The sequence below is a fragment of the Triticum aestivum genome, chromosome 6D, assembly GCF_018294505.1.
Source record: "Triticum aestivum cultivar Chinese Spring chromosome 6D, IWGSC CS RefSeq v2.1, whole genome shotgun sequence".
Taxonomy (NCBI): domain Eukaryota; kingdom Viridiplantae; phylum Streptophyta; class Magnoliopsida; order Poales; family Poaceae; genus Triticum; species Triticum aestivum.
Window position 1 is genome coordinate 409,458,853 of NC_057811.1, and position 144,179 is coordinate 409,603,031.

At 46.1% G+C, this 144,179-nt stretch overlaps 6 protein-coding genes across 11 annotated transcripts; 3 read left to right on the forward strand and 3 right to left on the reverse strand.

Moving 5' to 3' along the window:
• Positions 1–45,389: 45,389 nt before the first annotated feature.
• On the forward strand, positions 45,390–47,918 carry LOC123141786 (uncharacterized). Of its 3 annotated transcripts, none has more exons than XM_044560861.1 (7): positions 45,390–45,719; positions 45,824–46,049; positions 46,132–46,339; positions 46,465–46,609; positions 46,828–47,349; positions 47,446–47,558; positions 47,718–47,918. In XM_044560861.1, the coding sequence occupies exons 1-7, from the start codon at positions 45,687–45,689 to the stop codon at positions 47,830–47,832; spliced, it is 1,362 nt and encodes a 453-aa protein (XP_044416796.1). In that variant the 5' UTR covers positions 45,390–45,686; the 3' UTR covers positions 47,833–47,918. The 3 variants fall into 3 exon arrangements, with proteins under 3 accessions (XP_044416796.1, XP_044416795.1, XP_044416797.1); XM_044560860.1 differs by having other exon boundaries at positions 45,391–45,719; positions 46,825–47,349; XM_044560862.1 differs by having other exon boundaries at positions 45,392–45,719; positions 46,150–46,339; positions 46,825–47,349.
• A 16,521-nt stretch (positions 47,919–64,439) lies between these two features.
• LOC123145442 (annexin D7) lies at positions 64,440–66,914 on the forward strand. The gene is made up of 4 exons (XM_044564853.1): positions 64,440–64,943; positions 65,049–65,267; positions 65,839–66,051; positions 66,442–66,914. Exons 1-4 carry the CDS (start codon positions 64,455–64,457, stop codon positions 66,733–66,735), a joined length of 1,215 nt encoding a protein of 404 aa, XP_044420788.1. The 5' UTR covers positions 64,440–64,454; the 3' UTR covers positions 66,736–66,914.
• Positions 66,915–67,944: 1,030 nt separating this feature from the next.
• LOC123145443 (uncharacterized) lies at positions 67,945–70,823 on the reverse strand. The gene is made up of 7 exons (XM_044564854.1): positions 70,682–70,823; positions 70,534–70,578; positions 70,301–70,418; positions 69,543–69,602; positions 68,763–68,880; positions 68,464–68,680; positions 67,945–68,282 (listed from the first exon to the last, which is right to left on the reverse strand). The coding sequence occupies exons 1-7, from the start codon at positions 70,724–70,726 to the stop codon at positions 68,112–68,114; spliced, it is 774 nt and encodes a 257-aa protein (XP_044420789.1). The 5' UTR covers positions 70,727–70,823; the 3' UTR covers positions 67,945–68,111.
• Positions 70,824–73,218: 2,395 nt separating this feature from the next.
• LOC123145444 (phospholipid--sterol O-acyltransferase) lies at positions 73,219–81,580 on the forward strand. Of its 4 annotated transcripts, none has more exons than XM_044564855.1 (17): positions 73,219–73,522; positions 74,930–75,065; positions 75,961–76,105; positions 76,884–77,053; positions 77,131–77,207; positions 77,890–78,100; positions 78,197–78,371; positions 78,652–78,751; positions 78,820–78,914; positions 79,472–79,523; positions 79,624–79,695; positions 79,860–80,028; positions 80,404–80,508; positions 80,579–80,663; positions 80,748–80,830; positions 80,913–81,060; positions 81,168–81,580. In XM_044564855.1, exons 1-15 carry the CDS (start codon positions 73,268–73,270, stop codon positions 80,827–80,829), a joined length of 1,929 nt encoding a protein of 642 aa, XP_044420790.1. In that variant the 5' UTR covers positions 73,219–73,267; the 3' UTR covers position 80,830; positions 80,913–81,060; positions 81,168–81,580. The 4 variants fall into 4 exon arrangements, with proteins under 4 accessions (XP_044420790.1, XP_044420791.1, XP_044420792.1 ...); XM_044564856.1 differs by having other exon boundaries at positions 81,183–81,580; XM_044564857.1 differs by having other exon boundaries at positions 80,579–80,633.
• Positions 81,581–84,841: 3,261 nt separating this feature from the next.
• On the reverse strand, positions 84,842–85,647 carry LOC123141788 (uncharacterized). Its single transcript, XM_044560863.1, has one exon. The coding sequence runs from the start codon at positions 85,566–85,568 to the stop codon at positions 85,047–85,049; it is 522 nt and encodes a 173-aa protein (XP_044416798.1). The 5' UTR covers positions 85,569–85,647; the 3' UTR covers positions 84,842–85,046.
• Positions 85,648–99,218: 13,571 nt separating this feature from the next.
• Positions 99,219–100,910, reverse strand: LOC123141789 (G-type lectin S-receptor-like serine/threonine-protein kinase At1g34300). Its single transcript, XM_044560864.1, has 2 exons — positions 100,683–100,910; positions 99,219–100,599 (listed from the first exon to the last, which is right to left on the reverse strand). Exons 1-2 carry the CDS (start codon positions 100,792–100,794, stop codon positions 99,380–99,382), a joined length of 1,332 nt encoding a protein of 443 aa, XP_044416799.1. The 5' UTR covers positions 100,795–100,910; the 3' UTR covers positions 99,219–99,379.
• Positions 100,911–144,179: the final 43,269 nt, after the last annotated feature.

The following is a 144,179-nucleotide window of genomic DNA, read 5'->3' on the forward strand; positions in this document are numbered from 1 at the left end:
CGAATCTCGGGCAAGTAACATACCGATGACAAAGGGAACAACGTATGTTGTTATGCGGTTTGACCGATAAAGATCTTCGTAGAATATGTGGGAGCCAATATGAGCATCCAGGTTCCGCTATTGGTTATTGACCGGAGACATGTCTCGGTCATGTCTACATACTTCTCGAACCTGTAGGGTCCGCACGCTTAAAGTTCGATGACGGTTATATTATCAGTTTATGTGTTTTGATGTACCGAAGGAAGTTCGGAGTCCCGGATGTGATCACGGACATGACGAGGAGCCTCGAAATGTTCGAGACATGAAGATTGATATATTGGACGACTATATTCGGACACCGGAATGGTTCCGGGGGTTATCGGATATATACCGGAGTACCGGGGGGTTACCGGAACCCCCCTGGGGGTTATTGGGCCTCATGGGCCCAAGTGGTGGAAGAGGAGAGGCGGCCAGGACGTGGCGTGCGGCCCCCCTTGCCCCAATCCGAATTGGGAAAGGGAAGGGGACGGCGGCCCCCCTTCTCCTTCCTTCTCTCAACCTCTTCCTCCCCCCTTCTCCTAGTTGGAATAGTAAAGGGGGGCAAAACCTACTTGGAGTAGGATTGCCCCCCTTGGGCGCGCTTCCTCCTCTTGGCCGGCCCCCTCTTCCTCCCCCTTTATATACGGAGGAGGGGGGCACCCCATAGACACAACAATTGATCTCTTGATCTCTTAGCCGTGTGCGGTGCCCCCCTCCACCATAATCCACCTCGATAATATCGTAGCAGTGCTTAGGTGAAGCCCTGCATCGGTAGAACATCATCATCATCACCATGCCATCGTGCTGACGGAACTCTCCCTCAAAGCTCGGCTAGATCGGAGTTCGAGGGACGTCATCGATTTGAACGTGTGCAGAACTCGGAGGTGCCGTGTGTTCGGTACTTGATCGGTCGGATCGTGAAGACGTACGACAACATCAACCGCGTTGTGTTAACGCTTACACTTTCGGTCTACGAGGGTACGTGGACAATACTCTTCCCTCTCGTTGCTATGCATCACCATGATCCTGTGTGTGCGTAGGAAATTTTTTTAATTACTACGTTCCCCAACAGTGGCATCCGAGCCTGGTTTTATGCGTAGATGTTATATGCACGAGTAGAACACAAGTGAGTTGTGCGCGATATAAGTCATACTGCTTACCAGCATGTCATACTTTGGTTCGGCGGTATTGTTGGATGAAGTGGACCGGACCGACATTATGCGTACGCTTACGCGAGACTGGTTCTACCGACGTGCTTTGCACACAGGTGGCTGGCGGGTGTCAGTTTCTCCAACTTTAGTTGAACCGAGTGTGGCTACACCCGGTCCTTGAGAAGGTTAAAACAGCACTAACTTGACAAACTATCGTTGTGGTTTTGATGCGTAGGTAAGAACGGTTCTTGCTCAGCCCGTAGTAGCCGCGTAAAACTTGCAACAACAAAGTAGAGGACGTCTAACTTGTTTTTGCAGGGCATGTTGTGATGTGATATGGTCAAGGCATGATGCTATATTTTATTGTATGAGATGATCATGTTTTGTAACCGAGTTATCGGCAACTGGCAGGAGCCATATGGTTGTCGCTTTATTGTATGCAATGCAATCGCCCTGTAATGCTTTACTTTATCACTAAGCGGTAGCGATAGTCGTAGAAGCATAAGTTGGCGAGACGACAACGATGCTACGATGGAGATCAAGGTGTCGCGCCGGTGACAATGGTGATCATGACGGTGCTTCGGAGATGGAGATCACAAGCACAAGATGATGATGGCCATATCATATCACTTATATTGATTGCATGTGATGTTTATCTTTTATGCATCTTATCTTGCTTTGATTGACGGTAGCATTATAAGATGATCTCTCACTAAATTATCAAGGTATAAGTGTTCTCCCTGAGTATGCACCGTTGCAAAAGTTCTTCGTGCTGAGACACCACATGATGATCGGGTGTGATAGGCTCTACGTTCAAATACAACGGGTGCAAAACAGTTGCACACGCGGAATACCAGGTTAAACTTGACGAGCCTAGCATATGCAGATATGCCCCTGAACACTGAGACCGAAAGGTCGAGCGTGAATCATATAGTAGATATTATCAACATAGTGATGTTCACCATTGAAACTACTCCATCTCATGTGATGATCGGACATGGTTTAGTTGATTTGGATCACGTGATCACTTAGAGGATTAGAGGGATGTCTATCTAAGTGGGAGTTCTTAAGTAATATGATTAATTGAACTTAAATTTATCATGAACTTAGTACCTGATAGTATTTCGCTTGTCTATGTTGATTGTAGATAGATGGCCCGTGCTGTTGTTCCGTTGAATTTTAATGCGTTCCTTGAGAAAGCAAAGTTGAAAGATGATGGTAGCAATTACACGGACTGGGTCCGTAACTTGAGGATTATCCGCATTGCTGCACAGAAGAATTACGTCATGGAAGCACCGCTAGGTGCTAGACCTGCTGCAGGAGCAACACCAGATGTTATGAACGTCTGGCAGAGCAAAGCTGATGACTACTCGATAGTTCAGTGTGCCATGCTTTATTGCTTAGAACTGGGACTTCAACAACGTTTTGAACGTCATGGAGCATATGAGATGTTCCAGGAGTTGAAGTTAATATTTCAAGCAAATGCCCGGATTGAGAGATATGAAGTCTCCAATAAGTTCTACAGCTGTAAGATGGAGGAGAACAGTTCTGTCAGTGAGCATATACTCAGAATGTCTGTGTATAACAATCACTTGATTCAACTGGGAGTTAATCTTCCAGATGATAGCGTCATTGACAGAATTCTTCAATCACTGCCACCAAGCTACAAGAACTTCGTGATGAACTATAACATGCAAGGGATGGATAAGAAAATTCCCGAGCTCTTCACAATGCTAAAGGCTGCGGAGGTAGAAATCAAGAAGGAGCATCAAGTGTTGATGGTCAAAAGACCACCAGTTTCAAGAAAAGGGGCAAAGGGAAGAAGAAGGGGAACTTCAAGAAGAACAGCAAACAAGTTGCTGCTCAGGAGAAGAAACCCAAGTCTGGACCTAAGCCTGAGACTGAGTGCTTCTACTGCAAACAGACTAGTCACTGGAAGCGGAACTGCCCCAAGTATTTGGCGGATAAGAAGGATGGCAAGGTGAACAAAGGTATATGTGATATACATGTTATTGATGTGTACCCTACTAATGCTCGCAGTAGCACCTGGGTATTTGATACTGGTTCTGTTGCTAATATTTGCAACTCGAAACATGGACTATGGATTAAGCGAAGATTGGCTAAGGATGAGGTGACGATGCGCGTGGGAAATGGTTCCAAAGTCAATGTGATCGCGGTCGGCACGCTAACTCTACATCTACCTTCGGGATTAGTTTTAGACCTGAATAATTGTTATTTGGTGCCAGCGTTAAGCATGAACATTATATCTGGATCTTGTTTGATGCGAGACGGTTATTCATTTAAATCAAAGAATAATGGTTGTTCTATTTATATGAGTAATATCTTTTATGTTCATGCACCCTTGAAGAGTGGTCTATTTTTGTTAAATCTCGATAGTAGTGATACACATATTCATAATATTGAAGCCAAAAGATGCAGAGTTGATAATGATAGTGCAACTTATTTGTGGCACTGCCGTTTAGGTCATATTGGTGTAAAGCGCATGAAGAAACTCCATACTGATGGACTTTTGGAACCACTTGATTATGTATCATTTGGTACTTGCGAACCGTGCCTCATGGGCAAGATGACTAAAACGTCATTCTCCGAAACTATGGAGCGAGCAACAGATTTGTTGGAAATCATACATACAGATGTATGTGGTCCGATGAATGTTGAGGCTCGTGGTGGGTATCGTTATTTTCTCACCTTCACAAATGATTTAAGCAGATATGGGTATATCTACTTAATGAAACATAAGTCTGAAACATTTGAAAAGTTCAAAGAATTTCAGAGTGAAGTTGAAAATCATCGTAACAAGAAAATACAGTTTCTATGATCTGATCGTGGAGGGGAATATTTGAGTTACGAGTTTGGTCTTCATTTGAAACAATGTGGAATAGTTTCGCAACTCACGCCACCCAGAACACCACAGCGTAATGGTGTGTCCGAATGTCGTAATCGTACTTTACTGGATATGGTGCGATCTATGATGTCTCTTACTGATTTACCGCTATCATTTTGGGGTTATGCTTTAGAGACGGCTGCATTCACGTTAAATAGGGCACCATCGAAATCCGTTGAGACGACGCCTTATGAACTGTGGTTTGGCAAGAAACCAAAGCTGTCGTTTCTTAAAGTTTGGGGCTACGATGCTTATGTGAAAAAACTTCAACCTGATAAGCTCGAACCCAAATTGGAGAAATGTGTCTTCATAGGATACCCAAAGGAAACTGTTGGGTACACCTTCTATCACAGATCTGAAGGCAAGACTTTTGTTGCTAAATTTGGATCCTTTCTAGAAAGGAGTTTCTCTCGAAAGAAGTGAATGGGAGGAAAGTAGAACTTGATGAGGTAACTGTACCTGCTCCCTTATTAGAAAGTAGTCCATCACAGAAACCAGTTCCTGTGACACCTACACCAATTAGTGAGGATGTTAATGATGATGATCATGAAACTTCAGATCAAGTTGTTACTGAACCTCGTAGATCAACCAGAGTAAGATCCGCACCAGAGTGGTACGGTAATCCTGTTCTGGAGGTTATGTTACTAGACCATGACGAATCTAGGAACTATGAAGAAGCGATGGTGAGCCCAGCTTCCGAATCATGTTAGCATTTGCCGCATTTTATGATTATGAAATTTGGCAAATGGATGTCAAAACTGCATTCCTGAATGGATTTCTGGAAGAAGAGTTGTATATGATGCAACCGGAAGGTTTTGTCGATCCAAAGGCAGCTAACAAAGTGTGCAAGCTCCGGCGATCCATTTATGGACTGGTGCAAGCCTCTTGGAGTTGGAATAAACGCTTTGATAGTGTGATCAAAGCATATGGTTTTATACAGACTTCTGGAGAAGCCTGTATTTACAAGAAAGTGAGTGGGAGCTCTGTAGCATTTCTGATATTATATGTGGATGACATATTGCTGATTGGAAATGATATAGAATTTCTGGATAGCATGAAGGGATACTTGAATAAGAGTTTTTCAATGAAAGACCTCGGTGAAGCTGCTTATATATTGGGCATCAAGATCTATAGAGATAGATCAAGACGCTTAATTGGACTTTCACAAAGCACATACCTTGACAAAGTTTTGAAGAAGTTCAAAATGGATCAAGCAAAGAAAGGGTTCTTGCCTGTGTTACAAGGTGTGAAGTTGAGTAAGACTCAATGCCCGACCACTGCAGAAGATAGAGAGAAGATGAAAGATGTTCCCTATGCTTCAGCCATAGGCTCTATCATGTATGCAATGCTGTGTACCAAACCTGATGTGTGCCTTGCTATAAGTTTAGCAGGAAGGTACCAAAGTAATCCAGGAGTGGATCACTGGACAGCGGTCAAGAACATCCTGAAATACCTGAAAAGGACTAAGGATATGTTTCTCGTTTATGGAGGTGACAAAGAGCTGGTCGTAAATGGTTACGTCGATGCAAGCTTTGACACTGATCTGGACGATTCTAAATCGCAAACCGGATACGTGTTTACATTGAACGGTGGAGCTGTCAATTGGTGCAGTTCTAAACAAAGCGTTGTGGTGGGATCTACGCGTGAAGCGGAGTACATAGCTGCTTCGGAAGCAGCAAATGAAGGAGTCTGGATGAAGGAGTTCATATCTGATCTAGGTGTCATACCTAGTGCATCGGGTCCAATGAAAATCTTTTGTGACAATACTGGTGCAATTGCCTTGGCAAAGGAATGCAGATTTCACAAGAGAACAAAGCACATCAAGAGACACTTCAACTCCATCCGGGATCAAGTCCAGGTGGGAGACATAGAAATTTGCAAGATACATACGGATCTGAATGTTGCAGACCCGTTGACTAAGCCTCTTCCACGAGCAAAACATGACCAGCACCAAGGCTCCATGGGTGTTAGAATCATTACTGTGTAATCTAGATTATTGACTCTAGTGCAAGTGGGAGACTGAAGGAAATATGCCCTAGAGGCAATAATAAAGTTATTATTTATTTCCTTATATCATGATAAATGTTTATTATTGATGCTAGAATTGTATTAACCGGAAACATAATACTTGTGTGAATACATAGACAAACAGAGTGTCACTAGTATGCCTCTACTTGACTAGCTCGTTGACCAAAGATGGTTATGTTTCCTAGCCATTGACATGAGTTGTCAATTGATTAACGGGATCACATCATTAGGAGAATGATGTGATTGACTTGACCCATTCCGTTAGCTTAGCACACGATCGTTTAGTATTCTGCTATTGCTTTCTTCATGACTTATACATGTTCCTATGACAATGAGATTATGCAACTCACGTTTACCGGAGGAACACTTTGTGTGCTACCAAATGTCACAACGTAACTGGGTCATTATAAAGGTGCTCTACAGGTGTCTCCGAAGGTACTTGTGGGGTTGGCGTATTTCGAGATTAGGATTTGTCACTCCGATTGTCGGAGAGGTATCTCTGGGCCCACTCGGTAATGCACATCACTATAAGCCTTGCAAGCATTGCAACTAATGAGTTAGTTGCGGGATGATGTATTACGGAATGAGTAAAGAGACTTGCCGGTAACGAGATTGAACTAGGTATTAAGATACCGACGATCGAATCTCGGGCAAGTAACATACCGATGAAAAAGGGAACAATGTATGTTGTTATGCGGTTTGACCGATAAAGATCTCCGTAGAATATGTGGGAGCCAATATGAGCATCCAGGTTCCGCCATTGGTTATTGACCAGAGACATGTCTCGGTCATGTCTACATAGTTCTCGAACCCATTGGGTCCGCACGCTTAAAGTTCGATGACGGTTATATTATTAGTTTATGTGTTTTGATATACCGAAGGAAGTTCGGAGTCCCGGATGTGATCACGGACATGACGAGGAGTCTCGAAATGTTTGAGACATGAAGATTGATATATTGGACGACTATATTCGGACACCGGAATGGTTCCGGGGGTTATCGGATATATACCGGAGTACCGGGGGGTTACCGGAACCCCCCCCGGGGGTTATTGGGCCTCATGGGCCCAAGTGGTGGAAGAGGAGAGGCGGCCAGGAGGTGGCGCGCGGCTCCCCTTGCCCCAATCCGAATTGGGAAAGGGAAGGGGGCGGCGGCCCCCCTTCTCCTTCCTTCTCTCCACCTCCTCCTTCCCCCTTCTCCTAGTTGGAATAGGAAAGGGGGTCAAAACCTACTTGGAGTAGGATTGCCCCCCTTGGGCACGCCTCCTCCTCTCGGCCGGCCCCCTCTTCCTCCCCCCTTTATATACGGAGGAGGGGGCACCCCATAGACACAACAAATGATCTCTTGATCTCTTAGCCGTGTGCGGTGCCCCCCTCCACCATAATCCACCTCGATAATATCGTAGCGGTGCTTAGGTGAAGCCCTACGTCGGTCGAACATCATCATCGTCACCACGCCGTCGTGCTGACGGAACTCTCCCTCAAAGCTCAGCTGGATCGAAGTTCGAGGGACATCATCGAGTTGAACATGTGCAGAACTCGGAGGTGTCGTGCGTTCGGTACTTGATCGGTCGGATCATGAAGACGTACGACTACATCAACCGCGTTGTGTTAACGCTTCCACTTTCGGTCTACGAGGGTACGTGGACAACACTCTTCCCTCTCGTTGCTATGCATCACCATGATCATGTGTGTGCGTAGGAAATTTTTTGAAATTACTATGTTCCCCAACACCTCGGGCACCTCCTTGATGTGAGACCGACGCCAAAAATTCCTATAAATACAGAAAACTCGGAAAATTAACTTAGATCGGGAGTTCCGCCGCCGCAAGCCTCTGTAGCCACGAGAAATCAATCTAGGCCCTCTCTGGCACCCTGCCGGAGGGGGCCATCATCACCGAAGGCCATGGAGGAGGATCCCAGAGGGGCCATCATCGCCATGAAGGCCAAAGACCAGAGGGAGAACCTCTCCCCATCTAGGGGGGAGGCCATGGAGGAGGAAGCACAAGGGGGAGAACCTCTCCTCCTCTCTCTCTGTGGCGCCAGAGTGCCATCGGGAGGGGAATCATCGCTGCGGTGATCGTCTTCATCAACATCACCACCATCATCACCATCCTCATCTCTTTTACGCGGTCCACTCTCCCGCACCCCGCTGTAATCCCAACTTGAACATGGTGCTTTATGCCACATATTATGTTCCAATGATGTGTTGCCATCCTATGATGTTTTGAGTAGATATCTTTTGTCCTTGGGTTGATTGATGATCTAGATTGGTACGAGTTGTATGTTTTACTTTGGTGCTGTCCTATGGTGCCCTCCGTGTCGCGCAAGCGTGAGGGATTCCCGCTGTAGGGTGTTGCAATACATTCATGATTCGCTTATAGTGGGTTGGTGAGTGACTGAAACACAAACCCGAGTAAGGGGGTTGTTGCGTATGGGAATAAAGAGGACTTGATGCTTTAATGCTATGGTTGGGTTTTACCTTAATGATCTTTAGTAGTTGCGGATGCTTGCTAGAGTTCCAATCATAAGTGCATATGATCCAAGTAGAGAAAGTATATTAGCTTATGCCTCTTCCTCATATGAAATTGCAATGATGACTACCGGTCTTGTTAACGATTGCCTAGGATAATTCCGCACACCGACCCATCATTATTCCACACTCGTTATTTATATTATTTAGTAATATATTCTAACTATATGATAACAGCACCTACTTTTATATTTTAGCTCTCCGATATCATACAAAGTTATCCTCTTCATACCCACAACATAGTTATATTTCTCGTTTCTAGTTGGAAGCAAACGTTTGGTGTATGTAGAGTCGTATCAGTGGCAGATAGGGCTTGAGAGAATACTGATCTTACCTTTAGCTCCTTGTGGATTCAACACTCCATACTTATCACTTCCACCTTTGGAAATTGCTACGATGATTCCCTACAATTGGGGATTATCAAGCTCTTTTCTGGCGCCGTTGCCGGGGAGCAATAGCGTGGGGTTGATATTCTCGTGTGTGCTTGTTTGCTTTCTTCACTAAGTAGATTTTGTTTTTCCTTTTTGTTTCTGTTTAGTTGTGGGTGAAACATACAAACAAAATTAAAAGAATGAAAATACAAAAAATTTACTTGCCTCTCATGCCAAAAAGGTTTTCAAAAAGAGAAGTGATTGGAAAGTTATGCATTGAAGAAGTGAGGGTCGACCTTGAGCACTTGTGTTCATGCTCACGGAAACAATGTAGAATTTTTCATGGAAGTTTCTCTGTAAATAATTATCCCCTTGTGTATATCCATTGTATTATAAAAATAATGTGCCAAGCTTTGGTTTTAGGACGATTAGATTGATTGTTTACTATGTGCAGACAAAACCAGAAACTTTGGCTGTAGTGCGTGATTCTACATTTTTTACTGGAAAGTGAAATGGGTATGAAACATTTTGCACATTACTTCTGTACAAATTTTTCAAATTTTCAAATTTATTTCATAATTCTTGGAGTTACAGAAGTTTACCAAACTTCCAGATTACTACAGACTGTTCTGTTTTTAACAGATTCTGTTTTTCGTGTGTTGTTTGCTTCTTTTGATGAATCTATGGCTAGTATCGGGGGGTATGAACCATAGAGAAGTTGGAATACAGTAGGTTTAACACCAATATAAATAAAGAATGAGTTAATTACAGTACCTAAAGGTAGTGATTTGCTTTATTACACTAACGGATCTCACAAGTTTTTGTTGAAGTTTTGTGTGGATGAAGTGTCTGAAGATCGAGGAGCTATCACTATGAGAAGAATAAAGAGAGGCGAGAGTTCAAGCTTGGGGATTCCCAAGGCACCCCAAGTAAATATTTCAAAGGATACTCAAGCATCTAAGCTTGGGGATGCCCCGGTTGGCATCCCATCTTTCTTCTTCAACAAATATCGGTATACCTCGGTTTTTGTTTGGTTCACATGATTTGTGTCCTTTGTGTTTTTGTTTTTCCTTTAAGAACCATGCTAATGTGAGATGTCCCTTCATCAATTTATAGAATACTTCATGTGCTTCACTTATATCCTTTAAGTATGACCTTATAGAATTGCTCTTTGTGCTTCACTTAAATCTTTTGAGTATGGTTTTATAGAATACTTCGTGTGCTTCACTTATATATTTTGAGCTTCGATATTGGTTAGTCTATATTAATTGTAGAATGATCCATGAACTTCACTTGTATCTTTTGGAGTATGAATAATACTATAATCTAAAGTGGGGTTGGAAGAGTGTCAACTTTAGGAATTAGTGATCCCACTACTTTGGAGGATGTTGAATCTTAGTGTGATATTTATGAAAGTGGATTTGGAAGAGTGTCAACTTTAGCTAGTAATGATTCCACTATTTCGGAAGAGGTTCCAATTGATTATGAGAAAAAAGTTTCTATTCATGATGCTACTGAAAATTACTATGCCGGAGGAATACATGCTTGTACGAGTTGCAATAATATTAAGTTTCCTCTCTATGTGCTTAAAGTTTTGAAGTTATATTTGTTTTGCCTTCCTATGCTAGGCTATTCTTGTTCCCATAAGTTGTGTACTCACAAAATCCCTAGGCATAGGAAGTGGGTTAGATTTAAATGTGCTATTCATATTCTTCAAGATGCTCGCTTTGTGCTTCAATTCCTATCTTTTATGTGAGCATCATTGAAATCATCATACCTAGCTAAAAGGCATTAAAGAAAAAAGAGCTTGTTGGGAGACAACCCAATATTTACCCTTACTGTTTTTGTGTGTATACATGATTAATCTACTGTAGTAATCATGTTTTATAGCTTTTGTTTCAATAAAGTGCCAAGTAAGACCTTTGGGAAGACTTGGGAGAAAGTTAATATGATCTTGCTGTAAAAAACAGAAACTTTGCGCTCACGAGATTAGCTGTCATTTTTTTAAAGAAGAGTGCTTTTGAGTTGATTCTTTTTTCAGAAGATTAATAGACAAATTCCTCACGTCCACCAATTTATTTCATAATTTTTGGAGTAGCAGATGTATGGTTTATGTTCAGATCATTACAGACTGTTCTGTTTCTGACAGATTCTGTTTTCATTGCATAGTTTGCTTGTTTTCTAGTTTCTATGGCTTATATTCCTCAATATAAATTGTAGAAATGATATGGTACAGTAGGCATTGTGTGAGAACAATTATTAACCTTGTCTTTGACAGTACCAAAGTGAATGGTTTGCTCTTTATCATACTAACCTATCTCACGAAGTTACGTTAAGTTTTGTGTGATTGAAGTTTTCAAGCTTTGGGTGAGATATCGATATGAGGAGAATAAGGAGTGGAAAGACCCTAAGCTTGGGGATGCCCAAGGCACCCCAAGGTAATATTCAAGGAATACTCAAGCGCCTAAGCTTGGGGATGCCCCGGAAGGCATCCCATCTTTCGTCTTCAAAACTATCGGTATACCTTACTCGGAGCTATATTTTTATTCGTCACCTGATATGTGTTTTGCTTGGAGCGTGTTTTCAATTTTACTTTATGTTTGAATAAAATCATTGGATCTGAAATATTGAATGAAAAAGAATCCTCCCATGGCTAGTTAATTATTTTACTACTCAGTGATCTTCACTTGTATCTTTTTGGAGTAGTTTGTCAATAACTCGCGTGCCTCACGTATATCCTATGAGTAATAGGTTGAATGAATTGAATGTCATAAATCTGAATTTATATATGTTTCATATGCTTATAACATGGGGAGTAATGACTTCACACATAATAAGTATAGGTAGTAAACTTATTGAAATTTAGCAAACGTAGAATTGGTCACTTGAACAATTCATGAAAGAATATTGAAGGAAGAAGAATTTCACATATAAATATACTATCTTGGACATCTTTTGTAATTGTGAGCACTCATGAAAATATGACATCATAAAAGGTTGATGTTGGACAAGGAAGACAACGTAATGTGTTATGTTTTCTTATATCCGAAATAAAGTATATTGTCTTGGATCATCCAACATGTTAAGCTTGCCTTTCCCCCTCATGCTAGCCAAATTCTTTGCACCAAGTAGAGATACTACTTGTGCTTCCGAATATCCCTTAAACTAGTATTGCCATGAGACTCCACCATACCTACCTATGGATTGAGTAAGATCCTTCAAGTAAGTTTTCATCGGTGCATGCAATAAAAATTGCTCTCTAAATATGTATGATATATTAGTGCGAAGAAAATAAGCTTTATACGAACTTGTGATAGGGAAGAAATAAAAGCGACGGACTGCATAATAAAGGTCTCTATCACAAGAGGCAATATAAAGTGACGTTCTTTTGCATTAAGATTTTGTGCATCCAACCTTAAAAGCGCATGACAACCTCTGCTTCCCTCTGCGAAGGGCCTATCTTTTACTTTTATTCTTCTACCTTATGCAAGAGTCATGGTGATCTTCACCTTTCCTTTTTACATTTTATCATTTGGCAAGCACATTGTGTTGGAAAGATCCCGATATATATATATCCAAATTGGATGTAAGTTATCATGAACTATTATTGTTGACATTACCCTTGAGGTAAAAGGTTGGGAGGCAAAACTATAAGCCCCTATCTTTCTCTGTGTCCGATTAAAACTTTGAACCCATAAATATCACGTGAGTGTTAGCAATTGTGAAAGATTAAATGATAGTTGAGTATGTGAAGTTTGCTGAATCAAAGCTCTGACATAGGCCCTTCCTGAAAATAAGATGAATTGCAATTGTTTGATGATTGAGAATATAGTTTGTTAGTTTCAAGAAAGTTTATGATCTATACTTTAACATGTGAATAGCTTGTGACTTTATCATGAAAAGTTTTATGAGATGAGCTACTGTTATGACATATAATGATGCTAGAAAAAGTGATTAAAACTATCATTGATCAAACTTAAGCACTTGCTAGCATTCACACTTCATAAATTATTTCTTTTATCATTTACCTACTCAAGGACGAGCAGGAATTAAGCTTGGGGATGCTGATACGTCTCCAACGTATCTATAATTTATGAAGTTTTCATGCTATTATATTATCAACCTTAGATGTTTTATATGCATTTATATGCTATTTATATGATTTTTGGGACTAACCTATTAACCTAGAGCCCAGTGCCAGTTTCTGTTTTCTCCTTGTTTTTGAGTTTTACAGAAAAGGAATATCAAATGGAGTCCAATTGACATGCCAATTTTTGACAATTTTTATGGACCAAAAGAAGACCCCGGAGTAAAAGAGTTGGGCCAGGAGAGTCCCAGGGTGTCCACGAGGGTGGGGGCGCGCCCACCCCCCCCCCCCCAGGCGCGTGGGCCTGCCTCGTGGACACCTCGGGCACCTCCTTGACGTGAGACCGACGCCAAAAATTCCTATAAATACCGAAACCTTTGAAAATTAACCTAGATCGGGAGTTCCCCCGCCGCAAGCCTCTGTAGCCACGAGAAATCAATCTAGGCCCTCTCTGGCACCCTGCCGGAGGGGGCCATCATCACCGGAGGCCATGGAGGAGGATCCCGGAGGGGCCATCATCGCCATGAAGGCCAAGGACCAGAGGGAGAACCTCTCCCCATCTAGGGGGGAGGCCATGGAGGAGGAAGCACAAGGGGGAGAACCTCTCCTCCTCCTCTCTCTCGGTGGTGCCGGAGTGCCATCGGGAGGGGAATCATCGCCGCAGTGATCGTCTTCATCAACATCACCACCATCATCACCATCCTCATCTCTTTTACGCGGTCCACTCTCCCGCACCCCGCTGTAAACCCTACTTGAACATGGTGCTTTATGCCACATATTATGATCCAATGATGTGTTGCCATCCTATGATGTTTTGAGTAGACATCTTTTGTCCTTGGGTTGATTGATGATCTAGATTGGTACGAGTTGTATGTTTTACTTTGGTGCTGTCCTATGGTGCCCTCCGTGTCGCGCAAGCGTGAGGGATTCCCGCTGTAGGTTGTTGCAATATGTTCATGATTCGCTTATAGTGGGTTGGTGAGTGACTGAAACACAAACCCGAGTAAGGGGGTTGTTGCGTATGGGAATAAAGAGGACTTGATGCTTTAATGCTATGGTTAGGTTTTACCTTGATGATATTTAGTAGTTGCGGATGCTTGCTAGAGTTCCAATCATAAGTGCATATGATCCAAGTAGAGAAAGTATGTTAGCTTATGGCTCTCCCTCATATGAAATTGCAATGATGACTACCGGTCTTGTTAACGATTGCCTAGGATAATTCCGCACACCGACCCATCATTATTCCACACTCGTTATTTATATTATTTAGTAATATATTCTAACTTTATGATAACAGCACCTACTTTTATATTTTAGCTCTCTGATATCATACAAAGTTATCCTCTTCATACCCACAACACAGTTTTATTTCTTGTTTCTAGTTGGAAGCAAACGTTCGGTGTACGTAGAGTCGTATCAGTGGCAGATAGGGCTTGAGAGAATATTGATCTTACCTTTAGCTCCTTATGGGTTCGACACTCCATACTTATCACTTCCACCTTTGGAAATTGCTACGATGATTCCCTACACTTGGGGATTATCAGAGACCCCCCTGACTTGTTCTCGACGCCAACACCTCTCATATATACCCAAACTTCCAGAAAGAAACCTAGATCACGTGAGATGGAGTAGTTTTCAATGGTGAACATCACTATGTTGATCATATCTACTAAATGATTCACGTTCGACCTTTCGGTCTCCAGTGTTCCGAGGCCATATCTGCATATGCTAGGCTCGTCAAGTTTAACCTGAGTATTCCGCGTGTGCAACTGTTTTGCACCCGTTGTATTTGAACGTAGAGCCTATCACACCCGATCATCACGTGGTGTCTCAGCATGAAGAAGTTTCGCAACGGTGCATACTCAGGGAGAACACTTATACCTTGATAATTTAGTGAGAGATCATCTTATAATGCTACTGTCACATCCCTAGCTTCTGGCAATGCACTAGGCTAGCCTCATGAGTGTCATCATGTTTAAGTTTCAAATGAACTTGAAATGGGGATTGTTTAAACCCTAGCATCTAAAGGAATTCACTAGGTTCAACTAAAATATTCTCAGTGAATCCAAATGGCTTTCAAAAATGTTCATCATTTCTGGAAAATGCTAGAAGCAATAACCAGAGGTGTTGCACATTTTTCCATGAAATATTTGGGCTCTAAATTAAATCATATAGTATTTGAATTTGGGCATATAAATGCTATTAAATATTTTAAATGCTCAAATAATCATAAACTAAAATATTTGCTATTGGTTATATTCCAAACAGTGGCATTGAGCAGTTTCATGATTTTTGGATCTGTTTAAGTATTTTTAATAAAGCCCTAAAGACTACAGAATAATAGAAAACAGAAACTAAAATAGGAAAAGCAGAGAGAGAGAAGATACCTACCTGGCACCCACCAAAGCCCACCTGGCCCGCCCAGCTGGCCAGCCCAGCCACCTGGCCCCTCCCCTGTCGTCTTCCTCCTTCCAGGAGGACGAAGGCGCGTGCCCGCTCTGCGCCGGCCACCTCCCTGTCTGCCTGGCTCCTCCCCGGTGCGCCTAGACGACGCCACAGAGACGCCACGCAACCCCCTGACCCCTCTCACTCTTTCGCGTGGCCCCTCTGCCCCTCCCTCTCACCCACGCCGAGCGCAGCCGTCGCCGCCGACGAGCACCACCGTGGCCACAGCCACTGCCTCGCCACGTCGTTGCGCTCAGAGGCTCCGCCTCGACCCCCTCTTCCTCTCCACCGAGTCGCGCCCCGCCGGAAGCCCTGCAGCGTCGTCCCCGACATCGTCTTCAACCTCTGGCCGCTGGCGAACTCTTCGGGGATTCGCGAGCTCCAGTCTCTCCCCGGCCTCGCTGTTGCCTCTGCTAGATTCGTCGTGAGCCCCTGCCTATTTCCCCTCTCTCCCCGTGCTCGTCCGCGTCTTCTAGCCACCGTGGCCATCGGAGCCGATAGCTCCTCGCCACCGGTCATGTCGCCACCGCGACTACGGCCGTGCAAGCACGCGTCCGAGCCCACCGCTGCACTCAGATCACTCTGAGGAGCCGAGCACACCCACCAGATCTTCACGCCGTGCTCCGTAGCCCTGTTTCGGTGCACGCCCGAACTTCGGCGGCCGCAAAAGAGCTCGCCGCTGTTGACTCCATCCACCCCCACTCGAACCATGGCCACCCACAGATGCGCCTCGCTTGCCTCTTTCAAACGCGCCCTTCCGCGCGTCAAACGGACCTGAGCCACTCCAGTGCGCCTCCACCGCGTTTTGGTCGCCGCCGGCGTAACTCCGGCGAGGGTGATGTGGCAGATTAGTTAGGGCTAATGACGCACTTAGTCAACACCTAGTGACACTGATAGCAGGGCCCCACTGACTAATTAAAGATAGATTAGTTGCTGCTTAGTATTAACTAATCACAGTGGCCCCACGCGTCACCATTGACCATGCTGACGTGGCCATTGACTGGGTCCACATGTCAGTGACCCTAACTAGCACCATGACACTGACCAGTGGGACCCACTGGTCAGGTTTGACCTGGACCGTCTCCGTTGACTTGCTAACGTCACACCGACATCATGCTGATGCAGTAAATCATTTTCTGGATTTAAAATAATCAGAAAATTCCAGAAAATGTCCAAAAATTCTAAAATTCATAGAAAATAAACTATAGCTTAGAATGAAATAAATTATATATGAAAAATGATCAGAAAAATCCAAAGAATCTGAATATGGCATTTTAGTGCATGTTTGAACAAGTTAACTTCACTGAATAGGACAATTCATGATTATGGAATAAATAGTAATTAGTTTTGGAGTTGGAATTTGCTATAGGTTTGAATTCCACTTCAATGAATATGACTAACTGTTGCACTAGGTCAATTCAGTACCTTAATATGACATATCATTCATATGAATGTGCATTGCATTGATTGTGGTTCCTCTTGTGTTTGCCAGTGGTTGTTCCCTCTCAGTAGACGTGGTTCCGACGACGTGTTCGCTAACACCGATGAAGAACTATATTATCTTCAGAAGTGTCAGGCAAGCAAAACCCCCCTTGTTCATTTTGATACAACTCCACTCTCTCGCTCCTGCTCTCTTTTACTGCATTAGGACAACAACGATTCAATTGTTACATGCTGCGGTAGTTGAACCCCTTTCCTCTGCATGACCTGTCATTGCCACAGTAAATAGATGAAACCCACTAGCATGAGTAGGAGTTGTTTGAGCCCTGATGTGCCTACTCATTCATGCTTGTTGTCATGCCTGCTACTGCTTAGAGTTGAGTCAGGTCTGATTCATCGGGGATGAAATTGGAATGGTGATGAACATGTCCTACTATGTGTGAGCTAAGTGTGTGAACACGATTTGGTAAAGGTAGCGGTGAGAGGCCATGTAGGAGTACATGGTGGGTTGTCTCACTGAAACCGTCCTTAGGAACTGAGTTCAGTGTTTGTGATCCATGAACAGCTGCTACCATGCATTGGGCCCGAAACCAATGGACCCTCTCGGCTTCTTAACCACCCTTGTCCTCTGTCCAGGAGTTGCAAGTAGTTTCTGGTGTTTGCAGTATGCTGGAGGCCGTGCGCAGCGCTGACCCGAGGGGTGGGCTGTGATGCGGTAGGCACATGGTCGGGTATGCCGGGCGCCCGTTTGGTGTCGCGGAACCCTGTACACATCGTTCGGGGCCGTATGTGGAAACCTCGGCCGGACTCCCTGCGGATGGAACCTAAATAGGCGATAAACCTGGACTAGAGACTTGAGTGTTTAGGTAGGCCGTGGCCGACACCCTCGCTGGGCTTCCACTTGAAGGTTGCCGAGTACATGTCGTGTAAACGGCGATAAGTGGTGAGAGCGTGTGTGAAGAAGTACACCCCTGCAGGGTTAACATCATCTATTCGAATAGCCGTGTCCGCGGTAAAGGACTTCTGGGTTGCCTGTATAGTTCATAGACAAGTGAAAGTGGATACTCTAAAACTTGCAAGATAAGCGTGAGTGCTATGGATGGCGTTCTCGTAGGTAGACGGGAGCGGATCCATAGTGGTGTATTGATTGGTGAATATGTGGACTCGTGTGCGCCACCCCAAAGGAGTTGCTTGCAGTCATAGTTCAGGTTAGCCACTGAGTCAAAGCTGGCTTGCTGCAGTTAAACTCCACTACCCCCTTTGTTGATACCGATGCATATGTAGTTAGTTCTGATGTAAGTCTTGCTAGGTACATTTGTACTCATGTTTGCCTATTTTATGTTTTTGCAGAGAGACGTCAGTCTCGCTAGTAGTTCCACGTGGACTTTGACATTTAGCTTGTTACCTCAGCTACGATCTTGTGCCCTCGGCAGGGTCTTGTAGATAGTCAGGCTTCTCAACCTTCTTCATTTGTAGTTGTCTGTACCCAGACAAGTTAAGCTTCCGCATGTGCTTGTTGCTTGTATGCTCTGCATGTTGGGGTCATGAGACCCATGTTTGTAATACTTGGCTCCTCGGAGCCTAATGAATAAATACTTGAGTCGTAGAGTTATGTTGTGATGCCATGTTGTATTTACACATATCGAGCATATTGTGTGTATGATTGAAATGCTTGGTATGTGTGGGATCCGACAACCTAGTTGTTTATCCTTGGTAGCCTCTCTTATGGGGAAATGTAGTCTTGTGCTTCCATGAGCCATAGTAGTCCGCTACAGCCCGGTTCACCGGAGTCCTGCTAGCCTAGCACTACTACTCCGGAACACTTGACTAGCCGGCATGTGGTTCACTTTGTTCCTGTGTCTGTCCCTTCGGGGAAATGTCACGCGGTGACATCCAGAGTCCTGCCTAGCCTGCTACAGCCCGGTTCACCGGAGTCCTGTTAGTCCAGTGCTACAGCCCGGATTCGCGAGCTGCTGACCGACATGCTCGATGTTGATTCATGTATGCTTGTCCCCGTAAGTTAGTGCCACTTTGGGTTCACGACTAGTCATGTCGGCCCGGGTTCTCTGTCATATGGATGCTAGCGACACTATCATATACGTGAGCCAAAAGGCACAAACGGTCCGGGGCCATGGTAAGACGACACCCGTGGGAATACCGCGCGTGAGGCCGCAAAGTGATATGAGGTGTTACAGGCTAGATTGGTGTGACTTAGAATCAGGGTCCTGACAGCTACCGTCAATCAAAGCAAGATAAGATGCATAAAAGATAAACATCACATGCAATCAATATAAGTGATATGATATGGCCATCATCATCTTCTGCTTGTGATCTCCATCTCCGAAGCACCGTCATGATCACCATTGTCACCGGCGCGACACCTTGATCTCCATCGTAGCATCGTTGTCGTCTCACCAATTTATGCTTCTACGACTATCGCTACCGCTTAGTGATAAAGTAAAGCATTACAGGGCGATTGCATTGCATACAATAAAGCGACAACCATATGGCTCCTGCCAGTTGCCGATAACTCGGTTACAAAACATGATAATCTCATACAATAAAATATAGCATCATGTCTTGACCATATCAGATCACAACATGCCCTGCAAAAACAAGTTAGACGTCCTCTACTTTGTTGTTGCAAGTTTTACGTGGCTGCTACGGGCTGAGCAAGAACCGTTCTTACCTACACATCAAAACCACAACGATAGTTTGTCAAGTTAGTGATGTTTTAACCTTCTCAAGGACCGGGCGTAGCCACACTTGGTTCAACTAAAGTTGGAGAAACTGACACCCGCCAGCCACCTGTGTGCAAAGCACGTCGGTAGAACCAGTCTCGCGTAAGCGTACATGTAATGTCGGTCCGGGCTGCTTCATCCAACAATACCATCGAACCAAAATATGACATGCTGGTAAGCAGTATGACTTATATCGCCCACAACTCACTTGTGTTCTACTCGTGCATATAACATCTACGCATAAAACCTGGCTCGGATGCCACTGTTGGGGAACGTAGTAATTTCAAAAAAATTCCTACGCACACGCAAGATCATGGTGATGCATAGCAACGAGAGGGGAGAGTGTGTCCACGTACCCTCGTAGACCGAAAGCGGAAGCGTTAACACAACGCAATTGATGTAGTCGTACGTCTTCACGATCCGACCGATCAAGTACCGAACACACGGCACCTCTGAGTTCTGCACACGTTCAACTCGATGACGTCCCTCGAACTCCGATCTAGCTGAGCTTTGAGGGAGAGTTCCGTCAGCACGACGCCGTGGTGATGATGATGATGTTCTACCGACGCAGGGCTTCGCCTAAGCACCGCTACGATATTATCGAGGTGGATTATGGTGGAGGGGAGCACCTCACACGGCTAAGAGATCAAGAGATCAATTGTTGTGTCTCTGGGGTGCCCCCTGCCCCCGTATATAAAGGAGCAAGGGGGGAGAGGCGGCCGGCCAGCAGGAGGCACGCCAGGGAGGAGTCCTACTCCCACCGGGAGTAGGACTCCCTCCTTTCCTAGTTGGAGTAGGAGAAGGGGGAAGGAGGAGGGAGAGAGGAAGGAAAGGGGGGTGCCGCCCCCCTCCTTGTCCAATTCGGACTAGAGGGGGAGGGGGTGCGCAGCCTGCCCTGGCCGCCCCTCCTCTTCTCCACTAAGGCCCATCTTGGCCCATTAAACCCCCGGGGGTGTTCCGGTAACCCCCGGTACTCCAGTAAAATCCCGATTTCACCCAGAACACTTCCGATATCCAAATATAGGCTTCCAATATATCAATCTTTATGTCTCGACTATTTCGAGACTCCTCGTCATGTCCGTGATCACATCCGGGACTCCGAACTACCTTCGGTACATCAAAACACATAAACTCATAATATAACCTTCATCGAACTTTAAGCCTGCGGACCCTACGGGTTCGAGAACTATGTAGACATGACCGAGACACGTCTCCGGTCAATAACCAATAGCGGAACCTGGATGCTCATATTGGCTCCTACATATTCTACGAAGATCTTTATCGGTCAAACCGCATAACAACATACGTTGTTCCCTTTGTCATCGGTATGTTACTTGCCCGAGATTCGATCATCGGTATCTTAATACCTAGTTCAATCTCGTTACCAGCAAGTATCTTTACTCGTTCCGTAGTACATCATCCCGCAACTAACTCATTAGTTGCAATGCTTGCAAGGCTTATTTGCATTACCGAGTGGGCCCAGAGATACCTCTCCGACAATCGGAGTGACAAATCCTAATCTTGAAATACGCCAACCCAACAAGTACCTCTGGAGACACCTGTAGAGCACCTTTATCACCCAATTACGTTGTGACGTTTGGTAGCACACAAAGTGTTCCTCCGGTAAACGGGAGTTGCATAATCTCATAGTCATAGGAACATGTATAAGTCATGAAGAAAGCAATAGCAACATACTGAACGATCAAGTGCTAAGCTAACGGAATGGGTCAAGTCAATCACATCATTCTCCTAATGATGTGATCCCGTTAATCAAATGACAACTCATGTCTATGGCTAGGAAACATAACCATCTTTGATCAACGAGCTAGTCAAGTAGAGGCATACTAGTGACACTCTGTTTGTCTATGTATTCACACATGTATCATGTTTCCGGTTAATACAATTCTAGCATGAATAATAAACATTTATCATGATATAAGGAAATAAATAATAACTTTATTATTGCCTCTAGGGCATATTTCCTTCAACCAGTGCACTCCACGTGTTGTAGAGTTGCCTATGCTCTCTGCAGACTAGTCATGTCACCAGCGTCTACTAATACTCTGTAAAGCTTCTCGATCATTCCTTCTGTAATGTAGTGCAAATAGTGACTGCTTCTTTCTGCAAAGTGGTAAAACCAACTGGACCCACTAATGCAGCAGTTTGCCTTATACACATTAGCTCCTTTTGTGCAGTTCAACTAAAATCAAAGTCAGAATAAAACGGAGCTTTAATTTTGATATCCATGTAAGCAACAATAGGTATAAGGGAAACAATTACTGAGAAATAACGGTTGATGACTTGTACTCCCGGAAGAAAAAATCTGCTGATCTACCTTATCTTAATGGAAAACAAATCAGGAGAGTAGCAATTCTCCATCAGTGTGATTCATTCATATTAACTGAGACATTATCTTAACAATGCCTTGTTTCAACATGTATAAAGAACAACAAAGCAGAAAAGTACCATTCCTAAAACAATGCGACTGATTCATTTTAACCGAGACATTATCTTAACAATACCTTGGTTAAACATGTAGAAAGAACTGCAAAGCAGGATAGTACCATTTGTAGAACACTGTAACTGATATATAATAACAGAGACATTATCTGAATAATACATTTCTTAAACATGTACTCCGGCCGATACCTAACAGAAATGGTACTCCCGCCGATCCCTAACAAGTGTTGCAGTTTTGAACTAAGATTCAGTAGTTAATTCTGAGGAAAGTCGGTACTGACCTTTCAAGACCAAAATTTGAAACAACTCGTGAGCAAGACCTAAAAGTGATCTCAACACATATATGGAAATCTGGTCTACAATAGCAACAAGTTGAATAGATATCCCTGTTTTAACAGAGGCAAAAAAGGAATCAATTACTGGCCAATAAAGGAGGATGAAACACGCGGCCACAAAAAGAAGCATCTACCTTATCTTGATGGAAAACAAAGTATAGGACAATAGCATTTCTAAAACAGTTGCATTGATTCATATTAATATACAAATTCTCTTAAAACAGTTCAGTAGTTAATTCTAAGAGTGGCATTGCTTAATTTTACCAGCGGCATTAGATTAAGAAAAAGCATAAACAGTTCCAGGGGAGAGTGGGCGCAACAACACCATGTGCTTCCATCTACTTATAAAGGGGGTGATGCAGAGTTTGTTGTAACAAAGCAACAAGCATCATGTCTGGGTTGGTACCTTTTTTGTTCACTACTTAATGGGAAAAGAGAGCAATACAATAGCTTCAATTCAACATTTATTTAAAACAGTACCAATACAAGTAGCACAGCATCTCAAAACACACTGCACGATCATGTGGATGAAGGCAAGTACCAACCTGTCATGACGCACAAAAGATCACCTACGAATCTGCCAACACGAATAGGAAATCCAATCTTGTTTTGTGTAGTTGCACTGAAATCAAGCAAAGTCGCCGGTGTGACGTTTAAGTTTGCTATAGCAACAAGTTGAATAGATATCCCTGTTTTAACAGAGGCAAAAAAAGGAAACAATTACTGTCCAATAAAGGAGGATGAAACAAACGGCGACAAAAAGAAGCATCTAACTTATCTTGATGGAAAACAAAGTAGGACAGTAGCATTTCTAAAATGGTTGCATTGATTCATATTAACAGAGACATTCTCTTAAAACAACATTCGTTAAGAATGTAATTTACTTTTAACAGTGGCATTCCTTCAATTTTCCAGCCGCATTCTTAGATTAACAACAGCAAAATAGTTGTATGGGACATGGGACATGCCAACACCATGTGCGTCCACACGTATAAATGGGTGATGCAGAGTATGGAGCCCAGCAGCATATCTGCGTTGGTCCCATATTTGTTCTTTTTGAACCTTTTTCCTATGTGAGGACAGCAAATCTAGTCCTGCACAAACTACCCGACCCCCCAGTTTCTTTCCCTTTTCAACAAAGAGATCGGTTCCTTACAGATGTGTGTACTGGGTTACCCCCTTTTTCCCTTTTCGACCAACAAAGCGGCTGGATAGCCAGTCTATACTACTTTCCCTCCCTCCTTTCCTCATTGAACCACGTCCTAGATTCATGCTGCACCCCACCGCACCCTTCTTTCCTCTTTGAACCAAGACCTAGATTCGACTATAGAATCGAAAAAGTTCCGCATGCAGCTAGAGCAATGACAGTTTCAAAGAAACTTATACCTTAGGGTCGTCAGGATGTGGCAAGGCGTGCGGCGGGAGGCCGGATCTGCCCACGCTATGTACGGCAGCAAGGAAGAAGGGGTCGGTGGCCCTCCCTCACAGGCGCTGGGTGAAAGAGAACAGCGCAGCCGGCGGTGGATTGCCTCCCTCGCCGAAGGCGATAGAGTGAATGCTGCACCTCCGCCCCTTCCCGGTGCGACGGGATCCGGACGCCTCCTTCACCAGCTGTGAGGGGGGAGAGAGAGACAGAGGCAACCGCAGACTTGTTTAGATCTAGTGAAGAGGGTGACTGGGTGAGAGACTGTGAATATAGCAAACCCTAGCAAAGGAACGCTGAGCCTCCAGCGTGTGTATATATATGTAGTGCGGCGAGAGTGTGGAGAGTGCAAACTCTAGCGAACAAGCGCTGAGGCTCCAGCTTATATAGTAGTACATATATACTGTAGTACGAACTGAGCTCCGGTGCCTTAACTGCACCTGCTTTTGGCTGTATGACAGGTGGGCCAGCCACATTTTGGGCCCACTTGTCATAAACCCAAAGGCAGGTGCACTAAGTCAATGAAGCTGCGTCCATATAGTACTCGTGTATAGTACTAATATATAGTGGAGTGCTTTTCTTATTCTCTCCATAACAATCGTTTTAAATTGTGTAAGTACGAAACGAAACTCTTAATTTAATGTACCAGTGAAGAAAACTACTACTTCCGATGAACTAACGATCCATGCGTCCTGGCCGCACTTCCTGTCTGGGGCGTGCGGTACACTACCCTCTCTTAAGTGAACAACCACACATGCGCCAAATTATCGGAAACGTGTGAGAGTGTGTACGAATAAAGAATTTTAATTTCAATTAGCGGAAAGGTTTGAGAGTATGTACAGTTTACCCTCTCTCAATAATTATGGTTTGTTGTGTTCGGCCTAAACTTGGTCAAACTTTGCAAAGTTTGACTTCAGTCAAATCTAATATGCGGAGTAAATAAAAATGGAGGGCTACTATGTCCATCCGGGTTTTTAGTCCACACCATTTTTTTAATCAAAGTTAATAGCTGGACAAATAAAATTATAGGGGAGCTGAAGACAAAGTTGTGAGAAGGCTTAGAAATCAATACAAAACTTACGCTCGCAGTACCAACGTCAATCCTTCTTAGAGGAAACATTTGGTTCATAGCCAATTATGTGATAAAATTGCACCAACGTGAAAGATGACTGCGTCTCCAACGCAACCAAGGTGGACTGATGAAGGATATCATCTTTGTGGGTAAAAAGCAAAGAGCACTGATGGAAGATAGCTTGTTTTTCGTGGAAAATTGATCAGCCTCACTAGCCGACACAACCATGAGGCGCAACCATGAGCATCGATAGGTCATCGTGGTGATGCATCATCCATTTGGCATCAAGTTTGGGTGAGGAACCTATGAAGTTCGACAAATCCTCACTGTGGTCTGTTTCTTCTCATTAATCAAGCTCGAGGAAGGAAGAGCCACGTGGTAGAGGACAGTGAGGCAGAACAACAATGGCCATCCAATTTTGTGCAGTTCCACTAAAATTGAGGAAGACATGCCCGGGTATGGAGATACCATCGCTGTTTGCAAAAATATAAAAAAAGGGATATAGTGTTGTTACTTTGTTTTGGCAGTAGTACAAGATTAACAACGACATCTCAATTGTCAATAAGAATTAATGGAAAGTACACCAACAAACAGAAGCATCATGATTATCTAGATGGGAACTAAACCAGGCTACCCGAGAAAAAAAGCATTTCTTCATTTAACCAGTGATAGTATTAGATTAGCAGCAGCAATAGGAGCATATGGACAATGACCGCACAACCACCATGTACTTTTTGTCAAAACAACATGTATACCTCCACCGAGGCATAAATCAGGACAACTTTTCGAGTGGCATTTCCTCTATAATAGTAGGTGATGTTGGACCAACCGACGAACCCTAGATAACATGGGGAGCTGGGGAGTAGTCGCATAGAAGAAAACCCGCATGCAGCGACCTGGGGAGCTGGACCGGTACAAGAAGTTATACCTCAGGTGGGCGAGATGTCGCTTAGGCGGGCGGGCGGGATCTGCCCACACGACGGCAGCGAACAAGGGCGCGGAGGACCTTCGTCCGCGCCAGCGCCAGCTCCGAGAATGGTGCGCATCGGCTTCCTCCATCGCCGACGGCGACAACGTCAATGTTGCACCTCCTCACCTCCCGCAGCGGACGGGATTCAGCCGGATCTGTGACCACCGGTGAGGAAAGAGATAGAGTGGACACTGTCATCTTGTTTTGATATGGAGAGGGTGAGAGAGCGAGACGTGAGAAACCCTATCAAACAAGAGGCTATATATACAATGGAGTAAAAACTTCTCTCCATAGCAGTGGTTTTAAATAGAATATGAGTGTTCCCGGAAAAAAGAAACGAAAACTGGCGGACAATTTTTTAACGTACCAAGAAAGAAAACTCGATCAAAAACATGCCCCCGCTTCCAGGTCGCGAGAGTCGTCGCGCACAGACACATAGACATAGACATGCATATGAGGATGGCTGGGTAAAACTGAATACGGATGGTTCCTACTTGCCAGAGAACAGGACTACTGGTACATGCATGATACTAAGGGATCATGGGGGTGCTATAATTTTCTCTTCATGTAGAAGCTTGTGTTATTGCGCGAACGCACTGGAAGCAGAATTGTTGGTCATCAAAGAGGGTTTGTCGCTCGCATTGCAGTGGAGTAATCTTTTTTTTTGACCCACGCACCATAGAACAATCGTTCTACAGTAAATTATATTAATATAATAAAGTACATGGGGAGTCTAAGCTCCAAATGTCAATATCGAGACCGACTGCCTTGAAGCTACAAATATGGTGAGGATTAGGAATGAAGATCTTGATAGATCTCGGTTTGGTTTTTTGGTGCGTGAGATTAGATCGCTCATGGCACTCCGAAATACTTGTATTGCTCATGTTCGACGAAACAACAACATTGTCAGTCATACTTTAGCTCATTATGGTAGGACTAGTGGCCGTATCGCTGTTTGGCTAGGTTCAGGCCCTGATGGCATTGTCGAACTTTGTAACTCCGAGTGTAGCCTGGCTATGTGAGTAATACAAGTTTGTTCCCGCAAAAAAAACAAAAAGACATAGACATGCATATCTGTGTTTACGTAAAATTCCATCTCTATCTCCATCTCCAATCGTATTTGTCCAACTGGCACATTATTTACGTTGTTAATTTTATACGCAACAATATTAACGTATAGCATCTCTTGTTTGCGGGCGTCCGGACCGTTGCCACGCCTGCTCCTGACCAACCCGAACCCTCTTCATCACCCGTGTGTGCTTCCCGCCCGAAATGGATGTAAAAATTTCTTGGGAGTCCGTGCTACAGGATTAACGAAAATGTGCAAGAGCTCTATTTGCCTCTGCCATTCTATGAGTCGCTTCCTTTTTGCAGCTGTCCTCCCCCAACTCGTCAACCTCTTCCAGTAGTGCTAGTACTCCATGGCGCGATCCATCGACAAGCAGGCGGGAAAGTTATCGTATACTCGGTTTGCGGTGAGTGGCATGCCGAGCGACCATGTGGGGTCGAGCCGTGGAGGAGGGTGAGACACGAACGCGACAGACATGATTTAAATGTTGGTTTTGCTCGATGGCGCGATCCAACGAAACGAAACGTTGGTTTCTCTCTGTTTCCATTTTTTCTCCGAAAAAACGGACACTTTCCACTCCATTTTCATTCCTGCTCCAAGGTTGCCCCGTTACAATGTTCCATTAAATACAAAGGAAAACTAACACGCATGCTGATGCATCTCAATGATTCACAGATCATAGCCAATATTTACTTCACAACTAAAGACAAAAGTTGTGAGAGCGTGTACAAAATAAAAACTACTGATGGGGTCACTACGACTTAAACCCTAAACCCTAAACAAGATTTAATTTCCTGGCTAGGTTGAACCTGTCGAAGGAAAGATGGCTGGCACCCTCGGATCATACGATGCTTTTGTGCAGTTCCACTAAAATCGAGCTGAGCATCCCTGATGGCAAAGATATTGAAGAAGTGTGATTAGAATAATAGTACTGGCACTAGTTCATGAGACATAAACTCATCACAAATAGAAACCGGTAGAAGTAGAGAAAGATCGACATGGAGATGGAGCTACGTGGGGAGCTGCGGCAGTGGAGCAAGCCAGCTCCAAAAGGAAGATGTACTACCTGGGACGTCGTGTTGTAGCTAGAAGGGCGGTTGGGACGCGGCATCAGCCCATACCGCATGGACCCCCGATTGGGACGCACCGACTGTGGGTTTTCTCCCTCGCCGATGTCGACCGCGTCTACACAGAACAATGTTCCCTTCCCCCGGCGGCGGGATCAGGCCGGATATGTGACCAGCGGTGTGGCCACCGTCGTTCTATGCTTGTGAAGAGAGCAACCCAAGCAAGCAGGCTTGTAGCTCAGGCTCCTGCTAGTGTATATATAGTGGTTTTGTTTTTCTCTCCATATCAACCATTTTATATTGCGTACGTGTCATTGAAGAGTGAAATGATGGTTGCTTCTTCCGACTAACTTACTATGTGATTTGACTGCTCCTTAGTGGCCCCTACACGTACTCCCCCTACGTGTATGACCGTTCCTGAGTCTCACTTGTACTTATCTCTATTTTCTTGCATGACACGTGAGTAGACAGGATGCGCATAGAGGAATTTTGTTACTGCACGTTGTTACGTAGTACTGTACTACTAATACCTACTCCCTCCTTCCGGTTCACTACCGGTACTCCCTCCGTCCTAGTTTATTGGTCCCCTTTGTACTCAATTCATGGGCTCGTTTTCCTCAAGAAATTGTCTTTACCAACGTATTAATATCGGGAATGCATGCGTGAACAACGAATGATTAAACCTTGAATGCAACATTTTGACAAAGCATTGACTTATGAACATGTGAATGTAAGGGACTACAACTTCGTGCATGCATGCAACAGTCACACGTACACATGGACGCAAAAACGCGCGCGACGCCCTAATGCATGCATGTTCGAGCACACGACGGAACACACACGGTCACGCTCAAGTGCTCAACCTACACGTGCATGCACACACATACTCAGCCAGGGTGAGCTAGTGACCGTATAAACACTGGAAAATGTATATATTGAGCGCAATGAGCGTATTATGAAGTCCACTGATCGTATTTTTACAAATATACAGTGACAGACAGTGTATTTATCTCGTTTGAAATTAAGCCATATTAACCGGAAAGGAGGCAGTATGGACTAGCATTACTTTGTTGTGTCCCGTCAACTTGCCGAACGAGGAGAAGCTTGCAGGACGGAAGAAGCTTGCGCGCGGTGGCTCGTAGGACAAGGAGAAACTTTTGACTAATGCAAGCTCTCCCTCACTCAGGCGATGGACGTGCAACAGTTAATTCGGTGTCAGATTGCGAGAAGCATACACTATACTAGTACTAGTATTATTGTTCGACTTCCCGAAGAGGCGAACAATCAAGCGCAAAGTTTACTAGTACTAGTACTACACTACTACTACTATAGAGATACTATACTAGGAACCGGATGGAGGAGCGTCTACACTCTTATTATATTTTAAAAATGTGATAAAGCAATCTTCAACACATTTGGTTCTCTTCGAGGGTTCTCGCATGTGATAATGGAAGTTGATTGCATGGAACACTCGCCACAATTCTCGCTTAATTCTGGCTCAGATCCTTTTACAAATAGGAGCGCTCGGTAATATTTCCTCTTTTTTTGTTATTCAGCATGTAAACAGGTCAGCAAACCTTGCGTCGCATCTTTGTGCGAACCGTGCTTGCTGCACTTTGAATGTGACCGAGAGCTGGCTTGATGAAACACCTCGCTTCCTTCTTTTTTTTTTGTGGGGTACCTCGCTTCCTAGTGACCAGTCTCTTGGCTGATCGTCCTAAGAATGCTTATATATGAATAAAGCTCTCTCATTTACCCGCAAAAAATATTAAGCCATATTAACCGGAAAGGAGGGAGTATGGACTAGCACTACTTTTTGGTGTGTCCCGTCAACTCACAGAACGAGGAGAAGCTTGCAGGACAAGGTGAAGCTCGCTTACGCCTTTTGACTAATGCAACCTACCCTTGCCCAGGCGGTGGACATGCAGCAATTCATTCGGTGTCAGATTGCCACAGGCACACACTGTAGTACCCAACATGCGGAGTACCATCATTGTTCGACTTCATGAAGAGGCGAAGAGCCAAGCGCAAGGTTTATAGTTGTACGAGTAGTACTACTACTAGAACCGCATGGTGGAGCGTTTGTACTCTTATTTTATTCTAATCTCTGATAAAGTACACATTTATTCGGGAGAAGGGCGGAAAACGGCAGCCCAATGGTAGTGTTAAAAAACATCGAACATGTGATGATGATATCAATAAACCATGCTCGAATATATCTTGGCCTCCGTGCGAACCCGTCTGTGTGTTCTCGCTCCTCGTCTCTCTCAAGGAACGGCGGGTTGGCCATTTTGCCGTCAATTGAGATCGGTTTGCTCACACTCCGGTCCCACATGTCAGTGATATGCCAAGAGGAAGTGCATTGACCGACTGGCCATACGCGTACTTGGTTTTGCACCTTCAGGCCATGCTTGGAATGGTTGTATTTCAATATGGAGGCATATAACTTACACCTGTAAGTTACTGGCCGCTGTGCAAATTCCAGCCGGAATTGAAACGACGGGCACGGGTGTGTATTTTTTACAAGTGTATTCAAAAGAGAAACGATGATCCAAATAGGGCCTCATACTACTCCTCCCTCCGTCACAGTTTACAGGCCGCGCTTCATTCTGATGCATTTCTCTCCATGCATTTCCACCACCAGAGAGACTTTAGAGCGTATTGATGGTTGCTTCTTCCGAGCAACTTACAGTGGGAAAGGTGGGGCTTATGATTTGACTGCTCATTACTACTCACTATTAGTGCGGCGCAACAACCGGGCTGAGTCTTCCATGCGGTTGTGCACTACTCCCTCTGTTCTTAAATATACTACGGAGTATTTGTCTTTCTTGAGATTTCAACGAGTGACTACATACGAAGCAAACTGAGTGAATCTACACTCTAAAATATGTCCATTTAAAATTTGTAAAAAGACAAATATTTAGGAACAGAGGAAGTATAATTTTGTGCATGGCACATGGACCCGGATGCTGAAGAGGCTTCTGGCAATGCTATCAAGATTCCAGCATTTGTTTACATAATTGACATACTATACAAATAATTTTCCAGCGACATGAAATTGTACAATGCTTTGAGCTTTCAGCTTTTGTTTCATGTGTTGCCATCGATGCTCTTTCGGAAACAATAAAAAACTAACTTCCTTGCTAATGCATCTCAATGATTAGCAGATCAGAGCTAATATTTACATCACAACTGAAGACAAAGTTGTGAGAAGGTGTTAAATTAAAATTGATCCATGCTTTCATTGGCAGGAAGGTCCCCCAGCTCTTTCCAAATCAACAAGGCATGTTGGAACACAAAAGTAGCTGTCTGGAGCATGCAACATTCCGATCATTTTGTGCAGTTCCACTAAAATAGAGCTGAGCGTCCCTGTTCCAAAGATATTAAGTGTTATTACGAATAGAGGACTGCTGATGAAACAATAAACACACAAATAGAAGTCGGTCACCTTTGAAGTCTCTCTTAAGACTAACTAGTTGGAGAAGATTAAGCAAATAGTTGGAGAAGATTAGGCTCGGAGTTGGATGAGGAGGATAGAGCAAAACCAATCTCCCTTTGTGCAGTCGCACTGAAATGTAGACGTTGCCCGTGTGACATTTTAGTACAACTACACAAAACACTCTTAAGAAAAAAGTGATTTGTGCAGTTCACCAAAAGGTCGCAATAGCAACGAGGTGAAATGGATAGCCCTGTTTGCAAAAAAGAGGTAGAAAGGAAACAATTACTGGCCAATAACAGTTGATGACACATGCGACGACAAAAAAGAAGCATGTTCCATGTCCTAAGGGAAGATAACAACCCGGTTGTGTTTGTCTAAAATGGTGTGAGGACGAGATTGCAATATGGAAAGTACGCCGGACGAGCTACGTTTTGGGCAAAGAACTATGTTAGATCCACATGCAGCGACGTGGGAAGACGGGCAGTGGAGCAAGACCGGAGGGGATACCTGCGGGTCGTCGGGATGTAACTAGGTGAGCGGCGGCGGGCGGGATCTGCCCATACTGCAGCAGCGAGCAGGTGGCGTAGGCCCTACCACGCCGGAGCTTGGTCAGAGAGAACGGCGGGTACCGCAAATTGGTACGTGCTACCTCGGCGCCGTCGAATGGAGAAACGATGCACATCCTCCCTTTCCGCCGGCGGACGGGATGCGGCCGGATCAGTGACCAACGGTGAGAGAGAGAGAGAGAGGCCACCGCCGCCTTGTGTGAGATACTCTGAAGAGAGACAAACCCAGGCAGGCAGGCTCCATTGTATATAGTGGAGCGGACTACCTTTTTCTCCATAAAAATTGCTTTATATTCTGTGTACGTGCCATTGAGAGATATAATTTTATTTAAAAATAATGCGCCAACGCATCAAGTCGAACTTTGTTTCGTGCACGCGCGTACACGACCTCCGTAGGTAAACAACTGCTACACGCGTCCAAATTAGCACGTGGGCTGCCATTTCGTACAGAAATGAGCTCCACCATGTACCCGCGCGGGTGTGGCTGGGCACGAAGCGTGAGTACGTGCACCTATTCTCTTCGTGTACGTACACCACCTACATGGGGTTGTGTGAGAGAGATACAAACATAGAGAGATATAGTGTGTGGGTTCGTGAGTGTTTCTTGGGGGCGGGTGTCAATCAAAAAATGTAACATATGCAATGTGTGTGAAAATAGAGTCCTGGATATATCATATATATAGAGGGGCGATCACAAGAAGAGAGTGGAGGTATCATCGGCTTGAGGTATCCATAGAATTGAAGAGAGGGATGATGTGTGTGTGTGCGCGCGCGCGATTGATAAAGAGTGCCATCGAATTTGTGTGTGCCCACGTCAAAGATATAGGGTGGTTGGCCTACTGGAACGTGAGAGGGGACAGGTGCAGTTTGTCTCTGTGGCATGGATACTTACCTACAGTGCTCGACTATCGGTGTGTGGTGGGGGGAGGCCTTATTAACTATAGAGGTACAATGGCTAGTATATGTGTGGAGGAGGAGAGAGGCCTACCTTATGTATTAAGGGAGATCGATCGGCATCCATGCATATGTGTAGGAGAGGAATAAGGTTGGGAGAGAGACAGAGCTAGAGTGTTGGAGGGGGTGGTAGTGGAGTTGCTTCTAACAAATTAAATGGTGGGAGAGGCTTGCTAGACAAACGGAGGGCACGCCTGCAATATCAATAAGAGAGGGGATGGTTGCCTGTCTATGCGCGTGCGTGTGAGAGACGGGTCAGGAGGCATGCACGAATGATGGGGGGGATGATATGGATGTGGTAAGCAGATATAACTACATAGGAAGATCAATCGTCCTCTGTCAGAGAAAGGAGAGACATAACTTGTGAGGTACGTCGATCGATGGGTGGGGGAAAATAGTTAAAGTCGACCTAGGTGTATGTAGGGAGATCGATCGGTATACATGCATGTATGTATTAGAAGCAAATAAGGCTAGGGGAGAAGGATAGAGAGAGAGGGATGCATCTAAGAGGTGGTGCGAGAGGCATACTATATCGAGGGGGAAGGAGTGTGCGAGTACGAGATCGATGAAAAAAGTGGTGGGAGTGAAGCATGGACGGTGAGAAGAGAAGAGAGGAAGCTTGTGTTTGTGGTAGGCACACCTGGCTAGAGAGGCATATCGATCAATGTGTGCCGTAAAGAAGGAGCTGGGGGGCCTACACACACCATGGGTGAACGACCTAAAGTGAAAAGACGAATTTGCGCGATGGAGCTAGAGAATGCTGAGAGAGGGTGAGAGGGGTGCGGGCGTGTGCATGCACGAGAGAAAGTTAGCGCTAGCTACAAAGATAAGAGGATTGTGTTGGTGTAAAAGACGGATAGAGATCATAATTCATTATAAAAAGCGAATTCGGATATTTGAAGAATTTATCATAGTGTTTTAAACCGACGCATGCGTGAATATATATAACGGTGATAGACATGGTGTGGGGTTATGAACATGTTATACTACATATAATATATTTTATCTTGACTCTTATAAAAACCAGAGATGTTGATGATGGTGTGCCTGCCATCCTGCAATATAGGCCGTCCGATTTATATCTGACGGATAGGAAGGAAACTATGGCAATTTTGAAAAAGATACCCACACCCCTCTCCATATTTGCAAATAAGGCCTCCCCTTGATCATGTTGATGTTCCGTGGAATGCATGGGCATCTTGCTAGTACTACATATAATATATAGAACATTGATTATAACTTGGGCTAATGTGTGGCTTTTGTAGCTCAGGGCTAAATACTTGTCATAATGTAGGGGGCGGGGCACTATACTTTGTGTGATAAACACGGTGTACGTATGGAGCATGGTTTAGATTATGAATATATAGTTAGTACATCAAATGTACTATTATTTGGAATCAACATCAAGTGTATTCAAAAGATTGAATTCGAGTTCATATAGTACACATAGTTCATATCATCTCTGTAGTAATCATGTGGTGTGTTGTTAAGGTAATACACGAATGATGGTTGAAGTTGGCAACAATCATGATTGTAGATTCTTATTGAAATAGAGAAGCGAATTCAAATTCAGTTCGAATTGCAGCGGTAGTATAAACATTTGGAATGCACTAAAATGTTGGTATGAGTAGGTTACATGCATTATACAGCCAGCGAAAAAATTTAATTGGACATAACATGGATTCATACTCTCTCTTTGTGTAGCTTTGAATAGCATTTGTATAGTAAAACGGGACAAGACTCTCTCTTTGTGTGGTGTGAATAGTTTTTTTTTTGTTTTTTTCGTTGAGGGAAGTGCGAATTGATTTGGTACGTACAAGTACAATATTACACATTAGGCTTGTCCCTAAAATTCAAGCCGCGCCTTGTTATATCCCGAAAATTCGGATATAATGCTCCCAAAACTGGCGCCTTCACAACCCGCGCCTTGCTATCCTGAAATTACAACGCGCGCGAAAACTCCCTCCAGCTGCCAAATCCTGACACACGAAATCCCCCTTATAACCCTGAGCCGAAAGGGCCGCTAGTTCAAATCGATGGGGGTACTTTTGTAACACACCCTATATTTTGGACAAGCGCGTCCCTAAGTCATGGTTCCCCCCTCCCATCGCCTCCTTTTCGCCATTTGAAATCCCAGGCCGCCATAACCTCTCCACTCCAGCCGCAAAACCCCACCCTCCTCCGTCTGCCACCTCACCTCTGCCCAGCCGGAGCCTCTTCCCCGACGACGTCGTCCACCGCAACAGCTCGACATCCCTCATCCACCTCCCCGGATGAGGATCCGTCATCCATCTCGTCGTCCCGCTGGTTCAGCCGCCCCATCCTCCACCTCCAAGGAGCTGCTCCGACGATCGCCTCGTCTATCACGACTGCTCCATCCCCACAGTGCCGCCTTAACCTGCTCCACCAGAACCGCAGCATCCTCACCGACTCCTCGGACGAAGCCGAGGCCTACTCGGCACCACCAAAGAGGTTGTACACTCATCACATCGCACCTTCTCCTTAACTCGACCTCCGGGCGCTGACGGTGCTCCATCCCGCACCCCCATGGAGCGGCTACCTCGAAGCCGGCGCCGCGGGCGACATCTCCACGACGGCTCTCCCCCAGTGTGAGGCCCCTTCTGCGGCGGCATCCATACCATCCGGATCTGCTGCTGCTCCGGCTCTCGCTCGCTCGCCTAGCTACTGCTGCTCCGGCTCTCGCTCGCTCGCGCTGCTGCTGCTGCTTCTCTCTCCCTCGCTCATGCTGCCGCTCTGCTCCGATTTAGCTACACTTCAGTCGACTGAATCGACTTCTGGGTCAGTCGATTTTCAGGGGGTGGGGGGGCTCGCCGGAGTTAAGGAAGAACCACCCGCAGTGGGGAGGGGGCTCGCCGGAGAGGTACCCCACTATCTATCTTAGGGTTCTGGGTGGTGGCGGTGCTCGCCGGCGGTGGTGGGTCGGTGGCATGGGGATCGCCGGAGAAAAAGCTTGGCGCGGGGTGGGGGCTAGAGGGCTGGCCGGGGCGGCGGCAGACCGGCGGTGGGGAGTTGTTTCGGGGCGGCGAGGCGGCGGCGGACCGGCGGTGGGGAGTTGTTTCGGGCGGCGAGGCGGCGCGGGGTTCGGCCGATGGTGGCTGGCGGCTGAGGGGGGTGCAGGTTGAAGATTAACTACAGGCACTCCCTAAACTATCCCATGTGAAGTGCCTCTCTGCTACTGATAATCCCCAAGTGAAGGGAATTGCGTAGCAATTTCCAAAGGTGGAAGTGATAAGTATGGTGTGTCGAACCCACAAGGAGCTAAAGGTAAGATCAATATTCTCTCAAGCCCTATCTGCCACTGATACGACTCTACATATACCGAACGTTTGCTTCCAACTAGAAACGAGAAATAAAACTACGTTGTGGGTATGAAGAGGATAACTTTGCATGGTATCGGAGAGCTAAAACATAAAAGTAGGTGCTGTTATCATAAAGTTAGAATATATTACTAAATATTATAAATAGCGAGTGTGGAATAATGGTGGATCGGTGTGCGGAATTGTCCTAGGCAATTATTAACAAGACCGGTAGTCGTCATTGCAATTTCATATGAGGGAGAGGCATAAGCTAACATACTTTCTCTACTTGGATCATATGCACTTATGATTGGAACTCTAGCAAGCATCCGCAACTACTAAAGATCATTAAGGTAAAACCCAACCATAGCATTAAAGCATCAAGTCCTCTTTATTCCCATATGCAACAACCCCCTTACTCGGGTTTGTGTTTCAGTCACTCACCAACCCACTATAAGCGAATCATGAACGTATTGCAACACCCTACAGCGGGAATCCCTCACGCTTGCGCGACACAGAGGGCACCATAGGACAGCACCAAAATAAAACGTACAACTCGTACCAATCTATATCATCAATCAACCCAAAGACAAAGGATATCTACTCAAAGCATCATAGGATGGCAACACATCATTGGATTATAATATGTGGCATAAAGCACCATGTTCAAGTAGGGATTACAGCGGGGTGCGGGAGAGTGGACCGTGTAAAAGAGATGAGGATGGTGATGGTGATGGTGATGTTGATGAAGACGATCACCGCGGCGATGATTCCCCTCTCGATGGCACTCTGGTGCCACCAAGAGAGGTGCTTCCTCCTCCTTGGCCTCCGATGATGATGGCCCCCTCCGGCAGGGTGCCCGGGAGGGCCTAGATTGATTTCTCGTGGCTACAGAGGCTTGCGGCGGCGGAACTTCCGATCTAGGTTTCTTTCTGGAAGTTTGGGTATATATGAGAGGTGTTGGCGTTGAGAACAAGTCAGGGGTCTCCGGGCTGTCCACGAGGCAGGGAGGCACGCCCAGGGGGGTGGGCGTGTCTCCCACCCTCGTGGGCAGCCCGGGACTCTTTTGGCCCAACTCTTTGACTCCTTGGCCTTCTTCTGGTCCAAAAATAAGCTCCGTCAAGTTTCAGGTCAATTGGACTCCGTTTGGTTTTCCTTTTCTGCGATACTCTAAAACAAGGAGGAAACAGAAACTGGCACTGGGCTCTAGGTTAATAGGTTAGTCCCAAAAATCATATAAAATAGCATATAGATGCATATTAAACATCCAAGGTTGATAATATAATAGCATGAAGACTTCATAAATTATAGATACGTTGGAGACATATCAGCTACCATTGCGTTCAGTTTCGACAGTAACATTCAGATTCCACAGTAAATTTCAGCTTCGACAGTTAAGTTCAGACTCAACAATTTTTACCTCATCTGTTGTAGCCGGGTGGTTTTTGGTGATGTAAATTTTACATCTATCACTTTTTGGTAATGCATTTTACATCATCTATTGGAGATGCTATTAGAATCCCACTTGAGATTAACGATGGCAAACCCTCCCCCCCCCTCTCTAGATTGTAATCCAGAGGAAGATATCTGTTCTGAGGCGGATTCAGACGCAGCTGACCACTCCTATTTACCCCCCAAGGTGTTTGCTCTAACTTGGCATGATGATGTTAGTCATATCATGCATATGTTGCCTTGCAGTGCCTACTTTCGACATCATATATGTCATCTGCTTAGTTTAGACAAGTTCTGTAATGCCACCTGTTTAGTTTCAATATCATATATGGGAATTATGCAGTCTCATGTCTTTTAGCCAGCCATAATATATGTGAAATGTGCAATGTCATCCTGTTTAACCAGGCATCATATATTTGAATGATATCTAGCCCATCCTTTTCTTCATTAAATTTACATTTGTCGACAATGTTTGTACATTAAACTACTCTTCCTATGAATCATCCATTTGAGTGAGTGATGGAAAAATCTGGAGTGAAAACAAGGCCTTCAGAGCAGACAGTGCTACCTGTCGAAGCAGATCTCTTGCTGGGTCCTGATAGCTCCTCAGAGATGGATTCAGAGACAGATGATCAGTCCTATTCCCCCACCGAGGTGTATGCTCTAACTTGGCATGGTTCTACTGCTCATATCATGCATATGGTGTCTTGCATTGCATAGTTTAGACATCATATACACAATATTCAACACCATGTTCTTAGTTCAGACATCATATATGTGAATGCCCTCTGCTTAGCATATAAATCACATATGTGAATTAAATCATGCGATCCTGGTTACTTAGATAACATGTATGTGAATTATGTCATGCGATCCTGTTTAATTAGTCATCATATCTTTGAATTATGTTATGCTATGCTATCCAGTTTAGATAGACAGCATATATGTGAAATTATGTCATGCTATCCATTTTAGTTAAAGAATATACATGTCAACTATTTAATGCCCTCTTTTTTGACACTAACTATTGCATCTGTCTCTCATACAATGTCTGTACATTCAACTATGTTTCCTGTTTATCAGCCATTTGAATTGGAGTGGGTGATGGCAGTATCTAGCGGAGTAAAAACACGGTCTTCAAATAAAATAGTGCTACCTCTTGGTGGAGATAGCACACCGGTTGTACATGCACGAGAACTAGCCCTACCACACATAACCCAGACTCTCGCGGATTTTACCCCTACTGCGATGGACAGAGAACCAGCTTCACCCAATCTAACCCCAACCCCAGCAGATAGTAACCCAGCTCCTGTTGACACAGCACCATCTCCACCACAGAGCTCCCAAACAAGAGCAGTTGGTAAGGCAGCTCCAGTGCCCAAAGCGCCAGTACTACCACGGTGAACCCCAACTCCACCAGTTAGTACACCTATTCCTATGGAGGAAGCACAACTAGCCATTCATAGTTTAGCATCTATCGCATTTGATGTTGTTAAATCCTATGTGCGTATCTTCCCATCATGGAAATATTATACTGAAGATGAAGGAAAATGCCAGTTGCAGGTGTTTGTCCAGGAGTTATGTGTAAGTAATGTTATTCATGGCAATTACTTTGCTTTGTCCCATACATTCTACCTCCATGATGCTTATAATACAGCAAAATTTCCCATTTTTCTCTATAGAGAAGGTCCGATTTGGAAACTCGGGATGAGGTAACCTGTGCTAATACCTCTGCTATCTTCAAGAATGCTTGGTGACAGTATCAGAATTACCTGAAGAAAACGTACTTCATTGGCAAAGAAACTCATCAAATTCCCTTACGTTCTCCTGAGACACATTTACTGGACGATGACTGGGAACGCCTTGTTCTTTACTGGTCCCGAACCAAGAATGTGGTAAGTTCTATGAGCTCATTTTATTTTAAGTACTATATGCTTGCGTCTTACTGTACTCTGTTCATGTAGAACAAGTGCTTAAACCTGAAGAACAATTGTTCTCATTTAAGATTCCATTGCTATCGTGCATACTTCTTTGCTCTTGTATCACTGTATTTACTCATTCAAACTTATTTTTAAATTGAACGATCCAATGGAAACTCCAATGGCACAACAGGTATGTTTACGCATGTTTCTTTAACAGGTTTCCTCTTATAAATAGCTCTGTTGATTTCAATTTCAATTGTGTATACAGTTGACTTCTCATATCATGCACATTACTAGCATCATAACAGGGCCAATAGTGTTGTTGTACATGTAGACTCGTGGTACCCATCTGAAATCTTGTTGTGCCTAGTAGTTTCTCACGCTTTGTATTCTTTCAGTGCTGCTTTCTCTTGAACTGATATGATTTGAACCGTGTCACTATTTTGATTTAGCAAGACAATGCAGTGACCATAGGACATAGATATATGTTTGTTTGATGCTTTTATAATGTACTACTTGGCAATAGAAGACTTGGTAGTTTAATCTTGTCCACCTTACTAATGAACTGGTTCACCGAAATGAGTTTCATATACTAGTACATGCTAAACCTGTTATGTGTCTGCTTGTTTCTTCTTTTAGAATGCTGACAGAATATTGGGAAGAGTGCCTTATTAAGCAATGATAAAGGAAGTAATGCAGATAAGGTTCAGGATCGTGAGACATCCTTGTTGGTCTCCAACAAAGCTGATAAAACAACTAAGGAAAACTATCTTGAAGACAGTGAGGCAACCCCAAAGTCCTGTCTTGGTTTAGTGTTTGAGTTATTGGCCACTACCGCTTGCACAAGCTATTCAAACTCACTGTCTGAATCAGTTCGGTTTCTTGAGTCTCAACTACAAGCTAAAAGACATCGATCAGCTGTGCTGCGACAAGAAGCGGAAGGACTGCGGAAGTCCCTGGAGCATTCCGACGCTTACTTTCTGGTGCAACAGCAAGCGTTGGAGGATTTTAGCGCCAAACAGGACAAAGCTAATAAGCTTGCTAAGCTTATTGCCAACATGGTGGATACCCAGGATAATGTTTCTTGAGCTCTTCTAAAGTTGTTTCAGTTATCGACTTGTTTTGCTTCCGCGTTTATTTGCACTGGTGGCCAATTTTGACGGCCAGTGTATGTAATATGCTGCTTTGTTCCCTATATTTGCATTGGTGGCGAACTTTGATGCCCAGTGGATGTAATATGTGTAATAGCTGTAATAGGCTAGCGTAAGTTGCTTGCTTATTTATTTCCTTATTGTCTTCTTTATTTGTTTGCTTGTAGTCGGTGCAGTTCTTTTTCCGCGGTTTGCTAGTGGCCGCAATAACCTATTTTTTTAAACTAGGCCACAATAACCATGGGCTACATATTTACTGTAGTTACCGTGGGCCTCCTACAGGCTGTAGAAACAATGGGCATTCTAAGGGCCGTAGAAACAATGGGCCTTCTACGGGGCGTAGAAACAATGTGCCTTCTACGGGCCACAGACACAATGGACCTTCTACGGGCCGTATCATCAATGGGCCTTCTACGGGCCGTATGATCGATTGCCCAAACATGGGCCAATAACAGACCGCATTATGGCCGTAAACGGGCAAGAGTTGGAATCGTCCGTTCATGGGCCGACCATAACGGGCCGTCGTTAATCGGCCGTATTTGATGACGCTATGAAAACGGCCCAACGTATTAACGGGCCACAAACGGGCCGACTGTAACCACGGGATGAATTTGTCCCACAAGCAGAAAATGACAATAACGGGCCGTAAGTAAACGAATGCTGGAAATGAGCCCAAGAATAAATGGGCCCTGAGAAGGCCGAAAGATAACATGGGCTGGAAACGGCCCAATGGAATAATGGGCCGTTAATGGGTATAAAGTGATACATTGTTCATTACGGGCCAGTTTCACCACAGGCCGTTAATGGGCCAAGAGTTACAAAGGGCCTCATATGGGCCGAAAGACTTCATGGGCTATACATGGGCCGGAAGTTAAAACGGGCTGGAATCATATCGGACGGCCCAGATGACGCTACTAGGCCTAATTCGGATAGGTCGTAACGGGCCCTGGGTTAGCGGGCTGTAAATGGGCTATATGCGAACAGGCCGTTAACAGGCTTTTCGTGGGCCGGCCCGCCACCTTTTGACCAAGTCAAATGGGCCGGCCTTTTCACAGGAATGGGCCTTTGTTGGGCCGTGCCACGTGTCGATGTATCATAGGCACCTTCGGTCCAATGAGTGGATGACATCTGTCCCAACGGTGAGCCGACACGTGTTTCCTCCAGCCAATGATGATTTTACACGTGGAAAATCCCCATTGGTCGGGGCTGTTAACGGGTTATCGGATCCAAAACCGGACCCGATAGCGTAACGACGAGCCGTTACGGTGGATGCCACGTGTCGGTCACCCTTGACGAAAGTACTTCTATGACGCGCGATTTATCGTCATGGAAGTGGACACTTCCGTGATGATATTTTTGTTAATGTCATTGGAACACTTCTACGACAGCACATGTATGACTATCTTGATTCTGTCATAAAATCGTCATGGATGTACATGCATGACAAAAAACGTGACCTACTGTGACAAACATGTATCATCACGAAAGTGTATTTTTTTTAGTGCACCTACTCATGTGTTGAGATCAAGGCATTCCAATCCTACCATTTGAACCTTGATTTCTAGCCTCCCCAAGTTGCCTTCCACTCCAATCCTTCTCCTACCAAAGCCAAATCTATGAGAGAGTGATTGAGTGTTGAGGAGACTATCATTTGAAGCACAAGAGCAGGGAGTTCATCATCAACAACACCATTTATTATCTTTTGGAGAGTGGTGTCTTCTAGATTGGTTAGGTGTCACTTGGGAGCCTCCAAGAGATTGTGGAGTTGAACCAAGGAGTTTCTAAGGGTAAGGAGATCGCCTACTTCATGAAGATCTACCCTGAGTGTGGCTAGTCCTTCGTGGACGTAAGTCATGGTGGAATAGACAAGGTTGCTTCTTCGTGGACCCTTCATGGGTGGAGCCCTCCTTTGACTCGCGCAACCATTATCCTCCGTGGGTTGAAGTCTCCATCAACATGGACGTACGATAGCACCACCTATCGGAACCACGCCAAAAATCACCCTGTCTTCATTGCGTTTGATTTCTCTGATCCCTCCTTTACATTCATATGCAAAGTCTTTACTTTCCGCTGCTCAACTCTTAGACTTGCATGTGTAGGGTGTTGCTTGACTTGGTAGAATTGCTAAAAATTGCCTACAACTAAAATTGAAAAAATGATAAGTTTTTATGTGGTCATGTTGTCTAATTACCCCCCTCTAGACATACCTTCGATCCTACAATTGGGGCACGTGCTTAAGGGTAACCGAGCTGTTGAGAATTAGAAGTGTGGGAGCGTTGAGAGTAATTCACCGGAAAAGTTCCAACAATATTGAAAGTGTTTTCGAGATAGAACCGGAAGTGTTTCGGAGAAAAGCCAAAGTGTTTCTGGAAAACCCTAAACAACGCCACGTTGCTCCCCTTTTTCTTCACCCGGCGCCGAAACGACAATGACATACATGTGCATCCAACACTCCAGCACCAGCCTTCGCCATCTATGACTTTGAGTACCGCTATATGTGCCCCTTCCAAATGGAAGAGAACTAAGATCCAGTTCCGGCGCCGTGACCAGGCCACCCGCCCAGGCAAAGCATGCAGCAGCAGCATAAATAAAGAGGAAGACCATCAACAGAAAATCATACGGATGATGAGGAAGAAGAAACCGCGTCTCAACAACCACCACCAACCCGACCAGTGCCGGTCGACCTCCAGACACCATAGCTCGCGACCTCGACGAGATACGGGGATCCCCACCCCACTGGCTCCTAGACGAAGGCAAGAGCCCCGTCCGACCGTGAACGAAACCAGGTAAGACTTATTCAGACGCGACGTCACGGCAACGGCCTCAACAACGTCCCTTTAAACCCTACCCCTATTGAGAACCCAGCTAACGCCCAGATCCAAGGTTCCCCTCCCTCCTGCCGTCGGAGCAGCTGGCGGGGGGAGAGGGAACCAATGGTGGCACTGGTAAATCGCAAAGGGACCCACTCCAGTTTGCCTCCTTTTCGCCTGGCGAAACGTAACGGCTCGCGAGATATAGATTATTTCTCTTGTGTCAAGCCTAAGCAATGACGCAGTGGCGAGATATAGATTTTTTTTACAATCCTAGCTAATTATAAGATTGTAAAAAAAACATGAGGTGGTGATTCTGGGAGAAGCCAGAGAGGGGGGTAATTCTGGGAGAATCGCCCAAAAGAACTGGCTGGCTTGTGTTGCCAAAATAAAAGATGGCAATTCTATTCTTTTTTGTTTGCAAAAAGAGTGTGCTACGCAGGCAGAGGTCGCTGAGGAGTGACGGACATAACACGGCCGCCCAACTCCAACGATCGACATGCATACGCCGCCCATCTCCGCTGTCCAGGTACAGTAAGCCTTGTGATCTTGTCTGAAACGTGCACGGCGCACAGCAGCAGTGTGCGTGACTGGCCTGCATCGAATTTAGTACACTGCAGACCTTCGGTCGTCACGCTTCAACCGGCCACATATGTTTTGCAAATGATTTGGAACAAGTACGTACTACGTCATCCCTTCCACGTCACTGCCAATATACACATGGTTTGATACGATTGGTCTTATCAGTGCACAGCAGGGCAGACGGCAGACCGAGTCTCGGCATTCACGGCTAGTACTTTGCAGAGACTCTAGTAGAGCACAAGCAACACACACACACACACACACACAGGAGCCAGGGAGGTCGCTGTTTCGAAGTAACCGAACCGACGCATCACGCATGCACGCGTCTCGTCCGTCCGTCCGTCCGACCAGTCACCGCGCGCGAGCAGGCCGTCCGTCCATAGCTGTCAGCTGGTACGTCGCGTCGCAGCAGCATATATATTCACACGAGCCATGTCACCTCGCCCCACCACGCCATTGTCATGCAGATTACACAACACAAGCAAGCACAGCCGCACAGGCACACACAGCAGACCGACGTCGACGTCGCTAACCCGATCGAGACGAGTTGTCAATCACGGCGACGCAAAAAGGACCGGCCGAACTTAGCATCCCGGGCCAAGAGCGGGCAGGGCGACACGCACGCGCGCGCGCGCTCCGTCCCGAGGCGTCGTCGATCGATCCGTCTCGTTCTCACGGCCCGATCGGGCGCGCGCACGTTGTGAAGCAACCCGATCGGCGCGCCACCGGCCGCCCCTCCCGTGAAAGGCGGGCAGCTGGCCGCGTGCTGCCGTGCCGCTGTCGTGCAAGGCGAAGAAGCATCGATCGAGCGCGTAGCTTAACGGCACGTACGTAGAGCCCTACCCTAGCCCGGAGCGCCCGGGTCGCTGTCGCCGTTGCCGGGAAAGAGGCGCCCGCCCCTTCCGTTTCCGGCATTGGTTAGGCCGATCGATCGAGGGCGTGCGTCTGCGTGCGTGGCCGTAGCGTCGACTCACCGGAGAAGCGAGTGATTCTCTGACGCGCGCCTAACTCCTTCCGCGGGAGGGACGGCTAAGCCTAAGCATCGCACGCCGCAAGTACGTACGTTGGGGCCGCTGCGTAGCTCCCACTCCACTTGCGTCCTGGCAACAACTCGGCTAGCTCCACAGGGACAGGGTAGCAGTAGCATGTTGGGCGCGCAAAGAGAAGCCAGCCGCACCATATAAGCCAGGAGGAGGACGCGCCGCTGTTCCTGCCCGCTTACCTAATACCTAGCCGCCAACAGCATTCTGCTTGCTCGCTCTGATCGCCTCTGCCATACGCCCGTGATCTGCTCCGCTGCTAGGCTCGCTTCTCCGTCGCTGCGCGCGCCGACGAGACGACCCGCCCGGCCGCTCTGCTAGCCGTGTGCTCCGGATCGACGATGCGTGCGCCGGCGGGGAGGAGGCGCGACGAGGTACGTCGTGTCTGCTTCGTTTAATCCCCTTGTCTCTAGCTTAATTTGCACTCGCTTCCCGTCTGTTCTAATTAAGCTAGGCCGATCGCTCCTTCTTTTTTCAGGCCACTCACTTTGTCATGAGCGATTTTGCGCTAAGCAACGACCACGCCATGCTGCTCCATGGCCATGGCCGCGACAAATCGAACGTCACCTACCCGGCCCATCCGTCCGTGTTCCCGGCAAATCCAAGACCCATGCAGGGAGGTGGCTTCAACGAATCACCACGCCAAACGAGGAGTTTCTGTGCACACACAGCTCGGAAGAACGACGCTGCTGTCCTCCCGATAAGTATGCCATGCCGTCGACTCTGTCTGTACATTTCATTTCCTCGTGATAGATCACGAGGAGGTGCTTTATGATGATCGACTAGTACATCAAATGCGTGCAGGTACTGAAGCAAAACTCTTCTCCGCTGACGGATACGCTGGAATCCGCAACGTTTCGGACGTTTTCTGCCCACCAGAATGGGGCCATACTGGGCGAGCACTGGATGATCAGCACAAGAACAAGGAGAGTGATCTGCTTCTCTTCGACTGGCCTGAACTGGATGACTTGGAGGATCTCCAGACAAACCTGAGGTACTAACAATAATAATAATTACTCCTTTAATTGCTGCCTTGTGCAAGCAAGTGGTTGTTAGTACTGTACAGTATGCGTTACTTCTTCTCTGAAGCCCTTCCTTGTTTCCTCGTCTGATCTGAAGAAAACTCGATTCGGCGTTTGAGCTAGGGAGCGACTATTTCGATGTCCCGATGTGGCCTTCGATTTGCTCGCCGGACGTTCAGCTTGTGCTGAGCAGCTACTTTGACAACCCCCATCCGTCGACTAATCCTGACACCAACGGTCAGGTACTTCAAACTCTTATCTTGCTGATTGTTTTCCCCAAATTTGAAGGTTCGATGATGCAGAGGATTTACAACCGAGGATATCCATCTTCTGGTCATCCATCTCGAGAGTCTGACATTTCCATATGCTGAATCTTGCTTCATTGTTTCTGACAAAACTCTTGGTTCCATTCCATCAGGGATCCGATCGTGCTAAATTTTCTCTTCGCCTTGTGCAGCAGCCATCCAGGAAGAAAGGAAAGGAGACGCCACTGAACTCGTCTTCCTCCTCCGTGGAGATGGAGCATTTCCCGCGGCTGTCAGACGCCGACCTCCTCTGCCCCTTCGACTTCCATGACATGCTCGTCCCAACATCCTCCAGCGTCATGTGCAACGACGAGATCATGTCTTCCTCCGCTGCTCGCTCCAGCCCAGACGATCTCGTCTCGGCCTACGCTTCGACGAAGAATAATCAGCCGCGTGCGACTCCGGACATGATCCTGGACGAGATGGCCGGGAACCCGCTGGAGATGTACTTCCCTCCGCTGGCGACGTGCGAGCAGCCTCAAGTGCCGATGAGTGGCACCGCCTCGACGCTCGCCGGCGACGGTGCTCTGAACGGTGCAGCCTTGCAGTCCGGCTCTAGGGGGAGGAGGGGTTCGGGAGGGGTGCGTGAGAAGGCTCGCCCGTCGTCGGTTCCGGAGGCCGCGCCGGCGCCGGTGAGGCATCTCGGGTTCCAGAAGCTTCAGGAAGGCTTGAATCAGGTCACCGAGATTCACTCTAACCTGCATACAACACCGTCTTGCATATACCCTTGTTCATGTACTGATCGAGTTCATCTTTGTGATGTGGTTTTGCAGTTGGATGTGGGAACCAAGGCGTGCATCAGAGACGCCCTGTACCGGCTGGCCTACAGCGTGGAGCACAGACAACAGGTGGTAGAACCGAATGTGGGTTCCTCGGCTGCAAACAGGCAAGTGCACGACATGACATGACATGCATGTCAGCTTCTGAAACCTGTCTTCTGATGATAACATCCTCCTCTGTTGCTACGATCGGAGAAATGGCCCTCGATCTGGTGGGTCACTCGATCCAGGTGCTGACCATGATGCATTTCTGGCGTTGTTGGCAGGCTCAGCACATCGAGCGTGTGGGCGGAGACCGAGAGGAGCCCCATGGATCGCTCCGTGGCGCAGCTTCTTCTGAAGAAGCCGCTGGATCAGAGGACGGCGAATCGTGCCGCGTGATAATATCATCGTTCCCATTAATTCTGATTCTGCTGCAGAGTATGTGTAAATGTGGTACGTATGATGCAGTCCAGCCTTTGACAGTCTGAGCGCCCACGTGTTGTTCGTCTCATACTCCCATCGACCTAGCTCCGTGTCTTCTTTTCGTACTATTCTAAATCGGTGCCTGTTCAGCCTGCCGGCTGCCGGGTGAGAGCATCTCCAACCGATCCTTATATAGTGTTTTATAGAGGGGTAAAAAAATATGTTCGCATCTAACGGATCCCACAAAAGATTTAGAGGAGTATAATTTTTACTCCAGGCGCCTCTCCATCCTTAAAATTACTCGGCCGCAGCCGCGAGGAGTAAACATTTCGTTCGCTCCCAAGACGCACTCGCACCTCCCGTGCCGTCTGCGCCGCCACGGCCCAGCTCCCAACTGCCGCCGCTGCACCCTACCGCCTCCCCCAGCGTCCTCACCTAAGGTCGTCGTGGCTCACCCGTCCCGTCATCGAGCTCCAACATGTCGCCAAGATGGCATGGACAGGCCGCCAAAGCACTGCTCGTCGTCGAACTCCAACAAGTTTTTCTTTTTCCGAAACAGAGGCAAAAGCTTTGCCTCATTGATTAATTAAGAAGAAGAGAATTGTCCAGTTAATTAACGAAAAACCGGGCGAAAATCGATACATATAGACCACATGCGGACAACTCACTAAGGAACAAACTCCATGACCCCACGGTCAACCCGAGAAACATGCATAACATGTAACAAAACAGACCCTCACACTTCGATGTCTCAAAGAGACTTCCAACGGAACCAAGGTTGAATACATCGGACGTCACCAAATCCACGAAGATGCCAGACGGAGACGGAGGATGGTGGGACTGAGTATCTTTCATTAAGCAGCCGCTGACGCCTTACCAATGGTACCACTCTTCTTGCCTATGGCCCTGAGAGCCTTCTTCACCTTCTTTACTTTGCCCGTAGAACCCTCTTCCACTAGGAGGCAAGCAACCGCCTTGCCAGACCCAGGACAAGTTGCATCCAAGGAGGCAAGCAAGCGGCCAAGCTTTTTCACAAAGACCACCTCGTCAATACGTGCCAACATACCATCACGGTTAAAGATGGGCGGCCGGATGGGTTTCAGTGCCTCAGGAGTAGGTGCCAAAGGACCTACCTCATCATCCTCGGCACCCACAGACGCCACCTGGCCAACAACCTCAGGTGAGAGAGCAATAGCAGCATCCAAACCTCCACTGTCCATAAAGTCGAGCGGCTGAATGGGCTCCGTCGACGATGGTGACGTCACAGTTGGCAACACTGAGCACCCTACAAGCGACCCCATTCCTTAGGAAGCACCATCGAAATAGGCGAAGTAGGCTCCCCACAAATCTTCTGCAGCTCAGGCATAATCTGCAGCACCGGAGCCACGACCTCGACAACAACTTCACCCCCAGAAGCAATTGGCACGACAGGCAACGACAACCGACAGGATGTAGCACGAGGGGAGAGATCTCCATACATGCATGCTTCCCCATCGGCAGAACCAACTTGGATCTCGGGTGGTAGGGACACACCAGGTACAACCCCAATCTGAAGCTCAGGCAGCGAAGACACATCCGGCACCACCTCTAGTTTGGCGAGAGCAGCCTTCGCCCTCCCCAAAACACTCCCGACTCACGCAAGGCAGTCATAAAGCTCGATGCAAAGCAGCTCTGTCTCCTCCGCCAACCCGACTTGCTCAGTTGAGATAGACTGGAACTGCACATTTTTCTTGGAGATGTCACTGGTGGATGCAGGTGATGGAATAGGACATTGGAGTGTGAACATGCTTCTTAGCACGGCAGAAGCGGGCGATGTGGCCGGATCGAAGACAATCCGTGCATCGAATTGGATCCCTACAGGAGTATGCCCGATGACCTCGACACAGGCATTGGAAACACCTGTCTCTCAGCCACGCCGGAGGGGGACGTCGCACATTGACAGCAGGGCAATGGAAAGCAGCAGGAGCCGAGCGGCGCCCTCTCTAGACGAGCTGCCAGCCCCCAACGCATTCTCGGATGGAGCCACAGGAACTGTCAACTCCACCACCCGGTCGAAACATCCTCGCCAGTCTCCCCGGCCCAGGTGCTCCAGAGGCACGACGAGCCCGTCGCCCGCAACAGCGGCGTGCGGAGCTGAAGCGGTAGGTATTGCGTCCAGAGAAGCCGCCACTCCCCCTCGCCATCAATGAAGGAGCAACGGGGACATGCCTCGAGCTGAGCACAGCCGGAGCCGGCCGAGAGACGAGACCCAGATCCGCCTGATCTGGATCGAGCGGTGGGGTGCCGATGGGGCTCGTCGCTGGTGGCTTCAGCAGCTGGTCGACGGCGGCGCCGGCAAGGCTGGCGGGGGCGACGGGCGGGTGAGCCAGAGAGCTCATCAGTGCAGCCAGAGTGGAAGCCGCTGCAGCCTTCGGGGAGCACGGGCGGGAGACCTGTCGACCGCCGTTCTCCACCCGGAGCCGACAGACTGGAGGCAGTGGCCGCGGGCGAGGGGTCGGAGGCGCTGGCAGGGTGGCCGGTGGGACCAAGGTGGCCGCCGCCAGTGGGGGCTGGAGAAGGGGCGCGGGGTCAGGGTCGCGAGAGCTCATCCTCTCGGCAGGCGGCGGAGGTTGGTTGGTCGGCGCGGAGACGAGGCGCCCCTGCACGGCCGGTCCAACCTTGCGGCCAGCGAGGAAGGCCGCAGCGAGTGCGGCGGCCAGTGCAGGGGCGGTGAGCGGCTGGGCCGGAGCGGCCGACGATGACGGCACAGCCGCCGCGGACATGGGGGCCCGTCGCGGATGCGGGATCCTACAGCTTCCTCACGGGCTACCCGAGCACGGCGAGGAGCAAAGCTGGGATGGGCGGCGAGCGGACGGAGCGGAGCTTCCGGATCCGGGGCCGCCGGAGGCAGGGGAGGCCAGAGGAAGGAGATCAGCCCGGCGTCGGCACCGCAGGGTCGCCCGTCGCGAGCATGTTCACGCAGCTCCAACAAGTTGTTGGAGGACATGGAGAAAAGCGCGCTGCCAAATCTCACCCTAGCGCAGTGAGACACTCCGGCGTGTGCTGCTAACTCCGTGCAGGTCGTCGCACGACAACTCTACTCAACCTCTCTCTTGAGTTGACGAACAAGGTACACATCGACCGCCGGGGGGGGGGGGGCTGTGCCAACGATGGCCGAGGTGCACCTGGCAATCTTCGCCAAGGTTGCCCCAACATATGACTTCATAGCCATTACTGTTCATAGCATACTAAAATGGTCATATGTTGGTGAGCAGGACGAACGTCACAACAAGTACAACTAAAATAGGTGAAGAGATAATATGAATGACAATAGGGCATACATATGCCAATACATAAATATTTCATCAAATAGTGGTCAACACAAACCAACATTACATCAATCATTGCAGCGGAAGCAGACATGTATGCGAGTACGGATAAGAAGCAAACATGCCTAAGAGGCAAGAGAAATAAGCAAAGTGTCCACCCTACAGTCCCAGACTGCCGATCAAGAACCCCAAATCTAGTCGTCATCGAAGAAGAACAAAAAGTAACTCCACGTAGATCGTTCCATGCTCTCGCCTTAGAGCAAATCTGTACCTGCACTTGCACCTAGGGTTGTTGTGGTATCCCTGAGTCATTGAGACTCAGCAATAATATTATCAAGAGTACTAAGACTAACATCACGTATGTGTAGGAAATGGTTACGTGATGAGGGTGCAGCAAGCAGCTAAGCAATATAACCCAACTAGTCCTATGAGTACTAGAAGAAGATAACATATTCCTACACAAAGGAAAGGGGGTTGCAATTAGTTGATCAAGAAGTGATCCTGAACACCTGTCTACAAGTTATTCGTAACCCCATCGTGTCCTCTTCTTGCTTGCATACACACAAAAAAATACATCCCAACGGAGGTGTTGCAAAATTCAACAGCTGTAGGCGCTTTTGGGCGTGGAAAAAAATTGACATCACTGCATGTAGATACATCATCTATCGGAGCAACGTTTGTTGCAAATTTTATGTGGCTGCTACGGGTTTAGCAAGAACCGTTCTTACCTACGCATCAAAAACCACAACGATTTTTCGTCAAGTGTGCTGTTTTAACCTTCAACGAGGACCGGGCGTAGTCACACTTGATTCAACTAAAGTTGGAGAAACAGACACCCACTAGCCACCTGTGTGCGAAGCACGGCGGTAGAACCATTCTCATGAACGCGGTCATGTAATATCGGTCTGGGTCGCTTCATCCAACAATACCGCCGAATCAAAGTATGACATGCTGGTAAGCAATATGACTATTATCGCTCACAACTCTTTGTGTTCTACTCGTGCATATAACATCTACGCATAGACCTGGCTCGGATGCCACTATTGGGGAACGCAGTATTTCAAAACATTTCCTATGATCACGCAAGATCTATCTAGAAGATGCATAGCAAAAAGCAGGGAGAGTGTGTCCACGTACCCTCGTAGACCGAAAGCGGAAGCGTTAAGTAACACGGTTGATGTAGTCGAACGTCTTCGCGATCCAACCGATCAAGTACCGAACGCACGGAACCTCCGCGATCTGCACACGTTCAGCTCGGTGATGTCCCACGAACTCTAGATCCAGCTGAGGCCGAGGGAGAGTTTCGTCAGCACGACGGCGTGGTGATGGTGATGATGAAGTTACCGACGCAAGGCTTCGCCTAAGCACTACGATAATATGACCGAGGTGGAAATCTGTGGAGGGTGGCACCGCACACGGCTGAGATCAACTTGTGTGTCTATGGGGTGCCCCCCTGCCCCCGTATATAAAGGAGCAAGGGGGAGGCCGGCCGGCCCTCATAGGGCGCGCCCAAGGGGGGAAATCCTACTCCAAGTAGGAGTTGGATCCCCCCTTTCCTAGTGCAACTAGGAGAAGAAGGAAGGAGCGGGGAAAGAGAAGGAAGGAGGGGGCGCCGCCCCTCCCCCTAGTCCAATTCGGACTAGGCCCATGGGGGGGGGGCGCGGCCAGCCCTTGGCTGCCCCTCTCTCCCCATAGGCCCAATAAGGCCCATTTCTTCTCTGGTGGTTCCAATAACCCTTCCGGCACTCCGATATTTATCCGGTGACCCCCGGAACTCATCCGGTGTCCGAATAACATCGTCCAATATATCATTCTTTATGTGTCGACCATTTCGAGACTCCTCGTCATGTCCGTGATCACATCCGGGACTCTGAACAACCTTCGGTACATCAAATCACAAAACTCATAATCCATATCGTCATCAAACGTTAAGCGTGCGGACCCTACGGGTTTGAGAACTATGTAGACATGACCGAGACTCATCTTCGGTCAATAACCAATAGCGGAACCTGGATGCTCATATTGGTTCCTACATATTCTACGAAGATCTTTATCGGTCAAACCGCACAACAACATACATTGTTCCCTTGTCATCGGTATGTTACTTGCCCGAGATTCAATCGTCGGTATCATCATACCTAGTTCAATCTCGTTACCGGCAAGTCTCTTAACTCGTTCTGTAATGCATCATCCCGCAACTAACTCATTAGTCACATTGCTTGCAAGGCTTATAGTGATGTGCATTACCGAGAGGGCCCAGAGATACCTCTCCGACAATCAGAGTGACAAATCCTAATCTCGATCTATGCCAACTCAACAAACACCATCAGAGACACCTATCGAGTATCTTTATAATCACCCAGTTACGTTGTGACGTTTGATAGCACACTAAGTGTTCCTCCGGTATTCGGGAGTTGCATAATCTCATAGTCATAGGAACATGTATAAGTCATGAAGAAAGCAATAGCAACAAACTAAACGATCATAGTGCTAAGCTAACGGATGGGTCTTGTCAATCACATCATTCTCTAATGATGTGATCCCGTTCATCAAATGGCAACTCATGTCTATGGTTAGGAAACTTAACCATCTTTGATTAACGGGCTATTCAAGTAGAGGTATACTGGTGACACTATGTTTGTCTATGTATTCACACATGTACTAAGTTTCCGGTTAATACAATTCTAGCGTGAATAATAAACATTTATCATGATATAAGAAAAAATAAATAACAACTTTATTATTGCCTCTAGGGCATATTTCCTTCAGCAATATCATCAAGCACTTGAGCAATTGAGTCATGATCAAAACCTCGTCCCCTTTTAATAGTATTATTTTTCCTATGGACTCAATGTGTTCTTGGATCTTAACCAAAAATGTAGAGTCTTGAAGCTTTGCCAATCCATGTCCTTTGCATTTTGAGGGGTCCACATTCTCATGTCCTTGCCATGCCAATCATTGAACTTTTCCGAAATCTATCTTGAATAAGCATTTGTTCAATGACATATATGTTGTTATGAATTTCTCAACCACCCGTGGAGTAGTTGCACTTTCACCTGCACGTTCGGTACAGTGTGGACATGAACCCGAAACTTCTTCCAGTTCAGTGACCAATAGCGGAACCATGGACATCCATATTGACCCCTACACCCACACGAATAAATATTGGGTGAGCCTGTTGTTCCCATGTGCTATTTCTTTTGCTTCACGATACTTTACAAAAACTGAGGTGAAATTTATTCGCATCCCCGTGAACCAACTTGATCCCTGTGCCAGTTTTCTCGTTATCTATTTTGTTCTCTTTTCTCTTTCGTGTGTTTCGGCATCCCCATAAGCAAGTCACGCTATGTCGGTCCAGATGATGATGGATACCATCACACCAAGAGGGGTGTGAGAAGATCTCTCCATCGTCGGAGGACCAAATCCAAGTCTCGAGTTTATCTAGTCCCTTGTCATACTTTTACGATGAACATGTAAGTTGTCGTTATGATCACCCTGTTACGGTTGATCTTTGACGAACCCCAAAGTGAACCATCTGGTATGAAGGAACTCGATACTCTCATGGTCTAATGAATCATGCATACGTTAACATGTTTGTGTTATATACTATAAACTTGTGATGAAAGGATCTCTTAGTATAATATTCAATTTGGGTCTTAGAGGGAAGACTAGTAATATATTAATCGTTTATTAGTCCACATATGCACATGGGTGTTCCCCTGAGCCTCGAGGTTATTGCTGACTCAAGAAGCATTGCAATTATACCACAGATAATAAACATTAATTGCAAACATGGAAATAAACAATAAGTTTTTTATTGTCTCTAGGGCATATTTCCTTCATCTAGAGGATTCCAAACCTCTCTCAATACCTTCCTTGATGGCCAAGGATCTTGCAGGATCAAACCGGAACAAAATCGGCCAATAATCACGAAAGTTAAAGCCAAATTCGTGGCCATGATTGGGCTATACGAGCACCGGTATGAGCATCTGTGCTCGTACCACGCAACATCTTCCCCTCTCGAAACTGTGTATGATGTTTTATATTTTGGTCGTCATTTCCTTAAATAAATTCCGATTTTGACATTCTTGGGCTCGTTGGATTCCTATTATTGACCCCGATACACTCCTGATATTGGATATTCCGCTTTGTCTTGTTGGGAAACATGATTTTGCAAAACTCCATGAAAGGCATGTATCTGGTGCTTGCAACCTCTCTGGTTTTGGCCATAACTTGTTTCCTTTCATCCTGCTATGTCCACGGGAGCTCAGTTACACCTACAAAGACAACGAAATAAGGGGAAAACTAATAAAAACCAATGTTAAAAAAATCAGGCGATTCAACGATTTATCGGTCGATTTATCACTAATCGGGGGTGACCGATAAGAAGATTATGCCACATCGTCAGTATTAAGATCAGTTGGGCCGATTTATCGCTCTGACAAGTGGGATTCTACCAATAAACCGGGCCTATTCCTAGCACTATGTGTGATGTACTGCTATTTGTTAGTACTTAATGTTGGTTGTGACTATGAGAGAATCAGAGAACCTCGGATCTTGTCTTGCACAAGTATTCAAGGAATTAAGGTAACACTTCTCTTCAATATTGTTTTTGTGTTGAATATATCATATTTTAATGTTGGAAACCTGGGATTTTAAAAAACTGATCTATTAATAGTCGAGTGATAAAATCGATTAATCGACAGATTTTTGATTAATCTCTAATCCCCAGCCAACCGAGAAGCTAATGATAAGCGATATCTTGAATATTGATAAAACTAAAGATTACGCAATGACCTCAATAAAATGCATGAAAAATAATTTTTTTATGCAAAATGGATATGAAAATGGCTAGATGGACATTGAACATTTGTTTATATGTAGGTTGAAAAACATTTAGGTACACGTTGAACATTTTCCAAATACATGTTTAAAGATAAATATTTAAAATTTTGCTAAATGCGCATTGAACATTTTTAAAATACGTGGTGAACATTTTCTTAACGCACATTGAAAAGTTTTTGTAGATTTCATTAACAATTTGGAAAAACATGTGAAATATTTTTTAAGTGCTACACACATTTTTTTAATGTGGCAAAATTTTATTTTTTAATTGCACATAACATTTTCTAAAATTACGCGAACAAAATTGTGCACTGTATCAACAATTTCTAATATGCCACAATATTATTTTTGAATATTTTGAATGACATGAATATTTTTACAAATTATGCAATCATTTTTTTATTACATTAAGACTTTTAATGCTTGGTTAACTTTATTAAGTTTTTAGTAAATTAATTTTCATAAATACATTAAAATGTTTCAAAAAATAAGAAAATGGAAACAAGCGTAAGAGAAAGATATGAACAAAGACAACATTTTAATGGTCGGCTCAGGAGACGCCGCAGGGGTAGGCCTGAAGGAAAGGGCAAATGGGCCAGATCAATCTGCCGAGCTCACTTGAGCGAGTTATTTTTTTTCCTTTTTTGAAAAACTGGCTGTTGGATGTTTTTTCATCGATTTTTTCTTTTTTATTTTCCGAAAGATGCTAAGACTGTGTTTTAGTTTTTCCGTGTGTATTAAAATAAATATTAAACTTACATTAAAAAATAGTTTATATTAAGAAAAATTCACCGTATCACCATACATTATAAAAATTCAGCTCATATAGAAAAAGAAGTTCACCATACACTGAAAAAATGCTCAGTGTATATTAAAAAATAAAAAAATAAAAATAAAAATAAAGATAGGAAAACAAGAAAGAAAAATTGAAAACAGAAAACCAAAAGCAAATAAAACAGAAACTGCTGGGAGCAGGCGCCCCACTTGCTAGTTGATACCTTTTTTTGAGTTGATACCTACGTGTGTCACCTAGGATTCGTCGCTTTCTCTCTCGAAAAAAAACCCTTAGGATTCATCGCTGGTCCGTGAGCATCTCCACTCGTTTGCCCCCTCCCCCCCCCCCCTTGCTAGTTGATACCTTTTTTTGAGTTGATACCTACGTGTGTCACCTAGGATTCGTCGCTTTCTCTCTCGAAAAAAAACCCTTAGGATTCGTCGCTGGTCCGTGTCACGGATCGCGGCCATTGCTTGTTAGAGCATCTCCACTCGTTTGCCCCCCCCCCCCCGGAGGCCTTTTTTCGTCGCTTGGGGGGCTGCCGGCGATTTTTGACGGGAGGGGGGGGTTCAAAATTTTCCACTCGTTGTGCCCCCCACGAGCATGTTGAGCGCAGCGGCGTCAACGACCTCCTCGGCGCGCGCCAAGCGGAGAAGCGCGAGGAGACTGGCGGTGGCGCGCTGGCGAGCACGACGGCGAGACTGAGGCGGTCGCGGCGGTGTTGCCGCACGACGACGCCCCGACCTCGCGTTGCCGCCGGAACGAGGCCACGATGCTCCCGCCGCAGTCGTCACCGTCGCCACACTCGAGGCTGCCGCCGGGGGTCCCCTCCTCGGCCACGCGGCGGTGTTGCCACACGACGACGCCCCGACCTCGCGCTGCCGCCGGAACGACGCCACGATGCTCCCGCCGCAGTCGTCGCCGTCGCCGCACTCGAGGCTGCCGCCGGTCAGGTCCGCCTCCTCGTCCAGGTCGCCCCGCATGGCGCGCAGCGTCTTCCTCGCCATCTCGCGCTGGACCCCGCTGGGGGTTCCCTCCTCGGCCACGCGGTGGAGTGCCCTGTTGTAACGTGCCTGATCGGCAGAGGAGGTCGAGAAGGAGGGGATCGGAGTTGGTAGGAGGAAGAAAAGGGAAAGTGGAAGGAGGAGATAACTTGGAGAGAGGGCAGCTCTGCTCCGATTCGTTTCGGCCAAGTAATACACGATACCCACACCAGCCACACGCGGCTGTACTTAAGCACGCCAACCCAACCACCACACGCACACCTACTCGACTGCACTTGGGTCTTCATCAGCCCCCGCCTCTGCCAGGTGGGCCTCCTTGGATCTCATGCTCTTGGGGCCACCGTCAGTCGTGACATTCTCCCCCCTTGGAATCCGGCTTGTCCCCAAGCCAGTGACGCTGGAAAACGCCGCTACAGCGCCTCCAGGTTCTCCCAGGTCGCGAGTGAGGGCGGCCAGTCCCTCCACTGGACACGGACGTGCTGAGTGCGGACGCCGTTGCTGCTCACCTCCCTACTGTCGAGGACGCAGAGAGGTTCTTGCGCTGCCTGCAAAACATCATCAGGAGGAGGTAACTCACTTGATACTGGCACATCCACTCCAACTGCCTTCTTGAGCTGCGATACGTGGACCACTGGGTGTATTCTGCTGGTTTCTGGAAGAAGAAGCCTCTACGCCACCTTTCCCACTCGTGCTTCAATCTTGTAAGGCCCGTAGTATCTGAATGCCAGTTTCTGGTAAGGTCGCTGCGCCACCAAGGTCTGGATAAATGGTTGCAACTTGAGAAATACCCAGTCGCCCACTTGGAATTCCCGATCCGTGCGGTGCTTGTCCGCCTGACGCTTCATGCGGTCTTGGGCGTGCTTGAGGTGTTGCTGTAACAGGTCTTGCATCACCTCCCGCTCGCGGAGCCATGCAGCAAGGTCTGGCACCGTGCATTCGTCCACTTGAGTTACACCTGATTCCCTCGGATGCGTCCCATAGATGACCTCAAATGGTGTACGTCCCAAGGCTGAATGGAATGTCGTGTTGTACCAGTATTCAGCGAGAAAGAGCCACTTGTACCAGTTTTTCGGGCAGGAGTGAACTGAGCATCGGAGATATGTTTCCAAACATTGGTTCACTCGCTCTGTTTGGCCATCCGTCTGAGGGTGATAAGAAGAGCTCAGCCTCAACTCTGCTTTGGACAGTTTGAACAATTCTTGCCATAGCGCACCGGTGAAGATCCGGTCTCGGTCGGATATGATCGCCAGTGGTAGGCCGTGGAGGTGAAAGATGTGTTGCATGAATGTTGTGGCAACCGAGAAGGCGGTATACGGGTGCTTTAGTGGAACAAAGTGAGCATACTTGGAGTATTTATCGACGACAACCAGGATGACGTCATACCCTCCTGAACAGGGCAGCCCTTCGATGAAGTCCAGAGAAATGACTGCCCATGGCCTCTTGGGAATTGGAAGTGGTTGTAGGAGTCCTGCCGGAGACACCCGTTCTGTCTTGGCTTGCTGGCATGTCAAACAGGAACGAACAAAACTCTTGACTGTGTCTTTCAGTCCTTTCCAAGCAAACAAGCGACGCACACGGTGGTACGTGGCGTGGAACCCCGAATGACCTCCTGTGGCACTGTCATGGAGAGCTCTTACCAAGGCCTCTTGAATTTCAGGGGCTTGCCCGATCCAAATTCTTCCCTGAAACCGGAGAACTCCTTCCTGTAGAGAGAACCCTTCATCAGCCAGCGGATCCAGAGCCAACCGGGTGAGTCGCTGCTGCACTGTTGGGTCATCCTTGTAGCTCTGAAGGATCGTGTCCAGCCACACTGGTCGGCACACCGAGATGGCTGCAAGTTCTGCCTGTGGGTCTGCCACACGTCGAGACAGCGCATCAGCCGCTCTGTTCGATGTGCCTGCCTTATACTGGATTCGAAATTGGAGCCCGACAAGCTTGGTGAACGCTCGCTGCTGAATAGGCGTGTTCAATCTCTGATCCGTCAGGTTCAGGAGACTGCGCTGATCTGTCTTAATCAGAAACTCGGAATGTTGCAAGTACGGTTGCCAGTGATCCACTGCCATTAGTAGCGCGAGGCACTCCTTCTCATACGCCGACAAAACCAAGTTCCGGGGAGCTAGAGCCCTGCTGAGGTAGGCGACCGGGTGCGAGTTTTGCATTAACACCGCGCCGATCCCTGTAGCACTGGCGTTTGTCTCGATCACGAATTGCTTGCTGAAATCCGGAAGAGCCAGTACGGGGGCCTCGATCAGCGCACATTTGAGGGCTTGAAATGCTGCTTCAATCGTAGGTGTCCAGACAAATAGGGTATTCTTCCGGAGGAGGTCGTTGAGAGGCCTTGCGAGAATACCAAAGTTGCGGACAAATTTTCTGTACTACCCGGCTAAGCCCAAGAAGCCACACAATTGCTTGACTGTGGTTGGTTGCTCCCATGTCTGAACAGCCTGGATGTGCTCATCCAATGTTGCCACACCATCCTTACTGATCTTGTGCCCTAAGTAGCTGATTTCTTGTTGCGCAAACGCGCATTTTGAAAGCTTGACTCTTAAGTCGTGCTCTTGCAGGCGCTGGAGCACTTGTCTCAGCAATACCAAATGTTCCGACATGGTTTTGGTATGCACTAGGATATCATCCATGAATACGAGCACCCCGTGCCTTAGGAGTGGATGCATCAAAATGTTCATCGCTCCCTGGAATGTCGGCGGCCTCCTGTTACCCCGTATGGCAAGACCCGAAACTGGAAATGTCCCTGGTGTGTTGTAAATTCTGTCTTCATCTCATCTTCCTCCAGCAACCTGATCTGGTGGTATCCTGCTCGAAGGTCCAGTTTGGAGAACCAAGCCGAGCCGGCAAGTTCATCTAGAAGCTCCTCGATGATGGGCAGGGGGTAGGCACGCTTGAGGGTGATTGCGTTCAAGTGTCGAAAGTCCACGCAGAACCTCCAAGTCTGATCTTTCTTCTTGACTAACAGCACTGGCGACGAGAAGGGGCTGACACTTGGCACAATCAGTCCGGCCTTCAGCATCTCTTGGACTTGCGCTTCAATCTCCGTTTTCTGTTCTGGAGTGTAGCGGTACGGTCGGATGTTCACTGGCTTGGCTCCCGGAATCAGGGGAATGGCGTGATCCCACGGCTTGTGTTGTGGCAATCCAGTTGGTTCTGCAAACACTTGAGAGAACTCTTCTATTAACTCCATTATTGGAGCCGGTGCCTGCTCCTGACTGTCCCCCGTCGTAGCTTGCTCGACTGTGCGCAGGAGGATGATGTGTGCAATTTCCTCTCCTTCTTCCATAGCGCTCAGTTGCTCGGCTGACACTTTAGCTACCTTGGTTGTTGTAGGGACTACCCCCCGCAGCTCTATCAATTCGTTGTTGTGCAGAACTGCAAGATTTTCTGCTTCCAGTCCACCCACATCGGCCCACATTGCTGGAGCCAATCCATGCCGACCACCATATCGTAACATCCCAGTTGCAGAACCCTCATGTCAGTCTTGAACTCAAACCCTTGTGTCTGCCAAGTACAGGCTGGTATCATGGCTGAACAAGAGAGTAGACCTCCATTGGCAATTTTTACAGAGATCCGGGTCATCGGTTGCACCTTATCAGACAGACGACTCGCCACTTCCTCGCTGATGAAACTGTGTGAACTACCAGAATCAACCAGAATAAGTATTTCCTTGCCAGCAATTCTGCCCAATAGCCTGGCAGTGTGTGGTGTTGTCTGCCCTGTAGTTGCGACTTTGGAAATAGACATGAGAACCTCTTCGTCCTCTGCAGCTTCTGGATCATCAGGATCCGGATAGTCTGCTTGCAATAAGTCAAGCAGCTCTTCGACGATGTGTAGCTGAACTGTTGGGGCACACTGGTGGCCTTGCCCCCAACGCTCACCGCACTTGAAGCACAAACCGCGAGCACGCCTGTAGTTTCGTAGTGCTGCTACCCGGTCGTCTCCACGAACGCCACGTTCCTGTGCGTGTGCCGCGTCGATGCCGCGGCGATCTTCTGCAGCCGCAGGTGACCCAGGAAGAGGGGGTCGCACCAGCGGGGCCCCGAGCGCCAGCAAGGGCCGGCCGGGATGTGGCTGTTGTACCTCTTGCCGTCTGAACTCACGGCGAGGGAGAGTTTCCACCAATTCTTCCTGCAAAGATGCTAAGGAAAATGCGGAGTCCAAGTCCTTGGGTTGATGTAACAGAACACCTACTCTAATCTCTTGCTTGAGCCCTTCAAGGAATTGCGTGGTAAAGAAGACATGATCAAATGCAGGATTGTGTGCTAGAAGTTGATGCATAAGTTCCTCGAACTGCAGCATGTATGCATGCACTGTGGTCGTCTGTTTCAGAGTGCAAAACTGACGAAGATGAACCTGATACTGTTCCCGACCGAATTTCCCACACAGTGCTGTACACAACTCTCCCCAAGTCATGGTCGTTCCCCTCGACTCATGCAGCTGCAACCATCTAGCAGCGTTCCCAGAGAAATGCAAGGTAGCTACCCGAACCCATAATTCAGGTGGAACACTATAGACATCAAAATATTTCTCACATCGGGTTTTCCAAAACTGTGGGTTATCCCCACCGAAAGACGGGAAATCCAGTTTTGGAAGTGACCAGCTAGACTAGGTAGCATGTGGTGTACGGGGCTCAAAATCCTTGACCAGTTCGGGCGGGCTCAGAGCAAGAGAATGGGAAAGGGGATCGGGATCGGTCAGAGACGTACTCTTGACCGGAGGGGGCAACTGGGTGGTGACCACCCCGTGTGCCCGTCCCTCGGTGATGTCGCCCGCGCCGTGGCCATCTGGCCCGTGGTTCGTCTCGTGCACCACCGCGTCGCCGGCACAGCCCAGATCTGACTCCGGGGGCGCCGCCAGGACAGGAATGAAGCGCAATGCGCCCGACCTGGGCGCGTAACTCATCCACTTGCTGCTGGATGTGAGTCACCGCAGGACGCCACAACTCCAGGGAGGTCTGGATCGCCTCCAATCGCGCCTCCGTCGCCGTCCGACTGGCGTTGACGGACTGGATTAGCGCCGCCAACTGCTCCTCCATCGCCGCCGTCTTAAGAGCTTGCTTGGTGCTGTAGCGCGGTTTCGGATACACCGTCTCCAGGACGACCGACCTCTGATACCAGATTGTAACGTGCCTGATCGGCAGAGGAGATCGAGAAGGAGGGGATCGGAGTTGGTAGGAGGAAGAAAAGGGAAAGTGGAAGGAGGAGATAACTTGGAGAGAGGGCAGCTCTGCTCCGATTCGTTTCGGCCAAGTAATACACGATACCCACACCAGCCACACGCGGCTGTACTTAAGCACGCCAACCCAACCACCACACACACACCTACTCGACTGCACTTGGGTCTTCATCAGCCCCCGCCTCTGCCAGGTGGGCCTCCTTGGATCTCATACTCTTGGGGCCACCGTCAGTCGTGACACCTGTCCGCGCCGGCCGCGCGCGCCAGGCCAGAGGAGGATGCCGGACACGGCCGTGATGACGCCCGCGTCCATCTGCTCGGCGCGGCCCTCCGAGCAAGCGCACATGTTGCAGATCACCATGAGAGACAGCCTACGGATGGGCATTGGCTCGGCCCCGCCGGAGGAGGACGTGGCCGCGGCGCGGGGCTCCACAAACGTCGTGTCTTGGCTGCGCGCCCAGCGCTTGAATCGCCGGAGGCAGAGGCCGTGGTCGACGAGCTCCTCCGGGAGGCACAGGCCGTGGTCGATCTGCAGGAGCTCCACGCTGACGTGCATCTCCAACCGTCCCCCAACAAGGATGCCGGCGCCCATGGCGAGCCGCCCGTCGAGGATGCCGGCCACTCCGCCCCAGCCACGAGGATGCTATCATCGAGGAGCTGAGGAAGAAGCCGCGGGGATCGAGAGGGGAGCAGGGAGGCGTGGGGTAGGTGGAAAGAGAGGAGAGAGAGGGAAAATGTGGCTGATTGTGGGCGAGTTGCATGCGGGAAGATAGCGCCGGTCTTCCCAGCTCGCCCCCAGCACGCTGGGTTCAGGCTGGGAGCGCCGGCGGAAAACGAGGTCTTGGGCGCATGGCTGGGGTGTTTTTTTTTTTTACAACCGGCGCAAAAAAAAGTCCTAGCTGGGCTGTTGTGGGGGCGGTTGGAGATGCTATTGAGGTAAACAAGCCTTCGCTTGACAGGCCGTTCTGGGCCATGCACGAAATTTAGAGCAATCTACTGTAGAGTGTGTGGGTAGTGGTAGCCACGAGGAGGAATAGGAATGTCGTCGGCGTCCGGTACCCCACTCTTCTTCTGTCTATTAATTTAAAGAAAGAAAGAAAAACGTGCCGTCCGGGAGGGATAGCTTTAGCTGATTAGCTGTAAAGAAAAGCCACTCTGTCTAATCTATAATCTAAAAACAAAGGAAAGCCACTGATATCGCGCCATAGTGGCGAGCACATCCCCGCATTTCTTCCGTTGGCATAATCAATCAAGCAAGCAAGCTGATGTTGCCATCCGTCTAGTTAACGATCACCGACCAATCAGCGCTGGTTAACCAAGTCCAAGTGTCCGTCCCGGCCGGCCAGACCCAGACACCGCCCCTATAATCCAGCACGGCGTCGCTTTATTTTTCCACCAAAAAAGCACGACGTGGCTAGTGGCTACCATCGTGGCACGGACACGCACCGAAGTCGACGACATGAAGATTGACAGGGGCAGGTGATGAGCCCGACCCGCGGGCCCCCACAGCCCAACCTCCCCACTGCACTGCATCGGGATCGGAGACTTGTCGGCCCGCCGGTCCATGTGGCGCTGCCCGGACGGACGCGGCTCGCCTTCCTCTCCTCCGCACGAGTGCATAAAAGCCATCCGCACCGCGACTCACGGCGCCTGCTCCCCGCGCGCACCACCCGTCGCCAATTTCCATACACCAACACATACATCTCCCCGAATCGCGCCGAGGCGCACACGCACACCGGACGAAACGAAATGGCGACGCTCTCCGTCCCCGCCGCCGTCCCGGCCGTCGCCGAGGACTGCGAGCAGCTGCGCAAGGCGTTCGCGGGGTGGGGCACCAACGAGCGCCTCATCGTCTCCATCCTGGCGCACCGCGACGCCGCGCAGCGCCGCGCCATCCGCCGCGCCTACGCCGAGGCCTACGGCGAGGAGCTGCTCCGCGCCATCGGCGACGAGATCCACGGCAAGTTCGAGGTAATAAACATCTTATACTCCTATATCCCGATCGATCCGCCCGGCTGGGCCGCTCTCCCCCTCTCCTGATCCGGTGCCTGGCTGGCCGGCCGTGTTCTCCTGCAGAGGGCGGTGACCCAGTGGACGCTGGACCCGGCGGAGCGGGACGCGGAGCTGGCCGGCGAGGAGGCCAAGAAGTGGCAGCCGGGGGGCCGCGCGCTCGTCGAGATCGCCTGCGCGCGCACCCCCGCGCAGCTCTTCGCCGCCAAGCAGGCCTACCACGACCGCTTCAAGCGCTCGCTCGAGGAGGACGTCGCCGCGCACGTCACCGGCGACTTCCGCAAGGTCCGTCACGCCTCTCCTCTCTTCGATCCATCGTCTCCGCTCGAGAAAAAGTGGATCTTGATCCGCCCAAATTTACAAAATCTCCAGACATCATGACAGAACGGCGAAATGCCAACGATATCCTTCCCAGCTCCCAGCCCGTTAATATGTGAATCTTCGATTATACTCCTTTTGTCTTTCTAGAGATTTCAACAAACATACGGAGTATACATCCGTATGTGGTAGTCCATTTGAAATCTTTAAAAAGACAAATATTTAGGAACGGAGGGAGTAATTATCATGCCACGTAACTTGATCATGTTATATGCTTTGTTATATATTCACGAAATGATTTTCTTTCATGTTACTCTACATCCCACCCTTTTGGTGCCATGATTAGCACAACACTGCTGGGCACTTTTCACTTTGTTATATTCTTCAGTTAAGGTGTCATGGTGTATCTCCTGTTTTTCTGACGTGGTACTTATCCAGATCTAATAAGACGGTTACAATTCTGAAATACGTACTCCTTAATTGCTGCTCATGAACACCAGCAGTCCCTAATTAAGGTAATGTTATTTCTTCATGTCAGCTTCTGGTGCCTCTTGTAAGCGCATACCGCTACGATGGTCCGGAGGTGAACACATCGTTGGCACACTCTGAAGCCAAAATACTCAATGGAAAGATCAACGAGAAGGCCTACAGTGATGATGAGATCGTCAGGATTCTCACTACAAGGAGCAAGGCTCAGCTACTTGCAACATTCAACAGCTACAATGATCAGTTCAGTCATCCCATCACTAAGGTAAAATCACAACTATTCACCTCCTTGCTTGCTCATAGTTGCTTTTTTCCCTTTCAAACCATGAAGACAAAAACACATCCTACAACGAGAACACCGATCTATGTTGCGCGTTTGAGTTGAACTATGTCATACACAAATGATGAATTTGTATTATTTTTTTCGAAAAGAATGATGAATTTGGTTCGGCACTGGTAACAGAAAACTGCTTCACATGATTCATTGTGTTCACCAACATTGTCGCTCTTAGAAACTTGTACTGCACATAATTATCAGAGTTCAAATGATTATACGTCGATAAAAGAGTAGTTCTTCACACTTCACACTTGACAGTTTCAGGAGACATTGTTTCGTTGTTCGTTCGTACTGATGCATTTTGCTGATCACTAACAGGACCTCAAGGAAGACCCAAAGAACGAGTTCCTCTCAACCCTGAGGGCGATCATAAGGTGTTTCACTTGCCCTGACAGATACTTTGAGAAGGTCGTCCGGTTGGCCCTTGGAGGCGTCGGCACAGACGAGAACACCCTTACGAGGGTCATAACCACTCGCGCCGAGGTGGACCTGAAGGTGATAAAGGAGGCGTACCAGAAGAGGAACAGCGTCCCGCTGGAGAAGGCTGTTTCCAAGGAAACAAGCAGAGACTATGAAGATATGATGCTCGCACTTCTGGGGGCAGAGTATTGAGGCGTGTGCCTGATCTACCATATGCTTGATGATGGGGGGAATAAGAGTGCATAAAACTGTCGAGTGTGTTGTTTTTCATGGATGATTATACGTTAGCCTGCATGGCAGTACTCGTCCGATAAGTTATATCATTTCGTCATTTGAGCTGCAGAAATATCATTGGTGTTTTTTGAAGTTTACTCCAGATTCAGAATAATCATTTATTTCTACTGGTATGATTTATGATTACAATTGCTAGCTGAAGTAGCTAGAGGGGAGTGGAATGACCTTGGTCAATTTAAATGGTACCCCAAACTATAAAATCAGGTATCATACCCCCTGAACCCCTAAAACCCAACTGGCTGATTATAGTAGATAGTAGGGGCGCACACAGATGGAGAAATATTGTTAATCTCTCCTATCCTAATCCGCATAATGCTCATCTCACCCTATTTTGCATTTTCTTCTTCTAAAAGCCAAGTCTTGCACATGCAGTGCTAAATACCCATTCCGAGCCTGATCACCATTTTCATTTCCCAGGGATCTAAACCTACGTCCTTTTATCCAACTATTATTAATGAGCTACCTGAAGACACCACAAAGGATAGTAATCCCTTCACATCAGGGAACAGTGAGCAGCTATGTAGTACGTACCTTATGAAATACTCCCTCCATTCACAAATATAAGATGTTCTAACTTTTTTGCAAATCGGATGTACAGTCACATTTTAGTGTGTTGGTTCACTCATTTCAGTCTGTATTTAGTCCATATTGAAATATAAAAGATTATCTATATTTGTGAACGGAGGGAGTATATCTTTACATCGGTGAACTACACATGTCACCCCAGGGTTGTAATACACCAACTGAGAATAAGGAGTAACTATGATTTTTGTCAACATAATTAGCCCCAGTATTTTGCAAATGCATGGCCTGATGGAGAGGCCCAGTCTTAGTCTAGACAACAATCGCCCTGCTGTTGCAAGAAAAGGCGTGGCAACAGAGTATGTACGGTACAGTAGTCTTTTTTTTCTGATCAGATGAAAACAGAACGAGATCTCTGACCCGGTGAATACAAGTCAGGGGCTACAGTAGTCCTAACCCTCGAATGATTTCTAGCGATCGGATCTACAACGGGCTATCCAGATTGGGCGCTAAAGTGCATTCTATAATTCACGACACAGTAGCAGCCTCAACTTAGCGCAATGAAAAAACAAGAGAACAAAAATGTATACTGACATTCTTTGCCACATGTAGTGTGTGGCGCAATGGAGCTCAGATTCACATGAGCTCTTTATAGAATATCAAAAGTGTGTTTGCAACATTGTCGAAGAGAATTGAAACATTCGAACATCAAGTATCACTGCTCCATGTATGGAAGTGACAATATCGGACCTTCACAATGCCGCATGCCGACGATGATGCCGCTGACTTCTCCTCCGAGCTCGCAGGTCTCTTTTCCTGAGGATAGTAGCTGTGCGCTCAGGCGGTTTATCATTCTCCATGTCGCTGTCTGGAGAACCCAGTATACAGGCCAGTGGGTCCTCCATGAGGTTCCCAAATGATCCCTACAAACATGAAGAGAAGAATGATGTTGCTTTGATTTGCTTCGGTAGTATGGATGCAAAAAAGGCATAAATTTTTGCAAGCAAAAGGATGCATAGATTTCCCTCCATAAAACAAGGATGCCTCTTTATGTTCTGAGTTCTTAAAAACCGCAAGATCAGTTGTAAGTCGCATTTTTTTTACCGTTGTCTGGGCAGACATTGTTTTGTCCTTATCCACTGAGTTGTTTGCTTCAATCTCCTTCACCCTTTCCAGATAGGTGCTGTCAACATACGAGTAACGTTGGCGCCACCGGAAAAGTAATTTATCCTGGTATTGATCAGTGTAGAGATTCTCGGCAAAGAAATGCTTTTTTACAGCTTCAACCGATAACTTTTCATCACTATGCTTAGTAAGTATTCTGCAAGTGAAACGAGCAGTTAGCTAGTACACTTGACACAGATTTTTTTAGCTAATAGCTATTATGATTTAGCAAACCACACATATTAGCGAGCTCCATTTTCAAGCGCTCAAAGGGCTCCTCTCCACGGCCCAATATGTATAGGCTAGTTGCATGCAACGATTCATAATACATCATCTTCCCTGCAGTCAAACCAACACCTGGAATATTGCTCCATCAGATTAGCATTTCACTAAAAAAAAGTTTAATGCAAGCACAAGACCAAATACGACTCAATTCATCGAATAATTTTGAAGGTCGTGCCCAAGGTTTATTTCCCTAGACCTGTTTTCTGCCAGGCCAGGAGAAATATGCTAGCAGCTAGCAGGTTCAGTTTAATCTAAATTTTGAAAGACCATCTACTGCTGCGAGTATCTAACAGACTACATGCTTCCTCAACTACGCCAAGTTGTTTTTACAGTAAACATAGTGTACTTAAATGAACAAAATTGAGCGTGGCTATTGTGCCACAGTAGCCAACATGTGCCCTTCCAATTGAATTTTGGAATACAAATAATGAAAGCAACCTTGCAGAAGTTCAATAACTACTCCCTCCGTTCCAAAATAGATGACCCAACTTGTTAACGTGCTCTAAAAATTGTTTCTAATTCCCAGGCGAGCGCTAAGTGGATATCAGTTCAATTTTAACAATTCAAAGGAATGAGAAAACAATTATGTACCACTAGTTCTCAGCTAAATTGGCTGGAAAGTTGTATTGGCCTTGAAACAGGACATCTTTAACAACTTGGAAATATAAAGCTTGCATATGCATTTGCATGCCACTCTTTATATACAAGGGCCAGTACCAGGTTCATAGCCTTACCAGCAGACAAACCAAGCCTGAATAGTCGAGGCATAGGTTGACCCCCAACAATTTTATGTACTGCAAAACAGAAAATATATAAGCATGTGTGGTACCAACAGTAAACCTCTGCAAGGAAGCTCAATGGTGATAGTTATGCAACTTTATTTTATACAAGAACCCATAGTAGAGATAAATATTCCAGAAACTAAACAGCAATGGTTTATATGTGAAGGAGTCAAGGTGTCACGGGCAAACGTAAAAAGGAACATCTACATCCTTCACGAGTTGTTTACCTGAGAACACTTAATAGCAACATAAGAAAAACAGTGTGCACTGGTTATGGAAAAGGGAGAATGGATTATCTTCTCATTTGAACAGACACCATTCCTCGGAGGACACACGGTTCTTTGGAAGGTTGGAAGAGGTCAAGAGGCTATTATTTCTTCGAAGAGAGAACTGTCATGGACATCAAGAAGGGGCTGCCCTGGATTGGCTCTTGCATAGACATCAAGAAGGGACTCGGAGCAGACAGTACTCTGATTTGGTTCTAATAACCGCAATTCACATCCTTTTAAAACACACACAAATTTAAGCACCATTCTGTTAAGTGGATTCATAGCACAATTCTACTCCCTCCATTTCTAAATATAAGTCTTTTTAGAGATTTCAATACACACACAAACTTAAGCACCATTCTGTTGAGGGAATTATAGCACAATTCTATAAAGCAGCAATTTGTAAGCAAATGGCATCACAGATCCACGAGAGAGAGTCACCTTGGCCAGAAGCGAACGCTCCAACGAGACTGACCACCGCGGAGGTCGCGGTGTAGCTCAGGTTCGAGAACAGCATGCAGGCCCGGAGCAGCGCGTCCTCCATCTGGGTCACGTTGCCCTGAAGCAGCAGCAGCAGCAGCACACCCAGACCCACAAGATCAATAGGCCATCACCTCACCTCGAACAAAAAACAACAGTTGGGGCGGGGCGGCCGCGGGGCGCCCCTGACGAACCTTCGCCCGGATGGAGACCTCCAGCTCCCGCACCGCCTCTCCCTTCTGCAATCAGAGAGAGAAGAAACGCCCGTCATTCCTACGGTGGCCGGCGCCGAGAAGGAGGAAAGGAGAGGTTAGGGCGTTTCTTGGGGAAGATCCGGCGAACCTTGCCCATCACTTGCCCCCACATGCCCTTCAGCGTCGTCGCCATCTCCGCTCCGCGCCGCGCCGCGCCTCTTCGCTCTAGGGGTCGGGGAAGGGGGGCTGGAAGAGGAACCGAGGAAGAAGAAGCATCTTGGGATTTAGGACTGAAAAAACTAATGTACATGGGCCGAAATTACTGGATCGCACTTGTTGGATTTTGAGCCATTGAGGGGTTCTTCCGCCGGCCCGTAACTTCTGATAGGTTTTTTTTTCCTTTTTAGAGAAAAAAACCGCCCCCCTCAAGAAAAAGAGAGAGAAAAAAACGCTGTTAGCTGGGAAAAGTATCCTTCTAAAAAAAATGCTGAGAAAATTATCCGGTGCACCTATAATTACTCCGAAGATTTTTTTTAATAGAAATACTACTAGTACATACACACATCATGTATCTTTTTTTGCGGGGACACGCATCATGTATCTGCAGCAGACAAAATTTCAGCAAACCAACTTGTGGTTGGATGGTTAGAGGGACTGTGTTATCCCCAGCCCACCAGGGTCATCTGTTTTCGTAAGATTGCAAACCATAGAATTCATCTGCACTAAAAAATTTTGGAACCGTTCGTCCATTCCAACATCTTATGGCCTTTTTTATTTGCATGATTTCAAATCGCATGAATAAAAAAACAATACTGCAATCCCGTGCATGTTTGATTTTTACATGTTTTTTTCTCCCTAAGTTGGTTGTACCTCGGGAAAAGGGAGTCGTTCAATGAAGTTTGAGTGGACAATTTTCTTCTATGGAATTTAGTGCAAACGAATCATCATAGACATATATTGATTAAATCTTACAAATCAAACAACCCATGCAGGAAAATTATAACGGATTCCTATCCTCCAATTTTTCTACTATTAAAATCTTGAAGTGATCAGATATCATTTATTCGAGATGTGACACTCTAACCGATGGTGAAGGTTCATGCTAAAAATGAGTGTATGGTTGTTGATCAGGAAGTTAGGTTTAAATTTGAAAGTTGGCGTAAATTTCAAGATGATATGTACGCTCAGTCTTTTGGAGGTGCTTTGGAGGCTATGATCCTTACAATTTTTCAGTACGAGGGGCATCTGTTTTCGTAAGATTGCAAACCATAGAATTCATCTGCACTAAAAATTTTTGGAACCGTTCGTCCATTCCAACATCTTATGGCCTTTTTTATTTGCATGATTTCAAATCGCATGAATAAAAAAACACTACTGCAATCCCGTGCATGTTTGATTTTTACATGTTTTTTTCTCCCTAAGTTGGTTGTACCTCGGGAAAAGGGAGTCGTTCAATGAAGTTTGAGTGGACAATTTTTTTCTATGGAATTTAGTGCAAACGAATCATCATAGACATATATTGATTAAATCTTACAAATCAAACAACCCATGCAGGAAAATTATAACGGATTCCTATCCTCCAATTTTTCTACTATTAAAATCTTGAAGTGATCAGATATCATTTATTCGAGATGTGACACTCTAACCGATGGTGAAGGTTCATGCTAAAAATGAGTGTATGGTTGTTGATCAGGAAGTTAGGTTTAAATTTGAAAGTTGGCGGAAAAAAATCTCACATCATGATAAACATTGATGAACGCATATCGATAAAAAAGTACTCCCTCTGGTCGTAGAAAATGTCGCCGCTTCGAACTAAGGTTAGTTCAGCCTTAGTTCAAAACCGCGACACTTTTGTATCGGAGTGAGTATTAAAGTACATAAGCAAATATAGCGAAGCTACACCTAGGTTGGTTTGGCCAAAGCCCCGCCCTCACTCTAATCATGCCTTTTGGGGATTCATGTGTATCGAAAGGTTGTTCAATTATATTGTTGATTTGACCAATACATTGTCAATAGCAGATCTTCTTTTAGGTCGGTTCCGTTTAATTTCTCCCTTTCACACCCTCAATAGCTATGAAGTCAACCTACACAAATGGTACATCGGTCGACTCTTAGTCTCGCCACATATAATGATTTGCTAGCAGGGGGGGGGGGAGGATTAATGTCGATAGAAATAGCTTTTGGGTAACAGTTCAACTAAGAGTCAAAGAAGTCAATCTGAATTCAATTCGTCCTCGTAGAGGTTATCTCATATGTTCTATCGTGTCATCTTTTTATTATTACCTACGTTCAGAATTTTGAACTAAAACCATGTCAATTATTTTTAAAACGGAGAGAGTATTAACTTCGGATGACACGAGAGTTATAAGAGCCAAAGACTAAATTCTTGCATGTAGATTGTGTAAAGTAAGTATCATCCAGATACATATGGAAGAATAAAAAGAACTTTTTAGTGAAGAATTAGTAAAAGATTATGTTTTCAAATAAAATATGGCCTAAATTTATTAGGATGCAAATGAAAAGATTCAATTTTCAAAAGAAAGGTGGCATGAGGTTATTATATGATGCAGAAAAAGGCACCTAGCAACCCAACGAAGAGTTTCCAGCCGTCCTCTTCAAAAGGAACGGCCCAGATCGCCCCACGTGCTCCCCGCTGTCCTCCCGAAACGCCTAGAGCTCCACCTATTGCTCCAGTCGACCAATCTGCGTCTAGAGCAGCCAAAATCACCTCGAAATGCCTCCATGGCGGTTCCGATCTGGCGACCTCGCCTGCGCGATGGTCATCGCGGTGGCGACGGCCACCGCGGCGTCCGTGGTCGTGGCCGCCGGAGCAGCGGACGGCGAGGCAGAGTTCGACTACCGGAAGCTCTCCGGGATAATAATCCCGGGATTCGCGTCGACGCAGCTGCGGGCGTGGTCGGTGCTGGACTGCCCCTACTCGCCGTTCGACTTCAACCCCCTGGACTCCGTCTGGCTCGACTCCACCAAGGTCGAGATCCCTGTGCTGCACCGCCCGAAATATCCGATTACTACGCTAGTTTTAGCAATTTCTGTTGTTTGGGGATTGTTATTGTGCGTATTTGTTCTCCCAGCTGGTCCATAGACTAGAACAACCTGTGCTGATTCAGGCACCTGCTTAAATTAATTTTTTTTGTTTGCCAGTTACACTTGGGAACAGCTTTTGTTGGCCTAAAGTTGTTACCCCGTAACATCCTTTCCAAACTTAGCTTTCAGGTTTGTTAGTGGAGTAGTGAAGTAGGTAGTAGACGATTTGAACCTTTCCATTGGTTCCTGTCTGGCTTCAGTTGTGCGTAGGATGAATTTGCGGTAAACTTGCGAGAAAATTACAGTTTCTAGTAGTAACTTGTGGTTAATTTCGAGACACCGTAACCAGTAGTTCTACATTTGATAATTCGTTGTGTGGGTATCTCTGCGTATATCTTGCAATTCCCACCAGCAAACAACGGGGCGCTAAGATCGATCATATGGAAGCCCTGGGCGCCGGGGAAGATGAAGCTCTTCTCTTGGCTACTGCATCTCAACCGGCTGTGGTGCAATGACCGGCTGCAGCGTCACAGCTGGGAAAATGGGTATTTCTGCCAGCTCTGTTTAAGGAACCTCGAGTCTTCCTACCATCTGTTCTGGGAGTGCCCACTGTCCTTGCAAGTTTGGACTCAGGCGTCGACCTGGAAGGGCTGCGGTGCACTGAACACGCGCAACTGGGAGGCTGCGGGCTGCACCACAACCAGGGTTCAGGATCTCATCCGCCGCGCGGCGCCGGGACAGGAGAGAAAAGCCATCAAATCAATCATCATCCTAATCACTTGGGAAATCCAGCAAGAGCGAAATGGATGCACTTTCAGGGGAAAGATGGCCTGCGCAGCTGATATCCTTGGCAGAATCAGGGCTAATTTGGATTTGTGGCGTCTGGCAGGGGCTAAGAGCCTAGAGCATCCCTTCCGGGACCAAATTGGGAGATAGAGGCAGTCGTTTCTTAGTGGTGTTGTTGTATCCTTTTCTTTCCTCCATATGATCACTTGATCAAACAATGTTTTCCGCTCTCTTCTGCTAAATCAATGAATGCCAGCAGCATGCCGGATCTTTCATTTTTTTTAATAATTCATTTACCGCTCGGGATTTCATCCTCACCTCCCAAATTTGAAAAGACGCAGAACTATATGTGACCATTCCCATGATCACATGGCAAGCCCTTGTCTGGCCAAACTAGGCTTCGGTCTTACAATGATGTCTAACATGTTCAAAGAAAGTGTACTGTACTCTGTAGAGGACCAGATGGTACTTTGCTCCACATAGATCCTTATGTACTTGATAGGTTGCTCCCATGAATATTTGATCAATTTGCTATGTCTAATTTGGTTTTTTCAATATGGTGCAGCTTTTCTCTGCTGTAAATTGCTGGCTTAAGTGCATGCTGCTTGACCCTTATAACCAGACGGACCATCCAGAATGCAAGTCAAGGCCAGATAGTGGTCTTTCTGCGATTACAGAGTTGGACCCTGGTTATATAACAGGTAAACTATATACCTTAGTTATTTTCTAGTACTAGTTTCATATTATGTAGCACTTGATCTTCTGTAGTGTGATCTTCTATTATCTTTGACATTCCATTACTTTCACAAACTTTGAGCAAAAGTGACCAAAATCATGAACAGCTATGGCATCCGATGATGTTGTAATTACTGGGTTGCCCAGTTGTAGTTACTAGTCAGGAATGGATCATGTTCTTAATTCTGTTCTAAGCTTTACATTGCATAATATTTTTGATTTTCTTTTCTCATTCTCTCACAATACTTATCTTAGTGCAATGGAGAAAAACACGATCATCCATTGGTGTAACTGTTCTTGTTCAATCTAATGAAGAGCAGACGATACAGTTGACTGTTTTCAACCATTTGAAAAGAACCCATGTATTTTGTTCCTTGAATGGATGGCAGCCTCCTATATTTACTTTCATTGGCATAACATTCCATGGTATGAGAGAGACCCAGGCCCAACAAAAAAGATGTCCAACTAAAGCCCATGTAGAGAAGAGTAAACAGTTGGGTTTAGTTCCACCTTGCTAGTTCGGAGGGAGTTATACCAAACATATAAACCAAAATGTCAAATGTATATTAACCCTGGATTAACCCTTTTGCACATAGTGAGGAATAAAGCGTAACTGGGGTAGTGTGACAGTGTGGTTCATCCGAAGTGGGCAGGCCTAAGCATATTTAGGCTGGAATGTTACATTTTCCTAAGTTAGCAATTCCCCATGTTATTCCTAAAAAGAAGAAAGAAAGTATTGTCCACATTTATAATTTTCATGTTGGTTAGTATATTATCAAACCGTCCATTCGTTTCTTCATGGAAAAGATAGAAAGAGCAATGTTTAAATGTCCTCATGTGGTATTATTGACAAGGTTTCAGGTCCTCTTTCTTCAATATGGAAAGAATGGGTCAAATGGTGTGTAGACTTTGGTATTGAAGCTAATGCTATCATCGCTGTTCCATACGATTGGAGGCTACCCCCATCGATGCTTGAGGAGAGGGATCTGTACTTTCATAAATTAAAGTTAGTAAACTTAACTCATGTTGTCATATAGCAGCCAATTCTCCCACTCTCAGTTCATTTTCTGGATTTCGTTTTTGTTTTAAAACACATGGTTGACAGACTGACAGTCATATATATGATTAATGACGTTGACACTTTGCACATCTCAGCTCACCAGTAAACATTGACAAGAACACTTCTAAGTTATCTATTTTAGGATGCTTACTTAATTGGCATCATGTCCATAAGTGCTGAGCATACTTCTACGTCCGACGTGCTGCCTCATTTCAGAAATATATGACGTTTTTAAACTTGCTGACAAACTGTGTTGATATATAAAACAGCTATTTAGATTGTCAGCTGAAAATGGTAACACTAGATTTATCATGGAAGAAATTTCATTGATCATAGTATAGAATTTAAATTATCTTCACTGACGTATCCATATAAGAAGTAACTGTTAAAGATTGCATGTTGGATACCATGCCGATGTCCAAAATGTCATAAATTCATAAATATAGGGAATAGCTGTTTGCAATAACCGGCAAGAATAATGCAATGCTAGCTATCTTTAGAAGCTTCCATTCCTAAGTGATAAGCTTTCTTATGCCAATTTTTACTTAATCATGTCCCAGTTAAGTTGTTACAGAATGATTAGTTTTATGTTAGCACATACGTTATTTGTGATACAGTGACCAAAAGAAACAATTTATGAGCATTTCTGTACAATAGAAGGGTACTCACTGTTATATGTGGAGGGAGCTTGGTGTGTGATGCTTATGAGTCCTTTCTTGTGCAGATTAACTTTTGAAATTGCATTGAAACTTCGAGGAGGGCCATCTTTGGTTTTTGCTCATTCCATGGGAAACAATGTATTCCGGTACTTTTTGGAATGGTTGAAACTAGAAATTGCCCCAAAGCACTATATCCAATGGCTCGACAAACATATACATGCATACTTTGCAGTTGGTATGTTAACCAGAAATCTTAATTCATTACCATAGCTGTTTCTTTTCTTCACGCTTTCTGTTTTCTCTTTCTTTCAGGTGCCCCTCTTCTCGGATCTACTGAATCAGTCAGAGCCACTCTCTCTGGGACAACGTCTGGACTTCCAATCACTGAGGTCAGTTTTCTCTATGTATTTTATTCTATTGCCATAACTTGCCCGCATTCAATCACCGGTGGTTGCTGTTATATGTTTTGGGTTTCTGCTCCATCCATTGGATTTACAAAGGCATGTGCGTTGTAAGATGTAAATTTTCTCTTACCAATAGTTACTCCAAAAACAGACTTAGTGACACAACAATATTAACATTAGATATGTATTGAAAACACTTTCATGTGACCCATGATATTGAAGTCATTAACAATATATTGTAAGAGAAATTAATGGTCAAACTTCAACTTTGGAGACCACAGTCAAGTCAAACAGTGCTTTTGAATTATGCTTTTCTTTTGAGAATTTTGAATTATGTTTTCAAGCACTTAATATATATGTTGCCTTGTCCTTCTGGTCTATCTTTTGATTTGTAGGCTTCAAAGTATGGTCCTAGATATTCACTGGTGGACTGATAGTATGGTCTTGGGCACCTGACCTGTTGATGTGCTGTGATTTTGTGAAGCATATATTTTATTGTGTTTTAAATTGTATAATTAAGAAGTCCAGTTGTGTCCAGAATCCATACTTGTCAGCATTGTGAACTATTGTGCATAGCTTGCCAAAAAATTCAATAGCATTATATGTCATATTGTTTACATGATTCCCATTCCTACCTTTACCATCTAAACTTCTATATTGGTTTCAGGGGACAGCCCGATTGATGTTCAATTCATTTGCTGCTTCTTTATGGCTCTTGCCATTCTCAAAATACTGCAAAGCTGATAATGTATACTGGAAGCATTTTTTTGAGGGGAAGGCCCACATCAACAGACAACAGTGCGATGAGATGGAGTATAGTTCAGACAACTCTGGATGGCCCACAACCCTCGTCAGTATCGAGGTTCCTACAGTTCGAGGTTCTTTGTAAAGTCACTTCTGTTGTTGCAGATATTTATGTTTTTCCCCACTAAGCAGTTGCACTCCTTTCTGTCTTTACTGTTTCTCCCTTTCAGGTACGGATGCTTATCCATCCATTATGGACATAACAGAGGACATAACATCCAACATGGAGTGTGGAAAGCCAACACTCTTATCATTTTCTGCCAGAGAAGTTTCAGATGGTACTTTGTTCAAAACTATGCTGGATTATGACCCACAGAGCAAAGCCCTTATCCATCAGCTGGAGAAGTAAGTTTTAGTCGTGTGTTCTGCAGTGCTACTACGTCGTAATTTTAGTCTCTTCAAGAAAAAATGATGTTCATGCTTGATATCTACTCCCTCCGTCCCATAATACAAGAACATTTTTGGCACTACACAAGTGTCAAAAACGTTCTTATATTATGGGACAGAGGGAGTAATTTTCAAAGAAGGTTGCTTGATATACTAACTAGTCAACCACCAAATAGAGTCTAGCTTATAACCAAAAGTAGTATATAAGACCTTGTATTTTGGTCCCTGTTGATCTCAGGTACTACCAGGGTGACCCAGTTCTCAATCCTCTCACGCCCTGGGAGAGACCCCCAATAAAGAATGTATTCTGCATATATGGCATTGATACAAAGACTGAGGTATAGTTGTGGATTCTTCTTTATTTGTAAAAACTGTTACTCGTCGCTCATGGTTTTTCATCAAGCAGGTAGGATACTATTTTGCACCAAGTGGCAAACCATATCCAGATAATTGGATAATAACTGATGTGATTTATGAGTTTGAACGGTCCCTACTGTCAAGGCAGGTATCACTGATCTTTATTTCAAAAGTTCCCGTGCTCATCTCAGTCAAGTACCAGATGTCTATGTTTCCGCATGTCTGTTTCTGTGAATTGCTTCTCCTAGATGAGTGTTTGTTTGACTACAACTTGACTTGTTTCATCTAGAGGGCCAAATGGGTCCTTCTACAGTTTTAGCTGTTTCTGACATAGCATTGCACATTTGATGATGTCATTGCTACTTTGAGATATTTGTGAAGAACTGACGATATTTTAGTTTGCTTTATATTATTGTCATCTATTCTGTGTTTTTATTTCTTATGAAAGGTTGGGCACACTGGAGATAGAATTTGCATGCAATAGTTCATTTTTAAAGAAACTGGTAGTTTTCAGAGGTCCATGGCACGTTTTCCTGCTTTAGTAATTAGTACTTCAGTGTCACTTATTCACTGTTAATAGCTTTTCATGCCTTTTTTTAACTCTTGAGTTTCTTAGCTGTTACAAACATTCCAAGGTTTTACTTTTGGTCTTCAGAAATATTTATCTGGCGCTACTTTGTAATATTATTTTTCCTTACCAGATCAGGTCATTCTTTTTCTGGAAAGCCTAACAATTCCAGTGGAGATGGAACTGTATGTACTACCAAATGCATTTCCTACATAAAATTGATCTTATTTGGTTGAACAAAGAAAATTACTCTACATTAGCAACTGAGTAGCTGTTTCATGACAGGTATCCTACAACTCCCTATCATGGTGCAAGCAATGGCTTGGGCCAAAAGTGAACATAACAAGGACTCCACAGGTATTCTATTTTCTGCCTGCTGTTATTGTTCTAAACGTGCAAACTGAAGGCCTTGGCTGTCAATATCCATGTTTTGGCTATTCAAACTGTTGTGACTATTTTCTTGTGGTATATCACAGTGTTAATTTTCCCTTCCTAGTAAGCCCTTCGTGTTCTTTTTGCAGGCAGAACATGATGGGTCTGATTTACAAACAAGAATGAATGCTGAGCACCATCATGGTGAGGATCTATTTCCCAACATGACAAGGGCTCCACATGTAAAGTACATAACGTACTATGAGGACGCTGAAAGTATTCCAGGATGGAGAACAGCAGTCTGGGAGCTTGACAAAGGTGCAAAACTGCAATTTCTTTCCCTCATTTATTTTAGGATTTGGTTATAGTACTTCTCCTGGTACCTACTACCATGTTTTGCTATGAGGGGCTACTTTGGAAATTTTATGCTGTCACATACTGCCTCCGTCCCATAATATAAGAACGTTTTTAAGCTAACATAGGTTGAAAAACGTTCTTATATTATGGGACGGAGGGAGTACATGTTTACACTTTGAGTCAGGAGTATCTGCATGTGAGTGTGGTGTTCCCATATTTCCCAGAACTTGCATCCAATCCTCTCCCATACACATACAAAAATAAATCCCTCGTTTGAACGAAACACTACTGCTGATGTTCTTTGTGAGATGACACAAGTTTTTCTTATTTTAACAGCAAATCACAGGAATATTGTTAGGATGCCAGTGGTTATGCGTGAGTTATGGCTTGAAATGTGGCATGACATGCACCCTCATTCAAAATCAAAATTCGTGACAAAAGGTTTGCTTCTTTTGTCTCTTGCAATACCAAGTTCAATTTGACTTCTCAGTACTTAACAAAAGTTAAACAGCTTTCCGAGGTCCATTGAGACACGAAGATTGCCACTGGGATTATGCAAAAGCTCGGTGCGCCTTTCCAGAATTTTGTGAATACAGGTCTTTGACCCAGTTTTATTTGCTTGCCAGTTACAACGTTTTCATTTTCGGTAATAATAATATTTTCCTGTCACTGTAACTTAGGTACACGTTTGGTGACGTGCATCTAGGAATGAGCTGCAGGCTGAAATATTCATCAACTAAGCTCCTTCGGCAGTATCTCTGAAGTATGTGGCTTTGGTGGCGTAATTATCATTTTACTCTCTTTGTTGAAAACTGCACCTGACATGTTTTACTCGCATATTGCAGACCATTCTTTGTTTGTTTGACTGAGTAACTGTTGATTATCACGTCCTGTGAATCATACCGGGGGTTCCTCTTTCGCTTGGTGATGGCCAGGACAGGTCAGGGGCTTAGGCCCCATCCCAAACAGGGGCTTAGGCCCCATCCAAAACAGGTGAAATCATGCTGTTGTCTTGTGGCTACCTTGATTTTTTTTTTATCTTTGGAGTTGACGTATTCTGATTGACGCGCCTCAGTTTCGTAACTAATTTATGTCTATAGTTGTGATATTTTCAGGATTTTGCGGTGTTGCTTGTAATACCAAAACCTTTAGCCACGTGGAAGCCACTCGTAGCAGAATTGACTTGACCGTGTTGAAGTTTTGCCATGAGATCACACTGATGTGTACAACTAGACGATGGTTTGGCTGTTTGGGCAGCCAATTGCTGACATTAAGAGTCCAAGAAGGTACTCCGTACTTCCATAGTACTCCCTCTCTGAATATCTAGGGCTTATTTTGATTGGTTAAGACAAGGGTTTGACCGTAAATGGCCCCATCAGTATGTTATCTATCTGACGCGAAATTAGTGCCATTAGACATGTAAATTTTTGTTAGCCAATCGCTAAACATTTATTGGCTGTTGAATTGGTAAGAGCCGGGTGCTTCCATGGAGCCATGAGTGGTTTGTTTCTTATGAGTCGATTCTCGTGCGGTTATTTTCTTGGTTTGCATGGTTGCGCCTGCTACCACGTGACTATAAAGGGCTGCCTCGCGGTGCCATTTTCTCGCGTGGAAAGTTAATTCCCGTGCCTTTGTTGTCAAGAAAGAAAACCGCTTTCATCGTTGGGGGACACCAGAGCAGAGACGTGGCGGCAGCGGCTTCAATATTGTACGGGATCAACCATCTCCATGGCCTAGCAATGTACTCCTCCGGCAGTGGACTCGAAGCACCGAGCACCGCCAATAGAATACAGAAGTACTTCCAGTAAAAGGCAATCTAATGGCGGCTGGTAACCTGGTACATTCATTCATTCATCTCATGACATAAAAATCTGGCGCTCCTTTTCCACGGCCTAGCTTGTCAGTCGTCATGATAGAGCAGGACACGAGAGGGCAAGTCTTGGTCCTGCAAGACTTTGTGGTCGCCGCTACACGTCGCATAGCTTGGCACGCACGGCTCTTGCATGGTGTCGCTACCAGGTTCACATCAAAAGATTGCGGGAAGCTGGGCGCTGGACAGGTGAATGCAGCCTCTTTCGCACACTTTCATTTCAGGATTTTGTACTCTTTCTCTTTGGACCAAATGTCCAGATGGTTTACTTGATCGGGCTCTTCGGTCCATCTCCCACTATATAACTGTCAACTGTCACCATTTCAAATAGTAATAATTACTCATTTCAACCGTCGCATGATTCTCCCCGCGTCACTGGCCGTTACTTTTCTGTATCTTTGTTCCCTAGTTCTTCGGGTATTGTCACTCGTGACGGTCAAAACATATCATCACCGGTGACGGTTGGGGATTCAGAGCGGCGCCTTCCGCCCCCTAGTCAAAATAAATCTAGTTAGAGATAGATCCGCCTTGCTCAGGGTTAGTTCAGCTTGAACTAATCTTCAGTTGTTGCGAGACTTTGCGGGACGGTGCGCCAGGTATTCCAACCCAGCTGCTGCAGTGTCCAGTTGATCTTGGACAGGACCAGAGCGCAAAAGATCGGCCGGCGAGAAATTTGTCAGGACCAATCAGCCAATTTTCTCCGGAAACACTGCATCCGAAACCATTGTGCTTTATCAAAGTGATAGATATTTGTTTCATACTTTCCACAACGACCACGTAACAGCCGCATGCGCAACATTAGCACTTTCGTGTACGGGCTAGCAGCATTCTCAAAAGTGGATCCGCTTTTCAAACCAACAAGGCCCAATTCCGTTCCACAATTCCAGTGGCAATCACGCGGTAGAAAATAAGCGACTACACGTCTCGGTTTCACTACAGAACATACGGGTTCCGAAACAATTTTTCTTCAGTACGGAGGCAGAATATTTGCCTCGTTCATTAATTAAAAAGAAGGCGGACAAGACTTTTTCAGATAAAAAGAATGACGAAAGATTACAACTAAGGTCATTGCTCCCATGTCATAATTCTTCCTAGTAAGTGTTTTGCGCAGCAATGGACCAACGTTTGCCTCCTCCTTGATGGCTTGCAGGAGAATTGTGGGTGCACAGGGTTTGTTGTGAAAGACCCGCAAATTTCTTTCATTACAAATGCCCCAAGCAATGAGCATGGTGATAGAGGACATCGCTCTTCTATTTACCTTCATTTCGTTTTGACATGTTGGCTCGCCAATCCTTTATAGATCACTCCGTCGCCCACCTTTACATGTCAATGCTCTCAAGGTTTAGCCAATCCTTGACCATTCTCTAGTGTCTCAAAGTGTACCGCTCACTTATGATCTTACTTGCACAATGGGCAAAGGCCATAATTTGGCCATCCCCACTTGGTCGAATGGTTGGCTATGCCGAATAGCTAACCACACAAAGGATTATATCGGGGAGCAATATATCAACAAGTGGAATATGGGGGTCCGATGACTTTGTCATGAGGTCACTAGCTCTTGAGTTGGTCAAACTAGGCGTGATGTCTTAGATTGAATCTACTTTAGGTTAAACCAGAGCTTCGATTCCTTTGTCGTCTTTGCCCTCGAATTCTAAGCCTCCCTCCCTCCTCATCCTATTCTTGAAGTTTTTATAAGTGGCCTTGGTTGGTTCGACTGCCCTCCACCTCGGTCTCCTAGTTTTGGACGACTCAAACTCCTCCTCGTTTGGTAGCCAGACGCCTTCCTTCTTGGGAGTCCATGGGACACCCGTTTGAAGTAGTTACCCGCGAGGATACGACCTCTGTGTGGAGCTTGGATCTGGGCCCGCCCAGATGGTCTGTCTAGGGCTACAAGCGACACGATTTGGGGTAGACGCCCACTTCCCGTCGACACAACGCTTCCACATAGTATGAATCTATATAGGGAAAACACCCCTAAAATTAAAAGTAGAAGAATTAACACTGTGAACCCCTTTAGTATCAAACCTCCACATAATAGCATCCCTCTCTTCACTTAACCGAAGGGAGGAGATGCCGATAGTGTTCAACAATTAAAGAAAAATGTTTGTAGGTTCCACGCGACAAAAAATAGTATAGAACATACGAGGTCTCGTTCCTTCTATTTCCTGCGTACAAGGTGGCTAGGGTTTAACCCTCTTCTCTGGCATGCCCCTTGTTCCCACCATCTTGGCATGGGGAGACGAAGGGGAACTTGGTTTCTCCGACCAATGTGTACTTTCTTTTTGCTTAGATTTTTGTTCACGTGTCTCAACGGGGATGTTGGGCGACGACAACATCGCAACAGCGGAATAAGTCCCTCCGATCTCCTCCCCGCCCTGACAGTGTTCGCTCCAAAATCGGCGGTTGGCTTGTGAGGGTGTGGTCCCATGCATCTGGGCAGCTAGATCTATTGGGCGATGTGATGGTGCAGCCGGCGACGTACAAAATATCAAACCTGATGTTGAATCTTGATAAGTGTTAAGGTGGTACAGGAGTTTCTTCTCTCTTCGTTAAGCCTCAGACGGGGGTTCTTCCTTTCCGTTGGTTGTTTTGCAACAAATCTTTGCAACCTGATCACAAGGCGCGTCCCGGTCAACGTTCTTCAAGCGTATGTTATGTACTGCCTCTTGCGGCAGGTTTTTATTGTGCCACTTGTAGCCCATAATAATGGTGTGTGTTGTTTCTACGATTATGATTCGGTCTCTGCAACCGCTCCTTTCTGACTACAATATCTCTGGCGGCGAGGTAGACGGGGTTCTCGTGTGGGTTGGCTATAAGAAGATGGGGTTGAAAGCCTTTGGATACCACGATGTATTTTCTTTTCTTGGTTTGAGTCTTTCAATATATTCCATGATGTTTGTCAGATTATAGCAAAAACCCGGAATGTATTTCTTCTGATGAAAAAGCTAAGCCCTTAAGTACTTTAGCCATGTATAAACTTGTGTGCTGTACAAATGACATCCTTTTGTTTCTGAAAAGGACTTTGCCAAACGCAAACATAAACATGAGCAGGAGGAAATTACCAAGTCACCCTTGATTATAACAATCTACCGACCAGGACTGCTGTATGTCATTCGAAGGACAAGTCAGGCCACGTGTCGAACTCCGGCGACCCGAGGTCGGGCAGCCCGTCAAACACGCCCGGCGGTGCGCACTGCGGCGGGTGCGCCAGCGGCTGCGCCACGGCCGGGAAGTTTCCGGCGGTGGCTGCCGCGTCCGAACGGTGGCCCTGCAGCGCACCGCCGCACCCATGCGCGGCGGCGGCCAGGGAGTGGCCGGTGGCGTGGGCCCGGCGCGGCAGCGGCCGGAAGATGGCGGCCGGCGGGAAGCCGGTGAGCTCCTGCACCATGGCGCGGAAGTTGGACACGTCGGTCGCCACCACGGTGGTGGCCGACCGGCGCGACGCCGACGCCGACCCCGAGTGCTTCCTCCTGGCGCGCCGCGGCGACGGCTGCTGCTGCCTGTCCACGGGGACCTGGCCGGCGGCCGTCCGCGTCGCCGCCGTGTTGCATGGCTGGTACTTGGCGCCGGACTCCATGATGCGCGCCGCCGTGGCCGAGCGGTCGCGGTCGCGGTCGTCGCAGGAGTACATCGCCGGGAGGTGTCTAGGAATTAGGATGGCACGGGCTAGCGGCGTATGTCCGCGAACTTGCCAAGGGGGGTCCGTTTGACGTGTGCATTTATAGCAAGCCAGGCAGGAATTGACCTGAAGAATCTACAGTAGCACCACTTCATTTTCTAGCACCAGCACTTTGGCTGAGCAGTGCTGCTGAAGCTGGAACCCCCCCCCCCCCCCCCCCCCCCCCCCCCCCCCCCCCCTTTTTTTTTTTGGCGGGGGCTGCTGAATGGATTAGCTATATTTTAGCCCAGGCTCGCAGAGTCGTGGTTGTTCTGACCACCCGTGCAATCAGCGGCGGCGTCGTTAACCTACGTTATCTTTTCGGCGGCATTTGATTTTCTTGGAAATTAACTTAACCTTATCGTCTATCTAGGTGATACAGATAGAGTTTTTCCTTCAAAAAAAAAAACCGATCGTTTCAGGACCTACCGTTTGCCTCCGAAGGCGCCGAGCTGAGCTGATTCAGAACAGGCTGGCCAGGCCGGCCAGATCAAACAGTTGAGGAGCGTTGCGAAATGGGGCGTGCGACGCGACCGGCCGGTCTAACGATTCTGCCTGGTTGGTGCTCCGTCCGGTGCCTTTCCGGTCGAGTAGGACGGACTCTGCTGCGTATGCCCCTACGCCATGTTGCACACGTTCGCTCGTCTTAAGTTCCCTCCTTGCATGCGGCGGGTTGATGTTTTCAGTTGAGGTGTTTATTGGACTGTTCTCTGTGGAATTTCTGCGGATCAACGGGGGCTTAATCTTGTATAAGATTATGATTGCATGATGTATTGCTCTCGTGCATAGGCACGTACATATGATGTACTCCCTCCGTTTTAAAATTCTTGTCTTAGATTCGTCTAGAGACGGATGTATCTAATACTAAAACGTGACTTGATACATCCGTATTTAGACAAATGTAAGACAGGAACTTTGGGACGGAGGGAGTACAAAGGTGGGCCACGGACCTCAACTATATAAGGAACTAGGAGGCGGGCCTAATATACAATATGGAGATGATGCACCGGGTTAGCGGAGAGGTAGACCGCCGAGACGTTGTCGCAGTAGACCACCGTGTCACGGTCAACAGGGCAAGAGAGCCCCTGAAGCAGCTGACGAAGCCACGAACACTCGGTGACGACATTGGCCACCGCACGATACTCAGCCTCAGCACTGGAACGAGAGACCGTAGGCTGCCGCTTGGACGACCACGAGATAAGGGAGGGTCCAAGGTAGACACAATAGCCCGAGGTGGAGCGACGAGTGTCAGGGCAGTCCGCCCAGTCTGCATCGGAGTAGGTGGTGAGGGCGGTGTCGGCGGAGGCGTGACGCCAAGATCCATAGTGCCACAGACATAGCGGAGAATCCGCTTGACGGCAGCCCAGTGAACGTCTCGGGGGGCATGCATATGAAGACACACCTGCTGCACGACATACTGGATCTCCGGTCGAGTCAGAGTGAGGTACTGGAGAGCACCAACAACAGACCGATAGAAAGCAGCATCCGAAGCAGGAGAACCATCTGTGGCAAAAAGCTTGGCCTTCGTATCAACAGGCGTAGCGGCGGGCTTGCAGTTAAGCATGCCGGCGCGCTCCAGGAGCTCATGAGCGTACTTCCGCTGATGAAGGAAGAAGCCATCCGGACGGCGCACCACCTCGACACCGAGGAAGTAGTGCAAAGGACCCAAGTCCTTGATGGCGAACTTAGCGCGAAGACGAGCCATGAGCTGACTGAGGAGACCAGTCGTACAGCCCGTCAGGATGATGTCGTCGACATAGAGTAGCAAGTAGGCCGTGTCAGCGCCCTGATGATAGACGAAGAGCGAGGCGTCCAAGCGGGTAGAGCGGAACCCAAGCTTGTGGAGAAATGCCGCGATGCGCTGGTACCAAGCGCGCGGGGCCTGCTTAAGTCCGTACAAGGACCGCGAGAGCAAGCACACGTGGTCGGGAAGCGCCGGGTCAACAAACCCGGCGGGCTGCTGGCAGAAGACCTACTCCTGGAGGTGACCATGAAGGAAGGCGTTGGAGACGTCCATCTGGTGCACCGGCCAAGCACGGGAGACCGCAAGTTAAAGAACCGTGCGTATCGTGCCGAGCTTGACGACCGGAGCGAAGGTGTCGATGAAGTCGATGCCAGCACACTGTCGGAAGCCAAGAACGACCCAGCGCGCTTTATAGCGATTAAGGGCACCATCAGGACGGAGCTTGTGTTTGAAGACCCACTTTCTGGTAATCACGTTGGCGTGCCAGGGACGGGGAACAAGCTGCCACGTCCGGTTGCGCAACAGAGCGCCAAACTCCTCTTGCATCGCAGCCATCCAGAGCGGGTCACGAAGAGCGGCTCGAACTGAGGACGTAGTCATCCGCGACATAGCGCGAGCTCGGGCGAAAAACACCCGTACGGGCGCGGTGAAAGGATCGATATAGTTGACTAGAGGGGGGGTGAATAGGCAACTAACAATTTTTAGTTTTTCTTTACCAAATTAAACTTTGCATCAAAGTAGGTTGTCTAGATATGCAACTAGGTGAGCAACCTATATGATGCAACAACAATAAGCATACACGCAAGCAAGAGATAAGGCACAAATAAACTTGCACAATTAAAGGCACGAGATAACCAAGAGTGGAGCCGGTGAAGATGAGGATGTGTTACCGAAGTTCCTTCCCTTTGAGAGGAAGTACGTCTCCGTTGGAGCAGTGTGGAGGCACAATGCTCCCCAAGAAGCCACTAGGGCCACCGTATTCTCCTCACGCCCTCACACAATGCGAGATGCCGTGATTCCACTATTGGTGCCCTTGAAGGCGGTGACCGAACCTTTACAAACAAGGTTGGGGCAATCTCCACAACTTAATTGGAGGCTCCCAACGACACCACGAAGCTTCACCACAATGGACTATGGCTCCACGGTGACCTCAACCGTCTAGGGTGCTCAACACCCAAGAGTAACAAGATCCACAAGGGATTAGTGGGGGATTCAAATATCTCTTGGTGGAAGTGTAGATCGGGGCCTCCTCAACCAATCCCTAGAGAATCAACAAGTTTGATTGGCTAGGGAAGGAGATCGGGTGAAAATGGAGCTTAGAGCAACAATGGAGCTTGGAGGTGGAAGAGGTGGTCAACTAGAGGAGGAAGACACCCCTTATATAGTGGGAGAACAAATTCAACCGTTATCCACCAACTCAGCCTGCGCAGCGCGGTACTACCGCACCTGAGACGCGGTACTACCGCAGGGGCACGCGGTACTACTGCACCAGAGGCGCGGTACTACCGCAGGGGTACGCGGTACTACCGCAGGGGTACGCGGTACTACCGCAGAGCCCCGCGGTACTACCGCCCACGCAGCAGAGACCAGAACAGCCACACAACACTACGGCAGAGGGCGGTAGTACTGCTGGCGCGGTACTACCGCTCCCCCTTGCGGTACTACTGCAAGGCAGGGGCTGTCCAGGGATGGGAAGGCACGGATATAAAAAATTACATCCGTGGCTACTTCCGCAGAGTTGGAGTCGATGCAAAAACCCGACGCGGTAGTACCGTAAGCCAGCCGCGGTACTACCGCGCGAGGTGCGGATGTAAAAAATTACATCCGCCCCTTACAGTCGCGTAGCTGCGGAACTAAGCAGGGACCACGGTACTACCGCTTACCAGAAGCGGTACTACCGTGGGGCCTTGCGGTACTACCGCACCAGCGGGCGGTACTACCGCAAGGTCCTGCGGTACTACCGCTCTGACGAGCAGTACTACCGCACTTCCTAGTTCGGCAGACAAGAGCTATAATTGCATAGACAAGGAAAACTTAGGATGCTCCAAAGGCAAGAGGAAAGGAGGTGCAAGGGACGATGTGTACGTGATGAATCCACCCAACCTTTCCAAAGCGGACCCCCTCTTAATAGTACGGCTTCCCTACGACTCAATACCACCGAAAAGAACCGAAGAGAAACGCCGTCTTCTATAGCCTTTGAGGGGAGCCCAATCATCTTGTGCCTAGTCAATATATCTGAAATATTTGATGCACATGATTAGTCCGCAAAAGCATTGTCATCAATCACCAAAACCAACTAAGGGATAAAAATGCCCTTACACGCGGGTGACCGGACCGGCCACAGGCGCCGGGGGGACCGGGGGCGCCGGAGGCACCGAGGGGGCCGCGGGCGCCAACGTCGGAAACGTTAGGGGCGCCAGCGCCGCGGCTGTAGGAGGCGCCGCATGCGGGGGCGCGCCTCAAAGCCAGGGGATGGGCCAAGAGAGGCGCGCGAGCGCCCTGGGAGAGGCGTCGAGGAGCCCGCGTCACCGGTGGCGGGAGGAACAGCCGGGGGTACCTGGTGAAACGGAAACACATGCTCATCAAAAGTAAACGTGCCGAGAAGTGAACACATGGTGGGAGACGGGATCGTAGCACCGATATCCCTTGGAGTTGGAGGGGTAGCCGATGAAGATGCAAGCGACAGAACGAGGTGCGAGTTTGTGAGGAGCGGAGTCGGCAGTGCTAGGATAGCGAAGGCACCCGAAAATACGCAAGCCATCATAAGATGGGGGCGTATCGAAGAGAAGATGGTGAGGTGCATAGTTCCACCATGGGTGGCAAGGGCGAAGGTTAAGGAGAAGAGAAGCAGTGGCTAGTGCGTCCGGCTAGAAACGAGGCGGCACATTAGCATGGAACAGGAGCGCGCGAACGCAGTCGTTCAGAGTGCGAAGGAAGCGTTTGGCTCGACCGTTCTGCTGGGAAGTATACGGGCATGTGGATGAAAAACTGTGCCGTGGTGCGACAGAAAAGTACGGAAAGCAAGGTTGTCGAACTCTTTTCCATTGTCAGTCTGAAGAGTAAGGATGAGACGCCCAAACTGCGTGCTGACATAGGAGTAAAAAGCCGTCAAAGTGGAGAGTACATCCGACTTTCTGCGCAAAGGAAAAGTCCACACATAATGAGAATAATCATCAAGGATAACCAGATAATATAAATAGCCCGAATTATTAGGAACCGGAGAGGTCCACACATCGCTATGAATCAACTGAAAAGGAAAAGAAGCTATGGTGGTGGAGTTATTAAACGGGAGGCGAACATGTTTGCTGACGCGACAGGCATGACAGGTGTGATCCTCTATCTTATGACAACTGAAGCCGAAACTCCTAAGAATATGACGAAGTGTGACGGGGTTGAGATGACCCAAACGAGCGTGCCAGAGATCAACACCGGCGGAGAGAGCAACCGGTACGGTGGTGGAGGTGGAAGGGGAATGCACCGGATAGAGCTCGTCGAGGCTGTCACAGCGGTGAAGTAACATCCTGGTTCGAGTGTTCTTGACACAAAATCCAAGCTCGTCAAATTCAACAGTAACAGGATTGTCACGAGTTAAACAACGAACGGAAATAAGGTTCTTAATAAGATGAGGTGACACAAGTATGTTAGACAAAGTAATAGGCATGAAATTAGAAGGAAAAGAAGTGTGCCCGACATGTGTGATAGGGAGTGTGGAACCGTCGCCGAGAATGATGCGGCGGTCGATGGTGACGGGAGTGAAGGAGGCAAGATTATCAGGATGAACAAACATGTGAGTCGTAGCCCCAGTGTCCATGTACCAATCATCACCTCCAGTGTAGTTGTTTGGCGTAGGAGCGGCATGCAGTGCGAGAAGGAGCACCGGGTCCCAGGGCACCGGCGGCAGGGCCGACGAGGGGGGCGGAGACGCCATGGGGAGGCTGTAGCCGCCGCTCGGCTGCGGCGGTGGGTACTCTCCAAACGGTATGGGAAGCAGCCCTGGCTGCGATCGGTGCCGGGTAGGCCGGATGGCCCGCCGGAAAAACCTGCTGGCCTGCTGACGACCCCCACCAGTACCCGGGAGCCCCGTACACGGACGCGTCGAACGTCCCGCGCAACCGCAAGGGGTCGACGGGCAGAGTCGGCGCCGACAGCGGAGCCGAGCCGGGCGGCAAATCGGGACGGGCTGGCGGGGTGACGCCGGCCGCGCCGTAGGTGGCGGCCGCGCCGTATGGCAGTGGGGCAACGCCGTAGGGCGCCGGCGGTGGAGCCGCGCCAGAGGGCGCCAGCGGCGAGACAGCAGAGGACGCCATTGGGGCTGGCGGGCGACCGGATTCGCCGACCAATGCTTTTGGTCGAGAGACACATGCGTACGTACTAGTTGTGGACCACCACGTATAAAACCAGGCTGCTGGATGGATTTCCTGCACGTGAAGCTAGCTAGGCGAAGCTAGCGATCGATCGGCTGTACAAGCACGTATATACATACATGCGCGGTTGCCGGGTAGACACACGAAACTGTCGAACGCAAGACGCAACACGGGAGCGGCGATACGCGTGGCAGCATCGGCTGGGTGGCGGCGGCGGCGGCAGCGGAAGCGAGAAAGAAGCCTAGGAAACTGATACCATGTATGAGATTATGATTGCACGATGTATTGTTCTCGTGCATACGCACGTATATATGATGTACAAAGGTGGGCCACGGATCTCAACTATACAAGAAAGCAGAAGGAGGGCCCAATACACAATATACACATAACACATATACTCAACAAATCTAACATGCATGTATCACAGAATTCCACAGCTAGATAACACTTTTTTCCTTGGGTTATATACTAGGTAGCTAACAGTTGAATTCACTGGAGGGGAGTCAGGAGAAGACGGTCGTCGCACGGTCGAAACGGCACTAGCTTGCACACTTTTCTTTACGCAGTTTTAATTAGAGCATCTCCAGCCGCGTCCCCAACAGGTCCTCCTCAGACGTTTTTGCCACGCGGCACCGAAAAAACGACCCAGTCGCCCCCCCAGAAGCCCGTTTTTCGCCGGCTCGGGCCGAATCTGGTGCCGGCGGACCCAGGCAGAACCCGGCGCCCTGGGGGCGCCTGGGGCGCCGGCACAAGCGAAAAGGCGCGCGTGGGTCCGCCCTGTCGGCGAGTCGAGCGCTTCCTCTCGCCGTTTCTCCCCGCTTTTCCCCCAGTTCCCTCTCATTTTCTCCTTTCCTCCCGCCATTCTCTCTCCCGCTCGCCTCCCAGCCGGCCGCCATGGCAACGAAGAAGTACGTCGTCCTCTGCGCCGCGGCAACCGCGACCGCCTCCGTCGCCCAGCCGAAGCAGAGGAAGCCGAGGGCGCCGCCGTCCAAGCCGCCGGGCATGACAAACGCCGATTGGAGGGTAGAAGTACAGCGACGGGAGGCCGTCACCGCCGACCGGCGGAACAGGGCCCTCGCCAAGAAGGCCCGTGACAACGCGGCACGCGCGGCTGCGGGTGCCGCTGCCGCTTCCGCGGACCAGGCCGAGGCCGAGGCGGCACGCGCGGGGATGATGAATCCCCCCGGCAACCACGCGTCGTACGCGCCCTGGGGCCAGCAAGGTGTCGGGTCTCCGACGCCGCAGCCATGGGGATCGCCGGGCTACGCCGACGGGGACGTGCACGGTGGGTTCAACCCAAATGTCACGTTCCCCCATGGACACCCGGCCCAGCGCACGCCCTCGCCCGCCTTCACCGGCGTGCAGTACCCTCCATACAACTACTCGCCGCCCGCGTACGCGTCCTCCCCGACGCCCCCTCTCCGCCGTTGCGCACTGCCCTTCTCGCACCTCGGCGACGCCGACGAGACCGAGACCGACATGGACGACATCATCGCGGAAGGATCGGCCGCGGCCGCCGCGTCTCCCGGGTTCACCGCGGATGAGGCGGTGGATCTCAGCAGCGGCATGGACGGTGAGCTCGGCTACGTCTACGGCGACGAGGAGCAGGAGGAGCAGGAGGAAGAGGACGAGGAGGAGGACGAGGACGAGGAGGAGCCGGCGAGGAGGCGCAAGAAGAAGAAGCGGACAGCCAGGTCAGCCGAGCCGCGCATCAAGTGGGCGTCCAAGGAGGAGGAATGCCTCGCCGAGGCATGGAAAGTTGTCTGCCTCGACCCGAGCACCGGCGCGAACCAGAGCATCGACACTACTGGGCGCGCATCAAGGCCGAGTTCGACGAGCGCAAGCTCGTCGACCCCCTACTTCAAAGGCGTCTACATGCAGCGCGAGTCGAAGGCGATGGCGAACCATTGGGGGCGCATCCAGGGGGCGTGCAACAAATGGCATGGTGTCGTCGAGGAGGTGGCCGCTCGCCCGGAGAGCGGCGCCAGCATTGAGGATCAGGTTTGCCACGCCGGTCTCCCGTCTCTCTTCGCCGTGTGCGCCCGCCAACTGTTTGTTCGTCCCCGCGCAGTTGCTGCGCATGTTCGGCCTGTATAGGCAGAGCAACAACGACGCCGAGTTCAAATACCTCCACGTTTACAAGCGCATTGACAAGTGCGACAAGTGGGCGGAAGTCCGGCGCACCCTCGAGAAGGCCAAGGAGACATACAAGCCGGATGCGCCGGCTCCGGGCGCGTCAGAAGGGCGGCCGGACGGCAACAAAGGTGCCAAAGAAGGGGAAACACGCCGACGCGGCCACCGCTCGCGTGCAGGAATCCATCCAGCACTGCCTCGCCGACGCACAGGCCCGGGCCGTCCTTCGTGAAGAGAAGACCGAGGCGCGATGGTCGGCGTTGATGTCAACAAGCGCCGTCAAGCTCGACCTACTCCGGACCAACCTCCAGCACTGCCTCGCCGTCTGATGCGCGTTTCTGTTCTGATTTTTGTACGCCGAACTTTTCATCGATCGTCGATCACCGCTTGATCGCCGGATTGTGGCGTTTATTTTTGGGCGCGGGAATGAACTACGTCTGAATTTGCTAAGGCTGAGGGCGCCTGGGGCCGTGGCTGGGAGCTAGGCCGCCCCCAGGGACCGAACTAGCGTCGGCTCGCCCCCAAGGCACAGTTTTTCGGTGCTCTGGGGGGCCGAACGGCTGAAGATGCTCATACTACTACTACTCCTGTAATGAGCTCACGGCCGGTCGCAGCATGTCACGGTCGCCCAGGCGCGAGGAGAACCTCACGCAGAAGCCAAAAGCCTAAAACCGGCCAAATTAGTTAAATCATCCAGCTCTCCTTTATTTACATCGACACATGTAGGGATGGTATATCGGATCTATCATGCTAGAGCAGAGATGCATGCACTGAGCCTGGAATTCAACACGACTAACGTACGTACGACACGTAATACAATTGTATAATGCAAGGGGTGATGTCAATACTCACTAAATAAATGTTGGTGAACAAGAATCCCCGAGCATGGGATAAACATGGACTGCGCGCGCGCACGCAGACAGAAAAATAAGAAAAAGAATTGACTTGCACACATGAAAAACTAGCCAGTACTTCCTCCGTTCCATAATGTTTTGTAAAAGTCAAGCATTACAAACTTTAACCATATCTATAGAGAAAAGTAGATACATCTAGAATGCCATTGCACATCATGGGATACATCGTGAGTTATATTTTCAGAATGTACATGTTCGGTATTGTAGATGTAAACAGTTTTCTCTACACACTTGATCAAAGTTGGCAAAGTTTAACTTTCATAAATATCTATAGGTACTACATCGTGGAATGGAGGGAGTACGTAGGAGTAGTTGGTACTGCACGCATGCAGCTTGGGCGGCGGTAGTTTTTAGTGCTGCGCCGATACGCAGGAAAAAGTCGTGCTGGTGCCAATGCCACAAAGTCGTCTTCTAAGAAAAGGAAGCGTATACGTGCCCGCTGCACGGCCTCGCGTTATCACTAAGCTAAGTGCTCGCTAAAATGGTGGGAAACTGGGGATAGAGCACTCGTGCATTCGCTCTGGTCTGGTACATGGACTCCGAAACGTCCATTTCGGACTTTGAGCTCTGGTTCATGCTTCGCTTTGGTCCAACTCGCGATCGCCGGCGAATCTGGCGTGCGTGCGTGGGCGTAGGCGGCGGCTTGCGCGGTAGATGCGCCGCCGGCGGCGGCAAACGGCACATGTTGCGATGATTCGCTCTAGTTCTTTTTTGCCGGCATGCTCGGGTGTGGGGAATTACCCACGTGATCGGTGCCTAGGCGAAGTAGACACACCGTTGTTTTGCTGGCGTTTGGTTGTGCGGGAGGGCTGCGAGCTGCTTGACCGTCGAGGGAGCGGTTCGTCGCGCCGTTGCCCTTCACTTCGTCGGCGTTGCCTCTCCTGCGTTTGCTTACTAGGGGAGGGATTTGTTCGGTTGTTGGGTGTGCGTTGCGCTGCGTTGTTTTTCAATGCCACATACATTGTATAACTACACGGATATTTTTTTTTTGAAATTCTTAAACATTTTTAAAATGCAACATACATTTCTTAATTTACACAAATATTTTTAGAATATTTAAACATTTTTATAAATGTCACATAGTTATTTTAACGCATTAACATATTTTGAATTACACAAATATTGTTTTACAATGTTTAAAATTTATGTTTTTATTAAATAAAAATGATTACTAATACGGAAATAATTGTTAGTATAATTAAAAAATGTGTGTATAATTATTAAAGTGCTTGTATAATCAAAACAATATTTATGAAATTTAACTTTAAAATATTTGAATTATAATTATACAATTTTTTAATTATTCATAAAAATATTTCAAAATAATACATGAAAAAGTTTCATGCTCCACAAATTTCTAAAATAAAACGAACCGGTGCTATTATACAAACATTTTTTAGTAATGGACATTCTAAAAAATATTCCACGAATTTCTAAAATAGGTACATTTTATAATTTTGAATATTTTGAAAAATATCTGTATGATGATTATACAAACGTTTTTTATAACTCATAATTATTATTTTTAAATAATAATACATGAACAACATTTGCAAGTTGTCTTATTATTGATATTATTATTTACATACTACGAATTTCAGAAAAAACAAAAAGTGCAAAATGGTCCGAGCGGACCGCAGTCCATTTCTGCTCCACGCGCCACTGTTATTTTACATTAAGGCCGAGCGTCTGGTTGCAGGTTCGAGACGCGTAGCAGTCACACAACTTCAAGTTAATTTTTGTTCCTACTAACAGGAAGAACCCACTAGTGGTTAGCCTTTTTCGCAAAAAAGAAAAAGGCAAGGGGATTTTGTGTAAAAATGCATGCATGTGTCACTGACAGTGGGCCCTGTCTACGCTGGCGTGCCACACAAGCACCGGATACGCCCGCTTATGGAATATGTGACCGTACTTGCACGCCCCCTCAAGTTCGATGACCACAATCACGTTTTTTATAACTTTGTGCACCAAACCGACCATCGCGTGCAAGTTCTAAGACTTCCAGTGTATTTACCTCTAAGTCGCTGCTTGAAGATGGCCATTGTGTAAGAAAAAGGGACTGACTCCTGAATAAGTAATTTAGGTCAGTGACCTTTTTTTGCATGCAGGAGACTGTAGTGTGCCGTATGCGCGCGTGCATGAAAATAATAACTAATACATACATAAATAATATTATGCAACTATGTGCAACAGAATAGAACATAAAACTTCTACATTTCTCTAGCCTTCTCATTCCATCTATACTAGTACGCTAAATAAAAAATAAAAAATAAAACAAAAAAAATGAGTTTTAAGGAAAATGAATTCGTGGCATTGGTATTAACCTGAAAGAAGAAGGAAAATGAAAAATATGAAACAAATACGCACAAATAAGACAAAATTTGCACACAATTTGCCGTTTTATAATACGCAAGAATAAGCATATAATAGTACAATTTTAAAATAAGAAAAAGGATCGGTTGCTTGAAACTCTAATACTAGTGGTGGTGTCACCTTAAGGAATCCACGAACAAAATAAAAATAACGAGAGAAAAATAATCTTTAAAAGGAATGAATTAGTGGAAATACCAATGATTTGGTAGTTTTCTAAATAAAAAATCAAATTAATGAAATTTTACAAGGAATAATGAATTAGTGTCATTGTTATACCCTTAAAGAAGAAGAAAAATGAAATAAAAAGAAAAAAAATCAAAAAAATAATGTATTATAAGGAAAATTAATTAGTGGCATTGGTATTACCCTTAGAGAGGAAAGAAAAAAATTAGAAACATTGGTATTTCCCTTTAAGAAGAAAGAAAATAAAAACGAAAACCAAATCAAAATAATGAAATTTCTAATAAAATTGAAATAGTGGTAATACCGATGAATAAGTAGTTTCTAAGAAGGAATGAATTTGTGGTGTTATATTACACTTAAAAGGAAATAAAAATATATAAATCAAATAATGACACAATTTTCAAAAAAAAAATGCAAGGAAATTGTGATATTTTAAAATATGCAAGAATAAGCATATAATAGTGAAAGTTTCGGAAAGAAAAGTTTTTTGAAAGGAATTAATTAGTGGCATTGTTATTACCCTTAATGAAGAAAGAAAATAAAATAAAATTTAAATCAAAATCAAAATATGAATTTTACAAGAAAGACGAATTAGCGGCATTGGTATTACCCCTAAAATAAAGAAAATGAAATAAAAACTAAAAAAAGTATTATAAGGAAGAATGAATTAATGGCGTTGGTATTACCCTTGAAAAAAGAAAAAAAGGAACTAGAACAAAATCAAATAATAAAATTCTTTAAGGAAGAATGAATTAGTGGTATTGGTATTATCCTTTAAGAAGAAAGAACATGAAATAAAAAGGAAAAAAATCAAAATAATGAAGTTTTGTAAGAAAGAAGGAATTAGTGGCATTGGTAGCCTTTAAGAAGAAGATAATTGAAAATAATTGAAACAAATATTGAAAAAAATTGTGTGTTTCCATCATATGGAAGAATAAACATATAATACTGGAATTTTCGCAAAAAAAAAGTTGTCTAAGAAGCAGCGAGTTAGTGGCATTAGCATTTACCCTTAAGAAGAAATAAAATAAAGTTAAAACAAAACAAAATCAAAATCAAAATAATGAAGTTTTGTAAGAAAGAATGAATTACTTGCTATGGTATTAACCTTTGAGAAGAAAGAATGAAAAGCACAAAACAAATAGTGACACAATTTTCTTGGCTAGCATGCATTGTTTAAAACAGAAGCTTGGTCAAAAAAATGTATGAAATACATGTCTTCATATACAATCTTGAGATATCTGGTTCAGTCACAGTAGAGTAACGTTGCTACTTGAAAAGCCTAGAGATATTCATACATCACAAATATTGCACATTCTATTGCATTGTCCATTTGAGATTTCTCCAAATTTACGCATGGGCCATGTTAAAATTTTCATCACTTTGGTGCTGCAGATCGCATCCAGCCTAGAGATATTCATACATCACGATTTTGTCCTAGATCAAGGTTGTTGCAGCAGTACAGAGATGACAAGGGAACATAGATGAATTGGGTACAAATTGGGGCATGGGGAGGTCAATTCGGTTGATTTAGTTGCATTGCAAGGTCTGTTTTGCAAATATACCAGCGGGTCATCTCACAGCCAGATCTTGTCCCTCTCTTTTGCATCCAACGGCCCATGTGCAATTGGTGCATCTGGTGCATGAGTTCGCTCGTTGCACGAGATACGTTCTCAGAGAAAGCAAGTGGGGGCTAGACCGCATCGTCTTGGGGTACTGCGAGTTCTCGGGGTAACCAAAAAATACGACAACCACGAGGGGCGGCGCTAAGACATGACTAGGTAGGGAGACATAGAAGAGAGGGGTAAACATGGTTCATGCATGCTTAGCATTTGCATGAGAGCGCAGAGATGAAACCTCCATTGTAGGCAGCAGATGACAACAAAGCAGACGATGTTTTGCGACACATGTGTGTTGTGAATTACTCCCTCCTTAAAAGGGTTTATATTTAGAAATGGAGGGAGTACAAATTTTACAATAACGTTTAACCAATGCCTATGCTCTACGTCTATTGTTCCAAGGAAAAGGTTTCCTTGGGCTTACGATCGAGTCAACTGTAGAGCATCCCATAGCTTAAACGATCTCGTCGCTACCACGAGGAACACCATTTGCCGAGGTCGACACTGAGTTCACGGTGCTCGTCCCCGTGGTCCACAGGTTCGCCGCCGCCGGCGTTGCCATGAGATGCTGGAACGGGTTCGCGGGCGGAGCAATGTCCATCTCGCCCTCGAGCATCTTCACCACCACACCCATCGGCGGCCTCGCCTCCGGCTGCTGCTGCACACACCAGAACGCCACCTCGCACATCCTATGCGCTGCCTTCTTGTCTTCCTCGCACGCGCCGTCACAACTCGCCACGACTTCCATTAGCTCGCCGCTCTCGTACTTCGTCCACGCCAGCTTTGGGAACCACTGCTGGCTCTCCGGCGCGGCCTCGTCGAAGTTCCTCCTCCGGCCGAGGATCTCGAACAAGAGGATGCCGAAGCTGTAGACGTCGCACTTCTCGGTGGCGCCGGCCTGCATCCACATCTCCGGCGCGGCGTACCCGGGCGTGCCGCGCATCCCAGAGACGGTCTTGTGCGTGTCCGCCCGGTTCAGCAGCTGCGCGAGGCCGAAGTCGGCCACTTTGGGCGTGAGGCCGCCGTCGAGGAGGACGTTGCCGGGCTTGATGTCGTAGTGCACGATCTTCTGCTGGCACTCCTCGTGGAGGTACCGGAGCCCCCTGGCGACGCCGACGGCGATGGCGCGCAATGTCTGGAAGCCGACGTAGCGGCTCCGGTCGAAGAGGTACGAGTCGAGCGCGCCGTGCTCCATGTACTCGTACACCAGCGCGCGCACGCCGGCGTCGTAGCAGAAGCCGAACAGCCTGACCAGGTTGATGTGATGCGTCCTCCCGATGGTGCCCACCTCCGCCATGAACTGCTCCTGCGAGGTCCTGTCGTCGTGGCCGGGGTGGAGGCGCTTCACGGCGACCATGAGGCCGTTGGGAAGCATGCCCTTGTAGACTGCGCCGAAGCCGCCGGCGCCGAGCCGGGCGGAGTAGTTGTTGGTGAAGCCCGAGAGCTGCTGCGGAGTGAACCGGATGGGCTTCTTGCCGGCGATCTCCTTGAGGAACCGCTCGACGGTGGCGTCCCGTATCTGGGAGTCCGGCACCACAGCGTACAGCGTCGTGCTCCCCGCCGGCGCGGGGCTGGTGGTGTTGATGTTGATGGCCGGGAGGCCGTTCTTCTTGACGCACCTGTACACGAAGTAGACTATGGCGACGGATCCCAGGATGCTCAGCACCGAAACAACTGCATGAATGAGATGCAAAAATCGGAGTTAGACACACATCATCTTGGATTATTGTTCAGTGTTAGATCTGTTGGGAGCGCACCGACGATGATGGTAAGGAATGAGTTGGTGGTTCTGGAGACTTGTTTGTTAAAATCGTCGCCGAATGATGGTGGTGCGTTGTCAGTGGGGAACGGGAAGGGGGTGGTAGACATGCTGATGACTTGGTTTGCTCGTCTGGGAGAAGAAGAAATGGGTTCTACAATGGAAGGTTAAGCAAGGACGATTCTGCAGCTTTACATGCGGTCTGGGCTGAAATAGGAGATCCTTGGTCATGATCGACATAGAAGCGGCCACTGTTTTTGTTTTGTTTTCAAGTACTACTAGCACGCCACCCATTCAACACGGCGAAGATCCTTGGAAAGAACGTAAACGCGTGAAGAAAATCCGTGTCAAACTTTTGCTGCGAACGGTCAGCTCGATCGGACGCCAATCATGTCATTGCAGCTGCAGATTCCGTCCAAGAAATTTGGAACAGTGAAGGTCAAGATGACGCAGCAAAACCCTCACTCTTTCTTATCCTCAGGTGTTTGAAGAATTGGTCAAGACAGATAGAGTTCAGCCAAGCGAAGTTTAATTTTCTTTTTCTTTTACCATGCAAAAGCTTTGCGTGTCGATGTATTAGAAGAAGAAGAAGAAGAAGAAGAAAGAGCAATTACAGACTATCTGGCGGCTTGCCGCGGTTACAAAGGACAACACGGTGACCGTGGACGGGCTACCGCAACACCCGCAAAACAACGCCTTACCATGCTCGTGGATCGTATCTCCAGGTTTCTGCCAAAGTCTACACTGGAATGCAGCCGCGTTGGCTAAACCGAAGGTCAAACACTCAAACTATATACCAAGATAAGCAAACAATATGCTAATAATGCAAGTGATAAGCGACAAAGACCCCTATTAAAGGTGAACAGTTTGGGAAGAGCTCGATGAGGCCATGGAAGGCGTCGGGCTTTGGGTCACCGGAGGAAGACGATTTAGGGATCGCCGAAAGAAGACGATTTGCCGATTTAGATTTAGGAATTCGAGTGATCGAGGGAGGTGGAGAATGCACGTGGTGTAAAATTTGATGAGGTCGAGGATCCGGGCAAAACTAAAGACGAAACACCAAAAATCACACGTCGGGTTTTTAGAATTTCAGTTTCTAAAAAAAAGATTTTTAGAATTTTAGAGTGAACGGCTATTGGACGGTAGGATATTAGTCATGAATCTTGAAGCAGTATAAACGGCTACATTAGCGCACAAAGTCGGTCGTGAAGGATATTAGTCACCAACTCACCCGACGACGACCACATCCCTGGCGAGATGCTCCACCGCGCGCGCTCATCTGTGCATATTGTTTTTATGAATCAAATTTTTTGTAGAACTTTCCATCTGTAAAAAAATAGCATCATGGCGAATTGTGAAATAGTTTGTTCTACTAGCAAAATTTTGTTTTCATTAGACTATTTTCATATATTTTCCCTTTTTCCATCGTCTTATACAAAACAATGGCAATTTAGGTTCACACATAATAGCAATTCATATTTGTTAAGTTTTTCATTTCATGTTCCTAAGATATGACACATTTTAGTTTCTTGTGCATGTCATTTTTTAAATTCCATACACGTCACTTACATAAGGTAAGCTTACGTTAAAACATCTCCCGTCATGGCAACCTTGCACCGTTTGTGCGTTTTTGGTTTTGATCTACGTCATGCCAATTTTTCTACAAGTTTAGTCTTTCTACAGTTCCATGCAAATTTTACTATGCACGATTTTTGTCGTATTGTAATAGACGTCAGCATTTTTTTTGTATATAACATGGCCATTATTGTACACTGCATGTTAATGTTAATACTTATTGCATATGCCATAAAGTTTCTGTTTTTTTGTATATACAATTTTGTTTTTGGACAACTTCGACACTTTTTTATTTTTTGTGCAAAGAGAATTCTGTTGGGCCAGGAGGCCTAGCTAAGGACCCGCGTGACGTCCTGTTCATGCGGGGGGTTTGCTGAATCGAACGAAATCGTTCGCGGGGGGCAGGGGGGTGTCAGTGGCAACGAACCTTCCATTTTTATTTGCTGCACCCCACCCTCACCTCAGATATGACGTCTCCCCATAGTTGGGTCCAAAGAAGGAAACAAAAGAATCTAGCACTCTAATGTATGCAGAAGTGCTAGTGTGGCTATCGTTCATGTCCATGTGTGCTAGATTGATTACGAGGAGCACAAACCAAACATCAACGATGAGAGAAGTATAGAAATCACCCTCAATCTCCACGGCACACATGAGTCCACGACACGTGGTCAACATCACAATCCGTGGTCAAAAGCACCAATATTTTTACATGTCAACTGCAAAACCACTCAAGGGAATCATTTATATGGCTTTGAAGATTTGAGTGTAAATAATACTCCCTTCGATTCATATTAATTGACGCTGCTTTAATATTGGAGGGAGCAACAAAATTGAGTTCAAGGGTTATGCCACTATTCAGGTAGATTTAAGTGCGGTTTCTATATTTCTTTCACCAAATATTAGAAACTGAAATGAGGCCCAGGCCCAGGCACTCCATCTTTGCTGCACTAGTAATAATCAAACGAGGAGGCATCAGTATGCGCCAGGGCTATGTCTCACCTATACCATTCCTATTAGGGAATCGCCTACACGCTGACTACTACGGGCCGACTCTTTAGCTGTGTCGTTCGATGCATTCCATACATTCAGTTCGTTTTCTTTTTCTTTTTCTTTGTTATGTTCTCAGTTTTCTTTGGGGTTTTTTCTTTATTCTTTGGTTTTCTTTCTTTCTTGGGTTTTCAGTTTTTTTCGTTTCTTCGCTTTTTTTGTTTCTTTTGTTGGTTTTTGTTTTTATAACACACTAGCAAACATGCACGTGTGCTGTCACGGGAGAAAAAGATCACGCCTTATACACATACACGATGACATCAACAAATCGTCAAAATCTTTTACGATGCCACATAACAAACAACATGATAAGTGGTGTTGCTCAAAACATAAAGGTGGGATGATTTTTGTAGTGTACTCAAGTTGTTTCCAAAAAACTTTATGGGCACAATTTCAAATAATATGAAAATCAATGTTAAGCCATTTGTTTACATAAAGCTCGTATTAGCAGGTTAGTGTACATCATTGTATATAGGTTGGTTATTGTGCACTGTGTGAAATATAGGGTATGGTTATATAAGTATTGTAACCTTTAGCATATGGTAGCCTGTAGGAATCATCATCTCCTATGATGTCAATAATATCTTTCGTGAGAGCATGAAACTGTCGTATCTACTCAATTTAAATGGGGTCGGATATAATAAGCATTTCAGAAATACCCCTCTAAAGAACGTATTAACTAAGATTACACCCTAAATGTAATTTTATAAATAATTAACATGCAAGATAATAGCATATTTTAATCTACACATTTTTCTGAGGGATTTGTATATATAAAATGTTAGATTTGGAGTTAGGATTTGAAAGATAAATAATTTTAAAAAAATTGAATCTGCCAAAAAGAAAACAGAAAGGTTAAAAATAATTTGAATCGGCCAAAAAAGAAAAAAGAGAGTTCAAACAGAAAGTTGTTGGGCCAAGGTTGTAATATTGTGCAACCCGTGTACTAAGAATTCGGAAAAAAAAGAAAGAAAATAGAAAGAGGATAACCGAAAGAGAGTGGCAATGGAGCGGACGAGCTCGCTTGGTCCTGGATTCTGGACCAATGGCAGAAGGTCACGTGGTGGCAATAACTACGGGCGGTGTAAATACTAGTTGATGTATGGCAGCGGAAAGGTGCAGATACGTGTGTGAGCCACTATGTACGTCTTGACGGAGTAAGCCGATGCCGTGACGGATGCCGTGACCGCAACAGGTAAGTAACGATGACGTGCCATTAATACAGGACGCCTGCACTCCCTGCACGACATGTGATTGTGCATGGTAAAAACTGTTGCCATGCTACAAACTCTATGCAATTTGCTTACAATTATTTTCAATGGATGTAAAACTAGCATGGTCCAGAAAAGCGATTTGCCATCGCTTGAAATTTTGAATTTACAAAATGAATGTAAACTTGCTGCGGTCAAGAAACAAGTAAATTCCCATGGCTCTGAAAATAAATTTGTCGTAGCTCTGAACATAAATCATTCACGGCAAATTAATGCAATTGGCCATGGTAAAAATGTTGTGGTGCTACAAACTCTGCTTTTTCAGTTTTTTGTGCGTCTAAAATTGCACAAGAATTTTTGTCATGCCCCAAAACTAGCCCTGGTCCAGAACTTCAATTTACCATGTCTTAGATGTTGAATTTGCAAATTGATGCAAAACTTGCCATGGACCAGGAAATAGTAAATTGACATGGCTGTGAAAATCAATTTGCCATGGTTAACAAAGTTGTCGTGATATAAACTAGGAGCGCACTTTGTTAAAAAAAACCAATCGAGCGAACACTCTAGTATTATTATTAATTTTTTTTTCTTTTCTAGTGTTCCTTACATTTTATTTTCTATTTTTTTACTCTTTTGAGTAAAATACACGTGCTAAAAATATAAAATATTCACGTACATCGAAGAAATTTGTGGGTATACAAAAATTCCGCGTGTATTTGAAAAATATTTTTATATGTGTGTTAATAATATTCACCGTGTTAATTAAAAAATCATCGCATATTTTTTACAAATTCATAATGTATTTTAAAACATATTTGTCATGCACTAAAAATTATTCATAGTGTAATTCAAATGTATACATTGTGTAATATAAAAAAATTCATCATGCGTTAATACTTTTTATAGTTACATCAACAAATTTTTTAAAATCTGTGAAAGTGTACATCGTTTATTAAAAAATGTTCATTGGAAAATTTAAAAAAAAATGGTCCTTTTGTATTTAAAAAATCATCATGTTTTTCAATATTGTTCATAGTATGTTCGACATGTTTTTATAAAAAAGTATGTTCAAAACATTTTCACCATGTATTTAAAAATGTGATTGTGTATCTTAGCAAACGTCAGCACATTCATAAATTATTCACCATATATTTACGAAAATATCTTACATGTCTTCGAAAAATGTTCAACGCGTGTTTAAAAAAAAATACTCATGTATATTTGAAAAAAATTAAGCGTGCATTTGACAAATGTTCACCGATTCCGTGAGCAGGAGAGCTCGTCCGCTCCTATGTATTTCCGTGCAATCCATATTGTAAAAGGCTATGTCCCAACTAAGGGCATCTCCAACGCCGGCCCTCAAACCTCCCACAACCGTCCGGACCGCACTGTCCAGACCATGAAAGCCATCCAACGCGGACCTGTATCGGTCAGCGGCGCTGTCCGGACGCGTTTTCTCCCGCAAACTGGAGACAAACGTGGGAGGCCCCAGCTAAGGGCATCTCCAACGCCGACCCTCAAACCTCCCACAAGCGTTCGGACCGCGCTGTCCAGAGCGCGAAAGCCATCCAACGCGGGCCTGTGTCGGTCAGCGGCGCTGTCCGGACGCGTTTTCGCCCGCAAACTAGAGACAAACGTGGGGGTTGGGGGGGGGGGGGGCGGTTGCGAGTTTCCGGACCAATCCCACGCCCGCTTCTGACCGCCCTGTCCCACCAAAAACCCGTCACCCGACCGTCCCGCGCTTTCCTTCCGATAAACGCGCCGCTTACCGCGCCGCATTCATGCCGGCCCAGAGCACGCGGAGGCCGGCATTAATGTCGTGATGTGGCTGGAGGGAGGAAGAGCGGCGCTGACCGACGCGACCTCTCGGCAGCCGCCGCTTCAATGCGGACATAGGTTTCCGAGGAACCAACTCCGGCCGTTGCGCCGCATTAAAGTGGCTGACCGGCCCTTCACATGGCCCTGCCGCAATGCCGCCACCTTCCGCCGGCCCAAGCTCGACGACGATGACTCTGACGCCGAGTCGGGCCGCGATGACGGAGGAGGAGCCGCCGGCCAGCCCGGCATGGCCTACGAGGTCATCGTGAAGTATAGGACAATTTAGGGTTTTATTTTCGGTTTTTAATTCATGGACGAAAATATCGTCCGGTTTTATGTATAAATTATCCAAGTTTCAATGAAATTCGCCATGTTTATATCAAAATTCATCCGATTTGATCAATTTTTTTCCGGTTGGTTCAAGTTGTCGCAAAAATATATGCGGCTACGGTTGGATGGTTGCATCCCGCATCTGTGTTCGTAGACTGGTCCCCTCCTGTCCACGAACGGATGCGGGAGAAAATTTGCTGGTTGCCATTGGAGATGCCCTAACTGCCCCATGCATTTGTTTGTCCAACATCACATATGATTGGTGTTCGACCGGGAGGCGAGCGACAACAAAAATATGCAAGCAAAAATAGTAAGTTTCTTAACCATAAATTGTTGCTGAAGTGTATGTTCAAACCTACCGTCATAGGTTGCACCATACTTTTTTCGATTGTACCATACTCGGTAGACGCAGCTTACGATGACGAAACTCAAGTTCAATCTCGTTTTACAGCACTGGCAGTGTTAGAATTATTTTTTTATAAGATTGCCAGAGTTAGAATCAAATGGATCGGCCGTGAGGGGAGAGGCAGAGTTAAATGCAGTTGGTGGCCCGACCCCAGCCCGTCTTTGATCGAATCCCATGTGCAAACGCCGTCGATGGACCTTACACGTCCGTCTGCATGCAACGTATCGACATCAGCTCTTCCGTCCAACGTACACATTAAATGATCGAGGTACACATTAATGGAGCAGGAGGACGTCCCGCATCCCAGAAAGAGTGGACGCTTCACGATAATGTGAGCAGGCGAGGACGAGCACGCCGGTGAATTTTCGATAACCGAAATCACTAGTTGAGGATTACTCGTTGCAAAGATCACTCCAACTCCCCAGGTTATGACAAGTGGCGCACATGCAGTGCGCCACTTGTCGCAACCTGGGAGTTTTCCCTTTTTTCGTAGATCCATTTATTCAAAACGTTTTATCTCTCAAACCATGCGTCCAAATCTCAAACCGCTTTCACCGTTGGATTCCTCGTGTCGAGATCTTCAAAATCAAATCTCATGTTGATAGGTTTTGACAAACTTTTTTTTCATGAAAAAACCGGACGAAAAAACCGAACCGGAAGCACGAGTTAGTTCCCTTTCTGAAAGAGGCACGCCCGTGCCTCTCACGGAATCACAACCGTGCCTCTCGAGGAAGGAAAAAAAGAAGAGAAAACGTATTTTTTTCGTTTCCGAGGAGGCACGGTGAAAGTGCGTTATATCGACTAGAGGGGGTGAATAGGCGATTTTTATGAATTCTTCACTGAGGAATTTGCGGGTGAGGAAATTCCTTAGCGAAGAACTACTAGCAGCGGAATAAGTACTCAAAAGTAAACATAACAGAACACAAGCATGGTCATCATGATGAAATAAAGACAAGCACAGGGTACAGAAAGCGTAAACACATGATAACACAGGATGAAGACAAACAGACTGAAGAAATTGAACTGAGGAAATTGAGAAAGTCTTCAGTCAAAGTCTTCAAACAGATATGAACAAGCACACAACAACTATAATGAGGAAATGAAAGAGTTGAGGAAATAGAACCAGTAAGCTTGGTGAAGACAATGATTTGGTAGACCAGTTCCAACTGCTGTCTCAGTTGTACATCTGGTTGGAGCGGCTAGGTATTTAAACCTGAGGACACACAGTCCCGGACACACAGTCCTCACCGTATTCTCCTTGAGCTAAGGTCACACAGACCTTGCCCAATCACTCGTGGTAAGTCTTCAGGTGACTTTCGAACCTTCACAAACTCGGTCACTCGGCGATCCACAATTCCTCTTGGATGCTCTAGACCATGACACCTAACCGTCTGGAAGAAGCACAATCTTCAAAGGTAACAAGCGTCGGATCCATGCAAGATCAATCTCTTCAGTGATGCACAATCACTTTGGGTTTGTAGGTGTTTGGGTTTGGGTTTTCCTCACTCGATGATTTTCGCCCAAAGTCCTTGCTACCTCTTGAGCACTGCGTTGGTTTTCCCTTGAAGAGGAAAGGGTGATGCAGCAAAGTAGCGTAAGTATTTCCCTCAGTTTTTGAGAACCAAGGTATCAATTCAGTAGGAGGCTACGCGCGAGTCCCTCGCACCTACACAAAACAAATAAATCCTCGCAACCAACGCGATAAGGGGTTGTCAATCCCTTCACGGTCACTTACGAGAGTGAGATCTGATAGATATGATAGGATAATATTTTTGGTGTTTTTGTGATAAAGATGCAAAGTAAAATAAAAGCAAAGGAAATAACTAAGTGTTGGAAGATTAATATGATGAAGATAGACCCGGGGGCCATAGGTTTCACTAGTGGCTTCTCTCAAGAGCATAAGTATTTTATGGTGGGTGAACAAATTACTGTTGAGCAATTGACAGAATTGAGCATAGTTATGAGAATATCTAGGTATGATCATGTATATAGGCATCACGTCCGAGACAAGTAGACCGACTCCTGCCTGCCTCTACTACTATTACTCCACTCATCGACCGCTATCCAGCATGCATCTAGAGTATTAAGTTCATGAAAACAGAGTAACGCCTTAAGCAAGATGACATGATGTAGAGGGATAAATTCATGCAATATGATAAAAAACCCATCTTGTTATCCTTGATGGCAACAATACAATACGTGCCTTGCTGCCCCTACTGTCACTGGGAAAGGACACCGCAAGATTGAACCCAAAGCTAAGCACTTCTCCCATTGCAAGAAAGATCAATCTAGTAGGCCAAACCAAACTGATAATTCGAAGAGACTTGCAAAGATAACCAATCATACATACAAGAATTCAGAGAAGATTCAAATATTGTTCATAGATAATCTTGATCATAAACCCACAATTCATCGGTCTCAAAAAACACACCGCAAAAGAAGATTACATCGAATAGATCTCCACGAGAGAGAGGGAGAACATTGTATTGAGATCCAAAAAGAGAGAAGAAGCCATCTAGCTACTAACTATGGACCCGAAGGTCTGAAGTAAACTACTCACACTTCATCGGAGAGGCTATGGTGTTGATGTAGAAGCCCTCCGTGATGGATGGCCCCTCCGGCGGAGCTCCGGAACAGGCCCCAAGATGGGATCTCGTGGGTACAGAAGGTTGCGGCGGTGGAATTAGGTTTTTGGCTCCGTATCTGATCGTTTGGGGGTACGTAGGTATATATAGGAGGAAGGAGTACGTCGGTGGAGCAACCGGGGGCCCATGAGGGTGGAGGGCGCGCCCTGGAGGGGGGGAGGGTAGGCGCACCCCCTACCTCGTGGCCTCCTCCTTTGTTTCTTGACGTAGGGTCCAAGTCTCCTGGATCATATTCTTCCTAAAAATCACGTTCCCGAAGGTTTCATTCCGTTTGGACTTCGTTTGATATTCCTTTTCTGCGAAACTCTGAAATAGGCAAAAAACAGCAATTCTGGGCTGGGCCTCCGGTTAATAGGTTAGTCCCAAAAATAATATAGAAGTGAATAATAAAGCCCAATAATGTCCAAAACAGTAGATAATATAGCATGGAGCAATCAAAAATTATAGAAACATTGGAGACGTATCAGTCCTCGGAGGATGGGATGCTCTCAAATGACAAGTGTCAGTTTCTCTCGGAGCAGCCAACCAGCTAGTGGTTGTAGTGGGCGGCTATTTATAGCCTAGTGAGCAGCCCGACATGATAAGATATAAATGCCCTTCAATAATATGACCGTTAGGTGGGTAGATATTTTGGGACAGCTGGCGCGTAGCACAGCAACGGTCGAAAATTTTGAGTATCAAATTCCTCAGGGCTATCATGTTCCTCACTGTGTAAGCAATCCGCACTGGCGAATTCCTAACTCTTCAGTCAGAACAAATTCCTAGGAGACCAGAAGAACTTTGTCTCCGTCACTGAAGAATATGACTGAACTGTATGAGATTTCCAATGGCTTCACTCGAAGGGATTGGTAGGTGTAAGATTTTGAGTTGAGCATCACATGGAAATTTTTCCTTGGTATTTCCTCGACCCCCTTTAACAGTACGGTGTTTCCTATGACTCAAGAAAGAGAAAATGAAACTACGAAAACAAAAGTCTTCACGCTTCATGTTCCTCGAATGAATACCAAGTCTTCAAGGTCACACCAATTTCTTCACTTTCAAAGTCTTCAGAAAGTCTTCAGAAATCCAAAGTCTTCAGTCGAAGAACTTCATTTTTAGGGGTCGACTTTCTCTGTAAATATCAAACTCCTCATAGACTTATAGACCTGTGTACACTCATAAACACATTAGTCCCTTAACCTATAAGTCGTCAATACACCAAAATCACTAAGGGGCACTAGATGCACTTACAATCTCCCCCTTTTTGGTGATTGATGACAATATAGGTTATGTTTTCAACGGGGATAAACATATGAAGTGTAAATACTGATATTGAGGAATTTTATTGCAAGATATAGAGGAACTCCCCCTGAAGATGTGCATAGTGAGGAATTTGCTTTTGAAGCAATGCACACTTGAAGATTTGAATCATGGAGGTCTCCCCCTATATCTTGTAATCCATACACGCATTTGACATATAATATGAAGAATTTGAAATGCATGATGAAATATGGTGACTGATGTAATTCAACATGCGTGCATTAACATTAGCAAGGAATAAGCATGCAAAAAATCACAGCAAAAGTATCAGGCCACCATAGAGTTTAAGTTTACAACTCGATCCAGCAAAGTCATCAGAAGAACGAGAGTTGTAACTTAGAAAAAAAACGCCCATATAAATAGACCCGCTTGAAGACTAACTCAAATTTCTCCCCCTTTGTCATCGAATGACCAAAAGGATCAAAACTGAGGACTAACGCCCTTGAAGAATATCAAGTTGATGAAGGAGCACCAGCGTTGTTGGGGTTGATTGTTGATGTAGGGCCTGCCGCAGTGTCGTCCAAGTCTTCATGCTCGTCGGTGTCGCGCGATGAAGAATAGGAGCTGGCCACCAAGGAAGGAACCTTGACCTTCTTGTATTTCTTCGATGGAGGAGCAGACCAGTCAAAATCTTCCTTGAGACCCATTTTCTTCAGATCTTCTTCGCTATAAATGTGAGACAGAACATCCCAGGTATGGTTGAAGGTTTCATGGAGGTAGTAATGGTTTTTCTTCACTGCATTGTGGGTAGCAGTCATGTTGCAAAGAATTGAACCAAACTGACGCTTAACCCATTTGTGATTGTGATCAACCTTCTAGTGAAGACTGAGGAGAAGCTCACGATCAGTCATCACCTTGGGAGCTGTGCCTTGAGGATTTTGCTTGGGTGCGTTGGCGGCAGAGTCATGGGTGGCAGAGTCGTCATTGGTGGAGTAGGATGCAGCTTTGTGAAATTGACCATCCAATGGACGAATGCCTCCATCAATAACAACATAAGCCTTGCCCTTCTCATCAGCTGAGGAAAATGTCCGTTTGAGGACTTCAATCGGGGGCAAGTAGCTGCAATGGTTCAGTGTGTCAGCTTTGTAGTTGAGTGAAGACCTTGTTCTGATGAATCTCATAATCCACAGAGCATAAGGCTTCAACTCAAATGGTCACATTGCGACATTGGCCAGAGTCCTCATGAAGAAATCATGAAAGTTGACGGGAACGCCATGCATGATATTGAAAGCAGATTCTTCATGATGCCAACGACTTCTTCTTCATTCGAGTCGTGGCCCTTGATAGGACTCAATGTCTTCGTCAGAATGCGATAGACAGTCCGAGGCACATATAGCAATTCCTTCATGAGGAATTTGGTTCTTGGGGCCTGACCTGGCTTCAATGGCTTCATCAGCACTTGCATATAGTGGTCTGTAAGCTCAGGCTCTTTGTACATGCAACGAGCAGCTTCAAGGGGAGGACTGAGAGGTAAAGCACGAAGCAATTCAGTAGCTGGTGCCTTGTAGTGAGTGTTTTCAGTCATCCAGTCCAGCACCCATGAATTCACATCTTCAGAGTCTCCGGTGATGTGCAGAGTTGCATAGAATTGAAGAATGAGTTCTTCATTCCAATCACAGATGTCAGTGCAGAAATTTAACAGTCCAGCGTCGTGAAGAACACTGCGGACTGGCACGAAGCATGACAGAGATTCCATATCCACGTGAGGAATGTGCTCATGATCGAAGACTTTGTCTTTGTTGAACAGCACTGAGGAATAAAAATTTGCCTGGCTGGCAGTCCAGAAATGCCTCTTCCTAATGCGAGTAGAGTCATAGGGGTTGTAATCTGTGAAGAATACATGCTCACTGAAGAAATCATCAGTCTTGAATTTTTGCTTCCTTGAGAATGGATCCTTTGGCTTGGGTTGAGGAGTGTTAGTAAGTTGCATCACAACCTCAGGAATCGCAATCTCAGGTTCTTCAGGCTGAGGAATTTCTGGTTCCTCTTCAGTGGCAGTCTGTGTCTTCAGTGATTCAGCAGCAACAGTTTCTTCAGCACTAGTGGCTGGAATTTCTTCATGTACAGACGGAGTGGGGTGAGTTTCTTCAGAGCCCAATGGAACAGTATGTGGTGGGGACTGAGGGATTTGCTGCAATGGCGTGAACAGAGGAGAGTTGGGATGCTGACTATCCCAAAAATCATCATTCATCAATGGAGTAGTACTCCCAATGTCCACGTCAGAATTTTGTTCATCCAATTCCTCAACGCCGGCCTCTTCAGCAGTAAACTGAGGCATGGGCGAGGAGACAATTGGAGTTGAAGGGATTGCGTCCGCTTCAATTTCTTCATCCATCTGCTCTGAGGAAGCAGCAGAGGGAATGTCTTCATCGGATCCGCTAGGGATCACATATTCTTCATCGAAAGGTACAAGTTCCTTTGATGGCATACTGGAAACAGGAACAACATCAATTGGATGTTCAAATAAGCTGGTCAATTTCTTCATCTTCTTCGGAGTTGAAGAATCTGATGAAGCTGATGCTTTCCTTTTCCTCACCGCTGCAGGCTCTGCAGCCTTGGTCTTCTTCACATCTGATGCAGATGGAAGGATCGGAGTTGGGGTAGGCGCAGGAGGAGCAGAGGAATTTGGTTGAATTTCTTCAGGCACAACTAATGAAGTTGCCCTGACTTCTTCATTTTCTTCAGGTGCACCACTAGTGGATGCCCTGGCAATTTCTTCAGCGGCTGGAATGCAGTCATCAGCCCCGGAACTCACATTTTCTTCAGCAGCCTGATTTTCATTAGCGGTGCTGGCGTGCTCTTCTGTTGGTTGAGCAGATGCTTCGGCTTGAGGAATTTCTGGTTGCGATGGAGCTGCAACCTTTGAAGTGAATTTCTCAGTCAGTTTTACAAACCTGACCTTGGCTCCTTGCCAATCAGCATAGTAAGCATTGAAGTCATTGCCGAGGCCTTTGATTTCAGCCTGGATCTTCACTAGTTCTTCAGTTGTCATAGTGACAACGTTTTTCTTCAGGAAGCGCTCCTTCCTGTACTGAGCTTTCTTCAGCTGTCTGGCCTTCTCAAATTTCCATTTTTCTTCTTCAATGAAGGCAGTCAGAACATGACTTTGACCAGGAGTGAGGTTCATCTCCGACAAAGGAGTGTTGGGATCTTTGTGCCAGAGATCGATGTAGTCTAGGATCAGCTTTGGATCCAAAAGTAGAGACACATTGCTTCCTTTGGCTCTAGCGGCCTTGACTTGTCTGTCTCTGATGATTTCAACTAGTTCATCATCATCAGCCTCATCATCATCAGAGGGCACTTCGAAAGCAACCTGCTTCTTGTGAGGACTTGGTCGAGGACCTCGTCCAGCAGTGGTCTTTTTCTTCAGCAGAGAGGGGCCAGCTGAGGAACTTGGAGCAGCTGAGGAACTTGCAGAGGCTCCTGAGGTAATAGATATGCCTACAGTCCTTTGGCACGTGGCGAGATGCACAGGTGCTAAGGATTTGGTGGGAGCAGCCGAAGACTTTGGCGGAGGAGCTGAGGACTTTGGAGGAGTAGGAGCAGTTTGAGGATTTGGCCGTGAGGGCTTTGAGGAATCTGGCCAAGAGGGCATTGAAGATGAAGCACTTGGTTTATAAGCAGGCTTCTTTGCCATGGCCTTCTTCGGCTTGACAGCAGAGGCCTCAGCAGAGGCAGCAGCAGCAGTAGAGTCCTCGTTGAATTTCCTCAATGCTTCTCTGGCTTGTCTAGCCAGCTTGGCCTGGCGCTTGGCCCATTCATCAGGATAATCCTCACCACACTTGAGGCTAGTGGGATCTGCTTCTTGGCCAGGTGCCAATGGAGGTCTTGGGAATGGAGGATTTAGAGCAAATTTCTTCATGTATTTGGGAGTAACATACCTGTACTCCCTCCACTCTCTTGCCCATCTCCTCTCTATCCTCTGTATGCGCACCTTGCGCTGATTTTTGTCCTCTTTTCCAAACTTGGCCTCATCAGGAGTGCAGTAATCCGCATATATGTCATCAGGGATTTCAAAAGCAGTGTTAATCACAGGCCTCTTTCCTCCCTTTTGTGGCTTCTTTCCATCAGCCATTTTCTTCAGATGAGGAATTTGAACAATGGAATTCTCTGAAGATGTATGCAACTTTTCTTCGAGGAACACTGCAAATGAGTTAAGTTGATGAGAACCTAGTGATTCGGCAGCGGACATGAGTACCTGTGAACAGAGTATAGTTGCGAGGAATTTGGAGAGGCCATATGTGTTCTCAGAGGTTTTTCAAAAAGAACAAGTTTGAAGAATTTGACCAGATGAGTCTTGAAGAATTTCACTAAGCATTCTTTGTCTTAGGTTCCAGAGTTGTAAGATCAGAAATCCACACAATTGAGGAATCTTGAAGAAAAATATAGCTTAGAGAAATGAATCAAGAACAGATGACATGTGAGGTGTTTAGTGTGTGAAGATTTGAAGAAAAACACCTTTGAGGATTTTGTAGAAATCATTTGAATCAAAGAGGGCAGTAAAAGTAACTTTTAATTACCCTGGACGAAGAACACGACGAACTGGGAAGTGGAGATGTGAAATTTGTCAGTGCAGATCTTCCACGCCCTAACTTGGCTGAGGAAGACAGCTATGGCGGCGGCAGAGTGAAGAAATCCGCAGCCGGCGCGAGTACGACGGCGACGAGGTCGAGGCAGTGAAGCTCTTCCTCACCGGCAACGTTGAAGTAGCGGCGGCGCTAGGGTTTGAGAAGCTCGAGCGGGAGAGAGCTCGAGCGGGAGAGAGATCGAGCGGAGTAAAAGAGAAGTGAGGAAGGGGAGGGGTATTTATAGCCACGGTGAAAAATTGTTCGCTCGAAGAATTTGGACGAACGTGCCCCTGACCCTTCTCATTCGCTTGACATGTGTCACCCACGTACTGAGAAGTGGAGATCGTGTGAGATCGTGGGTGAATAGATAAGTATTTCGTGGGATGCGGAACGATTTGAGCGGCAAAACTGAAAATTTTGGATAAGATAAGTTAAAAGTTCCGTTTGCAAATTCTTCAGCTGACAAGGACACAGTGAAGATTTTGAACGAGTTTCAAATAGAACGCACATGAAGAATTTGTGAATAGATTGGGTTGAGTTTAGCATAGAGGGGGAAGGGTCCGATCACATTCACTTAGCAGAAAAAGCAACTTGAAGCAATAGCAATAAGTGAATGTTGTAGAGGACATAAACTCATATATATATATATAGCCAATGAAGAAAAACGACGGAAAAGGTGAAGACAATGCAAAGTTGAAGAAAATGAACAACTGAGAAATTTCAAAACTGAGGAAAAACTCAAATTGAAGATTTTCAACTTTGGTGGTGGCGTGACCCACCGTATAAGAATGATGATTTCAGACACCGCGTACAATTATTGTAGGGTTCTGAGAATCAAATTCTTCGTTAATTTCTTCACACTTAGAGTGTTATTCTTCATTGGTTGAAGAAAAACTTTTCTTCATGTGTTGCACATCTAAGTCATCAATTTTGCATAAGTGTTAGGATGAGTGTCCTTTTCAAAGAAGATTCGAAGATTCTAAGATATTTAGCTCACACCGCAACTTGCTAAATCTCTTCTCATCCAAGGGCTTTGTGAAGATATTGGCTAACTGTTTTTCAGTCTTCACATGCTCAATAGAAATGACGCCCTTCAACACATGATCACGAAGAAAATGATGACGAATCTGAATGTGCTTTGTCTTCGAGTGCTGAACTGGGTTGTGAGCAATCTTGATGGCACTCTCATTGTCACAGAAGAGAGGCACATTCTTCACGTTGACGCCATAGTCCTTGAGAGTTTGCTTCATCCACAGCAATTGAGCACAGCAAGAACCAGCAGCAATGTACTCAGCTTCAGCAGTAGACAGTGATACGCAGTTCTGTTTCTTCGAGGACCAACAGACCAAAGATCTTCTGAGGAAATGGCATGTGCCAGATGTTGACTTGCGGTCCACACGATCACCAGCATAGTGAGTCTGGATATCCAATGAGATCAAAAGCTGAGCCCTTGGGGTACCATAATCCAAGTGTTGGAGTGTGAGCTAGATATCAAAGAATATGCTTCACAGCCTTATGATGTGATTCCTTCGGTGTAGCTTGAAATCGGGCACACATGCAAACACTAAGCATTATATCTGGCCTAGATGCACATAAGTACAATAAAGAACCAATCATGGAGCGGTATACCTTATGATCGAAGTCAATACCATTTTCATCAGTGCACAGATGGCCATTTGTGGGCATAGGAATTTTGACGCCTTTGCAATCTTGCATGCCGAATTTCCTCAGTACATCCTTGAGGTATTTCTCCTGAGATATGAATATGCCATTGCGTTGTTGACGAATTTGAAGACCTAAGAAGAATTTCAATTCTCCCATCATAGAAATTTGATATTATTCACTCATCATATAGGCAAATTCATCACTATAACGTTGGTCAGTACAGCCAAAGATAATATCATCAACATATATTTGGCACACAAACAGTTCACCATCATAAGATTTAGTGAAAAGAGTAGGGTCGAGTGAACCGGGTTTGAAGCCTTTCTTCATGAGGAATTCCTTCAAAGTATCATACCACGCCCGAGGGGCCTGCTTGAGGCCATAGAGGGCCTTATTAAGTCTGAAGACTTTGTCAGGATTCTTTGGATCTTCAAAACCTGGGGGTTGAGCAACATATACTTCTTCCACAAGCTTACCATTGAGGAATGCACTTTTCACATCCATTTGATATAGAGTGATATCATGATGGTTAGCATAAGCAAGTAATATGCGAATAGCCTCAAGTCTAGCAACAGGTGCAAAAGTTTCATCAAAATCAATTCCTTCAACCTGTGTGTAGCCTTGAGCTACAAGCCGTGCCTTATTCCTCACCACAAGGCCATTTTCATCTTGCTTGTTGCGGTAGATCCACTTTGTGCTAATGATATTGTGCTTGCGAGGATCTGGACGTTTGACCAGTTCCCAGACGTTGTTGAGCTCGAATTGATGTAATTCTTCTTGCATGGATTAAATCCACTCAGGCTCAATAAATGCTTCATCTACCTTAGTGGGCTCTATGATAGAGACAAAAGCAAAGTGCCCACAAAAGTTAGATAAATGTGAAGCTCTTGAGCATGTGAGAGGACCTGGTGCTTCAATGTCATCGATGATCTTCTCAATTTGCACTTCTTTTGCAACGCGAGGATGAGCTGGTTGTCGTCGAGGAATTTGATCAGCATTTTCTTCAGCATCATTTTCTTCAGGTGCCTCAGCTCGACGTTCTTCATGTTCTGGAATGAATTCTTCAGCAGATTCTTCGGTAGGAATGACATCCTCAGTAGCCTTGAACTTGATAGATTCCTCAGGTGCTGGTTCATATTGGGTTTCTTGTCAGTGAGGAGTTCATAGGCAGTCTTCTTGAAGAATTTGTGACGATATACTCTGTTGATGATGTGGCACGCAGTATCAATTGGATCAATCCAGAAACAACGAGGCGTTTTGTATTCATCAAGCATAGTGCGAGCCATCTCAGCAAGAGTCCTGTTCTTGCGCTCCACGACGCCATTCTGCTGAGGAGTATAAGGAGCAGACAACTCATGAGTAATACCAAGTTCATCAAGATAGTCATCAAGACCAGAATTCTTGAACTCAGTTCCATTGTCACTTCTGATGTGCTTGATCTTCACACCAAAGTTGGTTCAAGCCCTCGAGGAAAATCGTTTGAAGACTTCCTGCACTTCATGTTTGTAAGTAACAATGTGTACCCATGTGTAACGAGAGTAATCATCAACAATAACAAGCCATATTGAGATGCATCATTTGAAACTGCAGAATAATGGTTAGGACCGAAGAGATCCATGTGAAGCAATTCAAATGGACGAGTAGTAGTCACGATAGTCTTCGCTGGATGCTTGGCCTTTGTCATCTTTCCAGCTTCACAGGCTCCGCATAAGTGATCCTTGAGGAATTTGACATTCTCAATGCCAATGACGTGCTTCTTCTTCGCAAGCGTGTGCAAATTCCTCATGCCTGCATGACCAAGTCGTCGATGCCAGAGCCAGCCTTCTGAAGCTTTTGCAAGTAGGCACACGGCTGGTTGTGGTCCTGTAGAGAAATCAACAATATACAAGTCTCCTCTCCTAAAGCCTTCGAAGACTTTGGAATTGTCAGCTTCCATGATCACAACACAATGATACTTGCCAAAAACTACAACCATATCAAGATCGCAAAGCATTAAGACAGACATGAGGTTGTATCCTAAGGACTTGACAAGCATGACTTTGTCCATGTGTCGATCCTTTGAGATCGCAACCTTACCTAGACCCAATACCTGACTTTTGCCTTTGTCAGCGAAGATGATATGCTTCAGATGAGATGGAGATAAGGGAGCATCCATCAATAGATTCTTGTCACCAGTCATGTGATTTGTACATCCACTATCGAGGACCCACTCAGTGGCTTTGGGTTGATCATCCTACAGATGAATTAGTGCAACTTACGAACTCATATACTTCATCAATGAAGAATATGACATCAATTCATTAGATCAATTTCATCAAGCAATAGAACAGATAAAGCAGTATGAGGACGTGAGAAATGAAAGTTCATTTCTTCATGATTAGCCTGCGTCCTTTCAGGCACTCTCAGGTCTCCAGCAAATTCTTCAGACGTTTGAGCACGTCTGGAGACCTGACCCTGCAGAAGAGATTAGTTCTTTTTCTTCACCACCCACATCTGAAGGGGTGGCAAAGAGTTCATCACTCTGCGAGCTCCATATGAGAAATATGGCATAGAAGCCAGTACATTTCGTTTCACATAAGAGGAGCTAGGATAAGCATATGAATAAGCAGAGAAATTCTTCAAGGACTTATGAACATAATGGTTAGAAGAATAATGCTCATATTCATAGCCCTTAGCTCTTCCCTGCGAAACAGAGTTGTTAGCACGATGATATTCATATGAGGACTTTGATCCTTTTGAGGAACTTGATCCACGTGAGGAATTTGGTCCGTATGAGGACTTGGATCCATATGAAGAATTTGGTGTTGGAAATATGCCCTAGAGGCAATAATAAAATGGTTATTATTGTATTTCCTTGTTCATGATAATTGTCTGTTGTTCATGCTATAATTGTATTAACTGGAAATCGTAATACATGTGTGAATACATAGACCACAACATGTCCCTAGTATGCCTCTAGTTGACTAGCTCGTTGATCAATAGATGGTTATGGTTTCCTGACCATGGACATTGGATGTCATTGATAACGGGATCGCATCATTAGGAGAATGATGTGATGGACAAGACCCAATCCTAAGCATAGCACAAGATCGTGTAGTTCGTTTGCTAGAGCTTTTCTAATGTCAAGTATCATTTCCTTAGACCATGAGATTGTGCAACTCCCGGATACCGTAGGAATGCTTTGGGTGTACCAAACGTCACAACGTAACTGGGTGGCTATAAAGGTGCACTACAGGTATCTCCGAAAGTGTCTGTTGGGTTGGCACGAATCAAGACTGGGATTTGTCACTCCGTATGTCAGAGAGGTATCTCTGGGCCCACTCGGTAATGCATCATCATAATGAGCTCAATGTGACCAAGTGTTTGGTCACGGGATCATGCATTACGGTACGAGTAAAGTGACTTGCCGGTAACGAGATTGAAAAAGGTATTGGGATACCGACGATCGAATCTCGGGCAAGTAACATACCGATTGACAAAGGGAATTGTATACGGGATTGATTGAATCCTCGACATCGTGGTTCATCCGATGAGATCATCGTGGAACATGTGGGAGCCAACATGGGTATCCAGATCCCGCTGTTGGTCAAGGAAATATGCCCTAGAGGCAATAATAAAGTTATTATTTATTTCCTTATATCATGATAAATGTTTATTATTCATGCTAGAATTGTATTAACCGGAAACATAATACATGTGTGAATACATAGACAAACAGAGTGTCACTACTATGCCTCTACTTGACTAGCTCGTTAATCAAAGATGGTTATGTTTCCTAGCCATAGACATAAGTTGTCATTTGATTAACGAGATCACCTCATTAGGAGAATGACGTGATTGACTTGACCCATTCCGTTAGCTTAGCACCCGATCGTTTAGTATGTTGCTATTGCTTTCTTCATGACTTATACATGTTCCTCTGACTATGAGATTATGCAACTCCCGTTTACCGGAGGAACACTTTGTGTGCTACCAAACGTCACAACGTAAATGGGTGATTATAAAGGTGCTCTACAGGTGTCTCCAAAGGTACTTGTTGGGTTGGCGTATTTCGAGATTAGGATTTGTCACTCCGATTGTCGGAGAGGTATCTCTGGGCCCACTCGGTAATGCACATCACTATAAGCCTTGCAAGCATTGTGACTAATGAGTTAGTTGCGGGATGATGTGTTACGGAACGAGTAAAGAGACTTGCCGGTAACGAGATTGAACTAGGTATCGAGATACCGACGATCGAATCTCGGGCAAGTAACATACCGATGACAAAGGGAACAACGTATGTTGTTATGCGGTCTGACCGATAAAGATCTTCGTAGAATATGTGGGAGCCAATATGGGCATCCAGGTCCCGCTATTGGTTATTGACCGGAGACGTGTCTCGGTCATGTCTACATAGTTCTCGAACCCGTAGGGTCCGCACGCTTAAAGTTACGATGACAGTTTTATTATGAGTTATGTATGTTGATGTACCGAAGGAGTTCGGAGTCCCGGATGAGATCGGGGACATGACGAGGAGTCTCGAAATGGTCGAGACGTAAAGATCGATATATTGGACGACTATATTCGGACTTCGGAAAGGTTCCGAGTGATTCGGGTATTTTTCGGAGTACCGGAGAGTTACGGGAATACGTATTGGGCCTTATTGGGCCATACGGGAAAAAGGAAAAGGGCCTCAAGGGTGGCCGCACCCCTCCCCTTGGTCTGGTCCGAATTGGACTAGGAAAGGGGGGCGCCCCCTTCCTTCCTTCTCTTTTTCCCTTCCTCTTTTCCTATTCCATATGGGAGTTGGAATCCTACTAGGACTAGGGAGTCCTAGTAGGACTCCACACTTGGTGCGCCCCCTCCTAGGGCCGGCCTCCTCCTCCCTTGCTCCTTTATATACGGGGGCAGGGGGCACCCCATGGACACACATTGATATTACGATATTTTAGCCGTGTGCGGTGCCCCCCTCCACCAGATTACACCTCGATAATACCGTCGCAGAGCTTAGGCGAAGCCCTGCGTCGGTGGAACATCATCATCGTCACCACGCCGTCGTGGTGACGAAACTCTCCCTCAACACTCGGCTGGATCGGAGTTCGAGGGACGTCATCGAGCTGAACGTGTGTAGAACTCGGAGGTGCCGTACGTTCGGTACTTGATCGGTCGGATCGTGAAGACGTACGACTACATCAACCGCGTTGTGATAACGCTTCCGCTGTCGGTCTACGAGGGTACGTGGACAACACTCTCCCCTCTCGTTGCTATGCATCACCATGATCTTGCGTGTGCGTAGGAATTTTTTTGAAATTACTACGTTCCCCAACAGTGGTATCAGAGCCAGGTTTTATGCGTTGATGTTATGCACGAGTAGAACACAAGTGAGTTGTGGGCGATATAAGTCATACTGCTTAGCAGCATGTCATACTTTGGTTCAGCGGTATTGTGAGATGAAGCGGCCCGGACCGACATTACGCGTACGCTTACGCGAGACTGGTTTCACCATTGCGAGCACCCGTTGCTTAAAGGTGACTGGCGGGTGTCTGTCTCTCTCACTTTAGTTGAACCGAGTGTGGCTACGCCCGGTCCTTGCGAAGGTTAAAACAGCACCAACTTGACAAACTATCGTTGTGGTTTTGATGCGTAGGTAAGAACGGTTCTTGCTAAGCCCGTAGCAGCCACGTAAAATATGCAACAACAAAGTAGAGGACGTCTAACTTGTTTTTGCAGGGCATGTTGTGATGTGATATGGTCAAGACATGATGTGATATAATGTGTTGTATGAGATGATCATGTTTGGTAACCGAGTTATCGGCAACTGGTAGGAGCCATATGGTTGTCGCTTTATTGTATGAGATGCAATCGCCATGTAATAGTTTTACTTTATCACTAAGCGGTAGCGATAGTCGTAAAAGCAATAAGTTGGTGAGACGACAACGATGCTACGATGAAGATCAAGGTGTCGCGCCGGTGACGATGGTGATCATGACGGTGCTTCGGAGATGGAGATCACAAGCACAAGATGATGATGGCCATAGCATATCACTTATATTGATTGCATGTGATGTTAATCCTTTATTCATCTTATCTTGCTTTGTTTGACGGTAGCATTATAAGATGATCCTTCACTAAATTATCAAAGTATAAGTGTTCTCCCTGAGTATGCACCGTTGCAAAAGTTATTCGTGCTGAGACACCACGTGATGATCTTGTGTGATAGGATCTACGTTCAAATACAACGGGTGCAAAACAGTTGCACACGCGGAATACTCAGGTTAAACTTGACGAGCCTAGCATATAACAGATATGGCCTTGGAACACGGAGACCGAAAGGTCGAGCGTGAATCATATAGTAGATATGATCAACATAGTGATGTTCACCGTTGAAACTACTCCATCTCACGTGATGATCGGACATGGTTTAGTTGATATGGATCACGTGATCACTTAGAGGATTAGAGGGATGTCTATCTAAGTGGGAGTTCTTAAGTAATATGATTAATTGAACTTAAATTTATCATGAACTTAGTCCTGATAGTATTTTGCAAATTATGTTGTAGATCAATAGCTCGCGTTGTTGCTTCCCTGTTTATTTTTGATATGTTCCTAGAGAAAATTATGTTGAAAAATGTTAGTAGCAAAGATGCGGATTGGATCCGTGATCTGAGGATTATCCTCATTGCTGCACAGAAAAATTATGTCCTTGATGCACCGCTAGGTGACAGACCTATTGCAGGAGCAGATGCAGACGTTATGAACGTTTGGCTAGCTCAATATGATGACTACTTGATAGTTTAGTGCACCATGCTTAACGGCTTAGAATCGGGACTTCAAAGACGTTTTGAACGTCATGGACCATATGAGATGTTCCAGGAGTTGAAGTTAATATTTCAAGCAAATACCCGAGTTGAGAGATATGAAGTCTCCAACAAGTTCTATAGCTAAAAGATGGAGGAGAATCGCTCAACTAGTGAGCATGTGCTCAGATTGTCTGGGTACTACAATCGCTTGAATCAAGTGGGAGTTAATCTTCCAGATAAAATAGTGATTGACAGAATTCTCTAGTCACCATCACCAAGTTAGTAGAACTTCGTGATGAACTATAGTATGCAAGGGATGCCGAAAGTAATTCCCGAGCTCTTCGTGATGCTTAAATCGACGAAGGTAGAAATCAAGAAAAACATCAAGTGTTGATGGTTGACGAGACCACTTCAAGTGTTGATGGTTGACGAGACCACTAGTTTCAAGAAAAGGGCAAAGGGAAGAAGGGGAACTTCAAAAAGAACGGCAAGCAAGTTGCTACTCAAGTGAAGAAACCCAAGTCTGTACCTAAGCCTGAGACTAAGTGCTTCTACTGCAAAGGGACTGGTCACTGGAAGTGGAACTACCCCAACTATTTGGTGGATAAGAAGGATGGCAAAGTGAACAAAGGTATATTGGATATACATGTTATTGATGTGTACTTACTAGTGTTTATAGCAACCCCTCGGTATTTGATACTGGTTTAGTTGCTAAGAGTAATAACTCGAAACAGGAGTTGCAGAATAAACAGAGACTAGTAAAAGGCGAGGTGACGATGTGTGTTGGAAGTAGTTCCAAGATTGATATGATCATCATTGCACACTCCCTGTACTTTCGGGATTAGTGTTGAAACTAAATAAGTGTTATTTGGTGTTTGCGTTGAGCATGAATATGATTTGATCATGTTTATTGCAATACGGTTATTCATCTAAGTTAGAGAACAATTGTTGTTCTGTTTACATGAATAAAAACCTTCTATGGTCATACACACCAACGAAAATGGTTTGTTGGATCTCGATCGTAGTGATACACATATTCATAATATTGAAGCCAAAAGATGCAAAGTTAATAATGATAGTGCAACTTATTTGTGGCACTGCCGTTTAGGTCATATTGGTGTAAAGCGCATGAAGAAACTCCATACTGATGGGATTTTGGAATCACTTGATTATGAATCACTTGATGCTTGCGAACCGTGCCTCATGGGCAAGATGACTAAAACGCCGTTCTCCGGAACTATGGAGAGAGCAACAGATTTGTTGGAAATCATACATACAGATGTATGTGGTCCGATGAATATTGAGGCTCATAGCAGGTATCATTATTTTCTGACCTTCACAGATGATTTGAGCAGATATGGGTATATCTCCTTAATGAAACAGAAGTCTGAAACATTTGAAAAGTTCATATAATTTCAGAGTGAAGCGGAAAATCATCGTAACAAGAAAATAAAGTTTCTACGATCTGATCGTGGAGAAGAGTATTTGAGTTACGAGTTTGGCCTTCAGTTAAAACAATGTGAAACAGTTTCGCTACTCACGCCACCTGGAACACCACAACATAATGGTGTGTCCGAACGTCATAACCGTACTTTATTGGATATAGTGCAATCTATGATGTCTCTTACCAATTTACCACTATCGTTTTGGGGTTATGCATTAGAGACAGCTGCATTCACGTTAAATAGGGCACCATCAAAATCCGTTGAGACGACGCCTTATGAACTGAGGTTTAGCAAGAAACCAAAGTTGTCGTTTCTTAAAGTTTGGGGTTGCGATGCTTATGTGAAAAAGTTTCATCCTGATAAGCTCAAACCCAAATCGGAGAAATGTGTCTTCATAGGATACCCAAAGGAGACAGTTGGGTACACCTTCTATCACAGATCCGAAGGCAAGACATTCGTTGCTAAGAATGGATCCTTTCTAGAGAAGGAGTTTCTCTCGAAAGAAGTGAGTGGGAGGAAAGTAGAACTTGATGAGGTAACTGTACCTGCTCCCTTATTGGAAAGTAGTTCATCACAAGAAATGGTTCCTGTGACGTCTATACCAATGAGTGAGGAAGTTAATGATGATGATCATGAAACTTCAGATCAAGTTGTTACTAAACCTTGTAGGTCAACCAGAGTAAGATCCGCACCAGAGTGGTACGGTAATCCTATTCTGGAGGTTATGTTACTAGACCATGACAAACCTACGAACTATGAAGAAGCGATGGTGAGCCCAGATTCCGCAAAATGGCTTGAGGCCATGAAATCTGAGATGAGATCCATGTATGAGAACAAAGTGTGGACTTTGGTTGACTTGCCCGATGATCGGCAAGCCATAGAAATAAATGGATCTTCAAGAGGAAGACGGACGCTGATAGTAGTGTTACTATCTACAAAGCTAGACTTGTCGGAAAAAGGTTTTGACAAAGTTCAAGGTGTTGACTACGATGAGATTTTCTCACTCGCAGCGATGCTTATGTCTGTCCGATCCATGTTAGCAATTGTCGCATTTTATGAAATCTGGCAAATGGATAAACAAAACTGCATTCCTTAATGGATTTATTAAAGAAGAGTTGTATATGATGCAACCAGAAGGTTTTGTCAATCCTAAAGGTGCTAACAAAATATGCAAGCTCCAGCGATCCATCTATGGACTGGTGCAAGCATCTCGGAGTAGGAATATACGCTTTGATAAGTTGATCAAAGGATATAGTTTTATACAGACTTGCGATGAAGCCTGTATTTACAAGAAAGTGAGTGGGAGCACTACAACATTTCTGATAAGTATATGTAAGTGACATATTGTTGATCGGAAATAATGTAGAATTATTCTGCAAAGCATAAAGGAGTTTTTCAAAGAAAGACCTCGGTGAAGCTGCTTACATATTGAGCATCAAGATCTATAGAGATAGATCAAGACGCTTGATAAGTTTTTTCAATGAGTACATACCTTAACAAGATTTTGAAGTGGTTCAAAATGGAACAGTCAAAGAAAGAGTTTCTTGCCTGTGTTACAAGGTGTGAAATTGAGTAAGACTCAAAACCCGAACACGGCAGAAGATAGAAAAAGAATGAAAGTCATTCCCTATGCCTCGGCCATAGGTTCTATAAAGTATGCCATGCTGTGTACCAGATCTATTGTATACCCTACACTGATTTTGGCAAGGGAGTACAATAGTGATCTAGGAGTAGATCACTGGACAACGGTCAAAATTATCCTTACTGGAATAAGGATATGTTTATCGATTATGGAAGTGACAAAAGGCTCGTCGTAAAAGGTTACGTCGATGCAAGTTTTGACACTAATCTAGACGACTCTAAGTCTCGGTCTAGATACATATTGAAAGTGGGAGCAATTAGCTAGAGTAGCTCCATGCAGAGCATTGTAGACATAGAAATTTGCAAAATACTTACGGATCTGAATGTGACAGACCCGTTGACTAAAATTATCTCACAATCGAAACATGATCACACCTTAGTACTCTTTGGGTGTTAATCACATAGCAATGTGAACTAGATTACTGACTCTAGTAAACCCTTTGGGTGATGGTCACATGACGATGTGAACTATGGGTGTTAATCACATGGTGATGTGAACTATTCATGTTAAATCACATGGCGATGTGAACTAGATTATTGACTCTAGTGCAAGTGGGAGACTGAAGGAAATATGCCCTAGCGGCAATAATAAAGTTATTATTTATTTCCTTATATCATGATAAATGTTTATTATTCATGCTAGAATTGTATTAACCGGAAACATAATACATGTGTGAATACATAGACAAACAGAGTGTCACTAGTATGCCTCTACTTGACTAGCTCGTTAATCAAAGATGGTTATGTTTCCTAGCCATAGACATAAGTTGTCATTTGATTAACGAGATCACCTCATTAGGAGAATGACGTGATTGACTTGACCCATTCCGTTAGCTTAGCACCCGATCGTTTAGTATGTTGCTATTGCTTTCTTCATGACTTATACATGTTCCTCTGACTATGAGATTATGCAACTCCCGTTTACCGGAGGAACACTTTGTGTGCTACCAAACGTCACAACGTAAATGGGTGATTATAAAGGTGCTCTACAGGTGTCTCCAAAGGTACTTGTTGGGTTGGCGTATTTCGAGATTAGGATTTGTCACTCCGATTGTCGGAGAGGTATCTCTGGGCCCACTCGGTAATGCACATCACTATAAGCCTTGCAAGCATTGTGACTAATGAGTTAGTTGCGGGATGATGTGTTACGGAACGAGTAAAGAGACTTGCCGGTAACGAGATTGAACTAGGTATCGAGATACCGACGATCGAATCTCGGGCAAGTAACATACCGATGACAAAGGGAACAACGTATGTTGTTATGCGGTCTGACCGATAAAGATCTTCGTAGAATATGTGGGAGCCAATATGGGCATCCAGGTCCCGCTATTGGTTATTGACCGGAGACGTGTCTCGGTCATGTCTACATAGTTCTCGAACCCGTAGGGTCCGCACGCTTAAAGTTACGATGACAGTTTTATTATGAGTCTATGTATGTTGATGTACCGAAGGAGTTCGGAGTCCCGGATGAGATCGGGGACATGACGAGGAGTCTCGAAATGGTCGAGACGTAAAGATCGATATATTGGACGACTATATTCGGACTTCGGAAAGGTTCCGAGTGATTCGGGTATTTTTCGGAGTACCGGAGAGTTACGGGAATACGTATTGGGCCTTATTGGGCCATACGGGAAAGAAGGAAAAGGGCCTCAAGGGTGGCTGCACCCCTCCCCTTGGTCTGGTCCGAATTGGACTAGGGAAGGGGGGCGCCCCCTTCCTTCCTTCTCTTTTTCCCTTCCTCTTTTCCTATTCCATATGGGAGGTGGAATCCTACTAGGACTAGGGAGTCCTAGTAGGACTCCACACTTGGTGCGCCCCCTCCCAGGGCCGGCCTCCTCCTCCCTTGCTCCTTTATATACGGGGGAAGGGGGCACCCCATGGACACACTTGATATACGATATTTTAGCCGTGTGCGGTGCCCCCCTCCACCAGATTACACCTCGATAATACCGTCGCAGAGCTTCGGCGAAGCCCTGCGTCGGTGGAACATCATCATCGTCACCACGCCGTCGTGCCGACGAAACTCTCCCTCAACACTCGGCTGGATCGGAGTTCGAGGGACGTCATCGAGCTGAACGTGTGTAGAACTCGGAGGTGTCGTACGTTCGGTACTTGATCGGTCGGATCGTGAAGACGTACGACTACATCAACCGCGTTGTGATAACGCTTCCGCTGTCGGTCTACGAGGGTACATGGACAACACTCTCCCCTCTCGTTGCTATGCATCACCATGATCTTGCGTGTGCGTAGGAATTTTTTTTGAAATTACTACATTCCCCAACAGTTGGTTATTGACCGGAGAGTCGTCTCGGTCATGTCTGCATGTCTCCCGAACCCGTAGGGTCCACACACTTAAGGTTCGGTGACGCTAGAGTTGTAGAGATATTAGTATGCGGAAATCCGAAAGTCGTTCGGAGTCCCGGATGAGATCCCGGACGTCACGAGGAGTTCCAGAATGGTCCGGAGTTAAAGATTTATATATGGGAAGTCCTATTTTGGCCACCGGAAAATGTTCGGGATTTTTCGGTATTGTACCGGGATGGTTCTAGAAGGTTCCGAAGTGCGGCCCACCTGCATGGGGGGACCCACATGAACGTGGGTAGTGGGGGCAAGGCCCCACACCCCTGGTCAAGGCGCACCAAGATCCCACCTTAGAAGGAATAAGATCATATCCCGAAGGGATAAGATCAAGATCCCTAAAAAGGGGGGATAACAATTGGTGGGGAAGGGAAATGATGGGATTTCTTTCCCCCACCTTTGCCAACGCCCCAATGGACTTGGAGGGCAAGAAACCAGCCCCCTCCACCCCTATATATAGTGGGGAGGCGCATGGGAGCAGCACCCTAAGCCCTGGCGCCTCCCTCCCTCCCGTGACACCTCTTCCTCCGCGCTTGCGCTTGGCGAAGCCCTGCCGGGATCCCGCTACTTCCACCACCACGCCGTCGTGCTGCTGGATCTCCATCAACTTCTCCTCCCCCCTTGCTGGATCAAGAAGGAGGAGACGTCCCCGCTCCGTACGTGTGTTGAACGCGGAGGTGCCGTCCGTTCGGCGCTAGGATCATCGGTGATTTGGATCACGACGAGTACGACTCCATCAACCCCGTTTTCTTGAACGCTTCCGCTCGTGATCTACAAGGGTATGTAGATGCACTCCTCCCCTCTCGTTGCTAGCATCCCCTAGATTGATCTTGGTGACACGTAGGAAAATTTTGAATTTCTGCTACGTTCCCCAACAGTGGTATCAGAGCCAGGTTTATGCGTAGATTCTATGCACGAGTAGAACACAAAGTAGTTGTGGGCGACGATTTGTTCAATTTGCTTACCGTTACTAGTCTTATCTTGATTCGGCGGCATTGTGGGATGAAGCGGCCCGGACCGACCTTACACGTACTCTTACGTGAAACAGGTTCCACCGACTGATATGCACTTGATGCATAAGGTGGCTAGCGGGTGTCTGTCTCTCCCACTTTAGTCAGATCAGATTCGATGAAAAGGGTCCTTATGAAGGGTAAATAGCAATTGGCATATCACCATTGTGGCTTTTGCGTAGGTAAGAAACGTTCTTGCTAGAAACCCATAGCAGCCACGTAAAACATGCAACAACAATTAGAGGACGTCTAACTTGTTTTTGCAGGGTATGCTATGTGATGTGATATGGCCAAAAGGATGTGATGAATGATATATGTGATGTATGAGATTGATCATGTTCTTGTAATAGGAATCACGACTTGCATGTCGATGAGTATGACAACCGGCAGGAGCCATAGGAGTTGTCTTAATTTATTGTATGACCTGCGTGTCAATGAAAAACGCCATGTAATTACTTTACTTTATTGCTAACTGTTAGCCATAGTAGTAGAAGTAATAGTTGGCGAGACAACTTCATGAAGACACGATGATGGAGATCATGATGATGGAGATCATGGTGTCATGCCGGTGACGAAGGTGATCATGCCGCGCCTCGAATATGGAGATCAAAGGCGCAAGATGATATTGGCCATATCATGTCACTTTATGATTTGCATGTGATGTTTGTCATGTTTACATCTTATTTGCTTAGAACGACGGTAGCATAAATAAGATGATCCCTCACTAAAATTTCAAGAGATGTGTTCCCCCTAACTGTGCACCGTTGCGAAGGTTCATTGTTTCGAAGCACCACGTGATGATCGGGTGTGATAGATTCTAACGTTCGCATACAACGGGTGTTGACGAGCCTAGCATGTACAGACATGGCCTCGGAACACAAGCAAAACACTTAGGTTGACTTGACGAGCCTAGCATGTACAGACATGGCCTCGGAACACAAGAGACCGAAAGGTCGAACATGAGTCGTATAGTAGATACGATCAACATGGAGATGTTCACCGATGATGACTAGTCCGTCTCACGTGATGATCGGACACGGCCTAGTCGATTCGGATCATGTATCACTTAGATGACTAGAGGGATGTCTATCTAAGTGGGAGTTCATTAAATAATCAGATGAACTTAATTATCATGAACATAGTCAAAAGGTCTTTGCAAATAATGTCGTAGCTTACGCTTTAGTTCTACTAAGATATGTTCCTAGAGAAAATTTAGTTGAAAGTTGATAGTAGCAATTATGCGGACTGGGTCCGTAAACTGAGGATTGTCCTCATTGCTGCACAGAAGGCTTATGTCCTTAATGCACCGCTCGGTGTGCTGAACCTCGAGCGTCGTCTGTAGATGTTATGAAACATCTGACATACACGTTTTGATGACTACGTGATAGTTCAGTGCGTGATGCTAACGGTTTAAAATTGTGGCACCAAAGACGGTTTTGAAATGTCGCAGAACATATGAGATGTTCCAAAGACTGAAATTGGGATTTCAGACTAATGCCCACGTCAAGAGGTATGAGACCTCTGACAAGTTTCTTAAGCCTGCAAACTAAGGGAGAAAAGCTCAATCGTTGAGCATGTGCTCAGATTGTCTGAGTACTACAATCACTTGAATCGAGTGGGAGTTAATCTTCTAGATGAGATAGTGATGGTTCTCCATAGTCACTGCCACCAAGCTATTAGAGCTTCGTGATGAACTATAACATATCAGGGATAGACATGATGATCCTTGAGCAACTCGCGATGTTTGACACCGCGAAAGTAGAAATCAAGAAGGAGCATCAATTGTTGATGGTTAGTAAAACCACTAGTTTCTAGAAGGGCAAGGGCAAGAAGGGATACTTCATGAAACGGCAAATCAGTTGCTGCTCTAGTGAAGAAACCCAAGGTTGAACCCAAACCCGAGACTAAGTGCTTCTGAAATGAGGGGAACGGTCACTGAAGCAGAACTACCCTAGATACTTCGTAGATGAGAAGGCTGGCAAGGTCGACAGAAGTATATTGGATATACATTATATTAATGTGTACTTTACTAGTACTCCTAGTAGCACCAGGGTATTAGATACCGGTTCGGTTGCTAAGTGTTAGTAACTCGAAATAAAAGCTGCGGAATAAACGGAGACTAGCTAAAGGTGAGATGACGATATGTGTTGGAAGTGTTTCCAAGGTTGATGTGATCAAGCATCGCATGCTCCCTCTACCATCGAGATTGGGGTTAAACCTGAATAATTATTATTTGGTGTTTGCGTTGAGCATAGACATGATTGGATTATGTTTATCGCAATACGGTTATTCATTAAAGGAGAATAATGGTTACTCTGTCTATTTGAATAATACCTTCAATGGTCTTGCACCTAAAATGAATGGTTTATTGAATCTCGATCGTAGTGATACACATGTTCATGCCAAAAGATATAAGATAGTAATGATAGTACCACATACTTGTGGCACTGCCACTTGAGTCATATTGGTATAAAACGCATGAAGAAGCTCCATGTTGATGGATCTTTGGACTCACTCGTTTTTGAAAAGATTGAGACATGCGAACCATGTCTATTAGTATATATGCATGAAGAAAGTCCATACAGATGGATCATTTGGACTCACTTGATTTTGAATCACTTGAGACATGCAAATCATACCACATGGGCAAGATGACTGAAAGGCCTCGTTTTCAGTAAGATGGAACAAGAGAGCAACTTGTTGGAAGTAATACATTTGATGTGTGCAGTCCAATGAGTGCTGAGGCACGCAGTGGATATCGTTATGTTCTTACTTCACAGATGATTTGAGTAGATGCTGAGAATATTTACTTGATGAAACACAAGTCTGAATTATTGAAAGGTTCAAGTAATTTCAGAGTGAAGTTGAAGATCGTCGTGACAAGAGGATAAAATGTCTGTGATATGATCATAGAGATGAATATCTGAGTTACGAGTTTGGCACACAATTAAGAAATTGTGGAAATTGTTTCACGACTAATACCGCCTGGAACACCATATTGTGATGGTGTGTCCGAACATCATAACTGCACCCTATTGGATATGGTGCATACCATGATGTCTCTTATCGAATTACAACTATCGTTTATGGGTTAGGCATTAGAGACAACCACATTCACTTTAAATAGGGCACCACGCAATTCCGTTGAGACGACACCGTATGAACTATGGTTTAGAGAAACCTAAGCTGTCGTTTCTTAAAAGTTTGGGGCTGCGACGCTTATGTGAAAAAGTTTCAGGCTGATAAGCTCGAACCCAAAGCGGATAAATGCATCTTCATAGAATACCCAAAACAGTTGGGTATACCTCCTATTTCAGATCTGGAAGCAAAAGTGATTGTTTCTAGAAACGGGTCCTTTCTCGAGGAAAAGTTTCTCTCAAAGAATTGAGTGGGAGGATGGTGGAGACTTGATGAGGTCATTGAACCGTCACTTCAACTAATGTGTAGCAGGGCACAGGAAGTTGTTCCTGTGGCACCTACACCAATTGAAGTGGAAGCTTATGATAGTGATCATGAAACTTCAGATCAAGTCACTACCAAACCTCATAGGACGACAAGGATGCGTACTACTTCAGAGTGGTACGTAATCCTGTCTTGGAAGTCATGTTGCTAGACAACAATGAACCTACGACCTATGGAGAAGCGATGGTGGGCCCGGATTCCGACGAATGGCTCGAGGCCATAAAATCCGAGAGGATCCATGTATGAAACAAAGTATAGACTTTGAAAGAACTACTTGATGGTCGTAAGGCTGTTGGGTACAGATGGATTTTAAAGGGAAGACAGACAATGATGGTAAGTGTCACCATTAAGAAAGCTCGACTTGTCGTTAAGATGTTTTCCGGCAAGTTCAAGGAGTTGACTGCGATGAGACTTTCTCACTCGTAGCGATGCTAAGAGTCTGTTAGAATTATATTAGCAGTTACTGCATTATTTATGAAATCTTGCAGATAGGATGTCAAAACATTGTTTCCTCGACGATTTTCTTGAGGAAAGGTTGTATGTGATACAACCAGAAGGTTTTGTCAATCCTGAAAGATGCTAACAAGTATGCAAAGCTCCAGCAATCCTTCTAAGGATTGGAGTAAGCATCTCGGAGTTGGAATGAACGCTTTGATGAGATGATCAAAGATTTTGGGTTTATACAAAGTTCATGAGAAACTTGTATTTCCAAAGAAGTGAGTGGGAGCACTATAGAATTTTTTATGAGTATATGTTGTTAACATATTGTTGATCAGAAATGATGTAGAATTTCTGGAAAGCATCCAGGGTTATTTGAAAAGTGTTTTTAATGGAAAACCTGGATTAAGCTACTTGAACATTGAGCATCAAGATCTATAAGGATAGATCAAAAACGCTTAATAGTACTTTCAAATGAATACATACCGTGACAAGATTTTGAAGGAGTTCAAAATAGATCAGCAAAGAAGGAGTTCTTGGCTGTGTTACAAGGTGTGAGTATTGAGTAAGACTCAAGACCTGACCACGGCAGAAGAAAGAGAAAGGACGAAGGTCGTCCCCTATGCTTTAGACGTAGGCTCTACAATATGCTATGCTGTGTACCGCACCTGAAGTGTGCCTTGCCATGAGTTAGTCAAGGGGTACAATAGTGATCCAGGAAGGGATCACATGACAGCGGTCGAACTTATCCTTAGTATCTAGTGGACTAAGGAATTTTCTCGATTATGGAGGTGGAAAGGGGGTTCGTCGTAAAGGGTTACATCGATGCAAACTTTGACACTAATCCGGATGACTCTGAGTAGTGAACCGGATTCGTATAGTAGAGCAGTTATTTGGAATAGCTCCAAGTAGCGCGTGGTAGCTGCATCTACAAGATGACATAGAGATTTGTAAAGCACACACGGATCTGAATGTTGCAGACCCGTTGACTAAAACCTCTCTCGTAAGCATAACATGATCAAACCCTAGAACTCATTGAGTGTTAATCACATGGTGATGTGAACTAGATTATTGACTCTAGTAAACTCTTGGGTATTAGTCACATGGCGATGTGAACTTTGAGTATTAATCACATGGTGATGTGAACTAGATTATTGACTCTAGTGCAAGTGGGAGACTGTTGGAAATATGCCCTAGAGGCAATAATAAAATGGTTATTATTGTATTTCCTTGTTCATGATAATTGTCTGTTGTTCATGCTATAATTGTATTAACTGGAAACCGTAATACATGTGTGAATACATAGACCACAACATGTCCCTAGTATGCCTCTAGTTGACTAGCTCGTTGACCAATTGATGGTTATGGTTTCCTGACCATGGACATTGGATGTCATTGATAACGGGATCACATCATTAGGAGAATGGTGTGATGGACAAGACCCAATCCTAAGCATAGCACAAGATCGTGTAGTTCGTTTGCTAGAGCTTTTCTAATGTCAAGTATCATTTCCTTAGACCATGAGTGTAACACCCCGCATGTAACTTGCCATATTTGTAACTCCGGCTCTTGCCATTTTCGGCTATGTGTTATGATATTCCCTCCGTGGTCGGGGTTTTGTTTTTCGTTTTGTATTTTGTTCATGTCATGCATTTCATATCATGTCATCATGTGCATTGCATTTGCATACGTGTTCGTCTCTTGCATCTAAGCATTTTCCCCGTTGTCCATTTTGCAATCCGGCGCTCCTATCTCGTCCGGTGCATCCCTCTTGCTTTCTTTCGTGAGCGGGTGTCAAACATTCTCGGAATGGACCGAGGCTTGTCAAGTGGCCTTAGTATACCACCCGGAGACCACCGGTCAAGTTTCATTCCATTTCGAGGTCGTTTGGTACTCCAACGGTTAACCGGGCATCCGCAAAGTTCATTTATGTGTTGCAGCAAACCCCCCCCCCCTCAAAAACATCCCAAAACCCACCAAACTCTCTTCCATGTTGTAGGTCGTTCGATCACGATCGTGTGGGCGAAAACCGCACCTCATTTGGACTCTCCTAACTCCCTCTACCTATTTATATGTGACCCTCCCGAAAAACGCACGCAGATCAAACCCTAATCCGCTCCTCGCGCCGCGCCGGACACGTCCGCCGCCGGCCGGACGCACCGGCCGCAGCCAACCAGCGCTTGCCACGTGTCGCTCACGCCGCCGCCCGTACACCGCGTCGCCCGCGGCCCGGGAAGCCCACGTCGGGCCCCCGCGGGCCCGCGATCTCCGCCGCCCGGGCGCCTCGCCCCGCCGCCTGCCGGACTTCGCCACTCGCCGCCTACGTCGCCGGCGCCTCGGCCGTCGCCGCCCGCAGGAGGCCGTGCGCCGCCGCCGCCGCCTCCCTCCGCCAGCGCCGCCCCGCCTCCGGCCTCCTCCTCCGGCGCCCGACCGCCGCCGCCTCCCTCTGGCCTCCCTCTTCTCTCCCGACGCCAGCGAGCCCGAGCGCTCTCTCCCTCGATCGGATCTGGAAGTCCACTGTAGCAGGTTGACTTTCCCGAACCCTAGAAATCTTCCAAGTCCTTTTCTGTTACAGCAAGTGCCCATGTTCATCATTGCATAACTCCCTGTATATAGCTCCGTTTCGCGCGTGTAATATATTGAATTGTTCGTCTCGTGATGCTCTACATTTTGTTCAATTGCACCATGTTCATTAGAGGCCATTTTGATGCCAAAATCTCTGGTGCAAGAGTGCTAGTTGCTGTTATCTGCTGGTTCTTATCAGAACTTGGAGATTTGTCATTTTTGTATCATTTAATCTGTGCATCTTATGGGCATGAGCTCTACATGTGTTTTGTTGTGTGCCATGCCATCTTTCCAGTGGTGTATACCATGTAGTTTTGTGATCTGTGTGGTGACTAGCACAAGCATGCAAAATAGGCTCTCTAATGTTTCTGATTTCACAGACTTAGTGATTTCTCTAAGTCTTTGTCTGCTGTTATTTTGTTGTCATGTAAACTTGATGCTACAGAGAAATCCATGCATATTTTGGAGATATTCATTAAGGATGTTTTGTAGATATTGTTGTAATTGATCCATTCCTGTAATTGTTTGCAATTATGGAGTACCATAGCATGACTCAATCTTTCTATACTTTTGCTATAAAATATTTCTGGCAAATTGTTTACTTGTTATTCAATTTTGCCAAGCTTATTGTAGTTGATCCATACATGCTAGGTATTTGTTCTTGCCATGGATAATTTTATAAATATGCCATCTTATTGTAGGTATGCTTGTTTTGTCATGCATTGCCTTGTGGTGAGTGCATCAAGCTCACAAACATGCCTTCATATTGTTGTTTCTGGCATGCTCTGTTTTCTGCTAAGTCTGAAACCTGATAACGAAACTTGCTATGTTTACATGCTTGCCATCATATCTTCTGGTCCTTTTTGGCTTATGGTAATTAAGGGACTTTTGTCATATGCATTTAGTACAACACTGCCATGCCTTGTTTTGCTATGTTAAGTTCCTGTAGCATGTTGTTTTCGTGCTCTGAACATTACTACCTGATGCTGTTTCAGGCATGTCCAGTAATTTCACCAAGTCTGTGAACCTGTTATCTTTTGCACTTTTGCCATGCTTGGTTGAGCTTGATATGTTGTGAACTAGCTGTAGCTCAGTGTTCATATTTTGTCAAGCATCACCTTTAGATTACTCTCATATGCTTTGTTGCTATGTTGGAGTGTTGTAGCATTGTTACTTGTTGCATTTTAAGTGCTATCATGCTGTTAATCGCAGATTCGTGTCATTCTTGTTTTGCTTGCCATTTGCAAACCGTGCATCCGTTTCCGGTGATCTTTATATCGATTTCAACCGAAATCATCTCATCTTTCCAGTGGCATGCTTGGTTTGCCAAGTTACTGCCTTGTTCATCATTTTCCTTCCGGAGCACGCATATGCATCGCATATCATATCTCGCATATCATACATGTTTTGCATCATGTTGCTTGTGCTTTTCTCGTGATTGATTGTGGTTCCATTGCTTGTGATCTTGTCTTGGATAGAGCCGGGAGACGAGTTCGTGAATGAGGAACCTGTTGAGTACGCTTACGAGGATCAAGCTTTCGACAACTCTGAGAACCTTGCTGGCAAGATGACCACCCCTCGAAATCACTTCTATCTTTGCTTTGCTAGTTGTTCGCTCTATTGCCATGCTGCGCTACCTATCACTTGCTATATCATGTCTCCCATATTGCCATGTCAGCCCCTAACCATCCTTTCCTAACAAACCGTTGTTTTGGCTAAGTTACCGCTTTTGCTCAGCCCTTCTTATAGCGTTGCTAGTTGCAGGTGAAGTTGAAGTTGGTTCCATGTTGGAACATGGATATGTTGGGATATCACAATATCTCTTATTTAATTAAATGCATCTATATATATTTGGTAAAGGGTGGAAGGCTCGGCCTTATGCCTGGTGTTTTGTTCCACTCTTGCCGCCCTAGTTTCTGTCTTACCGGTATTATGTTCCTTGAGTTTGCGTTCCTTACGCGGTTGGGTGATTTATGGGACCCCCTTGACAGTTCGCCTTGAATAAAACTCCTCCAGCAAGGCCCAACCTTGGTTTTACCATTTGCCGCCTAAGCCTTTTCCCCCGGGTTTTCGCGAGCCCGAGGGTAATCTTTATTTTAAACCCCCGGACAAGTGCTCCTTCGAGTGCTGGCCCAAACCGAGCGATGTCCGGCGCCCCCTGGGCAACCAGGGTCTATGCCAACCCGACGTCTGGCTCATCCGTTGTGCCCTGAGAACGAGATATGTGCAGCTCCTATCGGGATTTGTCGGCACATTCGGGGGCTTTGCTGGTCTTGTTTTACCATTGTCGAAATGTCTTGTAAACTGGGATTCCGAGACTGATCGGGTCTTTCCGGGAGAAGGTTTATCCTTCGTTGACCGTGAGAGCTTATGATGGGCTAAGTTGGGACACCCCTGCAGGGTAATATCTTTCGAAAGCCGTGCCCACGGTTATGAGGCAGATGGGAATTTGTTAATGTCCGGTTGTAGAGAACTTGTCACTTGAGCCAGTTAAAATACATCAACTGTGTGTGTAGCCGTGATGGTCTCTTCTCGGCGGAGTCCGGCAAGTGAACACGGTTTGAGTTATGAATGGCGTAAGTAGGAGTTCAGGATCACTTCTTGGTCATTGCTAGATGACGACCGTTCCGTTGCTTCTCTTCTCGCTCTCTTTTGCGCAAGTTAGCCACCATATATGCTTATTGCCTGCTGCAGCTCCACCTCATTACACCATCCTTTCCCTGTAAGCTTAAATAGTCTTGATCTTGCGGGCGTGAGATTGCTGAGTCCCCGTGATTCACAGATTCTACCAAAACAGTTGCAGGTGCCGACGATGCCAGTGCAGATGATGGGATCGATCTCAAGTGGGAGTTCGATGAGGAACGTGGTCGATACTATGTGTCTTTTCCTGATGATCAGTAGTGGAGCCCAGTTGGGACGATCGGGGATCTAGCATTTGGGGTTATCTTATTTTCATTTGAATCTTGACCGCAGCCGGTCTATGTGTGTATTTTGGATGATGTATGAATTATATTTATGTATTGTGTGAAGTGGCGATTGTAAGCCAACTCTTTATCCCATTCTTGTTCATTACATGGGATTGTGTGAAGATGACCCTTCTTGCGACAAAACCACTATGCGGTTATGCCTCTAAGTCGTGCCTCGACACGTGGGAGATATAGCCGCATCGTGGGCATTTCAATGAGATTGTGCAACTCCCGGATACCGTAGGAATGCTTTGGGTGTACCAAACGTCACAACGTAACTGGGTGGCTATAAAGGTGCACTACAGGTATCTCCGAAAGTGTCTGTTGGGTTGGCACGAATCGAGACTGGGATTTGTCACTCCGTATGACGGAGAGGTATCTTTGGGCCCACTCGGTAATGCATCATCATAATGAGCTCAATGTGACCAAGTGTTTGGTCACGGGATCATGCATTACGGTACGAGTAAAGTGACTTGCCGGTAACGAGATTGAACAAGGTATTGGGATACCGACGATCGAATCTCGGGCAAGTAACATACCGATTGACAAAGGGAATTGTATACGGGATTGATTGAATCCTCGACATCATGGTTCATCCGATGAGATCATCGTGGAACATGTGGGAGCCAACATGGGTATCCAGATACCGCTGCTGGTTATTGACCGGAGAGTCGTCTCGGTCATGTCTGCATGTCTCCCGAACCCGTAGGGTCCACACATGTAACGCCCCGGATCCGATGCGCCAGGTGTCTGCCAGTTATTCGTCGTCCTTGCCTTGTCATTTGCTTGCGTGTTGCGTTTTGCCATGTCATCATGTTTTTCAAAACTTGCATCCGAGTATTTTCCCCGTTGTCCGTTTTGCAATCCGGCACTCCCACCTCCTCCGGTGCACCCGTCTTGTCTTCTTTTCGTGAGCGGGTGTTGAACATTCTCGGAATGGACCGAGTCTTGCCAAGTGGCCTTGGTATACCACCGGTAGACCACCTATCAAGTTTCGTGCCATTTGGAGGTCGTTTGATGCTCCAACGGTTAACCGGGTAACCGCAAAGTCCGTTCGTGTGTTGCAGCAAAACCCCTCTCTAAACAGCCCAAAACCCCTCTAAGTCTCCGCCATGCTCTCGGTCGTTCGATCACGATCGCGTGGGCGAAAACCGCACCCCGTTTGGACTCTCCTAGCTCCCTCTACCTATAAATATGCCACTCCCCCCGAAATCTCGCAGACGAAACCCTAAATTTTCCTCCCTCACCGCGCCGGACATGTCCGCCCCTCCTCCGGACAGATCAGCGCCACCGCCGGCAGCCAGTGGCCACCCGCCACGTGGCGCTCCGCCGTCCGCCGCCGCCGCGGCCCGCGGAGCCCAGGGAGGGCCCGCGCGAGCCCGCGCCCCCGCCGCCGTCTGCCTCCCGGCCCGAGCGCCCCGCAGCCTTCGCCTCCTCCGCCGCGGCCGCCCGCCGCCCAATGCGCCCCGTCGCTGCGTCGCCGCCGTGCCCCGGCCTCGCCGGAGCACCGGCGCCCCGCCCCGTCGCTGCCCGTCGTGCCTCCTCTCCGCTCCGGCACCGCCGCGCCGCCCCGAGCGCCGTGCGCCGCCCCTCGCTGCGGATCCGGCGAGCCGCCGCCCGGATCCGACCCCCCCTCGCCGGCCTCTCCTTCCTCTCCGCTCCGACGGCCCGCGCCGGCGACCCCCGAGCCCGATCTGGAACTGCCGCTCGCGTTGACTTTGCCCCCCCCCCTCGAGGTCGATTTTGCCTGTCATGAAAATTTTGCAGTATATGCCCATGTTCTCTGCATCATAACTCCATGCATGCTACTCTGTTTCGTGCGTGTAATATGTCAAATTGTTCTTCTCGTGATGCTCTACATTTTGTTCCATTGCACCATGTTCATTTGAGTCCATCTTGATGCCCAAATCATCGTTGCAAGAGTGCTAGTTGCTGTTATCTGCTGTTACTTATTAGAACTTGGTGATTTGTTATTTTCGTAGCATTTAATCTGTGCATCGTATGGGCATGAGCTCTACATGTGTTTTGTTGTATGCCATGCCATCTTTACAGAGATGTATGCCATGTATTTTTGTGATCTCTGTGGCGACTAGCACAAGCATGCAAACTAGGCTCCGTAATGTTTCTGATTTCAGAGACAGTAATTTCTTTGTCTGTCTGCTGTTATTTTGTTGCCATATAAACTTGATGCTACAGAGAGATCCATGCATATTTTGGAGATATTCAGTAAGGATGTTTTGCAGATATTATTGTAATTGATCCATTCCTGCCCTTATTTGCAATTATGGAGTACCATAGCATGACTCAATCTTGCTCTACTTTTGCTATAAAATATTTCTGGCAGATTGTTTACGTGTTATTCAATTTTGCCAAGGTTGTTGTAGTTGTTTCTTACATGCTATGCATTTTTTCTTGCCATGGATAGCTTCATAAGCATGCTATCTTGCTGTAGGTATGCTTGTTTTGTCATGCATTGCCTTGTGGTGAGTGCATCAAGCTCACCAAGATGCCTACATATTATAGTTTCTGCCATGCTCTGTTTTCTGCTAAGTCTGAAACTTGCTATGTTTACATGGTTGCCATCATATCTTCTTTTCCTTTTTGGCTTATGGTCAGTAAGGGACATTTGTTTTATGCTTTGAGTAGATTCATGCCATGCCTTTCTTTGCTATTATATGTTCCTGTAGCATGTTATTTGCTAGCTCTAAACATTGCAACCTGATGTTATTTCTGCCATGTCCAGTATTTCTGCCAAGTCTGTGAATCTGTTATTATTTGCAATATTGCCATGTCCTTTTGAGCATGTTCTGTTGATTTCTGGAGATAGCTCAGTGTTCATGTTTTGTCATGCTTTACCTGTACATCATGTCCATGCCTTTTATTTTCATGATGGGGTGCTGTAGCATGCTGTTTTGGTGCTTGGTAGGTGCCTAGTTGCTGTTTTGGACAGATTGTTGCTATATCTTGTTTGGAGTGTATGTGTTGCACCGTTGCTCCGTTTTGAGCATGCTCTATATGAAACTTGCTTAGAATTGCATGTAGTCTCATATTATCATGTTGCATCCTTGTTTTGAGGTGTTTGCTTGATGTTGGTACGCATTTTGCATCAATGCCATGTTTACCTTGTTTTGCTCATATCTTTTAGGCCGTAGCTCCGAATCTAATGAACTTTATATGTAACTTGACTAGAATTTCGTGTAGATCATCATGGTGCTCTTTAACTTGCTGTTTAACAACTTGAACATAAGGTTTATTCAGTTCTGGACCAATTTCGAAATTTTGCATATGAGGACTTACCGGAATTGTTATATGTTGTTTCCGGCCCCATTTAAACTTGCCTTGATGTGTTGTTATTGTATGCATCATCACTCGTCATGAGTAGCTTCATATAGCCTTGTCATGCATCATACTTGGTTGAGCATCATGCCTTGTTCATGTGTGGTGTGTTTACCTTGTTGTGTGCTTCTTCTCGATAGTTCCCGTGTCGTTGCGATCGTGAGGATTCGTTCGTCTTCGTGGCTTCATCTTCTTCATGGATTCGTTCTTCTTCCTAGCGGGATTTCAGGCAAGATGACCGTCACCTTGGATCTCATTACTATCATTTCTATGATAGTTGCTTCGTTCTATCGCTATGCTGCGCTACCTATTCACTTGCTCCTCAGGCCTCCCAAATTGCCATGAACCTCTAACCTTTGTCACCCTTCCTAGCAAACCGTTGTTTGGCTATGTTACCGCTTTGCTCAGCCCCTCTTATAGCGCTGCTAGTTGCAGGTGAAGATGAAGATTGCTCCATGTTGGATTATGTTTATGTTGGGATATCACAATATCTCTTATATTATTAATGCATCTATATACTTGGTAAAGGGTGGAAGGCTCGGCCTTATGCCTGGTGTTTTGTTCCACTCTTGCCGCCCTAGTTTCCTTCATACCGGTGTTATGTTCCTTGATTTTGTGTCCCTCACGCGGTTGGGTGATTTATGGGACCCCCTTGACAGTTCGCTTTGAATAAAACTCTTCCAGCAAGGCCCAACCTTGGTTTTACATTTGCCTCACCTAGCCTTTTTCCCTTGGGAGTCGCGCTCTCGAGGGTCATCTTCATTTTACCCCCCGGGCCAGTGCTTCTCCAAGTGCTGGTCCAAACCAAGCGATGTCCGGCGCCCCCTGGGCAACCAGGGTCTATGCCAACCCAACGTCTGGCTCATCCGGTGTGCCCTGAGAACGAGATATGTGCAGCTCCTATCGGGATTTGTCGGCGCATCGGGCGGTC

Bases quoted from the DNA above. Each gene is read 5' to 3' on its own strand.
- LOC123141786 (XM_044560860.1), top strand. From the start codon at position 45,687: ATGCGTGCGCCGGCGGGGAGGAGGCGCGACGAG. The intron at 46,050-46,131 runs GTATGCCATGCC...ATGATCGACTAG, and splicing joins CGCTGCTGTCCTCCCGATAA to TACATCAAATGCGTGCAGGT. The intron at 46,340-46,464 runs GTACTAACAATA...TCTGATCTGAAG, and splicing joins GATCTCCAGACAAACCTGAG to AAAACTCGATTCGGCGTTTG.
- LOC123145442 (XM_044564853.1), top strand. From the start codon at position 64,455: ATGAGCCCGACCCGCGGGCCCCCACAGCCCAACCTCCCCACTGCACTG. The intron at 64,944-65,048 runs GTAATAAACATC...GTTCTCCTGCAG, and splicing joins AGATCCACGGCAAGTTCGAG to AGGGCGGTGACCCAGTGGAC. The intron at 66,052-66,441 runs GTAAAATCACAA...GATCACTAACAG, and splicing joins TCAGTCATCCCATCACTAAG to GACCTCAAGGAAGACCCAAA.
- LOC123145443 (XM_044564854.1), bottom strand. From the start codon at position 70,726: ATGGCGACGACGCTGAAGGGCATGTGGGGGCAAGTGATGGGCAAG. The intron at 70,419-70,533 runs GTTCGTCAGGGG...CTGCTGCTTCAG, and splicing joins AGGTCTCCATCCGGGCGAAG to GGCAACGTGACCCAGATGGA. The intron at 68,881-69,542 runs GTAAGGCTATGA...GCAATATTCCAG, and splicing joins CAGGCTTGGTTTGTCTGCTG to GTGTTGGTTTGACTGCAGGG.
- LOC123145444 (XM_044564855.1), top strand. From the start codon at position 73,268: ATGCCTCCATGGCGGTTCCGATCTGGCGACCTCGCCTGCGCGATGGTC. The intron at 78,372-78,651 runs GTAAGTTTTAGT...TGTTGATCTCAG, and splicing joins CTTATCCATCAGCTGGAGAA to GTACTACCAGGGTGACCCAG. The intron at 78,752-78,819 runs GTATAGTTGTGG...TTCATCAAGCAG, and splicing joins GCATTGATACAAAGACTGAG to GTAGGATACTATTTTGCACC.
- LOC123141788 (XM_044560863.1), bottom strand. From the start codon at position 85,568: ATGTACTCCTGCGACGACCGCGACCGCGACCGCTCGGCCACGGCGGCG.
- LOC123141789 (XM_044560864.1), bottom strand. From the start codon at position 100,794: ATGTCTACCACCCCCTTCCCGTTCCCCACTGACAACGCACCACCATCA. The intron at 100,600-100,682 runs GTGCGCTCCCAA...TCATTCATGCAG, and splicing joins ATTCCTTACCATCATCGTCG to TTGTTTCGGTGCTGAGCATC.